The following is a 140,258-nucleotide window of genomic DNA, read 5'->3' as shown; positions in this document are numbered from 1 at the left end:
AGATTTCCCAAGTACTCCAGACATGAAGCATAGTGGCTGCATGACAAACAGAAAAGAATCCAAATTAGCTGATCAAATACCTGTGGATAACGCTACAAGCAAAAATTAAAAAACAAAAAAGTCTATCCTCTTATCTATTAACAGTAAAAGGGAAACAGTTTTTCTGCTTCTACTGCATAGGAGATGTGACCATTCAAAACAATCATATTATACATCCCAAGAAGAAAAAGTCATGGCATTTTCTTTGGAAGATTATACCAAACCATCAAAGCACCAACATCAAATTTAGATCTTACAACTAGGCATCGTTTACATCAGTTGAACACAATTACCCTCATACCACTCAGTGAACTATGTCTTAAAACCAAACATGAAGTGGCTGCTGGGACACCTGAGGTGTGATCAGCAGATTATGAGTTTCTAAGTTAGAGGAATAAAAGCTCCCCTAACATTAGGCAATATAAAAGTGCAAGCAGTTAGGAGACAAGAGAGTGATGTTTTGGAGTAATCATCTACAATTTTCACTTTTACTACTACTGAATTATAGATGTTTATTAAATCCGAACAAAATTACCTCCAACATGCAACGTGCATAAGGCGCTAATAAATAATGACAGACATTTGGAGGAAACAACAATATACCAATAAACAAAGTTTATATTCCTCCTATATGTATAGAAGAAATATGTACAAGAGTACATTACTAAAAGATCAGAGAACACCTAGAGAGATCAATGGCTAGACAATAAAAAGAGCAGAAAGTAGTTGTTATTGACTCGAACTGTGAACAAGGAGACTGAATCAAGCTCGATTTTATTACAATCTATCATCTGAACAACAGATTCCAGGCTCCAATAAATTATTTATGTTTGCATCAGTATGCATCTAGCTGGAGTTTTCATACCACTCAGAGAACATACAAGGAAAAGTAAAAGTAAAATAAAAGTTTCAAGACACTGATGCCAAAAAAATGGCCCCAAATGGCAAAGGTGAACGTAAAAAATTGAATAGCATTTACCTTGCAAAACTACTTTCATCAACCAAGTTTCATGTACCAATATGTGCTGCCAATGTCTGCCTACTTACCAAAGTATAAAACAGCTATGTATTTTTATTGCCCTCTTATGTGAACCAGAGAAAAAAGGGAAACCACATCCTACTCGTAACTGAAGCAATGCTAAAAAGCTGCCTGACACGTAAGAACATCAGTAGATCACCTTGTATAGAAATCCTGAATAAGTTCTCTTATCTCTGGTACCAGCTCTAAGAAATTCCTAAAGTTACTGTTGTCTATAACTTTGCTCTGCAAATATAACAATATAGTTAGGAAGTAATTCACAATTTCAAGAAAATCTTCACCAGAAAACAGATGTGCAAAAGAGGGGTATAAGTAACCTTTAGTTCTGTTCGGTCAAAACTTGCAAGAGCACATAATCCACCATATGTTGCAACATCCTGAGCCGCTATTACTTCTGTATAGTTATTACCCAATTCTGGACCAGTTTCCAAGAACTGCAAGGATGATAGCCACCGTAAAGTGATCATAAGTAACAAATTAACCATCCCAATCACATGTAAATCCCACTCGCGAAAAAGTACTTAAAGATAAAATTGTTTTAGTCAAAAAGGTAACATAAATCACAAACCTTGCGAGCAGCAAGCTTGTACTTTTTACCCTCCAAGTGTGCTAACCCAGCGGCACAATGCAGTTTTGCACTTGTGACAGCATCCACAGCATCTGGAGTCTGCTCTGCTTTGCTGACGTAACTTGTAACATGTGTGAATTGGCCCATCTCAATGCTAACCAAAATTGCATTCAAACACATATGAACAATATGCTTTGAAGTCGTACAGTAATCACGAGTACGCACATAATTCTTAAATGCTTCTGCAAGTGCACCATGTGCATAGTAAAAGTCACCAAAATCATTGTATCCCATTCTAATGCTCTCTTTTATCAAATTTGTCTGCAAATAAAGATGAGAAGGTAAGCAACATAAAATTAATATTAGGGTGAACTTTTGCAAAACCCATGATATGGGTCATAAAGACACAGACTTCTCAGAAAGATAAGACAATACTGTACTATGTATTACCCACCCCTCAAAAAAATGGATAGAGGGCGTCTCAGGAAAGTCAAGGGGGAAAAAAGACACCATTTTTTGGTCAGATTACATTAGTAATCCCAAATCCTAGTTAGCTCCACATATCAACAACCCCACAGATTGCAGATGCTCCAAAATCGCACAAAAAATAAAGAAAATCCATGTATTGCAATGGCTATGTGCTACTCGGGTAAAACTAAGGTTATAATGTCTAAACAAAAAATATGACACTCACTGCAAATAAGAAGCTGTATTGGTTTAGTTGGCAGTCGCCAAGGTGATTAATATTGCATTTATTACAGTATATTGACGCTAATCTGCAGCCAGTGAACTTTCAAAGCAATTCATTCAATTTAATCTAGGCAGTTTTCATTTGATCTCATTGACGAGTTAATTTTGTTAATTCAGTAAGACCAGAAAATAGAGACCCAATGGTGGTAGAACAGTCTTATAATTGGTTAATCCAGTCCCCCCAATAATGGGATGCATCTCGCAGCTTTTAGCTACAAATACCATTTAATCAGCCTATTTCTCGAGTAGACTGATACATCTCAATCAGTACGCTGAAAACATTTCTACTTCCCTCAGTTCTTCATCTTCATCTGCTCTTCCCCTAGCAGTTCAAGGTGTACTCTTCTACCACTAAGTCAAGAAATATCCCATAAAGTCAGCCCCTAGCACTATAACAGTAAGCACATTTAGCTGAGAGCTGCCAAGTTCTTCAACTACAATGGGATCATGCACATGCAACACAGACTAATCATCCTCTTGATGTTGGTACTTACAATGCAAATGTCTAACTTGAGTAACAAATGTAATCAAGAACGCTCCTATTAAGGAGGCTATAGCTAAAATGCAGTAAACCATCTCCCTCATAAAACTAATTATAGGATGGTCAAGATTCAACAAATGATCAGGCTGATATTTATCATTCAATTCACACATCAAGAAAGGTCCACATCAGCATAGCATCCCAATCAAAAGCCACAGCCAAATTACCTAATAATATGCTCAAACGTTACCCGTATTCAAATCTCCAATCTCATTACAACTGTGCTATAAGGAGATGAAAGAGAAAACAAAGTGACACCCATTATAACTTATACTATTATCAGAAGTAAATTCCAAGCACTTATTACTCATTAGAGATTGAATAAAAGCCCCGTTAGACACGCAAGAATGCCACTCTGGACCTAACAGAACAACCTACTTAGCTAAACAGTACTTTTAGTGCTTTTCCTCCAAAGCATAAAATTAGCGGGCTATAGCTTTTATTTCAAACTCAACCCTATATGAGGTATTCTCAGCTGGTGTCAGCTTCTGCTCTTTAGCTTTATCTAATTTCAATAAGCAGAAACTATGGAGAGCAAGCCCTCATATGTATATAAGCAAGCTTGCACCGATACTAACAAGTATGGATTTTACAAAGCAAAAGAAATAACTAAATAGACAATGCACACCATTAAACCCCAAACAAATAGGCAAATCCAACAATACTAAAAATAGTTAGCATATACCCTATAAGCATTAAGTTCGTTCTCGAGCTTCTCCCTCCTCTGCTCAGCACGACGATCAACCGCATCAGCCCATGCTGGGTCCGGGCCGTAATTAGGGCCCAAACGCCCATCAATTTTCTGAACAACATCCCTGAAAATATGAGTATTCTCTCCCTTTTTGATCTCATCGTACGCCATTCTCAAAGCTTCCAATTGCATAGAAACATTGTCGCATCGCTCGGCGATGAAAAGAAGCCGCATAATTTTCGTTCTCCCGCTGTACAACGCCGCATACGCCTCGACGTCGAGCTGCTCTCCGCTGATTATTGGTCTCTGACGCTGCGTTTCGGCACCGGCGCCGTCGCCGCCGTTAGCATAGATCTCGTTCTCGTCCATCATATGTCTCCCGATGTCGTCTTCGGCTTCCATCCTTTGTGGAACGACGTCGTCGAAAGCTAGGGTTCCGTTTAAATCACTGTTCCTTTTTTGCCTGCACAGTTGTGGCCTCTGAGCGTTCGATAATTTCCGACTTTGAGAGCGACGCAGACCAGAGGGGTTTAAGATACTACTACACTATTGCGGTAGTGTAACGGTGTCGTTGCATTGAATTGGGCCTTCAACGGGCTACAAACCTGGGCCGAATTTATATATTTTATTTTTAAGCCCAACGCCTTGCTTCACACAATTAGTTTCCACTTCTGAGCCCAAACATTACTTCTGTCATATAGGCCGAAACAGACTATCTTTTAATCTTTTCAAAACCCAGGTATCTCTTGAACAGACAAATTTAAAAAAAGAAAGAAAGAAAAGCAAAAGAGAGTTAACCAAATAATGAAATTAAGCTTAAAAAAATACTAATGAAATTAAGCTCGAGCAAGATTCATTATCTATTTATCTGTTATATTTAGCTTTATAAGCATAAGACATTCTATCTAGGTGTAAATATATCGAAACATTCGAGTTTTGCTCAAATTTGACATGATAAAAACGTACGAATGTTGTTATTTTAATTATCCATATTCTTTCTCTTAGATGGCATGTCTAATTGAAGAGAATTAACAAATTTATTTGGATATATACATGGATTTTACCTATATTTATATCCAGCTATTCTATTAATCTTTATATATATATATATATATATATATATAGTCTTTCTCTCTTCTAACAACTTTATTTATTTAAATACATTTGAATTGTTTGTTCTTAGGGTTCCTTTCTATTCTAATCATATCATCTTTTTTCAATACATTTCTTTTATTTTTTTTATCCATACGGATTAATTTACTGTGTAACAAAAAATTTAACTATTACACCTATAGATTCACCAATATTCCTAGAAGTTGAATATTTGTTGATGAAGAATATAAATTACTAGATCTTTTGTACTTAATTAACTACAAATATGTTGTTTTGGCTAGGATTATGGCCATTAAAAAAATATTTATTTTACAAAAGAATAGCCACAAAAAGAAAAGAATATCTATCGATTCTCTAATATGCATTACAATATTTGATGAATACTATTATATAATAGTAAAAGTATGTAAAAAAGTTTTTAAAATTAGTATGATAATTAAACATTTAGAATATATCAAAATTTTAAAATTAATATGAATGAACATCTGGAATCGTTGTTAATTTTTTAAATTTAAATTATTCATATTTGCACAAATTCACAGTAAATTAAAAAAAAAAAAAAAAAAGATCGTGCTAAGGTACGAACAAAACATTAGTGTATCCAACTCAAAAATAGTATATTAATAAAGGCAATTTATAATAGCGAGTGTTTTATGCTTTATAAGAAACCAAATCAATCAAGCGTGACCATTATTACACCCAACTCAAATTGGTTGGGTATAAAGCCAATCAAGACAAATGTTCTAAGAACTCAAAGAGCATTTGGTAAGTACCTGAGTAGCGTCTTTAACTTTGGAGTTCTCCACATCCATTACAGAGGTCCTAGTGCTTGCTAGTCATTACCTTCATTTGTCGTAGCAGCAGTTGGTCTTTTCGGTTGCCTGGACCAAATAAGACTTTATTGCCAGCTTCCTAATTAAGCTACTACTTACTTGTGCACATAATTATTAAAACCAACTCAAACATCAACCCGACAGGAGGACTAGGGTTGGTGGATCAGTGGTTCAATCAATGGATCACACTATATAATAATAAAAAAAATGTATATATATATATATAATATAATTAAATAAACATAAAAATAATAATATAAATATAGAAATTATTAAATATTAACAAGTCATAACCTATTCATATTTCATAGTTCATACACACAAGTCATACTCATATGTGTTTCTTAGTTCGTGAATTCATATTGATATTATACACAAATATAAATGATAAATCTAAGTGTCAAAGAAAGAAAGAAACCCTAATTTCCAAATTCCTTTTCAATTTTTTTCATCTAATTATCAAAAAGATGACAATACCCATGTGTGATGTAGCTGATCAAATTAAGAAATTGGGTAAAAATATAATTTGAAAAAAATTTTAAAACCCTCCGAGTTCATAAAAAATCACCGGATTTAACGAGTCACCGATTCAATCGTCTGAATCAAACAGTTCAAAGAAAGTCATCCGTAATCCTGATCCAATTGCTAAACCGACCCGATTCTATCCGGTTTGATGAGTTCAATCGTCGAATTGGATCGAATTTAATAACTATGCTTATTGTATCACTTCACTGTCCAGTCTTTTTCCTGCACGCACTCTATATCTGCCACCATTGGATTGGAACAGCGTCCCGTCCCTTCTCGTTGGAGTAGGCGGTGCTAGATTCCCATGTATGTCACTAGAATCCACCACCTGCTCCCCAGCTAGCTGCTCAAAAAGGACCTTTTTAATGGTTGAATTGTCAAAAGACGAAGGACGTTCAGCCTTTTTGACCCCCAATATCAAACATCAAACTCAGCGTTGCTGTTAAAATCATTGGTGGACCATCCTAGCCCAGTGCTTAAACATATCAAATTTACAAATTCAGTCTGATGCTGAAGTTATTATATATTGATCTGATAAATAATTTCGAAGTTACCATACATCAACTCTTCCCCATTATTTCTGAATGGAGGGCCATTATGCAGGGTTTTCAGGCAGTTTCTGTTAAGCACATCAACAAGGAAGCAAAATAGGTGTGCAGATACTTCGGCAAGATCAGGTGCAAGGCAAGAGCAAGAATTCATCAACTATACTTGTACTCATCCTTCTTGTATTTTGAAATTGTTAGAAGATGACTAGAGGATTCTGTCTTGGTTTTGTAAACTCGAAGTTGCAAACCCTTTATTTTAAGTTAATTCCAGTCTTTCTTACGCCAAAAAAAAAAAAAAAACAACAACAACATTGCTGTGGCTATACTTGGAGCCATTTTATCTCTTCTGTCATGAACTTTTTTTTTTTTTTTTTTGAATAAGATTACGTGTAGCATTTAGTAGTAGCCCATAACTATACATGTTTGGTCATCTGTCTCTTTCGTGGTGATCTTTTTCTAGAAGATTACAAGAAATTCAGAATTGTTTCTGTCATTACTTTATTCACTTATTATATGATGTTACGTACAACTCACAACTCATTCAAATCGCAACTAATTCCAAATTTGGTTGAAGACTTGGAAGTTACTTTGAATCTTGGGATCAAAGCCTTATATTACATCTCCTTTGTCATGATCTTATGTTACATGTTCCGATATTCGGTCCTAACTCCTAAGAAAATACGAATTCAGATAATTCCTCAACTTACGGGATCCTTTTTTTGGTTGTTTAATTGAGTACAAAGAGACATTCGGTTGGAGAACCTTTTAGAAAGGAAAGTTCATGCTTTTAATCCAAGAAATGTGAATTATTTTAGCACAAAAAAAAAAAAAGGAGTTTCTAGCACGGCAGCAGCTAATATTGGAGTGTAACTGAGAGATGCCGGATTCGAGCCTGTTCACTTGTACTAAACAAAAATAAAATTACAAACAAAAAAGTGTTCTATTCCTTTATTGTCTGACAAAAGTACCAATTGAAACACAACAGGCGCAATATATACCCGTTGGCATTGGCTTCCACGTGAATGGTCCAGCGGCAGCGCCTCTCACCAGTGAGTCTTGAGATCACAAGTTCGAGTCTCCGCTCCGTTGGATTCCTCCGCGCACTTAACGTGTTCGGATCGGGTTGGGGCGCTGGACCCACACCGCAGGAAATTAGTCGGGCCCCGTAAGAATTGACCCGGATACCCCTGTGTCGACAAAATATATATATATACACCCGTTGGCACTGTCAGCATTCCACCAACGATACCAATTAACTGCCTCATCATTAATCAGTACTTAATCTTTTCCTTGGTCTTGAAAGGTGGTGTCGGGTGAGGAGGAGGGAGATTTGGTCGGACACAAAACTTTTTCATTGCGTCATGTGGGAAATGTACCTTTTTTTTTTTCCTACTAAATGATGGTTGCTTTCCTAGCAATTAGTAGTAGAATTGACTCGTCAAATATTAATGTCCTCCAATTTCAATTAAAAATTTTGTGTTCTATCCCTATGGAGAGAAAGTGAAACATATTTCATAGGCATGAGGATGCAAGCACTTGACAAGGGTACGAGTAAGGGGAATTGGGAAGCATATTCCACAATACTACAAGGCATGAATTGCAGATTAACAGCAACAAATAGAAGCTAAAGAAGGGATAAAGAAACCAGCACTTTAATTAAGACATGACATCCTCAACAATTGCATGGTGAGCTTGCCTCAATTTTTAACATCATAGATCATGCTTGGCACAATTTTTAGCATCATCCTTTTGTGCCACTTTTTGTTGCTGGTACATAGTCATTTGCCAATACAAACTCAAAACTTCACTATTGTCTCGGATCACTCTCTAGAATTAATTTGTACCTAGCTGTCTGCACTTGTCAAATGGAAGTGAGGAAGCGCTTTGACACCATCAAGACCTTTAGAAGCATAATACCTGATGTATTCATTGAAGCTGGTTTCCCTGTATATCTGCGGGTTCCTGTCGGATAGAAGCTCCTTCACTGGCCCGTACGGCTTGGATTGATTCTTGTTTCTTGGGTAAATGAAACATGCAACTGAGCGTCTTGGACCGACTCTTTTAGCTATCACCCTGTGTTCCACACTTGTGAACTTATCGTTGGTAATCAGCTGCAACATTGACCACGGGAATACGAGATACACTTGTTAGAATTAATCAAATCAAGAAAAAGGTCAAATTAGCGCTGGAATTGATCAAACATATATGTACGGCGTTAATAACAACATTGTAGTGGTTGTTGTGTATGCACCTGCAACAGATCTCCAGCGTTTACCAAAAGGGATCCTTCAACAGGAGTTACATCCAGCCATCGGTTCTTGTGAAGGATTTGGAGACCACCGATGTCATCTTGCAGGAGGATTGTGAGGATGTATGGGTCGGAGTGCTTCATTATGCCTATGGTCAAGTCAGGCTCGGGACATGGTGGATAATAATGACATAGGAGTCTCTGGATGTCGAAGCACTCCAAACTGGCAAGGTGGCCCCTGGATAGGCCCAGAGCTTCGGACAATAACTCAGCCAGCAGGTTTTTCAATCCATTCAACCGATTCAGATAATCACCAATTTCGTTTCTGTAATTCGATTTCAATTAGTGATCCATTAAAGAAAGGCAAGAATCAGATCTGTGAAAACATGCGTTGAGGCACATAACAAGATTTTGTCAGTTTATTCAACCTACTATAAAATGATCCGACGGAGGCCGATAGCACATAATTTAACAACCTGATCAGTGGGACGGAACTCAAGGCCATAATTAATTGAAGACAAAATTGGCTAGTAAAAAGAATGAAATGCATGAATTAGGCTGGCTGTCCGCTGCTAGCAAACCTCGGGCCATGCAAGTAGTAACTAGATTGATGCTAGGGAGTAGTACATGAAAATTAATTACCTGCAAATCTCAGGGAAGCTTTCCAAGTCGATTTTACTGGTATCGTCGAAATCGCAGGAGAGGGTATCTTTCCACTGAGCAACTTTCGTTAGATAAAGATCCCCAGTGGAGTAATATTTCACCTTCCTCGCAGGATCACGGCTGTAGAATTCCATCCTCGTTTCCTCGGGTTGCTCATGAAATTCCCTGGTGCTTCTCAACAAGTTGTCCAACACACCCGTGGGAATCCCATGATTGACCATTTGGAAGAAACCCCAGGCCCCCAGTGCCTGACTAATTTCATCAACAATTTCGGCCCTTCTTGATGGGATATCAAAGCCCTGAAGGTCTATGGTGGGAACCGGCGGGAGGGGACTGTTGCTGCCATCAGCTCCCGTTGTTTTGTTAGCCTCTGGATCATGACTCTCCGGTGGACGGATGAAAATTCTGGGGATCTTTGCCACCCCGGAATCCAGGAGTCCTCTTACACCAACCTTGGTGTCATCGAACTCCTTCAACTCTTTCACCTTTCCATCAAGTTCTGGAAGAGTAGTCATGATTCTTGCTTTCTGAGTAGTGAAACTGAAGGGCTTTTTGGCTCTTAATTATAGTACTCAAATTAAATAAAAGATAGTTAAGATGCTGATTTTTGGACGTCCGGGTGGGGTTTTATTTTATATAGGAGAAAGAAACTTCTGTTCCCCGCTGCGTGTGAGCTGCCAACTGTCCAAGGAGCACGACCCTAAAAACCATCGCACAAATTCATCTGCCACTTTCTTTTGGCAAGATCTGTACTAACGCAAGCACTTGGCAAGACCTACATAAACTAATAAAGAAGTTGCATAATTTATGGATTGATGGGACGCACGTAGATTCCCGCCAAAAAACCAAAAAAAAAAAAAAACAAAGAGGCCGGCCAAGAGTTTGAGAGATGAAAGAAATGAATTATTTTATTGTATAAATGATAAAGACATTATTATGTAGTGTCGGTCCAGTCGGAGGCCCTTTTTTAATTGAATTAAAAAAAAATGAAAAGTGCAATGGTGCCAGGGGCATTTTTTTCCCCTTGCGAAAAATTAAGGGGCCTCCTTCCTTTTTTTTAATGCTTTTATTTAATATCAATCTTTTCTTTTTCATTGTAACTATGCAGCTAAATGCGTCACATGTTTGCATTTAGTAGTTAGAAAAGTTTAATTCCTTTGGCCGATGATCGGTTTTAGAGTGTATTTTTCCCACAGTTTTGATATTATTAGCAATCTTTTCCCCCCTTTGCTTTAAGGTAACATTTTTTACCTTCTCAACTACTTTTTTTTTTTTTTTTGGTAATTAAAGATGCATTAAGAATAAAATAAGATAAGCTTTTACGTTGGAGTTACAGCAATGCAATCATCCTACGAGTAGATAATCCCTTAAATCATCCAATAGAAAGGGAATTAACAAAATGATTACTATGCTTTCCATTTGAGAAAACGTGGCATCTCCTTAGCTTCGATTTGTTTGGATTATAGTTTAGATGCAATTTTTTATTTGCTTATATCATTAATGTATTTTTTCAATCATCGTTTTATTTCACATATATCATATCAAAAAAGTGTTATAATATATATTTTTTAATAAAATTATTCCAAATAATTTAATATGCAACACACATTGTGTATTTCTTTGTAAAGTAACAAAATGATTATTTCATTGAATTTAAAGCTGCATTAATGACAGCAGATTGATAATGTACAATTTTTCCTTTTATAGAAAGGAGATCCATGGTACTAAATGCCCAAAGTCATGTGTGACAATAGAGAACTTCATCACTTTCTATCTCGATAGAAAGAGGGTTTCTAGAACATTGCATTGGACCACCATGTTCAAACATCAATCACATTCTCTAAATCTGGGTTGGAAATGAATTAAATCGTTCTTTAATGCTCACGAGTTCGCTCGGGTCAAGTCGAGCTCGATTCAACTAAGTTGAATTGTCGAGCTTGAGTAGAGTATAGAAAAACCCAACTCGTTAATTTGCGAGTCAGACTCGGATATATATTTTATTTTAATAGTAAAATTACACACATATATATCCTTAATATTTCTATTATTTATTAAGAAAAATGCCTATTTTAATTTTTTAATTTTTTATTTTTTGAACTCGAGTCGGTTCGCACTCGAGTTCGACAAGACTCAAATTTGAGCTCGAGTTTTACATTAAAAGTTGGTCGTGTTCAAACTTAGTAAAATTGAGTCGAGCTGATTTGATTAGACCAAAACTCAACTCGACTTGACTCATTTGCAATTCTATTCTAAATATTTTTTCCAACACCTTTTCATGATTCATCCAACTCTTTCTCTCTTCTCCAACAATTATCTTCTTTCATACTAGAAAATTGTTATTCTACTTACTAATTAGGGATTGAACACGTTAGTAATACGACACTTTCTTTTTATTTTGAAAAAATTCTTGACAAGATTCGTAAATTTTTTGGATTTTTTAAAATTTCGGTGTTTTCTTATATCAAACTCATGGGGTTTAGAAAATTCTTAAAATACGAAACAGTTCATGGGAGTGCATGGTACACCACACGTAATGCCTACTCCAAAAGTCCAAATTAAGTTGTTTACCATAAAAAAAATGAAAATTCAATTCTTTGAGTAATATCTATAATTGAAGTAAGTATTTATTATGTTTATAGGCATCTTTCTCACAATTCAATGCACTAAAATACTCCGAAGTTGACGTTGATTAGAAACAACGAACATCAAATAAAAAATTTGCGAGATGAGCAATGCATCACTTATCACATCAATTTGATTTTTGTAAAGTTTTCATGGCAATAGGCTGGTCGTTTACGCTTTCACAAGCAGCGTCAAGATCGCAAGGTCGGTCTATTGAATGGTTCTGGCATTGGTTGTTGAATTATTTAGCAAATGAAAGGATTAAATACGCTCCGTTCAAATGGAATTAGTCACCAGCCTCGTTGAAATATTACCGGTACCAACCCAAAATTTGTATCTATCGAGTACGATATTCATTTTTTCCGGTTATTTTACAGCCCAATTTTGAAACCCCAATATAAAAATAATTCCGGAACCTTTACGACTAAGCCCTCATGCAACCTTTATATATATATCTTACATATATATATATATATATTATCATTGACTTCAATAGTTTTCTGCAATTAAACATGTATTACTACAATGTATCAGAACATAATTGTTGACTCCTACAAAATTAATCTGCTATGTCATATGACGAGTCAAACTTGGCAAGAGGCGGCAGCAGAGAAAAAATCTTCTTTTTTTTTTTAATCATAAATCATTAAATGAATGAATGCCTCAACTAGTTACAAGGACTACTATTATACCTGTAATATTTTTTTTTTAATTTAATTGATGAGCTCAGTTAAAGAAGATGTTCTACCATTTCAAAGTAGGTGAGATGGATCCAATGCCAATTGTTCAAGAAAGTGCCCCTTTTTCTTCTCTTTTTTTTTTTAAAAAAAAAAAAAAAAAAGAGAAATTGAAGCAAATAGCTTTGACCAACCTTTTAATAAATAGAAAACCTCTAGAATTAGTCTTGCTGGTAATGGTGATGATGAATGCTCGGTCGACTATGTGGAGTAATTGACTAATTGATCGCGAGCGGATGTTAGCGTCATCAAATGAACATCAAAATTGATTATACGTACCCCGTACTCAGTTGAGAATTATGCCATTATGAAAAATCATGAATGAAAATGTCATATTTTGTTTCTTATCATGTTTTAAGGGAACCCCGACGTCCCAGATTGATACTTCATTAAAAGCACGTGTATGGCCTATTCCTACTCCTATCCGGGGCGGGGGCGGAGGAGGAAATCTACTTTATAGGAAGACCCAATTGAGTCCGGAGAAATTGACGGGGACTGAACCACCATCAGATCAGATGGATATATCACACACCCGTGTGGATTTAGAACAAATCTCATATTGAAGTACATTGATGAGAAGTAAGGTTTGAACCCTTGACTTCCCACCCAACAATTCTAGGAGGAGTTGGTTCCTTAAGGTAGTTAATTAGGTGTACAGATTTCAGCAAAACATGTAACAAATGTGCATTCATGATACTAATTACTGTATGTTGTTTTATGTCTTTATTTGATGTACATTAACAGTTTAATGATGATAACCCGCGTTAATACTTTAATAACACGCAGACACGAAACTGGCGTAGATATGATGGAGACAATGCGAAATTGAGCCGCGTAAGGCGGGGGGGTTTTTCCGATTATTTAATTAGTGAACGATGTAGTGATGTTAATTAAAGCTAATGTTGCAGGTGACCAACGTTTGATCATTGATGGCATAATTTTCCACCATTATGCGTATGACATGAGATTTAAGATATTTTGAAAGGGCAAATGGGGAATCACAGCTTGCTGTTTAAGGTTTTTTTGTTTTTAATCATTTGATGATGTACCTACTTGAGATTGCCGCTTTGCTCATGAGGACTAATCTTCATTAACCTAATTGCTTTTTAATTCTGTACGTTGCTTATTTGCAATAGGAATTGACCAGAGAACAGTTGGATCTGGTCAATTATTCAAAGTACAAAGAAAAAGGGATGATGGCGTATGAGCTTTGATCGCGGAGAGCAACTTTTGAATGTATCTATGGGCCTGTTTGGAACCTGAGTTTTTTGGGAGTTTGTCTAAAACTTTACTGTAGTGCACTGTAGAAGTTTTTGAAAAAATTTTGTAGAAGTTTTTGTAAGGTGAAAAACTATTTTGTAGAAGTTTTTGAAATGTTACTGTAGACGTTTCTTGAATTATTTTTAGAGGTATTTTTAAAACATATTTTTGAGTATTTTATAATTTATAATTTTTATATTTTAATATTTTTAAACATTTATGCATTTATAATACATTTATAAATATTTATAAATAAATATATTTATATATTTATATAAAAATATATAAATGTATTATATTATATATAATATGTAATATACATATATTTATAAATGTATAAATGTATAAATTATAAATGAATATTATATAAATGTATAAATGTATAAATGAATATTATATAAATGTTAAATTATAATTTATAAATGTATATGATGATTATGTATAAATGTATTAATATAATTAATATAAATGTATAAATGTACTAATATTATGTATAAATGTATAATTAATATTGTTTATAATTTATAATTTTTATTGTTTAAATGTTTATATGCATTCATGCATTTATAATACATTTATAAATATTTATAAATAAATATATTTATATATTTATATAAAAATATATAAATGTATTATATTATATATAATACATAATATACATATATTTATAAGTGTATAAATGTATAATTAATATAAATGTATATATTATAAATGAATATTATATAAATGTATAAATTATAATTTATAAATATATATGATGATTATGTATAACTGTATTAATATAATTAATATAAATGTATAAATGTATTAATATTATGTATAAATGTATAATTAATATTTTTTATAATTTATAATTTTTATTGTTTAAATATTTATATATATTTGCATTTATAATACATTTATAAATAAATATATTTATGTAGTTATATAAAAATATATAAATGTATTATATTATATATAATACATAATATAAATATATTTACAAATGTAATAATTGTATATTATTATAAATGAATATTATATAAATATATAAATTAATATATTATAAATATATAAATATATAATATTATGTATAAATATATTAATATAATTAATATAAATGTATAAATGTATTAGTATTATGTATAAATGTATAATTAATATTGTGTGTTAATATTATGTATAAATGTATTATGTTATACATAATACATAATATAATTGTATATAAATATACATAAATATATATACATAAATGTGTAACATATATAATATGTATTATATATATTAAATATATAATATATAATATTTATATAAATGTATAATTACATATTTATATTAATATTAATTTATATGGTATATAATATTTATATAAATATGTAAAAATATATTTTAAATAAAATAAAATATTTATAATATGTTTAAATAAATATATAAATATATAATATATATAATAAATTTTTGAGGGTGAGGGACTCAAAAATTCAAAAAAAATTTTGAAATTACCGGCGGCGCCGGAATAGGTGATCGGCGCCGGGAGAGGTGGTGGAGGCGGTGTCTGGTGTGGTGGGTTGGGTGAGGGAGGAAGAAAAGTTTTTGAGAAATTTTTTGTGTATAGATTTTTGAAGTGTTTAGGTAAAAAACGTTGAAAAGTTTTTTGGAATTCCTGTAGCAAAAGTTGTTAAAAAACTAGTAGCTAAAAAACTTGGTAAAAAACTAGGGTGCCAAACAGGCCCTATCATTGGCAGTTTTCTTCTGGAGGACAAACTCCACTTTGCAGTTTGTTCCTATGAATTTATACCACTTTTCGCTTTGTATATTAAATTTCAATTTTGAACACTTTACACTATAAGCTCTCGAGTTTGTTTCACTTAAATTCAGCCAATGACAATTTTTTGCAAAATTAAAATCAATGCGAATAGATACAAACTATCAGTGTTGGACGAATGATAATTATGTAAAATTTGAATATGAAATTCAACTTTTGCACATATATCATGTGTGTAATGGTCATAATGTATTATACACTGTCAATCTATATAAAATTTATTCATAAAGGATTACTCTTTTTTACACTGGTTTCCACACTTTCGAGACGCCAATTGGTACAACAATATAGAGTTAAATGGTTATTTGGAATTGTTTAAATGAAATAGTGATTTTTGTTTCCATTAAAAAAGAATTCAAAGTTCTCAATGAAATAGTGATTTTTGTTTCTTCGTGGCAGCATCTTGCCTGGCTGCTGACTTGATTACCATCCGTCACTCCACGACAAAGAAATACATGTTGATCCGCGTCAAACGAATGCTAATCTATTGGTCTCAGCTTAAGAAATTGACATTCACGAAGACAAGACAAAATTGACATTTTGACATTTAACTTTTTGGAATGGAAGATAAAATGATGTTCAAGAACCAAACATCAAAATTATTTGAACCACTCCAATTCCATAAAATTTGACATTTACAAGACGCCAGAGTGAAGATGTTCATATCCTTCTTAATCTTTTGAAAATGAAAGATGCTCAGGTTCTGCAACCAATCATGAATTACATACATAATTCTTGATTGTTTTCATATGCGAGCAAAGCAACTTAACATGTGGACCGTGAAACTACTAATTATGAAATTGACACCACACCATACTCCATAGAGTGACAGTCCTCTGCATCCATGGAAACCACTGCATACTTGTCCATGGCTGAATTTCTTCTGATTCTCCACCTCTTGACCCACAGTTTGCTTCACAAGTTACAAAATCTCTGCTTGCTCAAGAAGAAGAAATTCCCTCTCCATAAAGTCCTGCCTGATGTATCCAGAAAGTACAGCCCAGTACTTGCACCTCTAGTTTGGTTCTTGGCCAGTCCTACTCATCTCCTCTCCCTCGGCTGCAGAAGCATGTTTTACCAAGAATGATCATGTTTTTGCCAATCGCTCTCCCTTGCTTGTTGTAAAGCTCCTGAGCTACAATGTCACCACATTAATTTGGTCACCTTAATGGCAGCACTGGAGAAACCTATGTCGAATTGCAACCATTGGAATAATGTCCGCCCACGCAGTCCAGATGTTATCTCCAATCCTGGTGGATGAGGTGAGAATCCTGATCCGAAGGCTCTTCTTCCAAGTCTCTGATAGGAATCTAGAGAGGATCGTTGACATAAGATCATCCTTGTATGAACTTGCATTCAACATGATGATCTGTGCTAAAAAAAATACTACGGGTTGAGCGAGGAGAATGGAGACGATGCAAAGATGTTTCGAGGGCTTGTAGAAGAGATTTTGAGGCACGTAACGAAGTCTAGTGTCCTGGGTTTCATGCCATTCATGCGCTGCTTTGGATGGTTAAGAAGTTTGTGGAGTTAAACGAAGAGAGGGGCAAGTTGCTGCAAAAATTGGTAGAAGACAGGAGGAGGAGGATAGTGACTGATGATCCAGCCGCAACGGATCATGCTCAAGGAAGAATGAGAAGGATGATTCAAGTATTATTGGAATTGCAGTCTGAAAAACTAGAAGGCTATCCCGATGAAATAACCAAAGGCCATTTCCCCTCTGAGGATTGCAATGTGGAAGGTTTTCGCACTCCCAGTGGAACTATGCTGTCGGTTGGTGAAAGCATGGGCCATACCCCATGATCCCAAAGTATGGATAAAACCTGAAAATGTTCATGCTTGAGAGATTTGAAGGCATAGAAGAAACCAAAATGGGTTCAAGCTAATGCCTCTTAGATCAGGCTGGTGAAGATGGGAGAAAACTCGGCCATTGGCTCCTCTTCATTGACATTGGGTTCTTTACTGCAATTTTTTGACTGGGAAAGAATCAGTGGTGATCAAGAGATAAACATGAGTGAAGACGGTGGACTTCAAGAGATAAAACACTTACACTTCACCCTTGATGGTTAAGTGTTTTCCTAGACCAAACATGGTCAGCCTTCTGTCTCAGCAACGAATCAAGCCTCCTCAGAGCCCCAGAAAATTGCAACGTCTAATCAAATCTAGCAAATCAAATGGAATATTAGCACTTTGTGGTATTCTTGTATGAAGCAAGAATTTCTGCTATAACTTCTACAGATTGCTACCGATAACTGCCAAGTCCTGTAGAATTGCAGTTACCGAATAGATTTCTTGAAACAAATGCAAAGCAGTTTGAGAGGGTATGTATGCATGTATGAATATGTATATTTTTAATTCACTTTGATTAAAAGCATAAAGAAGTTGAGAAGAATTCATTGAAGAATGTGCAAAACAGTTTGCCTTTTTTCAAAGAAGACATGATCCTAATTAAACGAAACGATTACACCATCAGTTTTTTTTTTGACACGGAGACTAGTTTTGATTAGTACTGAGCTAACCGCCTTCGTCTACTGGTGTGATACGCTTTAGTTACCTTTGGCCGTCTAATTCTATCCATATGTTGTTGGATGCGCTCTGTATCACATCTGCAACATTTCAATATAAAAGGAAACCTCACAATCAAAACATTCTTGGTTATTCTCTCATTGATCAAGAACCTTATAAGCACAAGTATTTACCTGCCCCAGAGGCTAAAGACTGCGTCAACATGAATGAAATCACGAGTTCTAGGACAAGAGCACCTATTTAAGTGTAGTTCACTGATTTGTACTGCAAGAAGATTTTTCTTATTTGAATAACTGCTCATCGTTGTACAAGAAATGTAATCAACTCAACTGATAATCACCGTTTACACTAAGTTAGAACTTTATCCTGTAGTAAATGGATTTAAGATTGGTTATTAATCACAGCGAATCTAATGAATATATATAAACTTAATACTCCTAATCCTGATGAGTAAATTTATTAGTTCTTACAGCTGACTAGCTTTAACCTTTAACAACTCCCAGTTTACAGAAACTTGACATGTAGGAAACAAGACAAGAATGCCATGGAGAGGGGTGTATTCGAGCCGAGTCGAGCTCGAGTACCGCTATACTCGAGCTCGACTCAGCTATAATATAATTATACTCGAGTTCGAGCTCGAGCTCGATCGAGTCGGAGAATCACAGCTCGAGCTCGAGCTCGATCGAGTCATTAAAAAGCTCGAGCTCGACTCGATAAGGGTACTCACCCGTAATTTCTCAGAATTTATTTACCTATATTAATAATTTTATATATAATTTATTTTTTATTTTTTTTATGTGATACTCGATAGAGCTCGTCGAGCTCTCGAGTATCAAATTTCTGAGCTCGAGCTCGACTCGATAGTTCTAACGAGCAGTTCGAGCTTCTGATCGAATACATATCGAGCTCGAGTCGAGTAGCTTGACTCAGCTCCACCCCATTGGAGAGAGGATGCTCCGATTCTTCTTGAAATTCTGAAATAGAAGATGCTCATACTTCATGACAAAATGTGAAAGTCGATGAACAACTGCCAATTTAGTAGAACTTGACACTTATTGGCAAAATGCCATGAGAAGATATTCATATTCTTCTAAATTTTTGTATCCATGAAAGCAAGATGCTTCTATGAATTTCCTCGGACCATTTTAAATTCTCAATCGTTGTCAATATAATCTACCAAGTTGGTTAGTAAAGGTTAGACCTTCCCGAGCAGAAGACAAAATGCCACAAGAAGAAGATGCTCACGTTCAATTCTTAACTTTTTGAAGATGCTCTTGTTTCTAATTAAAACTCGAAAAACTCCATCTCCAAGTGACAATATCCTTTGCATCCATGGAAACTATTTCATATTTGTCTATCATTGTATTTCTTCTAGTTCTCCATGTCTTGACCAACCGATCCCTTCACAAGTTACAAAATCGTCCGCCAACCCCTTTTCCAACCATTCCCTTAACCGGCCATCTCTACTTGCTCAAGAGGAAGAAGAATGTCTCCCTCCATTATAGCCCCGTGTGAAGTCTCAAGAAAGTATGGTCCAGTACTTTACCTCCGGTTTGGCATTCGCCCAGTCGTCCTCGTCTCCTCTACATCGGCTGCCGAAGAATGCTTTACCAAGAACGATATAACTTTTGCAAATCGCCCTACTCTACTTGTTGGGAAGCTCCTGAACTACAATTCGACCACTTTGGTTTGGTCATCTTAAGGCCAGCATTGGAGAAACCTACGCCAGATTGCAACCTTAGAGATATTGTCCTCCGGCACAATTCACAGGCTATCAAACATCCGCGTTGACGAGGTAAGAGCACGCTCTTCCAGGAGTTCTCTGATCATGAGAAACAACTGGAAAGGATTGTCAAAATAAGACCAGCATTATACGAACTTGGAATGAGTGTAATGAGATGAATGATTTTTGGTGGAAAACGCCGCCACTATGGTGAGAGTAGTGAGGAGAATTCAGACTTCTCAAAGCAGTTTCGAGGGGTTGTAGCTGAATTTCAAAGGCGGCTGTGAACTCCCCTATTTTGGTTGTCATGCCATTCATGCGCTTCTTTGGATACGGAAAGGTTGCGAAGACGTTGATGAAGTTAAACCAAACAAGGGATAAGTTGGTGCAAACGTTAATAGACAAATGTAGAAGCATGGGGACTGACGATGATCCAGCTGCAAAGACTGGTCATTAGGCTCAACTGCTCAAGGGATGATTCAAGTCTTAATGGAACTGCTGCCAACCGAACCAGAAAGCTATCCTGATGAAATGGTCAAAGGTCTTGCCAATCCAAAGGGGATTCTGGCCCAAAACAATTGTTAGGCAGCATTATATTACTTTCTTTTCAGCCCTTGTCTTTTAGTATTAGTTCTCTGATTTTGTGGGCAAGCGCAGGTTCTGTATCAAGCAAGTAGTGAGACTACATCTACTACCATGGAGTGGGCTTTTTTCACTTTTGCTTAGCCATCAAGAAGTTATGAAGAAGGCAAAAGCCGAGATAGATACTGTCATGTCGGTGACAACCGTCTTATGGATGATTTGGATGTGGCCCAGCAGCCTTACCTCCGATGCATCATCAAAGAAACTCTCAGACTTCATCCGCCAACACCACTCTTACTGCACCATTATTCGTCTGAGGATTGCACCGTGGGCGGATTTCGAGTTCTGCGCCGAACTATGCTTTTGGTGAATGTATGGGCCCTGCACCATGACCCCTGCATATGGACAGAGCCTGAAAAATTCATGCCTGAGAGATTTGAAGGCATGGAAGGGACCAAAGATGGTCTCAGATTTTTGCCTTTTGGATCAGGCAGGAGAAAATACCCAGGGGAAAGCCTGGCCATTGCCTCCGTTGCATTGGCATTGGTACTGCAGTGTTTTGATTGGGAAAAAATTACCAGTTAACAAGAAATGGACATGATTCAAGAAGGTGGATTTGTAGCACGTAAAGTTCAACCCTTGATGGTTAAGTATTATTATCCACGACCAAATATGATCATAAATTAGACAGACATGATTGATCGAAGGCAGTGGATTTGCCAAAGTCAAATTGCAATGTAAGCTAGAGTTTCAAATTACAGACATAAGGATCGTACCATGAAATTATCAGAATATACATAGAACAAGGAGCAGAACAGTTGGCCATTCTTTCAATGAGACAAGATCCTAGCTTTAGTTATTACCCTGTAGGAGAAGCCATTTTTTGTCGAATTTCAGACTAGCTCTGCCACAAAATGAACCTATTCTTTCTTTTGATATATAATGCATTTCATATTCCAATGTTGCACCGGCGCATATTACACATTGTACTCTTAATTCTTTACATAGAGATAAAAAAACACAGAGTTAAAAAAATTCTAAGTTAGCATTTTGAAGAGAGATAAAAGCATGTCTCTTCTGATGTATAAAAAAGCCAAGGTACTCGAGAGGCAAGCAAAAAATCGTTTCTACAAAGAATTATCAACAGGAGCAAAAAGATGATCTTGAAAACTCTAAGTTAGATAGGCAAAGGAAGCAAAAAGTTCTAAGCTGTTCTTGACCCTTCTTGATCTTCACTTGAGGCCGGTGCTGTCCAATACTGCTTAACTGCGATTAGTAGCTTCTCCCTAACATGAGGACCACCTTCATGGTCGACCATTCTGGTATCCCATTGAAGCCTGTCTATGACCCTCTTAACATCCACTAAAATATCAACATCGTCTCGGATAATAACACTACCTTGTGGGCGTAATATTCTATCCATTTCTAATAAGATGTCTTCCATATCACATCTGCTAGACATGTATGAGAAAAAAAATGATTAGAAATCCCAAAATATTCATGACAAGTTGTTTACTTTTTGAGAAACAAAGCACAACAACATTACCTATCCTGGTAGAGGCTAAAGAGCGAGTCAGCATGAATGAAATCATAAGTTCTGGGATAAGTTGACATGGCTTCGCACCTGAGAAAAGAGTACTTTATCAGTAACAGCAACATGTCAAAAACTGTAAACACCAACTGCTATACAATGCAAGTCTCCACACAATTGTAGAAAGAAAAAGTCTGAGACAAGGATTATAAATTCGAACATAAGTAAAAAGACGCGCACAAACCCAATAATTTTCCACTATCTGAAAGGAGATCAGACAATCAATTTAGGCTTGAAACTTCATGATAACAGTTAATTACACAAAATATGCAGAATCAACTTCCTGTAGGATAGACACTGGACTTGTAATTGTGAATTTCGGAGGGGTCATTATATGAGAACTTTTTTACATTGAAATAGTGGACTAGTTAACATGCACTTTGACTAGACATAGTAGAGGTAACTAAATTAAAATTATTGACTTAAGTTACTATGTTAGTGCATCAGAAACTTGAAAAATCCACTGTCGCATCACTAAGAGCATGTTAATCTCAAAAAAAAAACATACCAGTTCTGGTAGGTTCCAATTAATCCACGCTCATAGATGGCTCCTAGTGTATTCAATTTTGCCTCAGCCGGAACAACATTCATCACCCATAGCGGATCATTCACAAGAGCAGCAGCAAAACCTCCCAAGTGAGCATTCATATCAAGCAAGTTGCGGTACCTTCCAGGCTCTGCTAACTGAGAATCCAAGACTTTGTAGTGCTCGACTCTCTTCTTCCACAAGTATGTATCTTCGTCATAGGTTGCAGCTGTAATCCCATCTAAACTTCCACTGACAATTCTTGGAGGGACTGCTGTAAGTCTCTCTGGCCATTTTGCTAGCAGTCCACCAGCCATTTCTTTTGTCTCAGACACCTCAGGCAGAGGAGTCAAGCAGGCCTCCATTTTGGTATACCTGCAACATATGAGTCACATGCAATCAAAGGATACATTATGTAGAAAACGACGGCAAAAGTCATGAAATCTCAATTTGTAAATAGTTCATAGTACTCTTGGGGAGCAGCTATTTAGCCTTTAGTGCTAAGAAAATTATGTTTTTGAATTAAAAGCAAAGAAACTCAAGTTTTTGGCAATGAAATTTGCTTGGCAAGATACTGGAGCTATGTAATCTGGTGAACAAAAAGTTTATGTCGACATCAAGGTAAACAACATCAACATGTTACAAGCAGTGGCCTTGATCTAACAGGTTTTGGTATCACTGTAGCCGCAGCAGGGTTAAATGACAGTGAAATTCCCCTTTTCTTTTCTCCGTTTATTGTCTTTTCATATTAGTGCATTACTCAAGCCCGTATGGTTCAATGTTCCATGACTGAGAAGTTTGAGAAGGAAAGCATGGAGCAAAATAAAGTCCGAATTGCCATAAAACAGTTAGCATAACTTCGACACAGGAACTAAAATCATGAGTATGTTTCAGCTGTGCACACAGAGTAAAACCAAAACTGTCTATCAATTTGCTTAAGTTTTTTATCTTATGATACGAGGAAATTTAAACTGCAGAGTAAATATCTACCATTGGCAACATTACCATGCTTTATCTGGGTCTTGTGCCTGGCAAAAAGGTGGTTTCTTGAATGCCTTGCGATAAATTTTGCAGTGAATATGATTAGAAGGTTTCTGCCAAATGGCGAGGTCATTTTTTTGTACCAACTTTTTCCAGCATAAGCTTCTTGCAACGTTCTCAATTCCATCTTGCTCTTTTTTCAAATCTTGTGCTGTTCTATTCCAGCCTTTCCAGTGACTCTCCCAGTTTATGGGAGGTCCTGATAGAACCCAGTAGCCACCAGGACGTAAAATCCGATCAACTTCAATCAAATAAAGTCCATCTGCTCAAAGCAGTTTTATGAGTTGCCATGTAATTCCAAAACTTATTAACAGGCAAATAATATGTTAACAAAGTGAGATAACTTAATTACCAAACTTTCCCCACGGAATGAGACACCGCGAACAATGAGCAATATCAAATGCTCTTGAAGGATAAGGAAGCCTAATGGAGGCTAAGACACCAATTAATGCAGGAACTCCTCGCTCGAGGGCAAATTGTACTTGTGCTACATGGGTGTCTCTCGGTGCAAATGATACACTCAAAATATTCCTAGATAGCAGATAGGCCCCCCAACTGGCAACCTGCAAGACATCAATAAGACTACCACAATTACTCGATGTCCAATTTGGCAATCAAGAACTTGCTCATTCCTATGGAGTGACAGATGCTGCTCGATAAACAGCCCAAAGATTCATGTTCGTGTGACCACCATCCAGTAAACAGTTCTCGCAAAATGCTTTTCTTTATAGCATAGATAAAATGGCGAATTTGTTTCACACTGAATAATTTCTCAAAGAATATGGCAAAAACACACCATTAATATTTCAAGCCAATATCAATTATGCCTCGGATCAAGATGCAGCCAGCCCCTATAAGGTGAAAACGTTTACTTCGGAAGTGCAACAAATGCTTATGGGCAGAAAGACATTTAGGTGAACTTGGAATGGTATCTCAGGCAAAATGACCAGCCTATCGGTTCCGCCAATCACTAGACAATCGGACGTTTTTGTAAACTGAAGTCCAAGATGGATGCCAATAATTTCCAAAGCTAGCAACTAAAAGATGACTTTCAAACACAGAAAACATTTCCAAGGCTGGTCAACTAATACTCGTCACTGGATAGCTTTCCCATTTCAATTAATTCCTACGGTTGAATAAGAAGCTGTGATGGGTGCTGTCTTCTCATTAACATAGGAAATAAAGTAAACTTTCTTTTCGAACCAATATGGTGTAAAGAAAAGATTCAAGTTGCAGAATTCAAGCAAGGCAACACAAAAACTCATTCACAGATTTCAAGGATTTTATTAAATGCCTACATATCCTCTTCCAGCCTTGGAAATAATTGCTCAAGACATAACAACCATGGTTTAAAGACGAGTCAAAGTTGGAACAAAGGAATTTTGGCTATACGAATTGAGAAAGTTTGCCTTTGTTTACTTTGGAATCAAGAATAACAAAACAATCAAGGAATTCTATTCATATACATTTATTCTTGAAGTCTAACGTAAGTAATTGTTGAATTTTAGGTCCCATTCGATGTATGCTTCCATCTACCAATTTTAGCAACATTCCCTGCACAACGCCAAGAACCAAAAAAGAAAAAAAAAAAAAAAACATCTTGCTGCAATCTTTCTTACAACCAATCCAATTTCCAAATTGCTAACCGACCAAAACCAATGAATCCAACCAAATTTTTCAAGGCTTTCTTTCGCCACCCTAAAATCCCATATAAAAAAAAAAAAAAAAAAAGTGCTTTGATAGGCCTTTAGCTTTTTTCAAAAAAAAAAAAAAAAAAACAAGCCCCTAAAGGAATATCCCTTTCTTAGACTAAGAAAATAACCCAAGAAAAAAAAAAAGGAAGAGTACAAATCAAAAGTCAAAAGGCATTAAAAAAAAAAAAAAGCAACCCCTTCAAAACGTCCTGGACCCTCTGACCCGTTCTTCACAGTCCATAGTTCTCATCATCTTAGATAATATTAACAGAAGATTATCAATTAAATTTATTTATTTCAAGAAAATAAAACCAAGCTTTTCAAATATTTAATTGAATTATTATAAATGTAGTAATTTGTTGTTTTACTTACCCCGCATCCAGTATCGATGGCGGTCCTTATAGACCCATCTTTGAGATTTATGAATTTTCCGATATCAGCGATGTATGAGTCAGCGCCACGTGGGAACATGGTCCCACCACCCGGAAACTTAAACCGGTCGCCCTTAAACTGGACCCAGTTTTGTTTAGCCTTCTCCACCGTCAAATGCTTATGTGGCACGTTAGCGTACCAAACCATGTCCCGGCTGGCCGGCCACCGGAACGGCGTCTTGTACCCGTGAGGCGCCGGAATTCTGCACTTCAACAGCTCATTCTTCTCCGGGCAATGCCTCTCTCGGTATATGTTTCTGTCTCTGTCGAACTTGAGTGATCTGTTCACGTCCTCGCACGGGGTGTACTCGGAGAATTCTGGTTTGCATGGGGGGATTTGTTCGACACGCGCCGATGAGGAGAGCGGGACAAGATCATCGGCGTTGTGGCGGGCGGTGAAGTCGAGGGTGACAGAAGAACTGCCGCCGATGGTGGTGAAGTTTTTATTCAAATTGCTGCATGGGAGTTCAAGAAGAGTGGCCATAGGTGACTTGGCGGCGATTTTTAATCCGCCGTGCTGCCAAATTCCGATGAGGTAACTCAGAGAGCATAGAACAGTGGTCACGGCCATGTAGAAAAGACTGGTTTTCTTGGTTTTTAAGGTAAGGTAGTAGGGCAGGTTGGCCCAAGTCGCCATTGCCACCAACCCAAAGAAAAGAAAGGAAAGATATAGGAAGAAAGAACGGAAGGAGGGATGCTGATGTACTGTTCTTCGTACTTACATATATGAGTTTGTTCTTGTCCTAGAAATCTTGTTTGTTTGCATATGTGTGTGTGTGTGTGTGTGTGAGAGAGAGAGAGAGAGAGAGAGAGAGAGAGAGAGAGAGAGAGAGAGAGGGGAGGGGGGGAAGAGAGATAGAGCCGGGAAGGGTGTGAATTGTGAATATATGGAAGGAGGAGAGAGAGAGAGAGAGAGAGAACTAATTAGAAATAATTAGCAGATAATTTTAAGGAAAGTGCATTAATTTATTTTTCATTTTGGTAAGAGGGGTGTTTGATATTTTTTGAACTTTCCTGCTGGTTACCATTTTTCTTTTGAAAGCATATAATGGGATTTTTTTTTTTTTAATTTGATTTCCCATTGCACATAGTGATCCCAAAGGTTACCATTACCATGCTAATAATCTATCATATAAATGTACACATTTATAATTATTTTCTTGTATTTAAACACTTCATCGAATTAATTTCACCTTTTTAAGGAGATAACACCTAAGTTTCTCTGAACGATAGTGATCCTGTTTGTCAAAGTCTTTGTGTTTTTTTTTTCCCTTTTCTTTTTGGATGCATGAGCATTAACAATGAATGTATGAATTAAGAGTTCCTTTCCTTTTTAATTATGTGAGTCAACTTTCCACATGTTATTCCCCCAAAGAAAGAAAGATAAAAAAAAAAGAAATGAATGGGAACGAACACAAAAGGTCGGCCTAGACGACAGATACAGCGGCCTAAGATGACATAATATGGCTTCTTTTTTTGGGTAATCAAATATGACTTCTTGGGGGAGATGTTAAGTGAAATGGGAGGAGGACTGGGGAAGATCAAACCTCCAACTGAACGTTGACGACGGCGGTGGGAGATACGGCGCCCACCGCGGACGCTCCCCTCGTGGTTCGCTGGTTTGGGGTGGTGGCTTTTAAGTCTAAGAATTCCAAAAGCCAGAGAAATGGAAGCATTTATTATGGTACGTTGTCCTATGTTTTTATGGTAATAAATGGCAGAATGTCCAGTCTTGAGACCCCCTGATTTGTCGCTTCCTTTTCATACATAACAAATGCTATATGCTTTTGTAGGAAAATTTTGTTGTACTACTTTTTCTTGAATTGAGTAAATTGAGTGTAAATTAAAAGGTTAGGCAGTCGTTAGCAGAATTTGGTTGTTCATCATTCTTGGCGTATGATAATTGGGTCGAGGTTTGGATGCAAACTCCAATTTTTTGGTCTGCAGCGTATGACGTGAGTATGAATTAGCCGTTGATGACTTGGGGGAGGTTTGGTGCAACCATGGAATGGTGGTTGCTAGACCCATTAAGAATTAAAAAAACAAAAACAAAATTACAAAAACCATTACGGAATCTTAGGTTGCTTCTATGAGTTATATCATTTACGGAACGCGGGATCCTCAGCGCCACTTTTTCAATGACAATTCAGTGCCACTTTTATATTTATGTCAAGTATCATGTTTATTTAATTTGTCATGTGCTATTTATTTAAATTTCTTCTATCATCACGTGATAAGCGGGATTGACACTGGAGTTGGCACTGAGTAGTGGCATAGAGGATCACTCGTGCATGATGTTTGAAAGGAAACAATTAAATTAAATAGATTAAAAATAGTCAATTCATAATAACTTAATAATTAGTTTCAATCAAATCTTATCCCATGATTCAATTATTTTTACTCTAATTAATTAGGGTATGTCGAGTAAAGAAGATATATTAAGAAATAAATGCACTTAATATTCCATTCTTTCGTGACTAAAAAAATTTAAAAAGCAAACTAATAGATAATAAACTTATTATTTGATCAAATTATTAAAAACTAACAAAAGAAACGTAATTTAGGAGAACTTTTACTTTGCGTGTTTATATGGATACCATTTTAGCCTATATTGAATTCCAATGGAAAGAGAGCATAAAAATTAATAGGAAAAATTTTAGAAATAGAATGACTATTTATACAATTCAAGTGAACTTATATGAATGATATGCTAAAGTTGCGGAATAAAAATTCATTGACAAATAAATTTTGCCAAAACTTTAGAATTACAAATAAATAATCAAGTCAAATAATAGAAATATAGTTAATGTAATTGAAGAAAATTTTAAAAAATAGTGTTAATGATAAAAAAGAAAAGCATGAATATCAATGTAAACGTATATAGAGTAGAGAAATAATAGATTTAGATTTACTATAAACAAGGAAGTATTAGAATGATAGAAAGAAATGGAAGGTTCATCCAAATTTTAGTAATGATAATAAACGATCAATTCAATAACAGGAGCACAGAATGTGATTGTAGAGAATTAAAAGAGGGAAGCTATTAACAAAAAAAAAAAAAGGCATAAATTATTCAAACGTATATAAAGTAAATAATTAATTGATTGTTTGAAATTTACTATAAATACAAAAGTAATAAAAGACTATAATTAATTGTTAACAAAAAAAAAAGAATAAAATCCATCCATAAACATAAGCAAACACAAGTTTTTCCTAAAAGATAGAACTTCTACCTAATCGGAACGGCGGCCATTTTTTTTTTTTAGAATAGCCACCTTAGTAACCTACCAAAGGAAAAAACTATCTATGTAAGCATTAATATAGCATATTTTGTCCAAATTTCAGTAACGATGATAAATAATCAAGCCAAAAATAGGAATAGAAAAAGAGGATTAAAAGGAAAGATATAAGTTGATTGACAAAAAAAATAAAAAGGTATAACTAATACAAATTTATATAAATTAGATCATTAATAGATTGGGTGAAATTGACTATAGAGTATATATAAGGAACTACAAAAAAGACTATAATTAATTGTGACAAAAAAAAAAGGAGAAAAGAATAAAATCTACAAAGATATAAACAGACACTTTCTCTTACAGCTTAATTTGTGTCGTGGTAGGAAGATAAAATGTCCACTTGGCAGAATATGAGGATAGCCAAATTACTAACCTACCAAAATATTAATTGTTTCATAATATATATATATATATATATATATATATATATGTATATATATAGACACACACGTATGATTTATATTATTTGAATCCTAGCCCAAGGTGCTGATCCGTACGATGCACAATTAGTTGGACCTGGACGGACCTTGTTCTCACCTTAATATAGAGGTGGCAAATCAACCCACTTAACTAAATTTATCCATACTCGTCCATGAATAAATGGGTGTGGGTATCTTAAATTTTTTTTATATGGGTATAAATGGGTTACCCAATAATACACATTTAATAAATGGGTATTATTGGGTAACCCATCAAACCCAATTAACCCATTTAAAATTCTCTTCCCCCCAAGTCTCTTCTTTTCCCCCACCTTTTTTTTTCAAAATTTTCATTTTGTCATGATGTTAACTACTTTTGTTTCATTATTATTATTATTATTATTATTATTATTTGTTGGTTTTATTTTATTATTTTATTTTCTCTTAATTTGTTAAGTTGCTCATTTTTTAGCATTATCAATTTATGATAAATTTTAGCCTATTTTCTTATCTTTATAAAATGAAATTTTAAATTTATATATGAAAAAATGTTAGGGGTTCAAAATTTTTGGATTAAGTTTTTATATTAATTTTTGTAGTACGTAGTTCAAATTTTTATATTCTTATTATTCAATTATTAAATAATAGGTAATTTTGTGACATAGAGTATAAATGAAAAAAATTGATAATTAAGTTTATTCAACATTATAAGTAAATATTTAAAACTAATGATGGGTACAAAGAGTGGTATAAATTAATAACTTAGTTTGCAAAAATGAATTTAAATGAGTTTACAAAAAGTTAAAATAAATGGGTTATAAATGGGTAATTGGGTTACCCAATTCATTTTTTGACTTACCCATTTATACACATCTAATTAAATGGGTATAAATGAGTTGACTCGCTTATACCCATTACCTATTTTATCCAACCCAAACCCGCCCAAGTCACCCATTTTGACACCTTTACCTTAATAACAGAGTACTGTTGATTATATATATTTTATCTCCTTATATTTTAGGTTTTTTCACAACTTATTTATTTCCTTTTTTTCTTGTCATCTAGAGCTACGCCTACTCAGGCAGCTATTATATGAACAATGCTAAGTCATATTTTATCAAAAAAAAATTCCAGAGAGACCACAGACTAGTCTAACGTTGACCAATTCAATGGTCAATTCCGACGAAGTCTACTCTAACAGTAACCCCCCTTCTTGCTTGCCATATAGGATTGCGGGAAGTTCAATTTTATTCATGACAGACACCGGAAATCTTTAAAAAATAAAAAAAAAATAAAAAAAAATTAATGGCCCGTGATTATGACAGTTGGCTCTGATATTTTCTTTTTTCTCTTTTTGGTATCATGGATTTTCAATTTTGGAGTCTATTTAATTATCCTCAAATTGAATCTTCATAGAAAGGAAATGGAAGTAACATACAAAAGGTGATAAGGAAGAGCTTGACTTGAGAGCAAGATCGATCACCGTCCTACAAACTCAAGTCCAGATATGACTTGTAAGCACGGAATATCGATCATCCTCTCCCACCCACGGTTAAATGGTCCCCTTTCATGGTCTTAATCAACCAAGCAATTACCGGACCGTTTGACAGTTAATTACAGCAGCGCCACTGGTGACCTACATCAGTAGTCTTTCTAGCCAGACATATGTATATATATCTGGGGTAGTTCTGGAACGGCCTTGGGTGATAAGTAGTTGGTGGGTCTGCTTACCCTCAAAGTTATGTGGTGGTGGTTTTAATCTTGGTAACAATAATCATACTGACTTCAATTGTTTAGTGGGAGACAACCACTGATCTATTCGAATTTGAGGAAGTGAAAAGCTTGATGGAATACGTACGGCCCTCATTCTACCTCGAAATTTCCTGATCTTTGGCATTCGCATATGATTAATTAAGTAGAAATCAAGTTGGAAAAGGAGATGCATTGCAGATCCATCTCAGAAAGCGGCGTAACTAAGTGGGAAGGTCAATGAAGCTTACCTGCCAAGCATGTGGCTAGTTAGTTAAGTGGTGGACCTAACGTTGCTTCAATCTCTTCTTGCAAAGTAATTAAACGGTATCAATAATATCTTTTTGATTCATCTTCAACTCCTGTTCCTATTCTCACCTGTACCAGAGAAGGGAGGGTTCAATTGGATCAAGACAAGAACTAGAGGGAGAAAATGGAAGACTAGAGGAAGAGAATTCCATCCTCCATCCACCAACGCACACCTTTTGAATTTTATTGAAGAGGTTTGAACTCCTGACACGCAGTCTGACAAACACCTTATGCATGGGACTCGGGGCACCTGCAACCGTCTCGGACGGTTTTGGTCATTTTCAACTACGCATAATTTTCTGTGTACATCGTGTGACTTTTTTTGCACATCGCGTAACTTTAGAGCAAATTTTTGTGAGACCCACATATGACGTGAAAATCGAATAACAACTTGTAATTTCAGTCGCACAAATTTTTGAAACCAGATCATGGCCATTAACCGTTCAGTATGACCGTCCCTGCCCCATTTCCGCTTGCTTCACTTGACGGTCAATTCGTCGAAAATGAGCTGATTTTCAGTAGAAGATCCATTTTCTCCTAAGTGAGTGATTTTGGGGTTTTGAGACAAGATGGGTTGCTTTAAGATCTGAGCCCGTCCCATCAACGGAAAATAAAATAAACAAACCAAAGTCAATGCAATGCGCTTTACAAACGATAAGAAAATGGCGTTTTTTTTTTTTGGATTTCAGTGTTACCATTATTATTATTTTTTTTTTGGACCAAAGCGTTACCATTATGTTGAAAGGGTCTTTTTTTTTTTTTTTTCTTTCCAAGTGCTACCCATTATGCTAAGAATCAAAGAAGTTTTAAGGTACCTTGGGGACTTTTACGTAATTCACCAAAAAAAATTTAGGATTTTGTTTAATTATCTTACTTCTGTTAGTATCAAATACTGAATTTTTCTTTTAACAAACAATCCTCTAAGAGCAAGCTTTAAGGACGCAAAACATCGAGGTCGTCTGATACTTTGCGCAGGTAGAGCTTAGCCCAAATTAAAGATGAGTCTCTCGGCCCAATTTAGGACTAACCATGGTAGCCTATTCAATATCTAAGCCCGAAGCTGCGATGCCACACTGAGCTTCCAAGGTCCAATATCCGACCTGTCTTTACCCTTTTCAAACAAGGGTTCTATTGATGATAACAGGCGAAGTCGGTGGTTTTTTTTTTTTTCCGATACGATAGCTTGTTATACTATGAGGAAAGGAAGGACCTGAAGAGGTCTTGGGATAAGCCGGTGATTAATTGTCTGAATAAATAAAATTATTTTTTTTTGGCTGAAGTTTCTCCAATCGAGGATGGAATGATAACGTTTGAAATTTATAATGGATTACTCCTATGTTTTGTATGCTTATTCACAGTAGTAATAACCTAACAGGTTAAGCTCAACTACGGATTATCTTACTCTCTGTGTACAAAGCATTACTCATTCTTTTGCTGTTAACTTTTTTTTTTTTTTTTGGGGTTCCTTTTTTAAACTACCTTTATGACGAAGGATAAAATGGTCCAATCATATCTAAAATCATTGTCTTTTTTCATTAGAAAATACTATATTTATTTATACATTTTTTATTTTCATGAAATTCTTTAAAAAGAAAAGTAATTTTCAAAGTTTAGAACCAAATTCTATGAAATAAATAAATAATGATATAATTCTTTTTATTACTTGCGTGCACGTAGAGTGTGTTACTGCTTCCTTTTGTTTGAATGAATACGCTTCAACTGCATCTATTTGATTCTAAGGTTTATAATTGTGAGTCATGTTGAAATATTCACAGTTTGAACTAATGGTTCTGATGAGCCCGATCGAATTATATTGCTCAACAAGAAGATAGCGGAAAAGAGGTGAAAAATGACGCCAGGAAAACTGATAAACACACGAGACCAAGTATGAAAGAGCAAGAGTCTTGGGGGCTCGTGCACTTCAAATCAGGTTTTTAATTTTCAAGCCATTGTTACTTATGAGGTCTGATGGCTTTACTCACTGGTGAAAGACTAATACATGTAACTTGTTGAACTGCATGCATGCCCCTGTGATGTGATGGAGGAATTGGAGGGCGAGACTGACCCCCTCTTGAGGTAAGTTCACTATGGTCCTTTCCCCCCCTCCCCTCTTTAAGGATCTGAAAACTCAGTTGTACCTGTTATAGGTTGTTGCTTCGCATTCTCTCTTTCGTTTTGGTCATATTTTCTTTCCAGATTGCAGCAGTGGTTTTGTTTGGTTCTGCATTCATTCGGACAAGGTATCTGAAACCCAGTCATAAAGCACTTGCGGAAATCCAGATAGATATCATTGGCCTTCCTGCCATAACTAGGGATCAATCACAACAGTAGAAAACTTGCGTACAACCAACACACACACACACTATGCAGTTAGTTAATCATTTTCCAGCTTTGGAGCCGCTCATGAATTGGCAAAATTAACGAGGGCGGCAAAAAGAAAAAATGTACTTTTGGTCCTGAATATTAGCATCAAACATGAATTGGCAAAAATGATTCCTACTTACTTGGTAGCACTACTATATATTCATTTGGACAAGCTATTCATTCAACATCAAGTTATAAAGTAGTAGTAGTATTTTTTGGAAATGCAGATACGACACTATGGGCCTTCCCAACATCAATAGGAAACTTGCATGCACCAAGACATAAATTCATAATTTGCATGCTCCAACGAAGTCGAACCACACGAATTGGCCTTCCCAATGTAATTTTGGTCCCCTGTATTCGTATTTGAGTGGCGAACCAAATTTCTCTGACTCTTTAGCCAAAAGGGAATTTAGTCCTTTAGATGTGCAGCTGGCCTCACATGCTAGCTAGTACTTTATTTGAGTGGCGGACCAAATTGCAAATAATCTCCCGTCAAAGTCAAAATCGATGCGGAGAAACATCTCGAGAAAATTCATCAAGGAGATCAATATGTAAGTCAGGAATTTCACTCGGATCCCAAAATTTAAGTCATTACATCTCGAATCCTTACTTACATATTAACCGCCTCTTTCTCCATCTCTCGGACCAATATGGATTATAATCCGTTATTCTTGAACTTAACAAAAACCAACAAAATAATGAGACTGAGGTCTGCCCGGCTTAAACAGCAACTTGTAGCCGGTACTGGCAGGCCTTGCAGGCTACTACTTTATAGACAAATCGTCAGCGTAATCAGCAAATCTAAGATCATATATATTATGAAAAATGGGATTGAAGTCATGCCTTGCTTAAACAGACAAATGACTGAATGACCAATCACACCCAACAATATACGCAGCACGTTGCTTTTAACATTATCGGGAATGTAAGGTGACTCGATTAGTAAAGTTGGGATACTTCTTCAACAACAATCGTGTATTTGAATTTTGGCATTGATGCAAGGATTGCGTTAACGAACCATCTATAATAATCTTTGTAAGCGACTTATGATGGATAAGAGATGCTCCGACTTGGGATAGTGATCAAGATTGAATCCACGCAAATTTTTAATTTACCAAAAAGAATTGCTTGAACATTTCCAATACGGCTGCATTTTCGTGCACGTAAACGGTACTGGTGTCTGGGATTGCCACTGCCTGGGTGTATATGGAAGGGAAGACGCTTGTTGTCTAGAGCTCGTGCTGACTCGGAAAAGTGGTCGCTTTATGGAAATGTGTCCTTTCCTCACCCCCAATGGCTCATTTGCTGTGTCATGTGATATGGACATTGATTAGCATAATGGTCACTTTTTCAGCGAAAGGCAAAAGTGCAACTATAGTGGGGGAAGGATGAAGGGACGGTGAGCATTTTGTAATAGCAAATTGCATTTAACGGGCCTGTGAAGTTGTTTCAGGAGGATAATAATAATGTTTGAAGGATGACATGCTAATCTTGCTCGGACAAGGATGGCATTGTATTTTAGCACTTCATCTCGTAGACGAAAGAATTCGTTCTTGTTTGTGTCCTTTAACGAATGCATATATACTACTACTATTCATCGGACGTTTGCCGTGTGTAAAAAACTGAAAGAACGATATCCACGAACAGCCTTTGTATTGGTGGTGGGCATCCAAGAAAAAGAAATTTGGATGATATTACTATAAGACTTCTCTATTTTGTGCCACACCCCACATCAATAATGAAACACACAAAACGGAAAAGATAAATCATATATTTTCAGAATCGGACCGGATATCGATTCGATCGAGCTCAGGGGTCAATAGATTCAATCAGATTCGATAGGAATTGAACCGGATAACGTCATAAATAAAATTTGCATGATACTCTCTCCCTTTTTTTATAACTGACGTTTAAGGTTTTGCACACCAATTAAGAAAAATTTTTCATTGTTTAAATCCGTACACTATTTTCTTTTTGTACCCTCATTAATTATCCAATTCATCCATGTTTTCTCTCACTAGAGTACTAAATGGTGCTGTTTTACTAGGCCAAAAGCAATGCAAACTAACTCCCACCAAACTAGGAGTAGTAATTAAGAACCCTGTATTGAAAAAGAGAGATAAAAGGGTAAAATTGTGAAAAAATAATTAAAACTGTATAGGGATAATAAAACGACAGATAAAAGTACACTAGAGCAAATTTCTTAAACGTGAGTTATAAAAAAAGGGAGGGAGTATTACTATAAGATTTCTCTATTTTGTGACACACCCACATCAATAATACATCAATAATGAAACACACAAAACGGAAAGATAAACCATTCACAAGTTTCAAACATCTATACTTTATCAGAATGTAAAACCTTGTCCAACAGCAACACATGTCATCCTTAGCCAATAGAAACGAAACAAAATACTTTGGTTGCATTCAAGAAAATGAGGTATTTGACTGGGTATGAACTATATGATTCATCATTGAGGAAAAAAAAAAGGAAAAGTGGTGCGTGATTTTGTAATATCTACGCGAGTAGGTGTGAATCAATTTATTTCCCAACTGAAGCAAAATAACGCGGTAATAAGAAAATTAAATACAAGTGGAGATTATGACATTTCCTTCATTATCCCAATATTCAGAAACATTTATATCTAAGAAAAAAGAAAAAACAATCGATTTTTCCATGTAGCTGCCAGGTCCGTCTTTCTTACAAGAATCTTTTGCGCCAAGTGGCGACCCTATGAGGAAATTTTTAGGCAACTGGCCACTTACCTTTGCAAGGAGAAATCGAATAGACATCTCATTGCAGACCGTGCGATCCACAGCGATTCCGTATAAGCTGCAGCTCATAGCCTTCTTCTTCTTCTTCTTCTTCTTCTTCTTCAGCTGCGGTCACTGTTAATCTGAGTTAGAACATGCCTTATAAGTCATTTACAGTATTTCTTACAAGTCGTTTATCAATATAACTCTTATATTGACGAAGAAGTAATCTATTTTTACTAATTAAATCAACTTATATTGACAACCTTCTTCTATACTCTTGCTAGTATTCCTCGTTTTAGTGGGCACGCCAAGAAAAGTATAAAGCATCCCCCCTTTCACCGTCGTCCTATAAGATTTGAATCTCTCTTTAAACAAAAATAAATGAATAAAAAACAATTATAAATATCGTAACATCGATTGAAGTACATGATGTTCATCAAAAGCTCTCGTATGGAGACTTGATCGGGTGATAATTGAAATTTTATCAAGACATTAAGCGTGTACAATCTAATGAACTTAATCGTATAATTAAGGATTAATGTTGTTACGTACATAAGATTTTTTACACAACCAAGTATAGATGGATGACGCATGGGTAAAAAGTGAATTTAAAATTTGAATAGTAATGATGTTGCATTCATCTTGGTATAAAAAATTCTTTGCACTAACAATGTATAAAAATTATTCCCTATAAGTAATATGAACAAAATATATTTTAAATTTTGAACAATATCTTTCTATATATAAAGTCTAAATAGGGTGTGGTGTAAAAAAAGTGTCATTATTTGTTTTTACCAAAGATACCCTTCTAATATTCGCTATTATCTAATCCATATCTTATTTATTAAACTTCCCACTCCTACATAACTATCACTACAATAAGCACACACAAACACATATACAGACCCCATTTTATTAGCCCAGCAAAACTTGCAATGAGGCAATAACTGGCCACAACTTCCTATCCATAACAAAAAAAAAAAAAGAAAAAAAAAAAGAAACAAAAGAAAACACACAATTCTTCTATCCATACTTCTAAAACAAAACCTCCAATAATTACTAACAAATTTAATATATTTAAATTTTTTTCCTTTTAGATTTGCACACACATAGGATGTGACATTCCTACTAGTTGAAGATAAAATGGTTTGTCCAGTTTTGAAATAACTTTATTAATTTACCTTTTCCTCATATTTTGCTAAAAAATTAACCAAGGGCCTTGTGTTTGTTCACTTGCTTCGCAAATAAATGACACAAATAAAAAGGTCTAAATACAGATCAATTTCTCAACCGTGTAATTTTAGTTTCTAATTTTAACTGAAGCACGAGTTAACTAAAATAATTGTAAGAACATACCATCCTAAAATTAGGGATTTAGTAAATTACATGACAAATTACCAAAAAAAAAAAAAAAAGAAAGAAAGAAAGAAAGAAAGAGAACAAAAGAAGATAATTGATCAGTGACTTATCAGCATATATGTAAAAGTCGTTTTATGACATTAAGTATGCTTCCTTTTCATTCTCTAAGTAGCTTTTGAAAAATCAATAAGCCATTTCCAAACTTCAATATAAAACTAGTAAAATTAGTTTGATACATGATTCTTGAAGTAGAAAACATGATTCTCAAGTCAATTCAATATACTAGCATGCATTTCTGGTCAGCTATTAATTAACATCTATACATGCATACAATATATAACGTGTGGGAATTTCATACAATAAAAAAAAAAGGTTATTTGCTGCTCCCAAAATTGCACTTACTGCATATTTATCTCAAGTCAGAACTCATCAGTTATCCAAGAAAGAGGTTAATTCTATTTCTCTGACTTTGTTCAGATTTTGGTACTCCACTCTCATCACTTTTAATTTCTTTTTTCCTTTCGTTCGCTTCTAAAAAGTGTTAAATTTGTACAAAACATTTTTGTATTAATTGCAAGCATATTGAATCTGTCTTAATCACTAGCTCAGTGTAATTGTTACTGTCCTTGATACGGGTTTATACCTATCTATTTTGTTAGCATTTAACATGATGAGCCAAAAAAAAAATTTCTATACAACTATAAGCTCTATTTGGATCCCCTGTTTTTTGGGTGTTTTTCAAAAACTATTTTTTCAAATATAATAAAAATTTTTATAAAGTACTCTAAAGGGTAATCTAAAAATTAGTTTAAATTTTTTAAAAAATTTTAGAAAATATCTCAAAATATATTCTAGAAACTCTTCTACTCTTAAATATCCCAAAATATTTTCTAAAAATATTCCAAAATATACTCTAAAAACTCTGTTACTTCAAAATTTTTCAAAAACACCCCAAAAATAATAACTTGAAACTTAGGATAAACAGTAAACAATTACAATGAGCACCAAAAGTTCCGCTTTGCTGAATGATAAATTGGTAACTATGTTTCATGAATTAATGCTATAAAAATAAGGGTGTGTCTGAATGGACACCCGTTTAAATGTATTTCAGGTGTTAGATGATTAAAAATATAAGATTGATTAGGAAAAATATATAAATATAAGAGACAATAATAATTACTAGTATATGTATATACATGATATGTCAGAAAAGTTAATAATCATTTAAATATAATATATATATATATATACACGCACGGTAGATTAACATTAGGTGAAATTTAAGTGTGAATTTAGTTGTGTTAACGAGTAGCTGTGAGGAAAATCTAAAAATAATAACTTTATATTAGTGTGTTTGGATTTTAAATTATTATACCTTATTTATATCTTATTTACATACATTAATTTACTTGCATCGTTAACACACAATTTTCAATCCTCTTTTTATATCACATGTATCGTATTAATGAGAAATTTCATGCGTCTTGTCTTGAATTGACTTAAAACAAATGGTTGCCTGGTATGCAAAATAGTTACGGATAAGATTAAGTGAATAGCGGTAGTTAGTGGATGACTGGATATTTCCAAATCCGACACTCCCCCACGGAAACCTCCTGATAAGTGATAACTACACCAATCCCTAAGTCCACTTATCAACGCAGAAATAATCTGACCGTGCATCCCACTCTCCAAAAAACGCGTCCACTGCATTCCCTCCCCCACTTCCACGTCGTCCTCGACAAGAATCAAGATCCCGGCCTCTGCAAACCGCCACCCCACTTGCCTTTTTCGGTCCCCCCAGTCTTCTTCCTCCTCCTGAGTCCTAACTCATTCCCAAAATAGACCAATTTGCCAAATGTCCTCTCCTCCTCCCAACACAACCGCCACCCAAAAAACACACACTCACACACTACCACCCTCAAGTGGCCTAAAAATTCGAAAACCCAGAAACCTCTTATATTGTCCTTCTCTAATATCCCTTTTAGTCTCCTCTTCTGTTTTCCAGTGACAATTAGTATCTCTGCATGTAAAATGGGCGCTAATGCTTCTTCCATGGAACAATCAGACCCAAATGGGCTGCTGCTTAGCCCGTCACTGAAAGCAAAATTAAGTGACATACCGGAGTCTTGCGTGGCTTTAGTCTTGTCCCATCTGGATCCCCCGGAGATCTGCAAGTTAGCCCGTCTCAACCGGGCTTTCCGGGATGCTTCCTCTGCTGACTTTATCTGGGAGCCTAAACTGCCTTCCACTTATCCCTATATCCTCAAGATATTGCTTCAAGATGAACCCTTTACTCCTCTGGGCAAAAGGGATATTTTTGCGCTGCTATCCAAGCCCAATTCTTTTGATGCTGGCACAAAGGTTTCAACTTTATCAATTTCTGAAATCTTTTTTTAGTTGCTCTAAATTTTACTTTATTTTATTTTTCGCACAAAACTTGCGTGAAGTAGCATATTGTTTCATTGCTTGTAATAGGAGGTTTGGATTGATAAGAAGACTGGAGGGGTATGTTTATCAATATCTTGGAAGGCGATGACCATAACGGGAATTGATGATAGGCGATATTGGAAGCACGTTGCCACTGATGAGTCTAGGTCAGTTAAGTCACAAATTTGGGATAATTTTAAGCTCGTAATCTGTGTGTGAATTTGAGGATTTGTATTTCATGCCTGTGTTGGTAATTATGTGTTATTTGTGTTTTGAGGGGTGTATTTGTGTATATTTACCTTTGTATTACTGAAAAATAGCGCCTAAGTTACATGAAGAAATAATGCGCCCATTTTTCATTTTTACATGTGATGTGCAAAATTATTTGCAAAGGATGGGCTACCCTAAATAGAAGGGTATCAAGTTTGTGAATTTCTTCTTGAATAGGTTTCTTTTGCTGTCCTTTTTTCAGTTTTGTTTTTCCTTGTTCTTTTTTTTTTTGTCTGTTTCCTGGACGAGATGCTCTGTTTGCAGTGTCTTCGGTCAAATAGTATGTCGTGTTTGTGTTATAACAACAAAAGATAATTTTGTGACTTGGTGAAAATTGAGGTGAATGGGAAAAAGAAAACTTGGTGTGAAATGGATCGTTTCCTTTTTATGTTGAGGTTGAGGTTTTAAATTTCAGATCTGACTCCACCATCCATATTAGATGCCAATAGTTTCTTAGCTGTGCGTGTAAATCTGCATTAACTGTTGGATCAAGGACAATAAGAGATGCTCTTGGAGATAAACCGGCAGATTGTTGACCATTGATGGAAGTACGAATGTCATACGGAAAACTTGAGGAAGAGTTTTCACGGACTTCACAAGTGCCACGTTTGGTAGGGCCTATGAGGAAGAGTCGACAAAGGCAAGGAAGGATGAAGTTTTCCTGTTTAAGGTTGCAACTAAATTTTGCTTCAACATTTGAGATGCCAGTACTTTGGCATATGTGTGTGAATGGATGCATTAATTGTACCTTCTAAGTGGCAAATATAAGGCCCCTTCATATGATGGTTGGTTATGTGATAAGATGGGTAAGGATGTTCATCTCGATGCAACTTCTATCAGCCGTAGTTGCAGATATCTTAATTGTCATATCCACCTCTAAGTAGTATATGCATGTGTTAGTTACACCAATTAATGCCCAACATGATCCACATAATTGAAAGCATATTTAATATATGTCTAAGGGCAGGATGAGTTCTATTTGCCAAGTGTTCTTAACTGTTTCGTCCTGAAGAGTCTCCAAACAGTGTCAACCATCAGCTTACACCTATATCACATGCAATTAATTTGTCAGACTTCTATTACTGATCTTCTTTCTGCTCTCGTGAAGCTCTTTGATAAGCAAATTTGGCCCAAAAGACTTTCTTCACATATATTCTTTCAGAAAATGTTTGCTAGGCTACCAGTACGAGCACATTGTTTCTCGAGCATGTAATCAGAAAACCTGTCTATGACTACTTATTTCAAATTACAGGGGAAGTTTTTTCTTGATTGCAACAATTTTAGATCCATGACACTCATTTAACAATGCGTATACCATCGTCAATTTTCATAGCAACAATCAGTTTCAACTTGTACTGAGGTTTTACTTTCTCTCATCTGATTTGCAGTCATGTAGCGCCAGTGACATTCTAGATGGTTGTAGTGTGACCACTAAGCTTTATTGGATACCTCTTTACATGTTATGACCACCAAGGGTAAAGTATGTCCTTTCATTTTGAACATTTGCGGGAGGGGATCAACAGAAACTATGCCCTTAATCACGATTCGTGATTGATGAATCATCCTAGAGTGAGGGCCTTCTTATGAATCTTTATGACCTCTAAGCCGTGTAACTGAGTTCTATATTTTACCATGCAACTCTTATATGGATCTTCATTGTGAATATCGTATTCGTTTGGCTGAACCGGTTGCTCTTTCCTGTAGATTCCAAACTATCGCCTATCTTCAACAAATCTGGTGGCTTGAGGTAGTTGGAGATTTCAAATTCCAGTTTCCAGTAGGCACCTATAGTCTGTTTTTCAGACTCAAACTTGGAAAGGCAACTAATAAGAGACTCGGAAGAAGACAGGTGTATGCTTCTGATAACATACATGGCTGGGACATAAAACCAGTGCAGTTTCAGTTTACAACTTCGGATGGTCAGCATGCTGTGAGTCGTTGTGTACTGGATAATTTGGGAAGCTGGGTAAACTACCATGTAGGTGACTTCATTGTTGAGGATTCCAACGCACTGACCAGGGTAAAATTTTCACTTACTCAGATTGATTGCACTCATAGTAAAGGAGGTTTATATGTAGATTCGGTTTTGATATGCCCCTGTAATTTAGGAAAGAATGTAGTAGATCTTTGTTGTAGACCGTGAAAAAGCTCCATCTAATACAATTGTGAAAAAGCCCCTGTAATTTATAAAGATTTTTGTTAGGAAGAAGCAATCCTGTTTTTGTTTTCCCTGTGTTCTTCCGTTCTGTTGAATGGTTTTGGTTTTCGCTAAGGCTTTGTATTTTTTGTAGTGGTATATTCCTGTAAAAATCTTAAAGAGGATGACGCTGTTTCATTTGAGATGGAAGTGCAGCCTTTTTGTTTCCATGTCATTAATTTTGATCCACAAACTTTAGGTTTATAAAGTTTTTTTTATCTCCCCTGATGCTTTTTTTGAGGTTCCAGAGTAATTCGGAGGGGAACTGAATCATCATCGGACAATACAGATGCATTACGCATTCATCTGAATTTTTTAGCCACTTTAATGTGACAAATTGATGGGAGGCAAGGTTTCCACTAAGCTTTAATACATTAGTGGTGGCCACCGAATTTTTTAGCCACTTTAATGTGACAAATTGATGGGAGGCAAGGTTTCCACTAAGCTTTAATACATTAGGGGTTAATTACATTTACTTCCCCTGAGGTTTGATCATATTACCAATCAATCCCTGTAATTTGTTCAAATAATGGTCTCACTCTTTGAATGATCAAACATTTAACAAAAATTCCCTTAATGTCGAAAATGCCCTTTTTGAGATCATATTGCATTAAACAAAGAACATATTTTTATTTATTAACCTTCAAGTAATCCAAAAAAATAGAAAAAGTTTTTGCTTATTATTTTATAAAAATCATGTCTTTGCTTCCATAAATAGTTTTGAATCAATAATTATTTTAAATCTTAAAAATGAATATTAAAAATTAGATAAATTGAAAGAAAAATAAAAAAGAAGCAATTATTTTAAATTCTCAAGTATGGTTCGAATTTGTGGTTCAAGGCATGGTGCGGAGAGCACAAGACATGTTTTTCTTATTTTGAACCATACTTCAGGAATTAAAATAATTTCTTCTTTTTTTATTTTTCTTTCAATTTATCTAATTTTTAATATTCATTTTTAAGATTTAAAATAGTTATTGATTCAAAACTATTTATGGAAGCAAAGATATGGTTTTTATAAAATAATAAAACTTTTTTCTTTTTTTTTTTATTGCTTCAGGGTTAATAAAATAAAAATATGTTCTTTTTTTAATGCAACATGACCTCAATAAGGGCATTTTCGGCATTAAGGGGATTTTTGTTAAATATTTGATCATTCAAAGGGTGAGACCGTTATTTGGACAAATTACAGAAATTGATTGGTAATATGATCAAAGCTCATAGGAGGTAAATGTAATTAATCCATACATTAGTGGGGGCCACCGACCTTTGGACCGGTGATTATGACTTATGCATGGAAAGCATTTTATAGGATAGGAAATATATTACGCCATTATTCGATCATCCTATTTCTTGATAAATGGATGGATGGCAGTGTGAAAACTCTTTATAAACTGGATGAAGTAACATATCCGATTTCTTGTATTTTAAAATATATACATACTATAACTCAATCTGGTTTAAGCTTCCAGTTCCTTCAAACTTCTACTAGGTTCCATCTTCTAATTAATTAGTATTATCTTGGCACATGGTTAACATGCATTACAGCAAATTCAATACGGATAAATTTATGATTTGACATCACCTGCCATTTTTACATTGAACTTTTTATTTCTTATTTTACCTTACTTGAGTAAGGTTTAAAAAATTATTATAAATACATTACTGGATAGGTTACAAATAGAGCTCAATCGAGTTCTCGAGTTTGATTTTTTTTTTTTTTGATAAATATCATCATTCTCTTACTTTTAAATGAATTCAGCAATAAAAAATTGAAAGTTATATTATCTATATCTATATGTATTGCAGAAGAGGTTTTTAGCAGAGATCCTCTCAATGGCTTCTAAACTTCTTATTCTTTTTTCTAGATTTTTGTATTTATTTTAATACATAAAAAATAGTGGGTTATAACTAACCCTATCACCAATCAAATTTAAAATTTAAAACATTCTCACTATCTATTTCATAAACCGTTTATACTTTGTTATTTATACTTTAAATCTTTTTTACCCCTTAATTAAAGACAAATGCTCATTCGTATGCTATTTTAATAAAATGTTACATTTTTAGAATTAAGAAATATTTATCCCCAAACTAACCCTATAATCACCCCTACAAATGAGTTTTGCAAATTACAATCACGTTTCACAAAAATCACAAATGTGCAACTAATGTAAAGTGCTATTAAATGTAAAGTTGAGGGGATAAAGCACGCTAAATGTAATGTTAAGGGATTTACTATATTTAACTCTAAAATAAACCCCAAGAATGGAAAAAGTAGTGGGTTATAGATTTTTGTCTAGATTTTTGCATTTATTTTAATACATAAAAAATATTGGCTTATAACCTACCCTATCACCAATCAAATTTAAAATATAAAACTTTCCCATAATCTACTTCATAAATCATTAAATATATTTATACTTTAAATCCTTTTTATACTTTTGTATTTATTTATATTTTAAATCTTTTTTACTCCTTAATTAAAGACAAATGTTCATTCACATGCTATTTTAATACAATTTTAATTCAGAAGCATACAACATGATCAAGAAACAGCAGAACCAATTAGATTTTGATCCCAAAAAAAATTAGGCCTAGATGCCACTGGCACGTTGACGTAACTTGCGATGCCAATTAGGGCTATTTAGCGTTTTTCTCTTTTGCAAGGGATTAGGGCACTGTAAAGATTATTTAAGCAAACTTTATCTCATCGGTGATTTGAGTATCAAGTTATTGAATATACTACAAATTCTATAATCATGCTCACATTTTCTCTACATTTCCCCTACGTTTTTCACTCAAATTAAGAGTCCTCCAATTTAAGAAATGTTTATCTCTTAGATAATCCTATAACCGCTCCTAAAAATCCTATAATCATGCTCACGTTTACTTTACATTTTCTCCCACTTTCCCACTCCAATTAAGAGCCCTCAAATTTAAAATTCCACTCCAATTAAAAGTCCTCCAAAACATAGCATCCCCATTCAACTTTCTTGTGTACTCATTCCAATTAAGAGAACTTTCTTGCGTTTTTCCCAAGAACTTATTATTTTCTTCCAGTTTTTTATGGTATTCATCTTAGCCCTTAACATAATTTCACCATGGAACATGCCCGCCTACAAGCATTTCAACGACAGCTAAATTTCAAACTTGCAAGATTGCAAAGGAAGAAATATTTGTTTAGAAAACGAAACGTGTACTGCAACAATTCCACACAGCAGTTCGAAAAGTTTCAGCAACTTTGCGTTAACGAAAGAGAAATCTCACTCAAATTCGACGGACAAAATCCCAACTATACCGATTTGAAGGTTATTTTTCAAAACAGTGTACATGCATTGTAATGACGTGGTCGACACTATTGTTAGGTGATTAATTTCATGTACCTTTAATTTCAACATATTTTTCTATATTGTATATAACATTTTATTTGTCAAACAGGTACAATGTTAACATACAAATAAAAAATTCCAGTAATAACATGCATCTTAATCTGCATAATAGACATGCACAATTCGTATTTGGTTGTGATATTTTTTTTCTTAGAGAATTACAAAGAAAAGTAGAATTTCTTAATATATATTTATTTTTATAATGCTATTTATAAACTATGTAAAAAAAAATACACTAATTTTGAATTTCGCACGTACTTAATTCTCAGGACAATGGTGATAGGTTGTTCAACCAATGAATCAATTCATACAAAGATCGTGCATTTTCATTTGTAGTATGCACTCCACAAAATTCAACATAATTAATTAAATCACCAATTTTGGCCTTCGTATTAAAAGTTGATTGGTGTGAAGAGTGTTCGCACCTTCATATAAGATTATCAAATCGAATGCATAATAGTTGTAAGTATTTCATTTTAACAATATTTAATTACATTCATTTTTATTCATACATCATTCATTTTCTAATATAAATTTTTATTATTTTTTAGGATTTATCTTTTGAAAAAAAGATAATTTTTGAATGATATACACATTCCATTATATTTCAAACTATTGTTAGACAGATATTGCATTTGAATTGTATTGGTGCAATTTTTTAACTTTTTTTAATTCACCTTTTTATTTTCATTTTTTCAATAATATCAGCACCGTGCGTAGTACGAATATTCACACTAGTATACACTATTCATACTCGAGTTTTAGTTTTCCTTGAACTCAAGTCAAATACCTTATTGAGTCAAGTTTGAGTCATTATCTAGTTTGAGTCAAGTTTTCAGGCCATACTGTTAGCAATTCAAGTTAGAGTACCTTGGCTCTCAGCGAAAAAAACAAAAGAGATATGTTTTGTAATCACCTCATTAAAGGATGTATTGTAAATTCAAAAGTACTGCACCAAAAAAAATATATGTTTTTTCCACTTCTACACCAAAAAGTTGGTCAGGCTTTGTTACAATAGCAATTTGTAGCAGTAACTAGAGACCAGAGTAATACTTTTAAAAACAAAACACAACAAAAAAAGTTTAAAAAAACCAAAGTAATTCTTTTATATCTCCTTGATAATAATAATAAAAAAGAACTATGTAAAATACACAATAAATCCAAAAATTAATGGATGAAAGGCTAATAGAGCCCAATTAGATACAAAAAGTTATTAAAAAGAAAAGAAAAGACTACTGCAATATACTGCTGGCTTCTCGATTCGATTCGAACCTTAAATATGCTTATCGGTTATTATCGTAACAAACTCCCAAAACTGAACCTTCCCAAAATTTGCCCCTTTATCTGCCGCACTACGCCTTGCTTTTATTTGGGTTAATTACACTTTATACCCTTTAATTTTGACCAATTCACAGTTGCGTTATTAAACTTCAGAGTGGGACACTGAACACCCTAAACTACAAAATCTGTCCCACTCAACTATATAAATATAATCCTTGATGAAATGTAGAAAACTAACAAATCAGTTGAGAGATTCTGTTGACTAATTATTACAACCAAAATAATCTAAATTTATTGAGGGCATAATTGTAGATTCACGAGACCAAAAAGGAAAAAGAATAGAAAAAAGCCTCTCAAATCTTCAAAAAAGGTAAGTTTTCTTCTTTTTCTTCATCCTTTATTCGTTTTCTTTTCGTCTTCTTTCTTCATTTTCTTTCTTTCAGACTTAAAAAGAAAGATCCAAACTCAATCTCCAATCTCCAAAATCTCATATTGAATGACGAATCCACTCAAAAAATCTAGCTATGCCATCTTATCAATTCAATTTCCAATCTCTAATAGGCTACGTAAAAGTTCTTATCTCCAAGAATTGAAGACAGAAGTAGCGTCTTGCCTACGACTATAGATTGGGACTTTAAAGGGAAGCTTTTTAGTTTTTAGTACAATTATTGAAGACTAATGTGCTCAATAGCTTCTTTTTTTTTTTTTTGTCAACACAGGAAATATCCTTTCGAACTAATCTTCCTGTACTTGTGCATCCACCTCCTAAGATACACAAGACGGTAGAGGGAATTGAACTCTCATCACACGGTGTTGGGATTAGGGGTGTTTCGCGAATCGAACCGCTCGCGAGCCGATCGCAAGCGGCTCGAATACGAGCTCGACTCGAGCTCGTCAATATCGAGTTCGAGTCGAGCTCGAGCCAATTAAGTCGATCTCGAGCTCGAGTTCAAAAACATTAAACTCGTTGGCTCGCGAGCTCAATTATATATTTATTTTTTATTTAATAGTAAAATTACATATATATCCCTAATATTTTATTATTTGTTAAAAAATTATTATTTTATTCATTTTTAAAAATAAATATTTATTTTTTATTTTTTTAAAAATAAAATAATAATAATTATTTTTTTATTTTTTAAACTCGAGCTCGAGCTCGAGCTTGATATTTTGAGCTCGTCGAGTTCGAGCTCGAGCTTCACAAAATTAACTCGAGCTCGGCTCGTTTAGCCAAAGCTCGGCTCGAGCTCGACTCGTTTGCACCCCTAGCTGGGACCTAACGAGACAATCCTATCACCAGCCCACAGACCCCGAGGAGCTCGATAGCTTCTTGAGATCCAAATTGATGGGATGAAAAACTGCCACCTCTAAGGTTTTGGAATAATATGAAGGCTCTAATTCACTTCACAAAGATCAAGAAGGTTTGACGGGGCAACAAAGAGCACTGGCTCAAAATGGCCGGAATTGCCAATTCCAGCCAGATTACTAGAATTGGTTAACAAAAAAAAAAAAAATCCATGGATTTCTGAAAGCTAAAACCAAGGAACCAAAGTGATTTTTATTCTCTAATCATTAGACTTTATTCAGCCATGGAGAAATCTGCATTTGCATTATATTGTTAGATATATTGATTGAAGCTATTGACCATGGTGGTAGATCTGGATTTGGAGAAAAGGAAGAAAAGGAAAGGCAAAAAGAGGAGAAGGAAGAACAAGAAAGAAACAGAAAAAATTCCTTAATTTCAAAAATTGTAAAAAATTTGTAAGGGAATATTCTTTGAAATTTCTAAGTTTACATTTATATCCCCAATAATTTGATTTTTTTTTTTAAAAGTTGCAATAAGAGGTTAACGGAATATGCCATTTAGGGCAGCTTGATTTAGGAGTTTTGGTACTTGAAATTACAATAATTTCAATACTGCACGTTTGGTCCAGTGCAATGAGAATTAAAATATTAGAATCATACCATAAAATTTGGTCATTCATGATTCCCGATCAAATTGGGAGAAATTGACCAAAACTCTCGTTAGTGGGCCTTCTAGGAATTATTCTATTTCCCTTTCCAATTCCAAAGCAAGAACCAAGCGCCCCTTATAGTTTTCAAGGGGGTTAAATGTCTCATTTTGAAGTTTAAGGATATAAACGGAAGTCGGGCCTAAATTAAAGGGTGCAAAGCAGAATTAATGTCTTTTATTATCTCTGTTTACTCATCCCCTATAAATGAACTCGTAAGAGAAAAACTTGCAGGAAAAAAACTTGTCAAAAAAACTCGTTTTGCTAAACTGGGCATTTATTCTCCTAGGTTATCAGACGTGCTCCTATTTCTGCCTTCTTCCGATTCAAGCTGGTATGATTCTACCCTGTTCTTTTCTTGGTCTATACTCTATTACGCTGCATTTGCCCAGGGTTCCCTTTTTGTCCGCAATTTCGTGTGAAGTTGCGAGTTAATTGTGGAATAGATTTATGGGGTTTTCTTTTCCTAGTTGATTTTTGCCTAATTCATGTATTCGATGATAGGGTGCATTTTTAGCTGCTGATTTCCTGATTACTTTCGCTTTCTGTGGGTCCCTGTTTGTAATTTCGTCATTGTTGTGTTTAGGGGAGGTTGGAAGCCTTAAATGTAATGGCGCGATGACTGCATGATGTGTTTTATTTGGTTCTAGGGTGAAAGCTAATGTCTTGTGTATGTGTGGGTGGTTGGCGGAGGCAAAGATTTGTCCTTTTCGGTGGTTTTCCATTTTTGGCGTCTAATTCAATTGGATACGATAGTTTGCTACTGGGTTTTTGAATTTCTTATGCTTAATTGATTCAGGTTTGAGGGGTTGAATCATTGAAAGAATTCTGATTGTGATTGAGCTGATCAGTGTAAAATGGATGCATGTGTGGATTTCGTACAATCCCTTGTAACTGACATGGTTCTGAATATCTTCGAGCGTTTGGATGACCCAGCAGATTTAGTCCGTGCTAGTGTTGTGTCTCGTCATTGGCAAGATTTTGGTGAGCTATAATTTCTGAGATTTCCATATTGCTGTTCTGGCTTTCCGTTAAAAAATTGTTTGCTTGCCGACTCCATTTAGATATGATACTGCATGTGGTTGAATTAGTTTCGCTGTTGTTGCATGAATTGACTGATTTATTATTCCAATTTGGGAGAGGCTTGAGAATAAATGGTGATAAATTTGTTACAAACTTATAGTATGTCTTTATCTTGTTATTTTCCAAGTTTACTTGTTCCTTGTGCCAAGTTAGGGTTCCCAGACTCTCATCATGCTTAGACCCAATATTACATAGTCTGTTAGCATGCTTTTTGTTAGACAACTTACCCCGCATAAAGAAATCGAGTAATTGTTTTTGTTTGGTTTTTACATTATAATTGTTTTCCTTGTTCTCTTTGGGACTTATGCTCATAATTTCTGCTGCAGTTTTAAGATGTAGCAGGTTAGGCATTCTAGAAGGGGGAAGGGGTTGCTCAGTGTCCTTCATGAGGCAATCATGTTTGGACAAAGTAGCTACAGAAAAGGAAGAGAAAATTTTAACCTAAAGCATAATCTGTTACTGCATTCCTAATACTGCATTACAAGTCTGGTAGTATTTTCTTGAATTTATGATTGAAACTTCATGCTCAGTGGTGAGATAAAAATTTTTCCAAAAGTTTCTTATTGTGTTGTAGATGCATAAATGTTGCTCATTCTCCACATTGATTGGGTGCACTAGTCAGTGTGTTGTTTAATCAGATGGGTCTGGTTTATAAGGTCCTTTTAAGTCTTTGGTTAAGGAAATAAAGCAAATAAGGTCAAGCCTTGTATTAGAGTTACTAGATAATTTCTGAAGAAGCAAATTTATAGAACAGATAAATTTGATGCACACTGTTGACTTAGTTTCTTATTGTGATAGTAACGTCTAATTTACTACCTATTCTCTGTTACATATCTTTAAGAAAGCAAGCAGATATACTTGGCTTTTCAACAGATATATGGTAGCATGGTATAAGAATCCAAGTGTACTTGCCTATATAATTTTTTTTTTTTGTCTATTCTGTGAACAACAATCTTGAAATCCAGAAAACAAGTTGTTTTGTTGCGTGGAAATATTGAAGTTTATTCAGAAGCATTTCGGCTACTTAATATGACTAAATCTTGTCAACGGCTCTTCCAAGAAAATTTGATTTTGCCTTCTTACTCAATTTATTTTGGAAGGGTCATTGTTACATAAGCACGAAGCCAATGGGTAAAATTTTTTGCAGAATTATTTTTTATTGCAGGAGTTATTGCTGTTGGAGAGACAAGTTTAAAAGAACCTTTTTTTTTGGGGTTTGGGGGGGGGGGCTGGCTGAAGAAGGAACAGGAAAATTTTGGTACTAATATCATATAGCTGGTGTGAGATCTTTGTAAAGTTGCTTTTTCACTTTTGTCTTGTATCTGCATATGATGTTGTGATTGATATGACGGTTGTTGAAGTCATCAATCAACATATTCTTGCACCTATTATTCTGAGCTACTGGTTGCCAAGTGCTGTGGTAATAGTACGTGAAGGAACATCCCCTTTTTAAGCAAGCATGATATGTAAACTTGCATATGCATTCATTGGTGAAACCTTTGTTGCTGAGTTGGTGAAGCCCATAGTGGTATGACTGGATAATAATCTACAGGGAAAAGGTTTGTCATTTGCAGATGTTGCTTAACTTTAAATGTATAATATCTGAAGCACGAAGTATGAAGCAATAAAGATGAAAATTGTTTTGATAACAAATCTATAACTTTAAGGGTGTAATTGAACTGTATTTCTCATGTCAAGAGATTTAAATCTCCATATAGATTTGCATTGTATTCCATCCAACAAATAGGAGGCTAAATTTAGGACTTGAATTTATTGGGTATCTGCTCTTCTGATATTTTCAACTTAAAAATGCAATACCATAGCCTGAAATCTCATGTTATCTTGGTTTTTCTCAAACCTGTATATCAGTATGTTGAAAATGATGAATGAAAAGAATAGATGATTAGTTATCACTTGACGTACATATGCATTTTTTGATCTCTACGTGATTCTTCAAGTATTTATTGTTCATATTTGGTGGAATTACATTGGACCTGTATATTATATAGGTGGATCAATTCTTGATTTAATAAGCACATTTATTTACAAGATGATTCTAGATTTATAAAATCTTTCATTAAAACTTTTCACAGGGAATATCTCTTTCTTGTTTTAGAATCAATTTTTCTGGTCACTATCTTGTAAATTTAAACCACTTAGCGGTGGCTTTCAAAATAAGAAAAGGTTATGCAGTGTGGTGGAACCCTCCATATATCACGTTCCATGGTCTGAAAAGAGAAGATGGAGAATTAACTGGAATAGGAAAATCATGTCAAGCCTTCTGACAATTTTATTATCTTCTGCAGTAATTGCCACTGGGCTATCTAAGCAGCTGTGTGTGGAATTTTATCCTCAATTAGCAAATGTTGAACATGTAACTGAATCCAATTCACGAACAATTACACTGAACCATGCTGGAGCTAGCAATTCCTTGGAATGGGATATCCTGGAGAGAGATCATAAGGTTTACGCTTCTCTGTCTCAAGTTCTTACGAAACTGATATCGTCACCTGTTGAGTGCATAGCAGAGGCATTTAGTGCTTCCAGCACAGATAATTATCCAGATGAAAGCATTGTGAATACACTAGATCCAAGAGACAGGTTTGCATTGAGAGCTTCGTACTGGTCAAGTAAAGGGCATAAAGATCCTTCTGTGCCTGAGACACTGATCTACAAACTAAAAGCTGATTTTTGTGTTATTACTGAGATTGACATACAACCATTTGAAGGTAAGTTCGATATTCTGCCTATCTAACGCGCTTTTCGTTTATTTCCTTGTGGCCCTTTTGGGGAGGGAAAGGGGAAGTGGAGAACGCTATCTGTTCTAGCTCCTATTCCTTCTATTTTCCTGAGTAAATTTTTGAAGAAAATGAAAGAGAATCCATAAAGTAGGCATTCCTCTAATGTTGTTGTGTTATTTGTTCCAGCCTTTTTTCAGCCAGGCGACCCAATATATTCTGCCAAATCGGTTAGGTTTCGAATGGGACATCCCAAATCACCAACAGACATAGAGGATGATCTTTCATACTTGCCATTGCAACAGCCCGCCGATGACAAGTTCATATGGACGTACACTTCAGAGGAGTTTGCAATGACTCAGGTACTCAATTGCATTTTTTTTGTTTTCAGTTTGATGGTCCTTTTGCACCCTATGTTTGTGTTCCCTTATTCCTTTCTTTCCTTTTTCATTTTTAATTTAGATGTGGGAAATTTACTTGGCTTGATGTTGATTTACTTTTGAGTGATGGCATGAGCAAGTTGTCAGGGTTACTGAGCTGAAATAACATCTTACATGCAGGAAAACCGGTTGCAGCATTTCAAGTTTTCACAGCCTGCTCTTTGCATTGGTGGATTTTTGCAGATCGAGCTGTTGGGGAGGGTTCAACAACAAGAAATGGATGGATTACTCTACATATGGTTAGTCTTTTTGCCTTTTAATTGATAAATGCTGTGATACTCGTGGTGACACGCCAGCTGATCATGTCCTCCTATTCAGTGTTTCTCATGTTAAAGTTTTGGGGCGGCCCTTGTCTCCTGCATTTCATGTCGAGATCCTTGAACCATCAGGGAAATTTTTGCTAAAGTATTGCCCTCATGCTCTTCAACACACGTTACAAAGTAAAGAGCCTGAGCTTGCACCAATGCCGATAATAGCAACAGAAGATGTGTTTTGGGGACGTGTGGGCCTGTTGCAGTATTTGGTGGGCGGTAACCAAGAAGCCGATGGCCCCTTTGATTCGGATGACGAGGAGAATGAAATGGATCAATTCGTTCTCTGATTCATGGATGGTTTTCTATTTCCTCTTGTTTTCTTTCTTAATAAATCCTTGTTACCATATCTGTGTAGTTTTTTTCTCTTTTAGAGTTCTCAAACAACCTCTGCTTTAGAGGCGGAGAGTTGATCTTTGTAGTGCTTCTTGTGGTGGTTTTATCTCCACAAGTGATATAACCCTTGTATATGTGATCTTATATGTGATGTATGCAAAAGTTCAAACCCTTTTCATGTTACCAGTACTTCTGGCAACAAAGGCAAAGATGGAGGTTGGGGTTTGTTTTTTTTCTTTGTTTTGGGGGAGGGGGGGGGGGGTTTTGTTTTGGTGTTGTGGTGGGGACTAGCTTTCGACAAAGGCTAAGATGGAGCTGGATATCAAATCAATCACTCTGATCAGTAAGTCAATTGAACACGAGATGGACCAGACCTTTCAGAACTAGTACAGGCCATCTTAAAGGCCTCCATTCTATCAAAGCAGTATATATATGTTCATGGCCCTCAATAGCACGGGAATTCGGAGAATTTTCTGCAGCTAGTAACTATTTTGGCCCATTAATTGCTTTTTCTGTTAAACGTATAACTTCGGGTGACCAGCTTAAAAGGAAAAAGACAAAAAGATCGGAGGCTCTGGGCTTTGCCTTATGGGTAGAATGAGGGTCTGAGCTGGTAACCTGGATCATGGAATTAAATGATTCAGGATTGACTGAAAAAATATATTGTTGGTCATGGCTGGCGGCTGTTTGGGAACGATGCTGGATGTAGTATTAAATTAAATTAAATTAGTTCTCTTCGATCTGTTTAACAACTTGCATCAAACTAGCATTTGAATATCTTTGCACGCCTTGTCTGTCTGGACAGTCATTTTGTTGTCTGAAAATGACGCTATTTTTTGTAATTATATTTTTTATTATTTTTTATCTCATATATACGTCAAATAGTTATAATAATTTTTTTATAAAAAAATTCTAAAAAATACAATCCAAACACAACCTTAATTTTCTAGTCATTTAAGAATCCCATCATTTTTCACATCCACGTTCAGTCCCATGAATATGGTCCCATCAGATTCTGGTCAGCAGTACCAGGTGCGATGTCCTTGTACGTATATATCCGTTATCTACACCCGACGAGTGAACTCGAACTACTGGTAACCCAGGTCCCATCTCCCTCCGACCCTCTTCCTCCTCCTAATCGATCCTCGCTCCTCTTGACGAAGGAAGGGCTTCCTAACTGACACCAACGCCACCGCCATCGCCATCGCCATCGCCATCGCCCGCGTCCCCGATAAGCATCAGGTTTACTAGACTGTGTAACCTTTTGGGCTGAGGAATTTAATATTGTTCTTATTACGGTTTCTTGGTTTCTTGAGAACGATCAGGTCAATCATTACCTTCTCTTTAATCTTTTCTTGTCGCTTTTTCTATCCTTTTCTTTTCTTTTTTGGTTTTTTAACTTTTGCATTTCACATCACTACACACGGATCTCTGCAAGCTTTCAACTTGATTTCTTACTTTGATTCGTATGTATTGCTTGTGTATTTTAGGGCAGTAAAACCATGAGTTCTGCAAATGACAATGAGGACTGCCTTGGCTGGGCAGCAAGAGATCCTTCTGGGTATCTGTCTCCTTACAAATTCAGCCGCAGGTTTGTCTACCTCATCATTTTCTTCTTGTGGAAAGGAAGATCTAATTGAGTGTGCATTTGCATGTGTATGCCGTCTAGCCAACTTTCTTGTCAGCCCAAGGGGAGAGTTTTTGTGCCCTTTTTAGTATTACCTTTGCTCGTCAGGATTGGCGGAAAAGCTGGTAAAAGTTGGTTAACAGTTGTACCATCTGCAGCACATTGCTCATTTCACAGATATATGTATATGACTCATGGTTTCTAAGAGGAATCAGAAACATGCTTAGGTAACTACTGATGGACTGTAAAGGGAATTCAGAAATTCCATGGAGTAATCATTACATCTGATTTCCTGGATTTGTATTATCTATTTGGAGCTTACTGTTTGAAATATTCCATAAGAAAAATCTACAACCTGGTTGCAATCAGGGACTCATGTTAGTTTGTATTCCACCTTACACCAACTTGTTGGTTGTCCTAGGCTCATTGCTACAGCAATTCCAATTGTGCATTACTTCTCTCCTTGGCTTTCAGTGAAGTAATGTGGAGTTGAATTTAAGAGAGATGTATTTATTAGGAGAACCACAGGTGGTTTAGCTTAATAGGCTTTTAATTGTGTCCAGACATTTGTTTTGTTGTACATTCCTTTGGCTAATGAATCATGGCCACGAGCTTCTCTCTCTCTCTTTAAAGAAAGATATTTCTGATACTTTGTACTTCGAAATTATTCAAACTCTTTGGTTAAAACCCTGACAACTCAACAGGGCCATTGGGAGTGAAGATGTTTCACTAGATATCACACACTGTGGAATTTGTTATGCTGATGTTGCCTGGACCAGGAACAAAGGGGGACATTCTAAGTATCCTCTGGTGCCTGGGTAGGTACTAGATCACACAAAAGACATAATTGTTTCATTAGTGTTTTATATTTTGCCCCTTTTGAAAAGTTTATGAATCTCTCTCATGGCTAGACACGAGATCACTGGGGTCGTAAGACAAGTTGGCTTCCGCGTTAAGCACTTCAAAGTTGGAGACCATGTTGGAGTTGGAACTTATGTTAATTCTTGCAGAGAGTGTGAGTATTGCAATGATGGATTGGAAGTTCACTGCTCGAAGGGGCCAGTCCTCACTTTTGATGGGATAGATGTGGACGGTACAGTGACCAAAGGAGGATATTCTAGTTACATAGTAGTCCATGAAAGGTGAGTGTTTACTGCTGCTAAAGATTTTTGACATTTCAGAAAGCAGAGGGGGAACTAGGCTCTTTAATACTAATATTCTTTTCTTACTCAACAGGTACTGCTTTAGAGTACCTGATAATTACCCACTGGAACTGGCAGCACCTTTGCTATGTGCAGGGATAACTGTCTACACACCAATGATACGGCACAACATGAACCAACCTGGAAAAACTTTGGGTGTTATTGGGCTAGGTGGCCTAGGACACTTGGCAGTGAAATTTGGAAAGGCTTTTGGATTGAAAGTCACAGTGTTCAGTACAAGTTTATCCAAGAAAGAAGAGGCAGTGAGTCGCCTGGGAGCAGACAATTTTGTTGTCTCATCTGATGAACAGCAGATGAGTGTAAGCAACCATCAGCTTGTCAACTGTAGTCCCTTGCTTGCATTTTAGCAGAGTAACCAACTCTTTTTGGGTTGAATTGATTTTAGCTAAAGCAAGAAAGTGTTGATTCCTTACCAATTTTGACTGCTTATCTTGTGCAGGCACTAGCGAATTCATTGGACTTCATTATTGATACTGCTGCTGGAGATATTCCATTTGATCCATACCTTTCACTGTTGAAGACTGCTGGAGTTCTTGTTCTGGTTGGCTTCCCAAGTGAAGTAAAATTCAGCCCGGTAACCCTAATCCTGGGTACAGTCTTAACCATTTACATCTATACGTTGTCGTGGCACTGTTGTCGTAGAACCTGCATTGTAGCTTATAAACTATGTGGCTTCTTGCAGGTATGAAAACTGTATCTGGGAGTGTAACTGGTGGAACGAAACAGACGCAGGAAATGTTGAATTTCTGTGCTTTGCACAAGATCTACCCAGAGATTGAAGTAGTTCCAATTCAATATTCAAATGAGGCTCTTGAGAGGATGATAAAGAAGGATGTTAAATATCGTTTCGTTATTGATATTGCCAACTCCCTCAAGTAAGATGCGTCAGATTCTGTTATTGCAATGAGTGGGATTCGTTAAGCTTGAAAATTGAAGTTGCATATGGTAGCAGATGCAGGGTTCAAACCTAGCATTATATCCTATGGAGTAGGGACTATATATCTCCTCTAGCATGGTCTTGACGTAGGTCCAGGCCAGAGCAGAATACTCTTCCGTGGCAATCGTTTCGCACAATGATTGTCCACTGCAATTTCACGAGTTGTAAATCGTTGACAGAACTTCAAACCAATTTCATACTACTGTATTTCTCTTCTTCTGGCATTGTCTAACATTCTACTTTTCGTTGCTTACATGCTACTTTTCGTTGATGTAATGTGATGTATATGAGATAAAAAAATATATGATGATGCAAACAAATAAATTTTTGCAAATAATCAACAGTCTAACAAGCCCCCTATATAGTAATTTTTTGCAAATATCTTAACTCATGGTTTTTTGATCATTGTAAATTTTAAGGATCCCAATTTTAACAAAAGCTCCACTAGATTATTGTAATATGTTATGAATGATGAGATTGACCTTACACATTATGGATCATCAGGCCAAGTTTTACTGTAATATTCTGGTTCATCTCATCCTTGGTCAAAAAGGAAGATGTAACGGATGACGCTGCTGGTGAAGTTGAACGAAGATTATGAAGCAACTAATAGACGTTTCCAGGAATCCGACAACCCCTCTTCCTTCTCCGATTCAGTGCTCACTCCTATTAAAGGCATTCCTAATTAGGACCAAACAACACTCCTTGTCTTTGGCGCTCACCCTTTTGAGTAGGGAAATTATTATTGCTCCTCTTACTTCGTTTTCTTGACTTCTCCTTTTGATTCTTACATGTCTCTTTAGCATTTCAAGGTTTATAAACAATGACATTTGCAAGTGATCATGAGGACTGCCTCGGCTGTGCAGCAAGAGACACCTTCTGGGGTCCTGTCTCCTTGCAAATTCAGCCGCAGGTTTGTCCGCCACGTTAGTTTTCTCTTCTGCAAAAGAAGTTCGAGTGGAGTGTGAATTCGCATGCCTATCCCGTCTAGAGTTAATTGTGTTGTCGGCCCAAAAGTAGAGTTTTGTGTATTTTTTTCTTTTTCACTTCCGTTGTCATTTATATTGCAGGAAAAGTTGGATTGTATTTGTACCATCTGCATTCTGCAGCCCATCGTTCATCCTTATGGATACACTTCCCCCTTAATGGTTTGCAAGGGGAATCAGAAACAAGAATAAACATAGTTCTTCAATGAATACTGATTGATTGCAAGAAAAATCAAACGGAGTAAATGAATTCCTCTGATTCCCTAGTCTAATTCATATCATCTGGAATAATCTGTTTGAAATATTGCATGGAAAAAACTGCAGGCTGCTAGCAATCAGGACCTGCTGTTAGTTTCTATTTCACCTACAGCAATCTAATTTTCGTCCCAGGCTGGTTTGCTAGTGATAGCATTTACTTCGAAGTTTCTTGGTCTCCAGGATTTGAAACTCTCTACAGGGCCATTGGGAGCGAAGATGTTTCACTGGATATCGCGTACTGTGGAGTTTGTTATGCTGATGTTGTCTGGACCCGGAACAAAACAGGATATGCTAGGTATCCTGTGGAATTGATCACGCAACAGATTAGCCTTTTTTATTAGATAATTTTTCTATTTTGTCCCCTTTTACAAGTTGCAGTATTAATCATTCCCAAGGCCAGGCACGAGATCACTGGGATCGCAAGACAGGTTGGCTCCCACGTTAAACGCTTCAAAAGTTGGAGTTGGAACTTACGTTAATTCTTGCAGAAAGTGAGAGGAATGTGAGGATGGATTGGAGGTTCTGTGGTCCAGGGGAGCAGTCTTAACTTTTGATGGAATAGATGCCGATGGTACAGTGACCAAAGGAGGATGTTCGAGTTACATAGTTGTCCACGAAAGGCAAGTAAATACTGCTGCTAAAGATTTTTATAAATTTGGAAAAGCAGAGAGGGTGAAGTAGGCAGTTTGATACTACATTCTGTACAACTCTGCAGGAACTGCTTCAGATTACCTGATACATACCCGCTAGAATTGGCGGCACCTTTGCTTTGATCTGGGATAGCTGTCTATTCACCAATGATGCGACACAACCTGGAAAATCTTTAGGCGTTATTTGGCTAGGTGGTCTAGCACAAGCATATCCAAGAAAGAAATCTTCTTGGAGCGGACAATTTTGCTTTCTTGGAGATTATTTTACCTTAGGATGAAGTTACAGATTATGAATTTATTACCCCGTTTTGTTTTTGCATCTTTAAATAACTGAAACACGACAGTCCCAATGAATCATAAGCGAGTGTTATTAATTCTTCTCATGTTTATCATAGTTTCCTCTACCTGTAATGTAACATAATTATTATTTCCTGCAGAGTTGAGCGCATCTGATGTTTTGGTTTTGCACTATTTGGCTTCATGTTTTTAAGTTCATATCTTACCTTGGCACCTAAATGGTGCAGCAGATTCAAGCTGGTTTGTACAGGGCAATATGATGAATGTAGGATACCATTTCATACTCGGCTGACTACAGCAAAAGAAATTTACTCATCCCATTTTTTGCAAGTAATAACTTGATGCATTTATTTTACATCCAATCTTCAAATTAACAAGATGTAAGGGTACTTCAGGTCAGATGTTCATGGCAAGATGATTGTAGAATACCATTGCATACTTGAATAACGAGTGAATATAGCAGACTGTTCTTTTACCAGTAACCCGCATATATCTTTCCTGATCAATAACATCTTTGCATTAAAAACATAACTCAGTTCTATCCCACAAACAAATTCCCATCACAGGCATGTATGATGCAGGAAACAGAATTTCTTTTCACGAACTAGGCGAAAATAGGATTCTCCTGCACGGGATGACTCTAGTTGCAATACTCTAACCAGCCAGACATGAAGAGATATCAAAGACATTCAAATACAGATTCTGTAAACAGTGTCATTGGAGTGTTAACGTTCTTAGAAGAATTGACTGTTTTAACACGAATTGTGATCAAGTTCCATAAAAGGATAAATCAGAAAACTTAGATGTGGAAAGTTACTCTAATAAAGCAACAGCCAATGTGATTTTCATGTAAAACATCATTATTAGAGATTCATATGGCAAAATGAAAGGTGATTATAGTGCAGCTTCTAACCAAGGGGAAGGACTAACGTCAATCATACAGCCACAAGTTTTTAACTCTCAGATATGAATAATAATTATTTAACTGAGACAGACACCGGCTGACAATCAGTCCAACTTCAAGGCGTCTTGGCCTTCTGCGGTGAAGGAAGCAACTGCAAAACAGAAATAGAATATCTCACTATCTCAAAAACTTGGCAAATGTACAAGACAGATGACATCAGGAAACTGAATAGCTAAACCTCATGCATGTTTCAATGCCAGAATCTCATACTAAACACTCCCAACACTTAGAAAGAAAGCACATACCATATGAAAAGGATGAAAATGCTCTAAATATTTTGGAAGAAATGAATTTACTACACTAAAGACATGAAACATTAATTAAATTTTGGTTCGGACAAAAGATGCTCTTACACAAGAGAAAGGAAGTTGCAAGAGGATGGAAAAGCCCGTTTCTGGATTTATGTAGAAGCATTCTAAGAATACCTTCTTAGTTTCAATTGAACTTGGCTACTCATCACAATTGGGACAATTAAGTTTCCACTGGCATGCGTTACTCTTTCATGCTAGGAAATTCAAAGGCAATCAACGCACATATATTAATAAGAACTGATAAACATCAAGTACCTGATAACAAGAAATCAGAGAGGTAACAAAGCCAAAGGCTCCTGTTACACGGGGAGTAACTTTCTTCGGTGCAAGTTGAAGCAATCCAACTGCAACAACTATGTCCATTCCTGCTTTAATCAAGGCTAGAGACCTTTCATTTGACTTCTGTAGTTTGACACGGTATTGCTCATTCTGCAAAACAAACGGGCCAAACACCAAAAAAGGAAATTGGTTCCCAAGAAAAAGTTAAGGTAAGACATCCAAGCAGATGCTTCCAGAAAAGATGAACCTTATATTTATCGGTATTCTTAAGTTCCTTCTCCAATTTTTTCATTGATGCTGAAAGCCTCCCGAGCTCCCCTAGCTGAACTTGCAGAACACCAAAACATGTATAGCAACTATCAACTGTTAGCTGAAAAGCAGAATAATGGGAGAAATAATAATTAACAAAATATGAATGCAACAGAATCAACAGACCTCAACCAAGGTGGTACAGATTGAAGAGCCCATCCAACAGAAGAGAGAGATCCTGCCAATCAGCTCAGTACGCTCTTTGTTCTTATTTAAAAAGAATTTAAGTTACGTTAGATATTTCCAGTGAAATTTCATGTCACACTTGAATATTAAAGACCATATACAAAATGTTCATTCCATACCTTATAGATGCCTGTCCTACCAAGCCATACGATTTGATCAAGGAATAAGAACGTTGACAACAATGCATTTTTAGACTGCAAAATACAGTATCAAAAAGATTTAAACAAAAAAAAACACACACACACGCACACACACAAAAAAAAACAACAACTATGATGAAATGCAAAATTTCATGAAACCATGATTGAGAAGTGAACTTCATACCTTTCCCAACAAAATGAGTGAAAGTGGACTGCCTGGAGCATTTGGGCTAATAAGACCATGCAAATCATTGATAAACTGTAAAATACAGGACAGAAAAATGTCAAGAAATGCAAAAGAACACAAATATTTCCACTATTACCATCATCGAAACATAATAGGAGTGTACAAAACAAAATTATAAGAAGTTCACAACAAGGCTCAATAAAAGCAATGGGATAAGAAACAGGTCACAGCATAAAGCACATATTTATAAGCCATAAGAGATATTTATAATCCATCTTGACCTTAAATAGACGGAAAACTTTCCGAGCCAAGCTGGTTGATTTGTCAACATTCTGGGCAGTGCCAGGCTCTCCATTACTCAAGAATTTTGAACCATATTGAATTGCCCTGCATATTTTGTCCCTGGCTTCTGATTTGTTCAAATATAACACTGCAAGAGCAAGTTCAGCTCTGGCTACATCTAATGTGCTCATACTTGTTGGAATTTACTGGAAATCCAAGAAAGAGATGCATCAATGAGGATCCTAAAACCAATAACTGGTAGCAATGTAAGACAAAACTGAAAATTCAACACTGCTCAATGGTAAAATCATGACAACAATATACCAATTAGTAAGGGCAACATTGCACATTTTAGTATTCCTTTGCAAGACTCACATCAAGATACATGATATTCAACAGTCTACATCCTTTTTCATCTCCCTACATTTCTATCTTCCATTTTAACAGCAGACAACATGACTTGTCAACCATGTGGGTTTTAAACGATCGAGAACCTATCTTGGAAACCCATAATTTTCCCCAACAGCAAAGTACACAAAAATAACTACTCGAAAGATGAAGACAAAATTTTATATCTGATTATTAACAGCCAAAGGTGGACCAAGAAACTTCTATCAGGAAGCCAAGGGGACAATTCAGGAATACTTTCTATGACTTCAGAAATGGTCGGTTTATACTCTCTCAAAGACTAAATTACACAGGGATGTTTGTGAACCATCTTTAGAATTTCTTTCACCTTCTGAAGATCATATAGATACAATTAATGAGCAAAAGCAATGGTTTTTCATGAAGTAATTCAACTAAAAGCACCAAGATTAAACTTTGTCGAAAGTACAGTCAAGCCAAAATAACAAACAACATAAGAGAAGTCTGTCTCTTTAGTAAGCAATATCACAAGTATGTTTGACTAACTAGAAACCTAACAGAAGCTCAAATGCCCTAGAATCTAGGTGAACTACAAGTATGATATTCGTCTTCTATGTCCTATATTTGCAGACACACATGATGAGACGTCGATTTTTATCGACTCAGGCTAATGATAAAAATCTATCAGGCAAGAAAGATGCAACAAATCTTTTCTCACACCACATCAAAAGACATCCAATAAATAAACAATAGCAGCAAACATGCTATTGTATACGCTAAAGAATCTCAGAAAAGGAAATCACCAGCTACCTTAATAAATTCAAACAAAGATAAATCCTTCACTTAGCTCAATCACCCTTTAACTTCAGTTAAGTTGACTTCAAGACCCCAAACCAACTTTGCTGTTAGCACAAATTCTTTCTCCTTCAATTCATCTTCCAACAACCCTCCACCCCAAAAATTAAGACAGTATTCATAAGCACCAAGAAAACAAATAAAAAGCAAAATTCCAACAAATCCAACAAAATAATTTATTTAAAAAAAGAAATCATAATCGAACAAAAACCCATCAAAGCGTCCACGAATTCTCAACTGATGACAAGAAAACGAAGTCGACCCGTTCCCCAAAAATCAAAACAGATGCTGTTCACATAGAAAAAATTCAAACTTTTCCGATTTACCTGAAGCAGGTACCAAAATTATAGCCAGGCCAAAAAATACAAGCCCTTCACCAATTTCACAGATAAACTACCGCGTGCGTGTGTGCAAAGGACAGAGCATGAAGAGGTAGGAGAGGATTATTAATAGTACTAGTCGTGTTACAATTACCAGGAAATGTGCCCAAGTCTTCTTGTCTTGAGAATCACAATTTTTCCTCCTTCCGCTGTAATATGTCCTAATGACAAAAGTGAGGCTCTTTTTCCCTTGGGTGAATCAGCCTCGATGATAGATAGGGAAGAGGGTTTGTGTGACCCAAAAAATCTTACCACCAAAAACTGAAGAAAACAAAATGGAATTTAAGTAATTTGACCCCAAAAAAAATAGTTGTCCATATTTTTCCCTCTCATCATTTCCCTATTATTATCTTCTCATATTTAATATTTATCAAAAAAAATTATTGTGGTTCAATTGGCAAACATATAGTCCCTGTGTTAGGAGCTCTCAGATTCAGGGTGCAGATCATGTGTTTACCAGATAGATCAAACAATGTCATTAATTAATGTGACTCTATTAGTGGTAAACAATTTACCATGACCTTACAGTCATTAAATCATCTTTCCTAAATTTTTTATCATCCAAAAAAGAGACATGAAAAAGAAAATTGATAATTGTCCAGTGATTAAATCGTCTCTCGCAAATTTCTGAATTTTTTATCATCCACAAAAAGAGATATGAAAGGAAAAATTAAAAATTGTCGATGATATATTGATATGTTACTCTTAGGACATTCTTGTAAAACATCCCACGTTCATTTGGTACATGGATACTAAATACCTTTCTTTAATTTATTTTTGATCAGATACATTGTACCAAATGGTAAGAAAATGAAAAGGATAATGCTAATAGTAGTTTAATGAGTACATGCATGCATGGAACCACAAAGGTTGACTCCGCTAAACGCGATTAAATTCGGAGTTCGAAGCAATCGGAGATGAGAAGCGTTAGAAGGGGTGAAAAATTAAACAAAAAAAAGAGTAATTAAAAGGATTATATATATTATTATCATTTGATGTATGACATATAATTTGAATTTGAAAGTTAAATTATATATATATATATATGTATATATATATGCATTCAACAATCCAAATGTAAAGTGTATATACTATAATTATTATAAGATTTACTCTAAAACAATGTAGATGCGTGCAGGGATGTGGTGTGGCCTGTGCTGGGACGGAAAGGCGGCGGCTTATTGGATTGGGCTCCAGTCGCCATCCAACTCATGGATTTTGTTTCGTGGGCCCACTTTTTTTACGCGGTAGTTTAATTTTAGTTAAATAACATATAATCCCCCACATTTATATGTTATCTCACTTTCCCCTGTAATTTTGTTTATTCCACTTCAACACTTCTTAAACCTGGATTATTATACTTCAACCCTTGTTCACAATTATTACATTTCAAACCTTGATAAATTAAAATACATAATTGATCGTAACATTTTTTTTCTCTTAATAACTATTCTAGTTGAAAAATGTTTTAAATAATGAGAAAATAAATTAAATAATTTGTTTAAAAGATAATAATTGATAACCTATTGCAACACAAGAATTCTTTTTAATTAATCACTTAATTTTTATATGACATTATGTTGCTTAAATTTTGAAGGCACAATAATGCGCACAGCTAATGATCAATCCATTGCTCATCATAAAAAAAAATATTAAATAAAAAAAGACAAGAAGATTAAGTACATAAAAAAAAAATTATTCCTTCCATGCAAAGGAGAAAAACATGCTAGTATTTCATAGCGTAAAAAATGAAGAAGCAAAAACAAGAAAATGTTAGCTAATGCAAAAACTATATAATGGCATGGGCATATTCATCTAAATTTTTACAAATTAAAGAAATGGCAGTTGCCTTTATGAACAAAATATAGGCAGCAAAGTGAGTCAAGCGTATAAATATAGGGGAATTAAGTGTAATTTTCCATTTTATATGTTGCACATAGTAAAACACAGTAACTTTGCGGTTTTGAAGTCTTCTGTTCCATATACAATTGTTTTGTCTTTTTTCACCAAAAAAAAAAAAATTTTGTTTTGTCTTTGTTCGTCTTAAAACTTAACGCGGATCAAAAAAAGATAAGCATGTACGGCAAGTGCAAAGTTTTGAACCCACCTCGGGATCGAAAAGGGCAAAAAAAATTGACAATGAACCAAAGTCAACTTTTGTGTTGTCCTACCCTCGAAGAGGAAAATGAAAATCTTCATCGTCTAGCCCGATGTCTCAAAAATCATCTTTATTCTTTTAGCTTTCCCAGGTGAAGTTCCCTAATATTAATATTAGAGTGTTTGGATAGGAGATTATTTGAAATAATTATTATTATAATATTTTTTATGATTTGATGTGATGCATGTAAGATAAAAATAAAAAACGTGTTAAAAATTATATTTATGATACATGTAAATAATTTTTGGCCCAATAATGGCTATGCAAAAATATCTATTATATCTACAGATGGATTGGCTGGACCTTATTAAAAAATTTCTACATAGGCCAAAGAGTAATGCAGATTAAGAATTTAACTTTGTTTGGATATTTTATTTTTTTCAAATAATATTTCGTTTGCATTGTAAACACATTTTGCAATCCATCTTTTTATATTTTTATTACCTTTTTATCTCATATACATCACATCACAAAAAGTGTTACAGTAATTATTCTAAATAATATTTCAAATAATACTCATCCAAACAATACTTAAACTTTGGCTTTAAAACAAAAAGGTGTGCTTTCTAGTGCTAAAAGTTTATGGCTACAAGTCAGATAATTAGCCCCAAGTCAGATAATCACATTAAAGGTGAGGAAATCCATGATACTTGGGATATGGCAATGATGCTATTTATCATTTGTTAATGCCTATTTTCAAAAAAAAAAAAAAATCATTAATATCTTTTGACGCCTAATCCACAATTATTTAGATCCAATCAGCAGATTCCACGGATCTCAAGGACATTGATGCGTTGACGGACGGCATTGTTTGACTTATCCGCGACAAAATCAGGTTTTTCGGCCTGCTTCCTGTCCATGATCCGACCCAAACTCTTCGTCTGTCCCTCCAGCAGTAATCCAAGTAATGTGCCACTATGAGCCCATCGTTACGAGCCCATGGTTGCAAACGACTAACAATTATTTCAGTCCAGCCCATCGCCTTTCTAAAATTTCCAACTACTTTCCTATCTTTATCAACAAAAGAAAAAGAAAAAAAATGAAAAATAATCCAATCCAGAAATAAAATAATCCACTATTAAACTTCTCAACCCACCCCACCAACAACCATAAATAACACACATACACACACATTACCTAAGGCCTAAGGGAAATGCCTTTTGGGTTGGGTTATGGGTTTCCCCTAGGTAATGTGTGTGTGTTATTTATGGTTGTTGGTGGATAAGGAAAATCATGGAGTGGTTAAAAGTCATTGATGAGCATTTGACAATAGTCTTGGTGTTTCCCCTCCCTCTTTTCCTCTATCCCACATCGATTGTGAGTGGTGTGTGTGTGTACTACTTAAGGTCCTCAGTGTAGTCTCAAGCCACTCCCAGCGTGTCATAATTTGGAAGAGAAAGTTTTTTCATTTTTTTTCTCTAACTTAGTTAAACAAATTAAAATATTGACGCAGGAATACAGTTTTTTTTTTTTTTTGGTTTTTACATCACATGTAATCTTAACATTTTTAGAGGTAGTTTATTTCCAATGACTATTAGGTAATTAATTTTGGAATTGAAACTTAAAAAGGTAGTCTAACGCACTTACTATAAACAGTAAAATTACTATACCAAGACTCCAAAAAGAAAATTACTTGATACGTTTAAATTCCCTTTTGCATGGAATGTTTCAAAGGTAAACCGTTAATAAAAATTTATCTCTGTTTTGGAACATGCGAGTAACTTGACAAGAGTGGGAAGGCTTTAGTCTAATGATTAAGGCAAACGCCTCGAAAATTATAAGAGTGGTGTTGTCATTCCATATTATGCCTTTCCTTTGTAGAAATTATAAGCTCAATTTGCTAGCTCAAAAGCTTCACAGACAACTGACACAAGAAACACAGGAAAATTAGAAATGGTGGTGGAGTCCATTTCTCCCCTAGACAGATCGAGCAGCCCTTGAAAGTTGAAACTACATTCTGTTTTATTTCGTGGGGTTATGGAGAATTTTGATGGTTGAAGAAGAAAAGCACTTCTTCGCCTGAATGGTTGTTATATCACTTTGCAAACCTTTGATGATAATATATCACTCAAAAAGAGATCACTACACAACAATGTTGCCAAATCTGACATCATTTATTTGATGGAACCAGAAAAGCCACACCAAAAATTTTGTGGGGTTAGATTAGAAACACTCAACCAAGTGTATCTCAGTGCTGATACTGCTGCTTAACAAACCACATATTTATAGTGATGTCAGGTGCAGTGTAGCTTTCTCTATTATTGAAATTTGATTGGAACTCATAACAGCAACAAACTTTTGAATCTTACCTACAAAGACTTAATGAGCGAATATTTTGGCTGAAGGCCATTTAGAAATATCACCCATCAAATATTGATCACTGAAGACTGGCACCTTAACCCTGTGTGTATTGATCCATATCATGACCCTAAACACCACCACCTGTAACTGAACCATTCTCTCACCCTAGCTACAGACCAGGCAGTGATAAATGCAGAATCAATGATGCTTTTTGCGACAGTCGAACCATTCGGCCTGATGAAGATTATACCTGCTAACAAAACATTGTTGTAGTAAGGGGAAAGATTTTGCAGTATCGATGTACAGCAGAGTTTTTTTAAGGCTGAGAGAAGATTCTTCAACAAATTCATCAACTAAATATCTATAGAAACGCAGTAAAGGCAGATACTTGAGTGGATGGTAGGAGAGAAATTATGATGTTTGACTGACCGTGTGTGTGACTGGAAAAGATCCAAGTATGCTGTTTTGTTTCCGGCTTGGAACCTGTGTTGTAATCCCACGAATAACTCTGTCATAAGTCGTTGAAGAAACCATGGTGTACAGGGAGTAATAGCTGGTTTCTATCTAGTGTCTCAAGTCTGTTCTTGTAAAAGTGGAAACTAGCGAAGCTGACATTAAGAATCAATCTGACCTTTAGATCTCTCCATGGATCAAACATGATACAGGAACATTTGCCTTATGGCTAGTTAATGTGGCTAAAAGCATAACAAGAAAATATATCTCCTTATCCATTACAAGGTTCTCCAGCTATGATAGACTTGGCCACTGCATGAACGCATGGGGAAATCTCAACCTGAAACATGAGAGACTTTATTTAAGCTATGTTGAGATGTCTAGATAGCGAGCCAGAAATAATACATGTATTTGTCTAATACCTGCAATGTTCTTGTACTTATATTTTAAGTAGCGTATGTATTGGATGGTAGCAGCATCAGGCAACTGAAAAGTTCAGGAAAGGAGAATTTACAGCAGAGACTGAAAAAGTTGAACAGAATCTGCTGGAGAAATGTTAGGGAATCAAGCAATCATTTCCATCTGCTAAATGGAAAGACTGAATAAGATTTTTTTCTCCCATTAAAAAGGAATGCCAAGGAGGCTACCCGATTGCTACAAGATGAAGATGAGGCCAAAAGAGCACCATCAATGAAGATGAAGCCCAGCAAGGACCTTCAAGTACCAAACAAAAAGCCATTTATGGAACAACTATCTGTACAAATGATAGAATTATTACCGATACATAATGAGACAACAATTGCATTAATTTGCAGCTAGTTGATTTTACTCCATACGAATAAAACTACTATTTTGTTTCATACAGATTATGAAACAAGATGAAAGATGAGTTTCGTATACATGGACGTTCAATTCTCCTCTATTTTCTGATGAACAAACTCTTCAATTTCCCTCTTTCCAAACGCTCAAGTAGCTTCTTAGCTCCCGGGATGTCCATCTCTGTAAGCTTCTTGAGATATCCAATTGCCCCATATGAAATCATAAGCTTCTTACATTTTTTGCTCGAGGAGAGCAAGGAAAGAGAAGAAACTGCATATTTCTTGGCAGTATTTTGAGGGCTTGGGTCAAGTAATTGCACTAAATTAGGCACACTTTTGTCATCCTTCTTGACTTCTCTGCAATTGTGCGACAAGGTCATTAGGCTAGAAATTGCTTGCGCGGCTACTTCCCTCGCCCCATTTGCTTTAGCTTCGAGCATCTTAACAAGCAGAGGGATACAACCAGCCTCACCAACTAGTCTTTTTATTTCTGTGGAGCTACATATCCTACAGATTGCGGATGCTGCAGCCTGCTGAGCACCAAGTGATCCAGATTTAAGCACATGAACCAACCTTGGAATGACACCAAGTGAAACTAAAATCTCCATGGAGACTGAGCTGACCAAATTCCTAAGTGCTCCAACGGCAGATTCTTGTGGCAGTGGACCATCCAAATAAGCCAACAAGCTTCTGATTCCACCCTCCAAAATAACAGACTTCCGTAGACTATCATTGCTGGAGGTAAGATTTTGTAAACATTCAGCTGCATACTCTTTGGATCCCAATAGAATTCCACAATCCAGAAGATTAATCGTTACTTTTACAATGCCTTCTTCAGCTAGTGTTTGCCGCACCTCTGGAACAGAAGATATGTTTTTCAATGTACAAGCAGAAGCAGCCTGTGAAACAGAATCACCAGTTCGACAGATCTCAATAAGAGGTCTAACACCACCATGTCCAACAATAGAACGGGCTGTTTCTGCTGACATCGACAACCTCTGGAGAGAAATTGTGGCCTTCTCTTTACCGACTGGACTGCCAGATTCAACAAGTCTTATAAGAGGTGGAAGAACACCTTCAGAAACTAGCCAATTCTCACAACTACCAGATTCTGCAAGAGAGCATATTACAGTGACAGTTTTCTCCCTTATTCGAGGAGATGTGGCAGTTAGAAGTTGGACTAAAGCAGCAATGTTGCTGCGACCTAAAACAGCCAAGACATTCTTTTCATCTTCTTTCATAACCTCAACAAGGCTATCAAGAGCTCTATGTTTAGCCTCCAAGTGCCCAATCTGAAGCCGCGCCAGCAATTCTCGCATATTTCCATGTAGTGCAGCCTCAGGCTCAGCCGAAGTGCTACCAGCAGTAGATGGCAAGGTCACCTCACCAAGCACACCAGTTTTGATCAAGAGACCACAATCACGCAAATTCAAATCCAATTTGCCTGATAGTGCATCAAGATCACTTTGCATCCGAAGTTTCCCTTCATATTTCTCATGTATACACAACTCTGATAGTTCATTTGCTTCATATAAGGTCTTTGATACTGCCTGCAACTGCTCCTTACAAAGAGCATTTTTCGAGAAGCAAGGATGACTAGACAAATCAGATAGTGTTGCTGGGATCTGCTCCAATTTTGAGACTATCATCTTCCACCTACCAGGGAATACCTTGACCTCCCTAGCCTTCTTCAGTGCAACAGGAACAAGCTCTTGTGCGCGAGATAGCCACTCCTCAGCCGACAACATATCAATGCTGACATCCATTCCTGCATCCTCAACCATGATTCCTCTACAACCCAGTTGCAAATCAAGCTTTCACCAAATCCTGAAACAGAAGAAACCAAATCTTAATAACTTTGTCCCAAATGACGTTAAAAAAATGAATCTCCCCACACGGATGAACTAAAAATAGACACTTACACTTCAAACCCAGGTAAGAAACTTGATAAAAGATTCAATCTTTCAGAAAAACCAAATAGTACCATCAACTAGAGTCGCAGAGAAAAAAAAAAAAAGAAACGAACTTGACAGAAGCCAAACCTTCCAATTTTGCGGTTTAGATGAGGAAGATGTTTAAAAATTGTATACCTTTGCATAGAAAATTTAAAGCTTTGGAGCAGTTGCAATCATCAATCCTTAAAAAAATTAGGCATTATAAAAGCTACAATAAATAAAGAAAGAGAGAGGGCGGTCGAGATTAGTAGTTTCGAGAATCTTATATGATCACACAACACTCGTTTACTGAAAACAAGACCAGACAGGCAATTACTTAGTACCTAATGAAGGCCCCCACGAGGTTACCCAAAAAGACTAACGAAATGATGATTGAATACCAGTGAGGCATTAAATACTAGCCAAGTAAATGCACAAATAATTTGATGTTACGGATACAAGTTACAGCTGATGAAAGTGAAAGAATGAACTTTCCAACAGCCATTACACACAAAAATCCAATAATGGCAGTCGGTAGATAAATCTTTAACATGACCAAATGCCCCTTCTCACAAGCTAAGTATTTTGATTGCAAAAGAGAAAATACAAGGGGACAGTTTCGTAAAGAAAGATAAAAGTTGGTATCTTTACTTTTCTACTGTGGAATTGATTGCACAATAGTTGATCAGTGATGAATTTTCCATAGGCTCCCCTGCTCAATTGGAGTAGATCTAATATCTTGACCATAAAAAGAAATTTCTTTTGCAAAAAGGTAAAGGCCCACAATTTTCCGCCCCAAATTCTATTTCTACAGTTATCTACCAAGATATGAGGCAATTGGATATAAACAATAAATATATACACAACAGAAACTGAAAGAGACTTTGCTTTGAAGAGAAGACAGGAGTCTCCATCTCCAGTTGTACATTGTATGGAGTGTATTGAAATTTTGTACAAGGGACCAACAGCCGCAAAGCCAAAGAATTTTCAAAATTATAGTGCAATAAATATGAAAGAAATGACAAAGGATGCCCTCAAATTGCTTTATCTTTTGCCTATCATTCAAGTCACTCCAAATAACTTAATCAGCAGCCACCACCACTTACCACCCTTCTGTTTCTGCAAGCAAAAACCAGAGAGATAAAAATATCCCGAAGCAATGACTAAGTATCAATGCAGATAAGTTCTAATTATCAACTATAGTCTCGTTAAAGGAAAAAGAAGAAGAAGAAAAAAAAAGAAAAAGAAAAATCACTTGTTTTGCCGGTCCAAAAACCAGACCTGCTGAGAGCAAGAAAAGACAAAGAACCAACCTTCAAGACTCAAAAACAAGAATCCAGGCCTTTTTTCTCCAGAAAGCAACCATACGTAGCTTGATCCTCAAAATTCTTTCTTTATATCCCCAATCCAAAATATCTTGCCCAAAAAGAAAATAAAGAATAAAGAAAAGAACCCAGGAATGCTCAACCTTCAAAACCCAAATCCCCTCTTTTCTAACCTTGAAACTGTGGCAAGAAATGAACTTTATCCCCTGAGAGTGATGGAAAATTCTCAAAGCCTTGACCTTGAAAACAAACTTTTTGCACCGGGCCACAGACAAGACATTGACCATGAACAAGAAATGACTTGTGAGTTGCAAGGAAAAGGAGAAGTACCCAAAAGGCTGTAATGGTGCTACTATACCCTAATGAGACAAGAAGACATCAAACGGTCGAAAATCTTTTAATCATACAAAAAATGGAAGGCAAGAAAATCAGAAGAATCTTGGGAGAGCAGTACCAAGTTTTTTAAAATAAGCTTACCCAACTAGTGAAAGTACCAAAGCTTCCTCCTTAATTAAAAAACAAGAAAATACCAAAGCTACCAAAACAGGACACAGCTGCGCAGAAAGAGAGCAATCCACGTTCAAAAATCAAAAAATCAAAGCCACTTACAGAGTTACAGTCACACGCTGGCTCTTTCTCAGAAGAAAATGTCAGACGAGTCTTTAATACAATACTTCATAGTAGCACCATTACAATTAACAATTAATTGCATAGTATTAACAATTAGTAATTCATAGTATTGATAATTAAATTAATTAATTGCATGTACTGGCATAGCGGTGTACGGCAAGTGGCAACTTGTCAAGATCCCTATTAAGTGTGTGTCGTTGTGCTGTACAGTGCGGTACTAGAAAGGCAGTGGGACTCGATGGTTTAATTTTTATTTGAACCCGGAGTCTCAATAATCATACACACAGCTAAGAGTGATAATTCCCCGTATGGCCGTATAAATGTCACTTTAGCTTAAAATCAATTTTATAGATAGCGATATAATCGAGTCGAGCGAGTGTATCACTATACTCAAACTCGCGCTCGAGCAAACAACAGAAATGAAGTTTGAATTTAAATTTAAAAAATAGCTCAAAAATTCGAGATCGATCCAATTTTCTTACCAATATGATCGAACTCGAGTATTTAACTCGACTAAAAGAGTGATTCTAATAATTTATACAACTTCCAATCCTAAAATTGTAATAACTAAAAATATAATTTTTAATTAATTACTTTGTACTAAATAAAGTTCAACAAGCCACCAAACTTGAAAAATCAATACTCGAACTCGACTTAAATAATTATTGAATTATTCGGGCTCGGCTCGTGCTCGAATAAAATTGAATGCGAGTCAAACTTTATATCGAGTTACTCGTGAGCTGCTCGCGAGTAACTCGATTTGATTACATTTCTGTTGTAGGCAAACATATGTTATTTATGGAGGTAGGTACAATTTGCAAGTTTTAATGAACATAAAACATTTGTGACGGCTTATTCCATCAATCCATTTTAATAGGTACGTGTACAAGTGAAGACGAGGTTAATAGAAACCATAACTCCATAAGAGTGTGGATGGAATTAATAAAGGCAATCGCTATAGCGTTCAAAATTGGTTTTATTTTTTAAAATTATAGTATTTTTTTTTCCTTTCATCCTTTTTCACATATTTTTATTCTCAATTATCGGATATAGAATTCAAATTATAAACCTAACAGCAGAAAAAACTATAAATGTCATTCCCTAATATCAGCAGAAAAAAAAAATGCGGTGAGTACCGTCAAATGAAAAGGAAGAATGGTGGGTTGAGGGTTCAGGAGAACGGACGGTGGATATTGGGGGCTGGAACAGGGAATTTACCGTTGGATTGGTTGAATTTTGAAAAGTGCTTTTCAAATTTTGATTGCACGTTATTCGAAGCGAAGGCTGACATGGCAGATTAATTTTGCCAAATGTAAATGGGGACCGCTTGCGGAAGCTTTTGAAAAGTTGAGTTCGATTTCACGGTGGACTTTCCATGCACGTGTTGCAGAGTTTTTGGAGTCATGACTCGTGAGGGCTATTTTTTTAATCTTTTGACAAAAGAGTGAGATGACTAAAAGTTCATAACTGAATATGGGAATTGAATTTATTCAATCAAATAAATACATATGAAACAAAAATAATATAGCCAAAACACGGATGGGAAACGAATTAAAGAATCAACACAAATACGCTTTACAAAAAAGGATTACTAGTAAACTTTCAAAAAGTGATCCGCTTCTTTTAAGATTAAAGTAGATGCTTTGAGACAAACATTATAACAATACATCTTCCATATTGCTCTTGTTTATCCTCAAGAACCTTATTTATATTCACAATTTATTATGAAGAGACAAAATCCCTTTTCTACCTCTAAGTCTTTTAACGTAGCACATTGTTCGAATTGTAGATTTTCGCAGAAAAATTTTTATGTTTTTTCGCGAGCATATTTCATAATCATTTTTTTTCGTATACATCAAATCGTTATAATTTATTTTTTTTTATAAAAATTCTTAAAAATAGCAATTCAAACGGGAATGCTATGAAAGTCGTGGGGAAAGGGATTCGAATATTTAGCACATAAAAATATAAACACTAAAAGAGTGGCCGATAACTAACTACTTTTAGAGTTGTTAGCTACCAGTGAGAGCCTCAGGACTCTCCATGGATGCAGGCGTCATTTGACTTGCATTCATTTCCAAAATTTCTTGTAGGTTTTACTAGTTGCATCCGTTTTGATTCGGTAGTGATTTAGTCTCTTCTAACTTTTCTCTTGACCCATATGGACTCACCCCCTTACTCTTAGTATAGAGTAGGAGTAAGAATATAATAGAAAAGCTATTGCGTCGACAAAAAAAAAAAACTAAAAGGGCAGCCGTTTGACTGGAAATAACAGGAAGGTCCTTTTATTACCCGATCAGCCCCAATCGTGCTTGCCGGTGACTCTGAAAAGTTCTCAAGACGACTCCTCGTCAATCTAAGAGTAATTAGTTTTCGAAAGATGCAAGGGAATAGTACATCCATCAGCAGGCGCGCAGAGATAACAATTTTGGTTTGACGATGATTCAGTCCTTTCCACCTTTTTTTTTTTTTCTGGGTTCATTTGGACTCATGTCTACCCCTCCTTAACATAAAATCGAAGTAAGAATAAAATAAGAAAGTTATCGATAATAAATAAATAAATAAAAAGGCTGCCTTCTGACCCCAAATAATTAATAAGAGGGTCCTTTATTACACAAGCAGCCCCAATTGTGCTTGCCGATGACTTGAAAAGTTCTCAAAGTGACTCCTCATCAATCTAAGAGTAATCAATTTTCGAAAGATGCAGGGGAACAGTATATTCATCCGTTCGATCCGATAATGATTCAATTTTTTTTAAACTTTTTCGTTGGCTCATTTGATTTCACCCCCTTCCCCTTGATATAAAATAAGAATAGGTGTAAAATAGGAAGGCTATGTCTGTCGATAAGAAAAAAATTAAAAGAAGAGCAGCCGTTTGACTCCAAATAAAAGAAGGGTCCTTTATCACCCAAGCAGCCCCAATCGTGCTTGTCGGTGACCTTGCAAAGTTCTCAAGGCGACTCCTCGTCAATCTAAGACTAATCAATTTTCAAAAGATGCAGGGGAATAGTACGTCTAGATAAATCCAGAATGACAAGAAAATTTTGATGATGGAGTTATTAAAGTAAACCAACACCCGAGCCCCTAGATGCAAAATGCCAAATCAAATAATGACAAAAATCGTTTGGCTCACGGACTTGATCATCAGCGGGCAGCCGTCTACTTGTGAGTAAACTAGTCGAATGAGCAGACCGGATTTATTTTCATTTTTATTTTTATTTGTTTAGTTCAACAATTTTGCGAAATTACGTTCGACAAGGTGCAAGTGATTTTGTTTGTATCATAAGTAGTTTTCTAATTATTTTCAATTAAATTTTCATCTTATAAATATTTGTTATTGCACCAATGTAATTGTGCTGACTGCTGAGTAAAAAAAATGGAAGAACAGCAGCAGCAACCCAGCACAATACGCGGAGGGGACTGTTGGGACCGGTGTAAATATTCCGAGGAGGCAAAAGGCGCTCCAGGTTCAGATATAACGACAACCCTCATTGGCTCGTTGCTTTGAAATTTTCGGTTTGATGCAATCCTTCTAGTTTTAGCATGATAGATTTGCTCAAGCAGGAATGCCTGCTGAACCGGAACCAGTCCATCGCAGCCTTTTTGAAAAGGCTACTACAGGACAGCAGCAAATTTTGCAGCGACTGGATGAGTAGCTGCAATTACCCCAGTCAGCTTCCAGAGAAGGAGAGAGACGAGAAGGTTTGTGGGTGGTCTAAGGTCCTATTGGAGGACCATTGGCGGGTGAACCACGAGACGCGTGGGATGGGGTGGGCCGACGTTGGCTTGCTGGAGTGGTTGCAGGGACGTGACGCTGTCTCCTGTCGGCTTCATTCTACTACTACTCTTTTCACTTTTTCCCGCTGCCACCCATTATCTAATATATCATCACTTCTATTACTTTTTTGCGTACAAATTTGTACTCCTACGCTGGGCTCCGCTGTCCCGTTGCATTGTCTTTCCTACCACTCTACCAATTCCGCGTGTTTTTCTACCAGATCGATCCTTCTACAGCTGACGTTTCACCCCCCCCCCCCCCCCCAAAAAAAAAAAAAAAAAAAAAAAAAAAGGTGTTACCTATCCAGTTGCGAAATCCCACTTCTGCATACATCTTGCGTTAACCATTCCTCAGTTTAAAAGTATGGTTTGTAAGTGGTTGATCATCTTTAGACGAGAATGCCGTCATGCAATCGCGCTTCAACGCAGCTTTAACATTTAACGACCTCAAATGGAAGTATACCTAAATACAGCTTTTGGCATGTATCCAGGTACTACTATTCAAGTACTTTTAAGCAACCAAAGTTCTGCATCGAGTGGAAACAGGAAGCAAATAAGCAGAGCCAATTGCTAAGTGCAATCAAACTAAAAACGTCAATGACCCTTTTTGGAAAGGGCAAAAGATGGGGATGAACTATTATGACAACAATGTACCGGCAGCTTATTGATCAGCGATGATATGACAGGCAACAAAATAGTAGAACCCGTCACCAACTGTCAAACCAACTAGAAGCGCGATGCATCTCAGACAAAGATCACAACACTAGAAGCATTCAAACCAAAATATCAGAACACTAATTTAAGCATTCAAAGGATAATAATCACAAGTCAAGTAAAATTCCAAGAAATCACAGAATCTGTCTACAGCTACTAAAATAGAGCAAGTCAACTAACTAGACTAGGTCCACAGACAGCACAAGCACTACAGATTGCGTTGCTAAAGGACATGCAGAGAAAGAGTTGAATTTGATGTTCGTACAAACTGCCACTTAAAACTTCCCTTCTCAAGAACGAGATCTCTCCCGTGGTGGCGGTGAACGACTGCAATAGCCATAAAGATTTAGATGCAGCATCATTACAGGGCCACACCAACCATATAAACCATTAATTTATGACATCTATTTTTTTTTTTTTTGGTTAAAGCCAACCAGAAGCAAAGAAGCAACGAGAAGGGAGGAAAAGAGAGTCAAACCTGTGATATCTTTCATTGACAGGACTCTCAGCTCTACCATAGTCAGGACTTCCCCGAGGCTCCGCTCTTGAACTTGGGATTGATCCATGACCATAATCAGGGCTTCCCCTATCCCTGCGGTACGGACTGGGAGATCTCCCACGACCATGCCCTCTTCTATCTGGGGACATATCACGGCCTCGTCTATCAGGGCTGTAACCATTTCTTCTGTCGTCATCATCTCGAATTGCGTACTCAACAGAAATAGCTCTATCCATAAACTTGCTGTCAAGCAAAGTGAAAGTATCCAAATGAAAGGGATCAATGAAGGGTCAATGAGACAGTAATAACATATCAAACTATTGTCTATCCCGAAAAGGTCAATTGAGATGACGTGTGGTGCATGAAATCCTACACAGACCAGTACAGAAAAGCAAAATAAAGAGTTGAAAACTATCCAAACACAAGCAACATCGTCAACTGTAATGATCTTTTTAGCAACAAAGATCAGCATGTAAAACGAAGTTATTTTATTTAAGTGTTACTAAAATAAATGCATTTTTTTTTCCTCGATATTACTATCTGAGTAACAAACTCTGCATTGAACTTGCACCAAACAGGAAATCAAAGGCATATTTTCCAGACTTCTCTTAACAGGGGGAAAAGGGAAACCTCATATGTAGTGCTTCCAATGCTCTACTGGCATCTTCCTGCAACTCAAACTGCACAAATGCAAAATTCCTTCTGATTCTCACATTTGATATTCTTCCATAAGGCTCAAAGTGCCTCTCTAGGTCCTTTGTCCTAGTATGAATCGGATCAAAGTTTATAACAAACAGAGTTTTTGAAGGTCTTGAATTAGATGAAGATCTTTTTGGGCTCCCACCAGGCCTTCTTATACCACGTTCTTGCTGCACAAAAAAGATTTAGCAGGATTGGTCCTAAGCTAACACTTAAACCAGCTAGAATGTCATTAACAATTCCAGTTTACAAGCAAAGCACCAACTTGGTATAATAAATGTACAAACCTTGGTCCATTCAACACGAAGTCTACGCCCCTTTCTACCAAACTCTATCCTGTCAAGTCTTCTAATTGCATCATCAGCATCCCGCTCATCTTCCATGTACACAAAAGCAAAACCTGTAGAATCGACACAATGAGAAACCAAACAACAGGTCTCCAGTTTGAAGGTAGACAGTAAAGCTAATTCGCTAAAGTTTTCAACCATTATGCCTCCTTTGTGGGCTCCTGAGACTACTAAACCACAATTACTAAATGGAATTACCAACCGAACCAATGATTCAGAGTGGGGAAATGAGAAATTTGTTGGAGCAAACACAAAACCTGCCATTGGTACCGAGATGATCATGATTTCTATGTGGAACATGTTGGGAATTGAATACTTGACAAAGCATGACAAATGGAAAGGGGCAATGGTCTGAGGTAAGTGTGGGATGGTAGAACCATGGTGGATCATATTGGTCCTTTCGGAAAAACATTAACATGTATCTTGGGAACAAGCCAGAAAAGGGATGCAGAGAACCATCCATCCAGGAAGATCATGGAAAGTCCAAGTAATCCTGCGCCAAAGAAACTGTTGAGCTTGGCGGTTTAACTACAAGAAATACTTGCATTTCTGAAATAAAATCAATAGATTAGTGACATTAAGAAGTTACTATTTGAAGAAACATTTGACCCTTGAAGCTGTCAGCCAAGAGCCCATATGAAGAGTTATGGGCACAATCTTATGTGAGATGCCCAGATTTCACACACACAAAAAAAAATCAATTTTAATTCATGGTGCAATTCATCCAAATAACTTAAGTTTAAGCAATTTACACAGACAGAAGATCCCAATCTATCCTATATAATTCATACAATTGAATCTAGTCCCATGCATACTTTTAAAACTGCTAAAGTACAAAAGATAACAACTTGGAGGCAAACGAAGCTCATACACCATACGATGTTAGACAACAAGACTTGTTATGAGTACTAGTTTGTTATGCACTTCTACATACAACATGAGGATGACAAACTTCAGCATTCAGGCAAATTTACAAATGTTGCAAGTACGCTACAATATTCAGTCACCATGGAGACCATCCAACAACCTCAAGAGGTTCATAATAGGAACCTTCAACCACCAAGTGGTTAGGAGTAAAGAAGAGCCCTGGTTGGGGAAGTTTTAAGAGTTCCAGTCAAGTAGAGAAGAAAGATTGTATTATAGTACCTGATTTCATATCCACCCTCTCAACCTTCCCATATTTTCTGAAAAGTCGTTCAACATCAGACTGACGTGCATCGAACTCCAGATTCCCACAAAAAATTGGCCTCATATTCCCTGAAGCTCTCAAAAAACCTATTTCAACCCAGTAATAAACACCCTATTAGACAAATAATTTTGGAGAGCATGCCCAATGATAACAAAAAGAATATTCCAATTCATGCATAAAATGATTCGTGAACCATAGCTAGTCTCAAATCTACATCAATAAATACAAAAAATACAGGCTCTCTAAACATCCTATAGAGGCAAAGCTTTTCATCTTACTAGTCGGAATACAAACATCCTACCCAAGAAAAACCATGCATTGTACCAGCAAATAATTTGGGATAAACTTTACGATGAGCAAACCATTCTCTCATTTTTGCACACCAATAAGCAACTTAACTGATATACTGGAGATCCCAAAAAAGTCCAACAGGATATGAGATAATTTGAGTAACTACACAGCTAGGCCATATTCCAAGAATGACTACACATTTATATGGAAGTGAAAGCATTATTGCGGTGCCGGAGTCTTCCAAATTGCAACTTATGTTTCATCAAATATATAACTAAACATAACAGAGGCAATTCAAATTTAATAAAGACTACATTCACTATTTATTGCTGTTCATTTTGCTTCACTAAAAAAAAATCTCAAATTAATCAACTACAAGAAACTATTCAACTCATCAAGTCAAATACGTATCACTAATCCCTTGGCCTCCAAACACTTAAAACTTTCTGAGATTCATTCAGCTCTAATTCTCTCCAGGAGATTTTATATCCTTTCAGATTTGAACACTTACACTTCCTTTATGTAGTAAAAAGAAGGGCAACGGAAACAACAATCATATGCATATTCTTATAGCCCCTGCGTTCCATCCAATCAGCCCTCTTCCGCCATTTTGCACTCTTGTGCTCATCCTCCCCTTCTCAAACCCTAAAAATCCCTTTCTTTTTTTTTGCCTGATTCTGCCTCAGTCGTAATTCAACCACTGTCACTATTTTGTTAGTAATTGCATTTATCAGTCCACTTGCATCCTCCGTCTCCACCCAAAAAGGGCATGTAAATCAAATACATTCTAATTTAACTAAAAAAAAGGGAGCTAAATCCAGCAAAAAAAAAAAGAAACTTTGACAAGAAATTACATCAAATTCAGCGATTAAAAGTCAAATTTGATCCCAGATAAAAACCAATTGTATAATCAGCAGTTCGCTTTTTAAAGTTGAAAACAGCCAAAAAAAAAAAAAGATGCTTACTGCACAGAAATATAAAGGCCGAAAAGGGATCCAATATTATTACCGAAAGAAAGAAAATTTTCCAATTAATCGCACGATCTGAGTAGGATCGTTCAGCCCTCGGCAGGACCTGAAAATATTGACAAGATTAGATCAAAAACGGATCTATATTTTTGTTATATGTAAGATTACAGAGAAACGGAAGGAAGCTATAAACCTTTGCAGCAGACGGATTCAGACGAACCCTTGACGGCTGGAGCGGGGATCGCAGGCACAGAGTGAAGAGACAGATAGCGGCTTTGGCAGATATTTTTAGTTAGTGTTCGTATATTTCAATTAGGCCCATGATGTTTGCATAAGATAACATTTTTAGGCCCTCATACTTTATCAAGTTTCATCCAGGCCCTTTATTGTCTTGTGCCTCTTGGAGATCTATTGGCAAGGATTCAAGAATGTACAATCGGGTCCGTTTGGATCCCTTGTTTTTGCCCTTGTTTTTTAAAAATTGTTTTTCACATTCCAAATGCTACAGTAAATGTGTATTTTCAAAACAACTCCAAAAACACCATATCGGGGTTTGTTTGGATAGAGTATTATTTGAAATATTATTTGGAATAATTACTGTAGCACTTTTTGTGATGTGATTTATGTGAGATAAAAAGTTGATTGGAAATATAAAAAGATGGGTTGGGAAATGTGTTTATGATGCAAGCGAAATATTATTTGGAATAATATGTATATCCAAACACTCCCATAATATCAAAAACAACTCCATATGTATATTTCAATTATGTATATTATATATATATATATTATATCAATATAAATTGAAATATACAAATTGAAAATTATATATTTATATATTATAAATTATATAAATATTTATATACATTAATATTATACATAATATAATATGCATAATATGTAATATTGTATACATAAATGTATAAATATTTATATCAAATATATTATGTATATTATATTATAATATATACATTATTAATGTATAATATTATTATGTACATTATTGTATATAATAATGTATAATAATATTATGTATAATATAATATAAATAATATGTAATAATGTATAAATGTATATTATGTATTGTATATTATATTATGTATATTATATTATATATATACAATATTATGTATATTATACAAAATGAAAATTATATATTATATATTATGTAAATATTTATATAATGAAATATACAATAAATATTACAAATTGAAATATTATATAAACACCATATTTATAATATTATAATATTTATAATTAATATTAATATATAATATATATTAAATATTTATTTATACATATTATAAATAATTTATTTTATTTAAAAATATTTTTATATATTTATAATATATTTATATAAATATTATATATTATATAAATTATATGTAATATAATATATATTATATATTATATATATTATACATTTCTATAAATGTACATTTATACATAATATATATATATTAATGTATATTTATAATATACATTTACATTATGTATTTTATATAATATAATAAATTTATACATTAATATTAATATACATAATATTAATTTTACATTTATACATAATATTAATACATTTATGCATTTATATTAATTATATTAATATATTTATACATAATATTAATATTCATTTATATAGTATTCATTAATATAATATTCATTTATAATTTATACATTTATAATAATATACACTTATACATTTATAAATATATTTATATTATGTATTATATATAATATAATACATTTATATATTTTTATATAAATATATTTATTTATAAATGTATCATAAATGAATAAATGTATATTTATAGAAAAATTATAAATTATGATTTATAATTTATACATTTATATTAATATACACTTATACATTTATAAATATATTATATATTATGTATTATATATAATATAATACATTTATATATTTTTATATACATTTATATATTTTTATATAAATATATTTATTTATGAATGTATTATAAGTGTATTATAAATGCATAAATGTATATTTATATAAAAATTATAAATTATAATTTATACATTTATATAATATTCATTTATAATTTATACATTTATAATAATATACATTTATAAATATATTTATATTATGTATTATATATAATATAATACATTTATATTATTATAAATGTATAAATATAATTTATTTATACATTTATATATTTTTATATAAATATATAAAAATATTTATTTATAAATATTTATAAATGTATTATAAATACAATATTATATATAAATATAAAAATTATAAATTATAAAATACTCAAAAATATGTTTTAAAAATGCCTCTAAAAATAATCCAAAAAACATTTACAGTAAAAGTTTTTCATATAGTTTTTGAAAAACAACCCTAAAAACAACTAACCCAAACGGATTTGTATTTCAAAAACGAAATGCTACAGTGCTGTTTTTGAAAAATAACCCCAAAAACAGCTAATCCAAACGGAGTCACAATTACGAGTAATAGAAATGGCAGGTGATGCATTGAAGTGTCGTTGATTAGCCAATAGTGGAAGAGTAATACGGAAAGAGTGTAGTGATAGTTATCTAGGAATAGAAAGTTTTGTAGATAAGGTATGAGTAGATGATAGTGAATGTTGAAAGGGTATATTTGAAAGAAACAGATAATGACACTTCTTTTTTTTTTTTTCTTTTTTCTAACACCCAACCTACTCCAACTTTATATGTTGAGGGATACTTAGTGTAAAATATAGGGTTAATCATAATTAATACCTTAAAGTATGTCTCATTTTTCACTTTATTCCCGAACCATTTTTTTGTCTCACTTTATCCCTCCATTGGACAAAATTATCCCTCTATTATTCTAAACTCTTATTTTTCTCTTTTATTTTTTTCCTTTCCCCTTTTGTGTTCCTTTATTTTCTTTGCCTCTTTTTTCTTTCTTTAATTCTTCCTCTTTCCCACAAAAAATCTTCATTTTAATGATTGAAATTTAAAAAGAGAAATTACAGAGATCTATTTTCTCTTTAAATGATTACAAAATATTCAAATCACTTTCCTAAAATACAATTTTTTAGCCTTTCAATTCTTTTAATTTTGATTTTTCCTCTTTTCTTTTTAGATTCTCATTTTATTCTCAAAAAAATATCATAAGATGAAATTGTGACCTGATTAATAATCATCAATTGAAAATTGTGACACGTGGCATTATACACAAAATTAAAATTAGTTTTTTATGCTTTTTAAACCTTCACCCAGAAATGCAATTACAAATTCAAGATAAAAATTTCCGTTGAGATGGAGTTTTCTACTGGAAATGATGACAGAGAGAAGAAAGAAGAAAGAGAAAAAGAAATAAAAGAGAGGAAAAAAGATATATGAAAAGTCAAAATAATGGAAGGATAATTTTGTCCTATAGGAGGTTAAGTGAGCAAAATTAAAGGTTAGGGGGTAAAGTGAAAAATGGGGTATATCTTAAGGGGATTAATTGTGATTAACCCTAAAATGTATTGGCCAATTTAAATGCTTAGTACGTATGAGCATTGATCATACTGCCTTTGAACTTGTGTTTGTTCATTTATGAACTCAAATTCATAGTTTTTACCTTAAACTTTGTATATATAATTTTGATTTTAATAATGCTAATAGTGCCAAATTTGAATTGAGATTGAAACTTTAACAAACACTAAAACTATTTATGTTTGACTTAATTAGTCCGAGAACTAAAGTCATACAATCTCTAAAGTAGTATTGAGCAGCTTTTGTTAATCTTTAGACTTTATTTGTTAAATGGTATGGTTCCATTTAAATTGCTATTCTTTGAAGTTTTTGTAAAAAAAATACTGTAACGATTTGACGTATATAAACTAAAAAAGTGATTGAAAATGTGTTTATAAAAAATGTAAGTTTTGTTTTTTTTTTTTGGGCAAAACTACAATCAAACATAGCCATTGATTCACAAATATACATGTGACAAAAATTCTAAATCAAAGATTAATCCTTTTTGTTCTTAGAAAAAATGAATTTCAGCCTTCTATCGTAAGGTAGTAACTTCTATGTCACCCTCACCCTTGTGTTGGCAGCTGTTCATCGCTTTCGTTCTCTTGGCTGTCGCAAAAATGAAAAGGTCAAAAGCAGCTTTATAGTTTATCCTTAATTTATGGAAAGAAAAAAAAGAAAAGAAAAACATCTATGCTTCTGGAAGGTACTTGTAAACCAAAAAGTTCGGCTTGTCTTATAGTGATACAATTGTTTATGGGCTGCTCTGAATATTAGTGGTCTGGGCAAGAACGTATTAGGACCATCACATTTGGGCTTATTGATTGGTTTTCCGATGTTGGACTTAGTTGGTTAGGGAAGCACTAGGCTTCCCACCATTCATTCAAACAAAGCATTTTAACGAAGAATATTCTATCCATTTTAGAAAGCTACGGAGCCAATTATTGAGCTGAAAAGTGAAAACCAAACACCATATGAATTATGAAACGATTGCATCCTGCCCGAATTCCATTTATCCAAAAGCGCGCACACGCACAAACACACACACACACACACACATATATATATATGTATATATATATGGCTCCGTTTGGATTAGCTATTTTTTGGGTTGTTTTTTAAAAACAACACTATTCATTTTTTGAAAAACACTCAATGTTGTTTGGATTAGTTGTTTTTCAAAAACAGAGTGTTTTTGAAAAACAAGCGTGTATGGATTCACTGTTTTTTAAAAATAACATTTAATTTTTTTTGGGCCTGTGTTCGAAATACTGAGTGCCATTTGCACTTAAACAATTATCAATTTTTTAATACATAGACAAGACATAAGTGTACAATTTATTGGGCCTACTATCTGAACAAATAAACAGGAGATGTTCTACTGGTGCTGATAATAGTACATCATATCGGCTATTGCTCTCCTACTTTCATTCCATTCAGCAATTCCTGCAGCCGACATATCTGATCCTTGTGCTGCGGGCATTGGGTTGAAGGGGTTTATGTTATCTGCCAATGCTATATCTGCTTCTTCTTCAGCAAAATATGCATCATTTGGAACATACTCGCGCATGAAGTTGTGCAAGGCCATACAAGCTAGGACAATATTATTTTGCGTAGCCATCATGTAATTCTGCATAGGGCCCTTAAGTATTGGAAATCGTTTCTTCAAGACGCCAAACGTACGTTCTATAATGTTTCTTAACGATGCATGGCGTTTGTTGAAGAGTATCCTCACTGCCCGCTCTTGCGCGGTTCCCCGTGCACCTTTAAATGGAGCCATAAATCCTGGCATATTCTGGTAAGCTGCGTCCACCGTGTAATACTTCCCTGGCATAATGAAATTATATTTATATAAACTTTGAAGACGCAATGCGGAAAGGAATTATGTGATTTAATCTGGACTAACCTGGTGGTGGCCACGGAAATGCACAATTAGGATCTTGTATGACTTATTGTAAGATTCTAGAATCATGTGCGCTACCCTCCCACCCTACCCTGACATAAGTAAATCTCATGTTGTGATCACACACGGCTAGAACGTTTTGTGATAAGCTACCATGCCGGTTCCGGTAACGTTCCCTGTCTTCGGCTGTACACCAGGCCGAAACATGTGCTCCGTCAATCGCTCCAACGCAATCCTAATAAAAAAAAATTCTAGACATAAGTTGGTCACAGCTGTTAGACAAAATGAAATAGTAATTTGACATAGTAGCTCATAACCTTAAACCAGGACCAAAACAAAGCACTGTTCTGTATTCTTGGATGGGTTGTGTGATCATCTACCTGTCGGACCAGGTCGCGTCCCAATCGAACGAGAGATCTAAGGCAGCGTCGTAGATGGCGGTCCGTTGTCTCGGGAGAATGTTGGAATCTGTCGGCAAGCACCCTATGTCGCTCATTATGGCTCAAACACAGCAGGCATATAGCAACGGACTCATGAATCCCCACCCGTTGTGTCGGGTGGGGCACCCAATAGTCCCTTTGAACCAACAAGTCACACAATTGACGGAAAAGGGGAGCTTCCATTCGAAGGTTGTCGAATATTCTGTCTCGATGGCCGTTTATCAGCTCTATAACATATTGAGGACCTGACTGTGCACTATCTCGAATTCTTCGCCGTTGGCCCGAGTTGATGTACGGGTCGAATAAGGCCAATCCAGCAAGAATAAAGGCAGCAAAGGCCAACATGAGCTCCTCGTCGTCCGAGTCATCAGATGAGTTCCCACCATTCACATAACCATCATACTCCATTTCGTTTAATCTGTGCGACTGCGTTGGACGTGAATCTGAAAAAAAAAAAGGAAAACAGAGATATCATTCAAAGCCAATCTTAATTTGCCAAAACAAAGTAGAAAATATAAAATTCAACATATACATGGACCAAAATTGAACAAAAACCTATTGGCCAACCAATTTATAGCCAAGACGATAAGTTCTTGGTTTGTAAGACAAGAGGATTGGTTTGTAAGCCAAGAGGATAAGTTCTTGAAATATATAGCTATTCGATTGGTTTGTAAGACAATACGATAAGTTCTTGAAATAGCCTAGAGCCTTCGCCAACCAATTTATAGCCAACAAGTTGAGAAATCCAATAGAAGTTTTGCATCGTACTTCATAAAAAGAATCTTACATCTTCTTCAAGCAAGTCACGTATTCTTGAAAGAATTGTCCAAGTAAGACATATTCTTCAAAATAGTTGTTGAAGTAAGTCATATTCCCTACTTAATACTTGCTCTAAAAATGATCATCATACCTAAAAGCACCTATTTTCCTTCCAAAAGTTATTTTTTTCTTGTCCCTTACTTCAATTTTGAATAAGTCTTTGTTGAAATGGACTTTTGTTGAAATGGACATCCATTTCAGGGGATGTTGAGATAAGTCTTTGAAATGGACATCCATTTCAGCTTTAGTTGAAATTGATCTGCCAATTCAGTTGTTGAAAGACTTTTGTTGAATAAGTCTTTGTTGAAATGGACATCCATTTCAGCGGATGTTGAGAGGAATTTCAGGCCAAGATAGATAGATCATCTTTGTTAAAGTAAGTAAGGAATTTTCTTTATTGTTTATTAAGATAGATCATCTTTATTCTTTATTCTTTATTCTATCTTTGTTAAGATAGATAGATAGATAGATTATTCTTTATTCAAAACTTCAGGCCAAGTAAGGAATTTTGTCCCTTACTTGAATTACTTCATATAATTCTTGAAGTAAGTCGCACAATTGAGTTGCGTGGATGAAGTTAGACATATTCTTGAAATAAGTGACACATATTCTTTACTATAAATTGTACGCCAAGTAAGGAACGTTATCCGTTACATCTTTCTTATTATCCAACTCTTACAATTTTTCTGAACCTACTATTCCTGACATTCCAACAACAGACATAGCAATAAGTAAGGAAAAAACTCCCCTACGTATTCCTGACATTCCAACAACCTGCATGGATGAAACTATCACTCTTAATAACTATCACTCGAAACAGACATAGCAATACCCCAACCAGTACATTTCCTGAAAAAAAAAACCAGTTTTAAATAAAACAAAAAAAAAAATCTTCAATCCGCAAACCAATTCTTAAACAAAGGCATCATGAATTTAATTACTCAACATTAATCCGCAACACAACAAACCAGTATTCATCCGCAAATTCAAATATACAAACCACAACACCCAGAAAGGATAAAGTCCAAGTTCCGGTAGCAAATGCTACACCTAACAGATCTCAAATACAAACAAACATTAGGCAACAACTCAAGTTTCAAATAAATGCTCCTGATGAACAACGAAAGCACCTAAAAGGGGGGTGGGGGAGGGGGCTCCTGAGAGTCAGGGGGGAAACAGCCTTTTAGCTTCATCCAAGTGATGCGGTCGGCGTCACTTCCAGCTAAATTCCAAATATCCAGCTCTTGTTTATCCTTCAATATCTCAGCTGCATTGTATTTGGCCATGAAATTGACGTTCTTAATAAGTTTAAGTTGCTCCATGGTAACTTCATAGTCGGTTTTCTTCGATGGATCGTGGCCAGAACGATTCTTGTTCGGAGAACTAACTGAGGCACTCGTGCTGGAGCTCTTCTTCCGACTAACCAGTGACTCGATGCTTTCACAGACCCTGAGATATCTATCGGTCACTGAGCCAGAAGCGGTGGACATGGGACTACAGCCAGAGCCATCACCCGACTTCCGCTTTCCTTTCCCCTTTCTTTTTGCTTCTTTCGGCCCTCACACCTCAATTTCAGCTTCCTCGTCCCTGCTGGACCTTGATCCCTTTCCCCGTGCAAGCCGGGCAGTAGTCTCCATTTCTCGCTCATCGGCTGAAGTACGGGGCTCGTTCTCGAAGCCAGAACTGAAGTCTCCCGTCGCTCCTTGGTTGACGAAGACTTCCTCAAGCAAATGATAGACGGTGCAGTCATTTCGAAATTTGCTGTATTTTGGGTTGACCTGACAAAACAAATTCAGCCAAAACAGTTTTAATGGGATATACACGTATGAAATGACAGAACAGTTTATATACAAAAAAAAAAGGCACAGAAAATGGTTAAACCTGCTCCATCGCGGCCCATTGGCTATCATCCATAAGCCATGTAAACTTCTGGCTATCCCAACCCATTCCCGTTCCACGCCTCTTAAAGGCAATGTACAGCTTGGTCTCCCCACGCAATGCATAATACTTGCCCCTTATACTATCATCAGTAAACGAGGTGCCGTACTGGCCATTTAACCGGCGCTGGATTTCGGGAACCACGTAGGTACTAATATTGTCCCTAATTTCACCCTGTCTATGCATCTCAGCAAGGTGGTTGGCAAATCGGATTTCGTGCTGCCTAGAGTAATTACAACGCTCCTTATCTTGATGGCGCCTTTGTTTTCGCATCTTAATAAGCCATACACAAATCCAGTTGAAAAAACAGATTGTAAGCAGCTTTTTAGAAAGGAAAACAGATTGTATTGCATAAGCGGCTAAATTTTATACAGCCATTAACGTTTATACAGCAATAAATACACTTTAAATACACTTTACAGCCAAATCTGTGTATAACCCAAATCTGTCGGCCATTAAATACACTTTAAATTATACAGCAATAATCATAGGTTTAAATACTAGACATTCATGTATTGTAATGAGGATCAAGCCAAATCTAATGCTAACTAAACACTAGCAACTCATCCAACATAACACTAGCAAATCAGGAACAAAACCAGTTTTGGTAATGTGAAGTTTTGCTTTAGAGTCAAGAGTTATGACAAAAACTACCATGCATAGTGAAATCCGACAATAAAGGTCAACGCAATGAAGAAAAACATTCGAATTTGATGTGGCATGGGACAAGGAAGAAGGTCCAACTTTAGAAGAGTCAGCCCCAAACATATTATGACTAAAATGGTGTTTCACACACAAAATTAGGCAAAAATAACTACAGGAGGTACAATGGTACCTTGTAGTAGTTAGAAAGGCACTTCCGAATATCGTTTTCTGAGGTGAATGACCTGATTGAAAGAGATTTCTGGATCCCAATCGGCTTCAAAGCTGTGTCAACAACAAGGATCGTCGAATACTAGACAACCATACTATACAATGCACTGAACAAAGGGGAAATTGGCAAATATACCTTTGGCAGCACGGCGGGTAACAGGGGGCATGAAATCCTAGCCAGCGGCAATATAGAGCGGTAAAGCACCCTGTATAAGCGAATGGACAGCAAGGAGAAGTTAGACTGCTCTATAAATTCAGTTGCTTTTGGGAAATCAAACTGCCCTAAAATTTGACTCTCAACATCTGATCGCGCAAGTTTGAAGTAATAGCAACAGCTACATAAATATTTGGAACATGTAGCAACAGCCGTCGAATGTAGAGTTAAGCGCAATCACATCATATAATTTACAGTTTCGATCAAGGCATTTGGATTTCACCTTCAAAGTTATCCAGAGAGAAAAAGAAGAGTGATATAATCTGAACAAGATTCAATTTTGGAAGGGGATAAACAAATCAAGCAGTTTGCCAGGATTTGCGTGTTTGGTAATAAAGGTATAGATGGAGTACTGGTGGGAAGTAAATCAAATACAAAAACAAAGTACGAAACGTGTGTTCCTTCCATTATTGAAATCTCATACCAATACCAAGACCAGGACAAAGTACAGGACAAGAAAACATTAAAAAGAGCTCCCATCTGTTCTGAAATCACCCGACGCAGAAAGCATGATACAGAGCTATCAAGCTCCCCTTCCCCTTCCCCCGTTTTTTCAGATTTCCTCGGACAAATGCATCAATTCGACTGACTATGAGAACTAGTAAAAAAAGCACAGTGCCATTTACTGCGTACCATCTTAAATTAGCTTCCAAGATTTCCAGGAAGAGGCCTGAATATAATGGATTTTACTTCAGTTATTACATACATAAAATGATATAATCATAGGAGCGAAGGATTTGATATCCTTGTTGCTGACCTAAAGATTTCAGACACCCAACAGAGTAATGTTCGTTCTAAAGCTTCCCCAAGGTCAAAACGCAACCTGATTCCACTGGTTTACCTCATATAATCATACTTGAAAAAGGTAAAATAAGCAGGGAAATCTAGAACTGGCTTACCTTATTCGACCTGAACAACGAAGATGCTCTACTGTCGGTTACTTTTTGGAGCTGAAGACCCGCCGTGATTTAGTGTCTCAGTCATAGGAAAAGGGTGAGAATCGCGGCGTTAATGGGCTCAGATTTAGTGTCTCTGGTTGCAGATCCGGAGCATTTTGCAGATCTTGAATCCACTCTGGTTTATTGTCCTCACTGCAGCGGCTAGAATGTTTGCGTGTTTGGGAAAGTAGTGTAGGGTTGAATGGATCTGAACGATGAAGGCAGCCAGAGAAAGTCTTTTGGCCATTAAGTCAAAACGACGTAGTTTTGTTAAATCTTAACTGTAGATTGCATTGTTTTAGACTTACAATACTGGTTGTTTTTGAAAGACAAAAACAATTTTTCCAAAAATTGACATTCCAAACGAAGCCATATATTTATGGTACACACCTGTAGCTTTCTTTTCAATCCAAATATTTATTTACTAATATTCTCTACTGATCTCTCCACATTGGTCCAATCTGCAACAATACCTCTTAAATCCTTAACTGTAAATTATTTGAGATATTTTTATTATAGTATTTTTTGTGATATGATATATGTGAGATAAAAAAATAATTAGGAAGATAAAAGGTGTGTTGAAAATTGTAATGATGATCTAAGCAAATAAATTTTGACAAATAATTTACAATCCAAACTCAGCAGTTGAACTATGATTTCTAGGGGATAAACGAAGTGCAGGAACAACGCATAACCATTTTATCTACTTTGAACAGAGATGTCAAAAAGGGTGACTTGGGTGGGTTTGAGCGAGTCATAATTTGGTAATGGGTATGTTGAGTCAATTCATTTATATCCATTTAAATAGATAGGTATGGATTTACTGAATTACTGACTCATTCGAAATTCTACTTTTTTTTTATTTTTTTGCATATTATTTGACAAAAAAAACTATATTTTATTATTATTAGATCAGTAGAAAATTCAAATTTATCTTCTTAACACTTACTAAAAATTGATTTTAAATATATAATTATTTTTAAATGGATAAAAATGTATAAATCGAGTCAACTCACTACCCACAAATTAAATGGGTTTAATAGGGCACTCATTTTTTTGACAAAAAAAATTAGGTACCCATTTAGACCCGTATAAAATTAATTGACAGGTTTAGACGGGTTATTAATAATCGAATTTGAACAAGTCAATATAATTGGATTGTGATTGAGATCTTTTGACTTTAAAGCAGTGGCCTTGCTAAAAACCAAACATCTACGTCGTGAACCATTTCCCAAATACATGCTGCGTACGGACAAAGGAAAAAGATACGAGAATATAAATTCCAGGACCGGAAGAGCAAAAGCAAGACATAGAATCCACTTCGAGACCACCCAAGGATCTAATTAGTCTATTATTAGCGCTCAATCGCAGTCTACAAGCAAGCAAGAGAATAAATGAATGTCTTACATGGCACTTCTTTGGATAGTGGGTTATTTCCCCAAATATATTTGTTTACATCATCATTACAATTTCTAATACAACTTTTTATCTTCTCAATTACCTTTTTATCTCACATACATCAAATCACAAAAAGTGCTACAATAAAAATATCTCAAATAACCCACTATCCAAACACAGTCTTATGCCATGAAACTGTTATTGCTTTTAACGCAAACTTTGGAGTACAAATCCCCGGAACAGTAGGTGTCCACCTAGCTAGCAGTAGTATCAGCTTCACATGTAGAGCTGTTAATCGAGTCGAATATTTGGCTGCCGAGCTCGACTCACCTAACGAGCTTTAAAATGTGTTCGAACTCGACTTGTCAAATGTACATGTTGCTCAAGTTTGAGTTCGTGCAAATTAACCTCAATAAAAATTTATAATTTATAATTTTTATACTTTGACTTCTAAAATGACAAATATGTCATTTATTAAGTAGCTCAACGAGCAACTCGGATATCAAACGAGCCGAGTAAGCTCGGTTCGTTAATTAAATGAGCACATTTTTAGCTCGAGCTCGGCTCGTTTACCTCAACTAACGAGTCGGGTTCGAGCCTTATCAAGCCGATCTCTAATGAGTTTTTGAGCTACTCGTGTAGTTTAACAGCTCTATTCACATGGCATAGCTGAAACTGAGCGGGTCTATGTAGCATGTAACACATACTAAAAAAGAGTAGGAAAAAAGTACTTATGAATACATTAGACCTTCACGAGTTTCTTTCCCTTTAGGTGTAGATGTTGTCGTTGATTAGGGATTAAAACGGTCAGACTCAACTCAGACTATTGTACTAGATTCGGGTTTAAATTAGATTCGACCCAAATTCATAATTTAATATATAATTATGAATTACTATGAATTTATATATAAATTATTAACATTTTATGCAATAATATTTATAATTATAAATTATAGATATTAATATATATTATATACATAATTATACTCATATACGGGCAGAGAGATGGATTGAATGATTCAAGAGAATGGGAGTACAAATGAGAGATTTCAAATTTGAATCCTCCTACTTATATTAAAAAAATAAATAAAAATATACTTTTATACGGGCTAAACCTTAATCGAGTCTGAACCTAGCATGGATTAAATTCGATTCACATTTAGTTCGAATCTAATATTTAAATTCAAACTCTGTCCCATCCAATTAAATCTTAGGTTTAGCAAATGTTTTTTTGACCAAACAAGACGGGCTGGAATTGATTCGATCCATTGACAGGCCTACCGTTTGCGTTGACACCTCATAAGGGAAAAATAAAGAAAAGGAAAAACTACGATGGAGCTTTGGAGAATTATTAATATCGTACTACGACCAGGAAAAGGCTGAAGTACACAGTTAGGGGGAGAAAGAGGAAGCCAGAACCTTATCATTTACTTGATAACCTTTTTGTGTTTGCTGGTCGCTGTATTTCCCATATCCATCATGGTAAAGGTGCACATGTCACATGGCAGGGCCACAGAGGGGCTGGCTCCAAAATGGAAGGCACCAAATCGGCAGTTGGAAAAATGGGGCCTAATCTACTGCAACAGTACTAGAGCTAGCATCTCACTCAGCAAACTGTAAAGCGAAACATGTTTTGGGGTAAATGGGCAGGGACGGTTGTCTGGGACAACCATCCGTAGGCCTATTTCCTAGTGAACTAACAACTACCAAGTACCAACCCAATAGATTCTATCGAATTATCAATCATTCTATTTCCTTCACAGTTGGAAGCTTGCCCGATCCACTTTTTAGTTTTTACAGTTGCAAATTTTTTTTCTTTTATTTTTTCACTAGCCGCCAAATTTCAGGCGAGCCAATTAACAGTCCACAGCCGTCATATAAAAACCTCCCTAAATGCGGGATGGACCCCACAAAAATGCAAGTCCAAATGAGCGAGCCAAGAGAGAAATGAGGAGTCTTATTCTAGTTCCACCATTTCTCATCTACAGTTCTACACCATCAATCTTTTGTTATGGCCCTCTTCTTGCTCTTGACTCTGAGTCCACCCAAAGGGATTAGGATTCCATATGGGTAGTTTTTTTTGACTTTTCTTTTTCTTGAATTTTTCATTGACAAAAAACTCCTTTTTTAATTGAATCTTGATCCCGGATTTCGTTGTTCTGCTTGTTTTCTTATGAGTGGGGAGTGGGAGAATCTTGATCGGATTTGCACCTTTTTGTTTGTTTCTTGTATCGAGTCGGTATTTCTCATGATTGGGTTTTTCGAGCATTACTCAAGTTGTCCGCCACTTGGAAAGATTTCTACTCTATGTTTCTAACTAGCTGATTTTGTTTCTGCTTGTTGGAACTTGGGTTTGCTGGACTTGAATTCTACTTTCTATCATTGAATCGGCAATCTAAGATCGAGATTCCCAGTATTTTAGCAGCCTTGAAATGCAAGTTTAGTGTTGTGGCACCTTTTCTTTAAAAAAAAAAAATTTGTTGTTTGCCTTTTCTTTTGGCCGTTTTGTTGTCTGAATATTTGCTTTAGGGGGTGAGTTTCAACCTCTGTTGTTTTTGGACAACTGAGGCCTAAAGAAGTAGGAAGTTAGAGATGTTTGGCTCGGGGATGAATCTGATTACCACCATTATTGGATTTGGAATGAGTGCCACTTTCATTGTCTTTGTCTGCACAAGACTGATTTGTGGGAGGATTCGCCGGATGGAGTCACGGCAGATGTTTGAGATTGGCTCAAGAATGGAATTTGAACTGGTATATAGTTGACCCTCTTGACAAACTTCTTTCTTTCTTAATTTTCTGTGACTTCCATTGGAACTCATCTTTTAATTTCTTCTTCGGGCTTGCATTCGTTACTCCCAAGAGCTGCTTTACTGAGTTGCTCTTTAGCTTACAGATGGATGCTGTTCTTTTTTTACACTTATTTGATTGCTCAGATTTTGCATTGGTCAGTATGATTTTGAAGCTATCAGTGCAGTTTCCAAAAAAATTGTTTGATTTGCTCTAGCACTGGTGTACCATTGCTAGCACTTGCCATCTGTTGGTTGCTAGCCATTCTGAGCCGCAGCTTATAGGAATTTTATAGTTGAAATTGTTAGATGTTGGTGAGCTTGAAATTATTTATCAACAAGATGGTTTCCGCTTAAAGAAGAAAAGGGATTGATTTAATGGCTGAAAAGGGAGATCTTCTTACCATCTGAATTCATCTCTATCCTTCTATACATCCTGGTATTAAGCTGTATGCTAATCGAAGAAAAGCTGCATGCTGGTATTAAGCTGCCAACTCAAATTTCCTCCCTTTATCCCGGGTATTAGATGAATTATGCAGGCAATGTCAAATTGAGCACGACCAGGAGCAACACATCATGGAAGCCGAAGTATTCAACAGTCTAAATTGGGAAAATCTGAGATGATAATTTAATAGAGTGATGGTTGGCTAATTTAAAGAGGACAACTAGAAAAAATATATATCTTCAGGAACTATCTTTTGTTTCTCAGAATTCATGCTTATTAGTAACTGAAGAAATATCGTTGATTTATCTCTGTATCTTTTCGTTTTAGACTTGGCTGTACAAGCCTTGCAGACTGCCGTATTTTGGAGTGCGAATGCTTTCTCTATATTTTTTGGTTGGTTCTAGCCGTGCAATGCATGAAGATATGTTTCCGGTTGTTTTTTCTTTTGTCATCCATGTTGGGTGGCATTTGATCTTTTTAATGTATTCGTGACCTAACAATGGAATTGTCCTCTTGGTTGGCAGCCAGAGCATCGGATCAGTGGCCTTGAACCCACTGTTGTTGCTGCAATTCCGACAATGAAGTTTAAACGGGAGGCGTTCAGTTCCACAGAAGACACACAGTAAGTTTAACCACCTACGTTTTGATTCACGGTGAAGATCAATTTTCAAATTCATAGACTTCTTTTATTAATTCCACCTCCTACATTTTGATTCACAGTGAAGTTCATTTTTCTAATTTAACTTTAGTAAATGCTAAACAAACACAAGTATCATTTCCTGACAGATAATTAATCTCATGGCTCAAGAATTTGCTGTCACCATGATTTTCAGAAGAATAGATATTTGATTATTGTTTCTGGCGCTTGACAAGATAATTGATGTGAAAACTCGTACAACTAAACAGCAGCATGCCTTTAGGAGCGTCCTACATCAAAATAATGAATTAATGTATCGCAAACTGACCAAGATAACCAAATGTTGAGGAGAATTTCAAGCAAGTTTTGTACAAATCCACAATCTGTAGAGCTGGAGAAATGTGCCTTCACCAAATTTTCTTCCTCTGGGAAAACATTGTTTTATTTACACCACAAACAAGCATAGTTTTCTGCCCGTGTTTGTCAACATTTATTAGTCTCATGAATTTTAGGCAGGGATATGCACAGAAGCATCCTTAGCTCTGGTCAAATAAAGTTGCCACGAAATTTTCAGAATAGCCTATGAACAGCTTTCATAGTGTTACTATTTGCTGTTAGTTTTCAAGTGCCGTTGTCCAAGCATCAGTATTTGGACTTGGCCACCAGTTGTTATTGCAATCATACTGCTGCTTTGTGTCCATTAGATTTCTGCACAGCAAATGACTGAAACTTAACAAAGAATATGAAGTCGAAAGGTTTTCTAGAAACAGAAACCAATTTGCCTTTTTAGTCTGGATTTTGCTGGTACTGCAGCGTTAATTGTAAGCGTTAATTCAGTTGTTAGGTAAGTAGGCATCTCTATTCTCTAGTACCTATATCTGACAATTGTTCTGGAAAATTATCTTTAACTGCATAACTTTGCATAATCAAGAATCCCCACTGATAACCTTGTTAGTTGTCGTAATCATGTGCTACAAAATTAAGGTAGTGCGCAGAAGTTGTAAAGCAGCGCCCGCCCAGTTTAATGACCAAATAATAAGGTGAACTTACCATTAGAATCATACTTTACCTTTCTGGCTTCACTGCACTGGAAAGAGCCCATCTAAGAAGAAAAGATGGATGGTTGATAGGGTCAGTATGTATCGAGTCTAATTATCTATAGTTTTTAGCTCAATGTTCTTTGTAGGCCACTGATGAAGATGGTAAAATCTTAGTTCTCGCTGTCTATGATGATCCTTTTTTTAGTGCACTTGATCACATAAGTTAGTTATCCAGCAAAATCTGGTACTTTCTTGTTCAATACACGTGAAATTTCTCAGTCGAAGACCTAAGGAGAATTTCATGCTCAAGAATCAAGAAGAAAGAGCGTATGGCTCAGGATAACCTATCAGGTTCCTGCTAGATAAAGGGTCTCTTTGCAACATTGGCGTCTTTTAAGGAGGTGGGATTATATCTAATTCTGGTTGGAGTAGGAGATAACATTGTCCAAGCAAATCCTAAGCTCATGGTACTACACAACTTTGCATCTTCAACTGTACAAAAAAGTATCAGTTTCATGAGCTGTGAAACCATGAAATTGCCTATTTCGAAGTGCTAAAAAAAAAGTGAAACCCAGCAGTCGGGGGCCTGCTTTTTAATAAGCCTAATGAAATCTTTCAAGTCACATGTTGTCATGTTTGTTTGCGTATCTAAATAAATCGCTACTAGCATTAGTGCACTAGACCAAAATCATTTTTGGTAGGAGAAGGAAGTGAAAAAAAAGAAGAAAAAACCTACGCTTTCATTACCACAGAGAAGAATAAGCTGTGTTATATTGGCTTAGAAGCTCCTTTCGTTCATTAAAGGCAAGGAAGAACATTACATAAATTTCTGAATCCAAAGATACAAATCCTGTGAGAGTGTGAGAATAAACAAGAAATTACTGTGTTTTGCTTTGGCCCAATCATGAGTTTAGCGTTTTCCTTGCAGGTGTACCATATGCTTAGGCGACTATGAAGATAAAGATGTCCTGAGGATTATGCCTAAATGTGGCCACAGTTTTCATCTGTCTTGCATTGATGTTTGGCTAAGGAAACAGTCTACCTGTCCAGTTTGCCGTCTCTCAGTTCAGGACTCTTTCGAAGCAAAATATGTCCACCCCACGACCCGTCGCACAACCCAATCTTTTGACGATTCAGAGATTCCAGTTGAGCAATCTCAGCATTCTCAGATATGGCTGCTTCCTGCTGGTCAGCGGCCAGAGGGCAGTGTAAGCACCACGTCGGCTGCCAATTCTGTTACTATAAATGTTGAATCCAGTATTTCTGGAGCAGCAGCATCGAGGCATGAACAAGGGGAATCCGTATGACTTAAAATTTTTTCTTTTTCTTTGGCCACTCTTGTCATGCTGCTGGCATATGCTCTCTCGGCAGTCAATATTAATAGGGGAACCGGATCTGCAGAAGAAGCTATTTCAGAACAGTACGCAGCAGGGTTGCGATTGTACACCATGTCTGTAAATATGTTTTAGCATAGCAACAAGCAGGTGAATTGAAATGATGGTCTTTGCGAAGAGTTTCAGAGGAGTTTTGATACTCGAATTTGGTGATATGCATACATTTTTTTGGTATCGAAGTGGTACAAGACATCCAAGTAAATTATTGACTGGGCTCCAGCATAACGGATACTTCATTAGAAGTAGCTGCATTTCAAGATTGTGTTCATTCTGCGGTTTGAAATTCAACTAACGAAAAGTATCCAAGTTTTATGTATCCTGCAATTATGTTCTACAGTTTTGCTGTTGCCTGTTGGTTCTCCTGAGAGGACATTGGATAAATCATGTGCACTGCTTACTATTATTATTTTTTTTTCCGGATACGATAGATTCTATTTTACACCTACTTCTATTCTATATTAGGAGGGATCCAAAGGGATTGGAAGGAACTCGGGAACTGAACCATTACCGGTTCAAATCGGTATCTATGCACCTGCTAGCTAAATGTTCTGGAAAATCCTGAATTTAGATTGTCTTGACCTACACCCAAATAGAGCCTTGAGATTTTTTTGGTAGCCAACTAGTTTAGAAGTAGTTGGTTTGCACTGCTTAGTGTATGGTATCAATGGCCCATCACCAAGTAATGATATCAAGTCATTCTTTGTCTTTTGTGTGGTAGATACCATACAAGGGATGGCTCATTATAATATTTGGCGTATATTCTGTAAGAAATAATTTTTTCTTTAACTTTTTTTTTAATTTTTCCTAATAAGGCAGGTCTAGGGGATTAGAATTCAAAACTTTAATTTCCCATAGTTTTGATAAATAATTTCAGCTTATCCCTCGAACAAACGAACAGAATAATCACTGAGTTTGTTTGGATAAGAGTTTATTTGGATGATTTATTTGAGATATTTACTGTAGCACTTTTTGTGATGTGATGTATGTGAGATAAAAAGGTGATTGGGAAGATAAAAAGGTGATTGGGATTTGTGAAAACAAATTTTGCAAACCAAATTTGGCTTGTCCAAACAAACTCAGTGATAATTTGGTGAATTCACCATAATATTATAAACTTCAGACTATCCCTAGAACAAACGAACAGAATAACAGTGGAAATCTAAAGAATTCACCATAATATTTAGATATTATTATCCATTCCTGAATTTAAGAAACTTTTGCTTACTAATTAACGGACTACCTCCTTAACTAAAGGGATAAAAAATAGAAATAAACTTTGTTAAAATACAAAAACTATATATGTTATCCGGGTGTAATCGAGTTAGAATTGTATGCAGGACTTTACCCGTTATGTTATGAGAGATAAACTTAAATTTGAAAATCATATATATATATATATATATATATATATATATATATATATATATATATATATATATATATATACTCTAAAGTTGTATTTTCATACTTATCCCTACATATTTTCTCTTTCCTACGTGACTTAATGAGACGACAAGTAGTTTCCTACGTGGTTTGCTCCTTTTTTGTTTGAATATATATCAATTCTTATTTCCTATAAAATTTTTAATATTATATGATTCTTATTTCCTACCCAAAAAAGGAACTGGAAAGTAATGCGATATAAATAAAATGGATATAAATCTCCTCTATTAGATATATAGGAATAAATGATAATATATTTTTTTATAGTGTCCTATTCTTTTTTTTAACAGTTTCATCATAGATCCTTTTTATTTTAAGATAATCTACCTATATATAGAACAACATACAAACAATCTAGATATGGAAATTAAAGAAAGTTAGCCCGAAAAAGTTTTTACAAGACTCACAGTCCCCATGCATAATTGATGTACAAAGAGAAATGGCACTTCATCTGATTGAAAATTTCTGGAAAAGTCCATAAAGAAAATGGAGTGTCATCAGCCAAAGAAATAAAATCCCATTATCATAGCTAAAGAAAGATGTGATAAAATATTAGATATTTGTTGAATTTTTGCACCCCAAAGGCTCCTACCTGACCCTCCGTCCGTAGTGTCCTCCAATCCAAGAGAAAGACCTCCGTCCGTAGTATCCATAGTGTCCTCCGCCTGTCTTTTTTTTTTAATATATTTCTGCTAATAATTCCTTAATCACAATACATCTCTGCCCAGATGGTGGGGAGTATTTCGTGTGTGGACTCACATCATAGGAGTTCATGCACTTAAAGGACTCGATATAGTGGAGGTGGTCTTTTAAGGTCGGTAAAATCTATCTTGATAATGCATTTGTAAATTTATTACGTACAGGTTTATATACGTGCATAGTATGGGTCACATAAGATCTTATTTCCTACCCAAAGTTATTTGGACGATTATAGTTTTATTTCTTATAAGAATTTTTAATATTATAGGATTCTTATTTCTTACCCAAAGTTACGTACTTTAAGCAACTTAAATTAAGATAAACATACTTTTAATGTTCTTATCAATATCTCTTTGTCTCCTTATCAATTCTTATTTCCTATGCCTACACTACATACAGCCTCTAATATATTGACTTCAAACATCAAATTCATGGTTAGGTATTTCCAGTGCAAGCTGTTGGCATATTAAAGTATCGATTTTGGGTTTCCACTCCTTTTTATTATCAGATACATCTTATTTCAATATATATATATATATTTTTTAAAAAGGCATGTTGATCTTCAATTGTAAGAGCTTACTAACATATCTTGAATTTTGTTTTTTTTTTTTTGTTTTATTTTCTATTTGTTTTGTATGAAGACATAGGATTTAAACAAGTACTTTTATCGTTATTTTTGTAGGATTTTTTCTATCATGTTTGTTAATTGATTTTTGTGAACATATACTACGATGTTTATTAATTTGCCTTTAGGAAAAACAACAAAAAACAAAAGGCACCGGAAAGTAATGCAATATAAATTTAAAAGATATAAATATCTCTATTAGATATATCTGCAAATTCATTAGTTAATTAAAAGAGTCTGGCCGTTTACTTAATTATAATCTTTACGTATTGTTATACACAACCTTGAATGCGATAAATCATTTATTTTTTTTATACTTAGTTATCCTACTTTGCTATCATGCAGTGATAACAGAAAATCAATAAATGCTGATTTGCACGGACAAATCGAGGAGAATGTTTAAATAGAAAACAATAAAAACAAGTTTCTGAAGAGTAGAATGTTATTTGATACTATTTACTGTACTTTTTATTTATTTTCAAGTTTTTGAATGTTATGGTATTGTTGAATGTTATTTTTTCTATTTTTAAATTATTATTCACTGAATTAGATGTTCAAATTTATATTATAAAAATATTTTACATTGCAATGTGCTCATAGTAATATACTTAAACAAGTTATAATAGATTATACATTAAATATGTATTTTATATCGACATTTTTATAAATTGACTAAATAGTTTATTATTTTTCGACGATTCCCGTTCAACGAACAGGTACAAAACTAATTACTATATATCAAAGAAAAACCAGATAATCAATTCTGAGGTTAGGTTTTTGTTTTTGATTTTTTTTGGGGTTGAGTTTAGCTAATTGTAATAAATTCTGATCACGTTTAGTTCCAAAATCTTATTTCAAAGGTCCTAAGCTGGTCGCGAGGACAACCCGGGTTGAAACAGGTTCCACGGTTCGTCTCCTCCATTAGTGAAAAAGGAGTCAAACCAGAAAAATGGAACCAATCCGAACCAGGCACCTCAAACACAAACTAGAGCTTTTGCCCGTTTTGGCTTCCTTTCAGGAGATAAAATAGCGAGAAGAGAGAATGGGCGTAGCTATGCTACACGCGGGCTTCATCTCCTTCTCATCCTGCATTCCTTCTTTTTCAAGTGGTGGTCTTAGCAGAAGATGTACAAGATTCTCCTTCACTAAACTACACAGGCCTCTTGCAAGTAACAAAAGAAACCATTGCTTCCCCCACCTCCTCACCCCCCCCCCCCCCAAACCCCCAAAAATTCATGCTTGATGAGTTTAACAAATATGGCCCCCCGACTTTTTACCTGGATTTCAATGTTTCAGTCTCCTAAGCTGCTAACTTTTACAATTTTGCTTGTGGGTCTGTCTTCTTTTACCAGATTGAATTGATGATGGTGATTTTTTATTGTTTAAACGCAATTGGTGTGAATTCATTATTTAATTGACACAAGTGTTAGTTTGTTTTCCAGTATCTTTTTCCCTCGTTTCCTTGTGAATGGAGTGCAATGCGCTTCAGGAGTTATGTTGGACCTCATTTCTGTTCAAAGTTGTGCACTTTTTTACCATTTAAGTGTTATGTGATGCTTTTTGGCCAAAATAATTGAGCTGAACTAAACTGATGTTTACAGCTGATCCCCAATTTTCATTATTTCCCGTTTCTTTTCAAAATGACTCAATCAAGTGTGTATTATTTCAGTGTCAAGCTTGAGTAATGATCCTATACGGGAATGGATCCTATCAGAAGGAAAGGCAAATGAGATTACAAGAATTAGTCCTGTTGGAGGTGGTTGCATCAATCTCGCTAGTCGTTATGACACTGATGCTGGTTCCTTCTTCGTTAAAACTAACAGGTATGGATGAAGCCAAATGTTCCTACTAAGTGTGGTATCCATGGTTCGAAGTCTCGGCCGAGTCGTCACCGTCTCGGCTTTTACCGATACGATATCGCGACGAAACGATACCGAAATACTTGACTCGCCGAAAAAATCGGCCGAGACATCACCGCGATGGATTGACTCGGCCGAGTCACTCCGAGTTATCCCGAGTTAAGACGAGAAATCGGCCGAGTTACACCGTGACGGATTGACTCGGCCATTTCTTTTGCTATTTTTTATTATTTTTGTTTAGCATATTTTTTTTATAATATTAATAATTTTTAGAATATTAAATATTTTAAAATTTGCGTCTCATCGAGACCGCGACCGATATATCGAGATCGATGTGGAACGTTCCAGGCCGCGACCGTGACCGCGACCACGACTTTGAACCACTGGTATCCTGCTTTTTTATCTACGTGAATCTGCCCCTAGTTTGATTGATCACACGTAGTACAAACTATTAGTGGGTGGCATGAGTTTGTATGCTTCTAGCATATTGATGAATCTGAGACTTCATAAAAGAAGAGAATATGAAACAGCATGAATGTTGCATTTGTTTTTTGACCAACAAAATCTTTTTTTTTTTTTTCCTTGTAAAACTAAGAGATTAATGCATGCTTTCATGTTCTTACATTACTCCAACATTTGAATAGGAGCATTGAACCATCAATGTTTGAGGGAGAGGCTTTAGGTTTGAATGCTATGTACGAAACTAGAACAGTCCGTGTGCCTAAACCATTTAAGGTGAGGTTATAAATCATATTTTAATGGCTTCTTCTCAATTACTTACTATCTGTGCTTAAATTCAGCGCTAGGTTGTTTGACATGACAAACTTGATAAAATGTAATTCTAGGTCGGTCCGCTTCCAACAGGTGGTTCATATATTATCATGGAATTTATTGAGTTTGGTGCTTCTAGAAGTAATCGAGTAAGGACGGTTCATTCCTTCTTCCTTCCTCTATTATTCTCGGCATGCTTTTCTGCAGCTATTTGTTTTGTTATAATTTTCATTGAACTTGAATCACCAGTCAACAGTCTGTACTAGGGAGGAAGCTTGCTGAAATGCATAAAACAGGGAAATCTGAGAATGGCTTTGGTTTTCATGTGGATAACACCATTGGAAGGTAATTAATTTGTCATTTCGGAGTTTACGATACATAACTTTCCCCCAATGCAAGTGCAGTTGCAAGCCATGAAAACATTGTATATATGTCTGTATAAACCCCTTTGCTCCTCTATCTACATAAATTTCTTATCTCCAAATATCATGTCTGGGTTGATAATTCCATGTATCAGCTTCTGATTTACATAGGGAAACAAAACATTTTTTGAGTTTTAACTACTTCAGATACATTTGTGTAGCACTCCACAGATTAATACTTGGACATCAGACTGGGTAGAATTTTATGCGGAGCATAGACTGGGTTACCAACTGAAGTTGGCAAGACAACAGTATGGTGATTCGACCATATATGAAAGAGGTATTGATTATCTGTACTATTTTTTTGAAATTTAATGAACAAAATGGATGAGTATGCTGACTGTAGCATTATAATAAATCTTCCAACTGACTTGTTGGCAACTACTGATTGGTAAAGTGCATAAAACTCCTGTTTGAAAAAATTTTTGATGACACTCTAGAATTGGGATTTGACCTACACAGCAAATGAAGGAAGCTAGTTGTGCGGTGGTAGTTTAATTTTGGCAGTGGTGGAGAGGAAATTACCGGGAGTGAAATATGCTAAAAGTGGCGTGGCAGATGGTCTGCCTTTTTGGCTGCTCTTCTACTTTATTCTTCCCTTCTCATATGTGCATGGACACTTGATGCAGGAGAGGGAGGAAAAGGAGAAGGAAGTAAGGCTTGGTTTGGGAGTTTTGAAGAGAAAAGAAAAGAAGAGAAAGTTTAAGTTGTGAAAGAAATGAAGAGGAGAAAGGAAGGGCAGGAACTTTGAAGTTGTTTCGGAGTTTAGGAATGATTTTGGACATGTTCGGTGTTAATAATTTTTTAATTGGTATATTATAGACAAATGTGGCATTTAGAAAAAGTTTGGAAGCTTTGGTTTCACTTTACTTCCACTTCTCTCCATATTTGGAGAGAGTTTTGTTAACTATTCATCCTCCATTTCTTTTCCTTCCACTCAAAAACTCTCAAACAAAGGAAAAATGAGTCTTTCCCTTTCTCTTCTTTTCTTCCAAATCTTTCCATCCAAACTAGGCCAATGGTGAAGAGGATAAGAAATTGATAGACATCCATTTCCTTATTTTGTGAATACGCATAAAAACAACAATATTTCTTTAATTTGTATTAAATTTATCAACATTCAGTAAATGACCCTGAAAAATGGATGGACTTTTGCATACAGGACTAAGGTTGGCAAAGAATATACGGCCTCTTTTTGAGGGTGTAGCGATAGAGCCTTGCTTGTTGCATGGGGACTTATGGAGTGGGAATATCACTTCTGATAGAAATGGAGAACCTGTCATCCTTGATCCAGCTTGCTACTGTAAGTCTGTGTTCTTCTGCTCTTTTACATTATATTAGCATCTCTTTCACCAGAGATTGCATTTGTTTTGCTATTATCAAATGACTTCAGTTTGTTAATTTCCAGTTGACCATTCCATTGAAACAAAAAATCAAGTAGGTCTAAGTATGACTAGTTATGGATGTGATTTGCACCCATCTTTTGAATGGAAATATATGCTTGCACAGCATTGTGCACAACGCTCAAATTGCAGTTACTTTACTAGTACAGTTGCAGCTTCTCTGATCAGAATTTTTTTTTTTGCGGCAAATTTTCAGACCGAGGATGGATCTTCTTGATGATTTCAAACCTTCGTCATTGTTGACTAGAACTTTATGTTGTAGTATTAGTAAAGGTTTATGCAAGATATAATATGTCGAGAAACAAAAGACAAGCATCTGCTTACTGGAAATGAATAATCTGGAGCAACTGTCTTCGTAAATTTGATTAGAAGTTTGTTTTGATCCCTGAGAACAATACTATCCATATGATAAAATGATTGATAATAGTTTAAAATGTTATTAATCACATCCTAGAAAATTACATCTTAGCTGAAAAACTTTATTCAGGACCTCAATTGTTAAAATAGTAAGCATCGGTTGGGAACTTGGGATGAGTATAAACCTCTTCATCTTGTACAGATGGGCATTGTGAAGCAGAATTTGGAATGTCATGGTGTGCTGGATTTGGAGGATCTTTCTACAATGCTTACTTTGAGGTACTATGTTTCAAACAATTCTTTTGTCAAACTTTGATAGAATAGAACATCAAATTAATATGCTTTATTGTCTGCTCAAGTTCTTTGTTACCATCTTCCCAAATTTTGCAGTTAGGTCTTTGCCTGTTGCCATTTTGGTATTTATGGAGTATTTTGACTGCTAGCTTTTAATCTTTGCGTGCTATTTCCTCGTACAACTGAACAGAAATCTCCTATTGTTTGTGTCTTCTGTATCAGGTGATGCCCAAGCAACCGGGTTTTGAGAAAAGGAGAGAACTGTATCTGCTGTATCATTACCTTAATCATTACAATTTGTTTGGCTCTGGTTATCGATCATCTGCCATGTCCATAATTGATGACTATCTGCTCATGTTAAAAGCTTAGGCTAAAGATCTTTTTTTCTTTTTTAAGGCTAGGCTAAAGATGGTTCAAAGATGTACTATTTCAGTGTAAATTCTGTAATCCGATTTTGTCTGTAAATTATGCCCAATAACATCATCAGTTGACCAGCATCCTTAGGCCATTGGTTTCTGTCATGTCTGGTTGGCCTGTCCCCTCCTCTCCCACTGTTTCATATCTAGTGAACAATGGGCGGAGCGACGGCCATCAAACAAATTCTATCCGTTTATATGATCTTTTGGTTATATCATTGATAATGGAGTATTCTCTTACGGATTGAAGCCTATTTGGAAATTTTTTTGTTAAAAAAAAATTAGTATAGCACTTGTCGTGGTGTTAATGCATGTGAGATAAGAAAAAGTTATAAACAAAAATAAAATAAAAGTGTTTGAAAACTTTATTTTTTATTTTTTAGAAAACGAATGTCTCCAAACAAATTTCTCTGTGTAAGTCGTTCCTTTCTAAATAGTTTTTTGTGAGACAATAATGAAAGCATTACAAATACACGAAAAAGGATTATAAAATACGTGTTCTCTCTCACAAGTAAGAAAAACTCTATGTCACAAACAACTAAAACATTCATCCGAATTCTGACCAAAGGAAAACCTTTTTTGGGATTTTTTTTTTTTTTTTATAATTTACAGGTATTCGCATTGATTTTACGGTCTGTGACTGATTCTGTTTCAGTCTAATTAAGTTTCTTGTGAAGAGAAACTCTTTCAATGTTTTCTTTTTCATTCTCATGAATGGATTTCGAGCTCTGAGTACCATGGTTAAGGAATTCTGAGATTTTGATTTTCCATGGAAACCACGCTTTTCCAACTTAACCATCGGCAGAGGAAAACACAAAAAAAAAAAAAAAAAGAACAAACTGCAAAAACAGCATACAAGAACATTGGGACACCAACCCGGAGAGGCCCACGCTTTTCCCGACCACGTTGTTTAACTGTGTTTTAAGGAATCTAAAACGATTCCCCCATTGTCAGTGAACCAAATCAATCACGCACACACACACACAGAGTGGGGGAAGAGAATTGGGGAATGGGGTCAGAAGCTGCAGCAATGGGTGAGCTAGTGGTGGCGCTGGAACAAGCAGTCCTAATGGCTAAACAACTTCCTTCCTCAGCTACTACTCCTGTTTTAGACCCTTCCCAAGTCTTCCAAATTTATTCTTCTCTCCAGACTGCCCACCACCACTTGACTCTCTTCCTCTCCCACCATCCACCACCGCCATCCCTTTTGCCTTTCCGGCCACATCAGGCCTCTTTTCTCCCTTCCCTCCAGCCACCACCACCACCACCACCGCTCGAAAACTCTGTCTCCTCAGCCGTGGGCGGCGGAGATGAATATGACATGGACCCCATGCAAATGGGTGATGATGATGAGGTTGAACACGATTCCAAGAACACCTCCACTTCTGCTGCTGCTGCTGCCGTTATTGAGATTGAGGGAGTTGAGGATAGGATGAGAGACTGCTTTATTCAGAATAAGAGACCCAAAAGGCCCTTGTCTCCGTCGTCTGTGGCTGCTGTGGGGGAGCAGCGGCCCAGCTATCTCAGTGACGTGGCGGCTGGAAGAGGCGGTTCCTCAGCGGAGCAATTTGATCCCAAGGGGAGTAGATTAAGGTCTCTTGATCTTGTATATCAATTTCATGGTTGAAGAAATGGACAGCAGTGAAGGGATATTTGAACTTTTGCATATCGCCCGCCTTCCTATTGTATTCTTCAAACTCGAGGAATTATGTACTATTAACAATTCTTTTTTTTTTGGAATATATTTGTCTATTATCTAGTACTAGTAGTTTTTGCTTATTTTTAAGAATTTCTGGATTATTTAGAAGTGTGCTGGGGGGGGGGGACGGGACTCCATCCCACATCGAAAGATTGTGGGATAGTCATCCTGAGTTTAAGGTTCTCAACCGCACTTTCAGTTATCAATTGGCGGGATGATGTTAGTTTGTGAACTCCACCTTAGATTGTGCTTAGCACCTTGACGTCTATTAGGGTTTCTAATTATCTCGACAGTTGAAAAAAAAAAAAAAAGAACTTCTGGACTATTTATTCTTCCACTGTTTTGCTAGTACGTGAGTGGCTACAAATGCTGGCTTCTCCTGAGAGCCAATTTGGAAGATACAAGGAATTAGCCTGCCAAATTCATCCTTCAGTGTATATACATACATTGGAAAGGAACCAGGAGTCATTATAGCATTATAATTTACAGTGATTGCAGTGCATAAAAAAGGGTAATGATACCTTCTGTAGTTCTGTTAAACATGAGCTACCATTGGTCAACATTTTAGCACCATCCAGTGCCAAAAACACACACACACACACTTGATATTGTTACACTTCTCTTGCCTACATTTATTTAACCCGTGTTATATGTAATCGACAAATAAGAATGATAATCAGAAACTCCATGTTTCAACAGCGTAGGCAGGAAATATGAACTCCTACCCATCCTGTGAAGAGGCAAACTCAACAGGGTGGCTCAACAATCTAGCTTGTGATCTGGCCTAAACTGATTAGCCCCACCAGAAACAAAAAATGAAGAGCAGATCTAACATTGTCCGGGTTGGCAATCTTGGGGTTCCTTGAAATACTGTCCTGATATATCCAGTTTGGCAATGATGGATTCTCCCACAAGGCCATTATTCAAATGACACCCAATATACCTATGGTTTTGAAATCAGGTTGTGCAATTTTACAAAATCCTCCAAAGCAAGCTCCTCTGGTCTTGACTGCATATGAGTACAAAATTAAGATTCAGAGCTGCTCAGAAACTGAGGTAACAGAATGAATGTATAAGATAAATTATTAGAATACCAACCGTGGTTTGAAAACCAACTTCACTCAGAGCTGCTTCTATCTCGGTGGGAGGGCAGATGTGCTGCAGTGTTTTTCTCAGCATTTTACGCTTTCCATTGAATGCTGAGTTCACCTGACATCACGATTGGAGTTATTATGCAGGCAAAAATAAATTGAAAGATATAGTAGCGAGTGGAAAACATAGATTGCCAACTTTTGCGAACAATTCAGAGTCACAGCTATGTGCAACGGCATTTATAACAAAAGGTCAAATTAATAAAATATCAGTATTTTAACTTCTTTCCCAGGGCAAAATAATTTGAAAACTAGCGAAGTTCTGATCAAGAGAAAAGAAGAAAGTATTAGTTCCGGAAGACGCTGCAACAAGAAAGGCTTTTCAACAGTAGTCTCTCAACATGAATAGTGAGAAAGGAAACCAAACAGAAGAGTAGCTGCTGAGAACCATTGAGAAAAAGCTTTTTGTGGATGAAACTCGTGGATAGTCCAAAGCTTGCTTCAGCCTGAAGGCAACAACTGCTGCATCCACCTGCAGAAGCATTATGAATTACTGATCACAAATGGTCATGGCAAGTACCACATCGTTTTTTCATACAATACCATTCAAAGGCTGTTTATCTGATAACTATCTGCAAACAACTGATACAGATAAACACGCAAATCAATTCTGTGTTCCAATAGGTGAATGTGTATAGCACATGCTTGAAATCTTCAGAAAATATCACGAGCCACATGACTAAAGCATCCACTTGAGATTTACTTTCATTCAGATAAAAGAATTTACTTGCCTTTGGCTGCGGGAAGAAATTTGTCCTTGGGACCTTAAATTTGTACTCAGGATCTGATGAGATGAAAGTGAAGAAAGAATTTAATTTATGGCATACAGCTGCAGAATAATGCCATAGGAAGAACAGGCATGTACAAGAGATGGCTATGACAAAGTAGGTAATAATTATTATTTACTTTGAATATATGAACAAAAAATATTAAGACAACTGTCCATCTTGAACTATGACCATTCCAAAATTAATTCCCACCATAAATGATACTGATCAAATTTACACCAATCCATCTAGTCTCAGTAATATGCCTTCTGAATCACCTGAATAAAAGTTCACAAAAATGTTTATAGGTCGATATTCTGAGGACCTCAAGGATGGATCCACCAAACGCAATGCTGCTTCCTCCTACAAAAGATCAAATATTTCAGAAAAAGATTGACATCATGATGAATGAGAACATCCGTAATACTGATCTGGATTAGAATGTCAGCCTGTTAGCAATAGGGTGATCATGGTTAGCCGCCACATTTCATTTGCATTTTGTTTCTCTAAGGAACATATAAATGCTCTAATATCTCATTATAGACTCAAAGGAGAAAATAAACTTTAAGGCACACGGGTTTACATGCACACGCATGTAGTAACCCATCTGAGGAGCGATATGATGTTTTAAACTCCCCAAAAGAATATTGCCAAAATTTCAGTCGAATATGGACTATTATAAAGTAGATATTTCTGTTTCTGTTTCAAAAGATTAGACTAAAGCTAAATGCTCAAGTGAGAAATTTGCTGAATTTTGACAGGGCTCTTGCATTTGTAATCGTTGCTTTGGTTATGTGGCGCCACTTTATAGAGGTAGTGGTTTTGCAAAAGCACAGTTAACTTCTGCGCCTAACATGTTGCACATATTACCATGCACAGTTCACTATCAACATTAAAGGTGTCATATCAAAGAAGTGGCAAAGTGAACCTGGAGTAGAAGGACAACTTCTGAGAACATGTCACCCATTGGAAGAAGTTGTTTTACCACATCTGTACTTATATTGAAAGGTATATTGGCAACTACCTGCAATTAATCAGTGAAGGTACAGTTAAATATCCAAGTCTAGTGGTGAAGAACAATATAACAACTAAGCTACTTCTACATATAAAAAGAATTTGCATCAGTCAGCCTCCTCAAAGTATGTGATATTATGATATGTAAAAATGAGCTGGAGCCACTTCAGGCAATATGGAGCATTGTCAACGAACAACAGAGAGACATAGACCCTTAGCAAAAAATCAGATCACCCATGAGAGAGCCATCTCATAACACTACACACTTAAAGGGCTATAATAACCTTGAAGAAAACCGAAATTAGATTCACTCAGCCAAGCCTGGTGGTCAAGTCTAACTATCGTGCAATCAGCACAGACAAATTTAATGTCATCAACAGCACATATTGCTAACTTTTAACTTGCTGGAGAGCAAGTCTAATATAATCTGGACAGAAAGATTATCTTTCCATGTATTGTCCTCAAAGTTCGTATAATTTCTTGATATGAACCATTGTGTCTTCATGATCAAAAGTTGACCAGCCCGTAACATAGCACTGAAAGCAAGATTTGTTATCACCTTTGCACGTTGTGACTCCACAAAACTTCTACCTTCCATAATCAGTGACATGTGAGAGCGTATATGACATCTTGTAAAATCTTCCTGCAAAACCTGCACGTTCCAACAACAAACAAAGGAACATAATGCATTCTCTTCCTGACAATAAAACTCCTAGTAAAGCATTAAAGCATTCAAAAGCTTGATCAATTTCTATGAACAGTATAAAAGACCTATAATTCAAGAATCCATTTGCACATGGAATAGTTTTTTTTCATAACATGAAATATCCCAGTGGATTACAGAGAGAGATAGAAAATAAATGAAAAGGTATTCTGGAAACATGAGTGGAAACTTTTCCAAACAACAAGACATGCGAAATCCTTCCCCAATTGAATAGATCCCAATTTGCATTTGTTAAATTTTAGGGCAAATGAATTGTTGCCAGAAAATATAAAAATTGGCAAAATCAACATGAGACTCTGGCCGAAAACTAGGTCTGCAGGGTTAATGTACCTACTTCCCTACTTTATCACCACCCTTACATCCTCTCTGGTGGAGAAAGACATGGACCAAATGCAGTCATTCCCGGTAACATCCAAAGTCCTTATGGGAGTTTAATCGGGAGTCCCGCTATCATGCCTCACTTACAAGTCATTTAACCAATCAAAGACCTACTTTGTCAAGCATGCGACACAGTAATCAAGGGCTAAATGGACTTTCAAAATTGTGAAAGTTAATAAACCTCTAGACAGCTAATTTCATCTATTTTTCCAATCATGAAATTGAAACTAAAAACAAGTATTGGACTCCAAAGATACGAGTTTAATGCAATGAAGCTGATGTAATGTTGGAATGCCACATCAAGTAACTTGAGACATTAAGCTTTCAAGGGAGCTTAAAAAGAAATTATTGCCTGTTGACTTATTGTGGAATATTATTCTGTAAGCTAGCTCAAAATCTATAGAGCAGGTATGAAGAAAGACGCTATCAGGGAGAAATTTCCATAAACCAATGAACAATTGAGTCTTCACGTGCTCATTAACAAAAGGATAGAAGCTTTGAACTTATAAGAAGTAAGATTATCACCTTCACCCGATTTGTATTAGCAAAACGTTCCCTCACAAGTGCTGCCATATATGGGTCCTACAAACGATTAAAAAAAAAAAAAGAAATAAGGTCCACCTGAGAAGAAGACATCTTTAAGTAAAACTTCAATATTCCACTTGAGATGGAAAAAAGTATAAGCTCCTAGACACTGAAAAATATTCTCTTTACTTCTCTTTGATATTTTTTCCCCTCCTCACTTAGCTGACAAAGTTTGCTATCCGTCTTTTGCAATCTGTCAGTCAATTAGAATTTCCTCTTTAAGTTCACTTTGGAGACCCTAAAACAACATTATCCACATCATGTGGAAAGGAAACCTAAAAGTCCTCACCCTGTGGAAAGGACATGCTTCACATTGTCATTTTTCTTTTCCTTCTTTACTGGAATCGGAATAACATTGGGAAAAGAGCATTCTTTCATCCCCTTCTGAGATTAACACTATCTCTATAGTCCATTGTTATGATCTTAAAACAAAACATGTTGGATTCCCCCCTTCCCTTCTTTTCAGTTTTTCCTTTATTAACTCACTTCTTAACTTCCACTATTTCTACGAAACATGGCTCAAAAAATTTGAATTCATCCACTCCCTTGACTATCATCTTCTGAATATTGTCAATAGAAGAGAATATATCAAATCTAACACCTATTTTTAGCTTGATTCACGAGTTTGGGATACAATCAGGTTAAGCAGGTAATCCAATTACTTAGGAAAGCATAAAGGCACGCAAAAACCAAAATTTACAAATGCAGAAATGAAACAGGAAGCAATTGCTGACAGAAATAATTCATAACAACCGGATGAAATGAATAATAAAAATCAAAAGCAGACCTTCTCAATAGCAAGAACAGCGGCTCCAACATTAACGAGGACATTGGTAAGTGAACCAGTCCCGGGCCCGATCTCAAGCACTACGTCCCCTTCTTTGACATCAGCTGCACCGACTAACTGCTCATTTATCGAACCATTCAACATATAATGCTGCAAACAAAGCACAATATCGTCAACCAACCCCCACAGGGCTCTCCCACTAATATGTTCGATAAAATGCCTCAATCACGCAAAAACGCAAACAGCCTAAAATTGCACTTACTTGGCCAAGGGATCTGCGGGGAAAGCGACCCTTGGAATTGAGGGCTTTAAGAGTGGTGTGATAATCATCGTCCTGCTTCTGGGTTTTGGTTTTTGGGTTAGAAGGTGATGCTGAAGCTGCAAAACCATGCAACTTGGCCGTTTTAAGTTCTCGGATTGTGGTGGCGAAGCTGTTGTGGGGCAGTGGCGAAAGTGTAGAGTAAGGTTTGGGTGTGGGAGGAAAAGACGAATCAATTGGCGCTGGCGGGAGAGAGTGAAGGACTAAAGGATGCATTGATGATAAGTTTTCCTTTTGCGTATAGGAGGGAAATGGATAGCGTGAGCTTGATTAGATTTAGGACTCATGACAGAAGGAAAGGAAATTGGCAATGCATTCACAGTCTGCATCTACCCACAAGTGGTCTACTTCAACATCTTATGTTGATTGATCATGCCACATTTGAAACAAACTTTTGAATATTTAATATTCATCAATCCACCATTAGGAGAATCCTTTGATTTGAATTTCTCCTCGAGGATAATAGTTTAAATTTTAAATCGTTAAAATTGTCATAAATTATGGATTAATAATAATACTTGTTCCACCATTCAATTCATCGTGGATTCTACCTACAGATAAAATGACCAAAAAAAATTTAATTATAATCTATGGATCAATAATACTTGTTTCACCATTCAATTGTGGATTTTAATGACCAAAAAAAAAAAAAAAACTGTTGAATATTCTACATTTATCTCTTTGTATTTTATCCATGCACGTCTATTAGCCCATGCGATAAATTGTTTTACAATTTAAAACCTCAGTATTGGAGTAGAAAATGAGGCTTATCAAACTAGGATATAAACTAGTTTAATTAAATTGAATACTCTCAATGTTTTATTTTAAGGGTAAAAATAAAAAAAGTCTCCTGTAGTAAATTTAATATACAGAAAAATCTCTCATGATTTCAAAATATACAATACGGGACCTCGTATTTTGAACTAAATTGTAAAAGTGACGGAATCCGTTAAACTTAACGGAAATGGACGAAATAACCGAAATACCCTGATATAATTAAGCAAAAGACGGCTCAAAAAATCATTTGTTTTATTCTCTGGATAGAGAGAATTGATGGTTAAAGGGTAGAACAGGTATATTCGTTAAAAATTAGGTATAAATTTTTCTTTTTTAGATTTCAATAAATCATTTTCTTTTGAGTTTAACGGATTCCATTCCCTTTATCCTTAAAATTGCATGCACCAACTCCATAATTGCCTCTTTTCTGGGCTGGTGGCATTAAGCTTTGCCTTTAACATGCTAAATCAGTCCAGTAAAAGATTATGTGTACGCGTCTATGACAAGATTCACAAGTATTTTCATTATATATAGATGCATTATGTCGTGAGTCTCAGGAAACAGTTCAAGGCTTCAAGCTCGATATATTATTGGATATAATTGAAGAAATTAATGTTCCAAAGTCCAGAACTGCCTGTTAATTTCATTCATGTATTTATTCCTTTCGTTTGTTATTCCTTACATTTTAAACCTCAGTGTAGAATTTGTCCCCCTCATCGTCCCAACAAATTAAGATTACGCTTTCTTGTTCATTCTTCTATAGGCTGCAGGAACTCGAAGCCGATTATATTGGGATGATGTTAATGGCTTCAGCCGCAGTTGGGATCCTCTATGCTACTATTCGGTGCCAAATTCAGTGTCAATCTCACTTAGTACGTGATGGTAGAAGAAATTTAAATAAACAACACATGACAAATTAAATAAATAAGACACTCGATATAAAAATATCATTATTATTTTGAATTCATTCACATGCTTATTTTGAATTTAAATGCAATGAGTTACAAATTTCGAAATGAATTTTTAGTTACAAGATCACCATTAAAAATGTAACTTATGAGATTTATGTCTTGTTTTTGTAACCTATGTAATGATTAGGTTTTAAGAATTTATTTATTAAATTTTGACTATTATACAATGACCTAGACTTTTTCAAATTTTGTAACTGAAAAATATGACACATTTATTCCATTTAATGGTGGTATTTTAATACTCCTAAAATTTTAGCCTATAAATAGAGATCACTATCAACCAAGTTTGATACACCTTTCTTGCTATTTCAAAAACTATCTTTCTCTCACTTCTATTGGGCATTAGTTAGGTGTTGAGAAGAGTTTTAGCTTCTTTAATTAATTGTGTAGATTTAGTAGAAACAACAGTATAGGCTGGACTGTTGTATTCCAGAGGCGACGTGCTATCAATCTTCTATACCGGGTATAATCTCGAAAGGAGCGCGAATCGTCTTAAGAGAGCGACCTAGTCCGCGCCTCACCTAACCAAAATTACTTTATTTCTTTTCCTTTAACTTTTGTTTTGCAGGTTAATCGTGCATATTAAGTTCTAAAGGAACAACAATTTAAGACGATTCGGAGTACCATGGAAGTTGCAAGCAATGTTGCAAACGCTACCACTATTGGATCTAGTGATCTCAACATACCATTTCGCTTTAGTGGCCAACACTTCAAAAGGTGAGCCCAAAAAGTGATGTTCTATTTGAAGCTAATGAAGGTTGCCTGGGTCTTAGCCATAAAGAATCCAAAAAAGATAGACACCAGTTCAATGATTGTTGAAGAAAGGGAGAATCATGCCAAACAATTTCAAAAATGGGAAAATGATGAGGAAGATTGCAGAAATTATATCCTTAATTATTTGTCTGATGAACTTTATGATTTTTATTCTTCATCTTATACTTCAGCAAAAAGAATTTGGAGAGCATTGCAACAAAAATATAATACTGAAGAAGCAGGCTCGAAAAAATATGCTTGTAGCCGTTATTTCAAGTTTCAAATAGTGGAAAACAAGCCAGTACTAGAACAAGTTCATGACTTGCAAATGATCGTCCATGAGATTGAACTTGAAGGAGTCAAAGTCGATCCACAAATGCAAGTTGCAGCCATCATTGACTAACTTCCAACATCATAGAAAGATTTCCAAAAAGGGCTACGTCATAAGCAGCAAGAATTGACAATAGCAAATTTGATGGCAAGGTTGCGCATTGAAGAAGAAGCTAGAAAACAAGATAAAGATGAAGATTTCAATGGGAGTACTAAGGTAAACTTACTAATTTCTAGTGAAAATATCTCTAAGGGTCAACAAGACAAACATAACGCCTATTTGAAGTCTAGAGGGAAAAATATAAAAAACAAGTTTTCAAAAAATTATTTTAACCAAAAAAGTCAAATCAAGGATTCCCTTCAAAACAAGTTTCAAATACTCCAAATTTTGGAAATAATATGAATAATAGAGCTTATTTTGTTTGTGGAAAATTGGGTCATCGTGCAAAAATTTTTTTTTTTTTAGAAAATTTGGACCCAATTTTAAGTCACAAGCTAATGTGACTCAACTAATTGAAGAGTCATTTGTGGCTATGGTTTCTGAAATCAATTTTGTTGGAAATATTGAAGGGTGGTGGGCTGATTCTGGTGCCTCTAGGCATGTTTGCTATGATAGAACTTGGTTCAAAAGTTATTGTCCTATTGAAAAAGAAACAAAAATTTTGCTAGGGGATTCACATACAACCAATGTTCTAGGCATGGGCGAAGTTGAACTAAAGTTTACTTCTGGGCGTGTCTTGACCCTAAGAGATGTTCTACACGTTCCTGAAATTAGGAAGAACTTGATTTCTTACTATCTTCTTAATAAGGCTAGTTTTAAGCAGTCCATAGAATCTGATCAATATATGCTTACAAAGAATGGTACCTTTGTTGGAAAAAGTTATGCTTGTGATGGTATGTTTAAACTAAATGTTGAAATGAATGAAATTTCTACTTCTGCTTATATCGTTTCTTGTATAAATATGTGGCATGCACGTCTTTGTCAAATAAATAGCAAATACTTAAAAAATATGAGCCACATAGGGTTAATTCCAAAATTACGTAATGAGTTTGAAAAATGTGAATATTGTGGCATGACTAAAATAACTAAACAACCTCATTTGAAAGTTGAAAACAAAACAGAGTTATTAGAATTAATACATTCTGACATTTGTGAATTTGAAAGCATATTAACACGTGGAGGTAAAAGATATTTTATCACATTTATAGATGATTTTTCAAAATATTGTTATATCTACCTTATGAAACATAAAAGTGAGGCTTTTGAGAAATTTACTATTTTTGTTAAAGAGGTTGAAAATCGTTTTGAAAGAAAAATCAAAAGATTTAGAACAGATAGAGGAAACGAATATGATACTAGTGACCTTATAAATTTTATCAAATCATTAGGAATAATATATGAGGTTACTCCACTATATTCACCTCAAACAAACGGTGTGGTTGAAAGAAAAAATAAATCTTTGATAGATTTAATAAATGCTATGTTAGCAAATTTGAGTGCACCTAAAAATTTATAGGGTGAAGCTATTTTAACAGCTAATTATACTTTAAATAGAGTACCACGTAAAAAAGATTTAATAACTCCTTATGAATTATGGAGGAACAAAAAACCCAATATTGAATATTTTAGAGTATGGGGTTGTTTAGCATATGTAAGAATTTCTGAACCAAAAATTCCAAAATTAGGAATAAAAGCAATTAGATGTATATTTATTGGATATTCTTTAAACAGTAAAGAATATAGATTTCTAGATCTAGAAAATAATGTAGTAATTGAATCTCTAGATACAATTTTTCATGAAGATAAATTTCCATTTAAAGATAGTGGGGGTGTAAAATTGAATGAATATAATGAAAAATCCGAAAAAGCTAGTTCTTCTAATGTTAAAGGTTCAACTAGAGGAAAAGAGCAATTAAGAACCAGTAAAAGGAAAAGGACACAAAAAGATTTTGGTCCTGATTTTCAAACGTATAATGTAGAGGGGGATCCTATAACTATTTCTGAAGCTTTATCATCTTTTGATTCTGATTTTTGGAGAGAAGCAGTTAATGATGAAATGGAATCTTTAATGTCTAATAAAACTTGAAAATTAGTTGATTTACCTCCAGGTTGTAAAACTATAGATTGTAAATGGATATTAAGGAAAAAATTTAAACTTGATGGCACTATAGATAAATATAAAGCCAGGCTTGTTGCAAAGGGTTTTAAGCAAAAAAGAGAGATAGATTTCTTTGATACTTTTTCACTAGTTACAAGAGTGACTTCTATACGACTTTTAATAACTATAGCAGCAATTCATGAATTAAAAATACATCAAATGGATGTAAAAAACAGCTTTTCTTAATGGTGATTTAAATGAAGAGATTTATATGAATCAACCCGAAGGATTTATTCAACCTGGTTTAAAAAATAAAGTTTGTAAAATGAATAAATCTTTATATGGACTTAAACAAGCACCTAAACAATAGCATGAAAAATTCGATCAATGTGTATTGACTAATGGCTTTAGGTCAAATGAAAGTGATAAGTGCATTTATTATAAATCATTTGGAGACTCTCATGTGATAATTTGTTTATATGTTGATGATTTATTGATATTTGGGACTAATATGCAAGTAATTGAGGTTACAAAAGCATTACTTAAAAGTAATTTCGAAATGAAAGACTTAGGTGAAGCTAATATCATACTTGGTATGAAAATTACAAAAAATTTCGAAGAAATTTTTATTGATCAATCTCACTATATTGAAAAAATATTAAAAAATATAATTATTTTGATTGTAAACTAGTTTGTACACCCTTTGACTCTCATATGTGTTTATTTCCTAATAAAAATGATTCTGATGTGATAAATAAAAAAGAATATGCTAGTATAATTGGTAGTTTGAGATATGCAACTGATTGTACTAGACCTGATATTGCATATGCGGTTGGTGTACTTAGTAGGTTTACTAGTAAACCCAACTTTCCACATTGGAATGCAATTCATAAAATCATGAGATATCTTAAAAGAACTTTAGATTATGGTTTATTTTATAAAAAATATCCTGCTATACTTGAAGGTTTTAGTAATGCAGATTGGAGTTCACAATCTAATGATTTTTTGTCCAATACTGGTTATTTATTTACATTGGGAGGTGGAGCCATTTGTTGGCGATCCAAAAAACAACACATAATCGCAAAGTCCACCATGGAAGCAGAGTTAATTGCTCTTGCTTCTGCATGTGAAGAAGCAGGTTGGTTACGTGATTTACTATCTGAAATTCCAATGTGGAATAAGCCGATACCTCCTGTTTTAATACATTGTGATAGTACCGTTGCTATTGGCAGAGTTCACAATAAATATTATAATGAAAAATCCAGATCTATAAGGAGAAAACACAGTACTGTGAGATCATATTTAAATAATGGTTCATTAACCATTGACTTTGTGAGATCAGGCGATAATCTTGCCGATCAACTTACAAAAGCTCTAGCTAGAGAAAAGATCTAGAAAGCATCAAGAGAGATTGGATTAAAGCCCAAAAATGTAAAAGCTACCTATAAGGATATAACCACCTAGGGACTGGAGATCCCAAGAACTAGGTTGGAGACAAACGAATCATAGAGTCGCTTGTTGTGATACATGCAAATTTTTAGTCCAATCATATGATGTTATGCATGTAATTCTGTGACGAATATGAGAGGTTGAGAATTAATCTCTTAATGAGTTCTATAGCCCCTATGGGTGGGATATGTTAGTCACAGAAACATCCTTGATAGACTCACCTATATGAGTGTAAGGGTGTGGCCGCCCTTATGATAATTTGGGCTAATTCTCTAGAGCACTCATGAACACTAGGGTAAAGTACATGGCCATAATGTACTGGCTTAAAAAGCTCATTTAAGAACACCTAGAATATCATGTGTGTTAAGTTTTCTACGTATCCTCAAGTAATCATAGTTTAAAGGCCAAGTCCACTATGATTCTAATACGGGAAAACTGAAACACTAAATGGAAGTTTAAAGGCATTGCCACTTTCATAAGGCACAATATTCTCACTATATGCCCAAACTATTTTTATTAAAATAAGTGACGGATTGTTGGATATTTTAATAAAAATATCATTATTATTTTGAATTCATTCACATGCTTATTTTGAATTCAAATGCAATGAGTTACAAATTTTAAAATGAATTTTTAGTTACAAGATCACCATTAAAAATATAACTTATGAGATTTATGTCTTGTTTTTGTAACCTATGTAGTGATTAGGTTTTAAGAATTTATTTATTAAATTTTGACTATTATACAATGACCTAGATCTTTTCAAATTTTGTAATTGAAAAATATGACACATTTATTCCATTTAATGGTGATATTCTAATATTCCTAAAATTTTAGTCTATAAATAGAGGTCACTATCAACCAAGTTTGATACACCTTTCTTGCTATTTCAAAAACTATCTTTCTCTCACTTCTATTAGGCATTAGTTAGGTGTTGAGAAGAGTTTTAGCTTCTCTAAATTGTGTAGATTTAATAGAAGCAACAGCATAGGTTGGGCTGTTGTATTCTAGAGGCGACGTGCTATCAACCTTCTACATCGGGCATAATCCCGAGAGGGGCGCGAATCGTTTTAAGAGAGTGACCTAGTCCGCGCCTCATTTAGCTAAAATTACTTTATTTCTCTTCCTTTGACTTTTGTTTTGCAGGTTGATTGTGCATATCAAGTTCTAAAGAACAACATCTGATAGGGTGTTAATTGTTGGTTATTTTATTGCTAATTTTCCCCTTTATCCTTGCCAAATATTGTTTTAATTATTAATATTTACTTATATTTGGTATTGGACTCAATTTCAGGGAATAAAGCAAAAAACTACAAAAAAGGAGATACTTTTTGGAGAATATGGAGACTTCTAAATACTCCACAGACTTGGCCCACATTGCTAAGAATGACCGGATTTCCATTTACCTTTTTGCTGACTAGGAGTCCTACCAAGAGTAAACATGATACAAGGAATGGCGCAGGACCTTCTTTGGAGCATTTGGACTCTCAATTTTGGTGGGACCAGCGAGATAAGAAGCCTTAGTCATTAGGAACGTACAGAGGCTTAAAATCAAGAAGCAATTCGGATGGGCCCCACCTTGTGGAAGAGTTTCCTTCTTGGACTTTAACTCTCAATCTCGGCAGGGACCACACGGAAAAGATTGATCATTAGTGATTCTTTGGAAAAGAAACTTTTTGGAAAAGAAACGTACAGAGGCTTGTGCTAATTCGTGGGGATCACGGAGAGAAGTGAAGCAATTTGTTTTAGATTAGGAGACAATTCTTTTCCTTTGGCCGCGGCTTTATTTTTGGGGAATTGAGAGCTTTTAGGATAGTTTTAGTTTTGTTTCTTTCTTGGCTCTTTTTGATGGCCTGGACCTCATTGGAATTACTTGAAGATTTTCTCATGAGGCGTGGCTAAGTTTGTTTAGTCAAGAACAACGGAGGATTTGGTTCTACTAAATTTGTGAGATCGAATTAGTTTTTATTTATTTCCATTATTCACTGGTATTTGTCTATCTTCTGCTTTATGTTCATATGGTTGTTTTATTATTCGATTATCCAGGGCCCGGATTCTAGATTAATTCAATAACCTGAAGCCAATTAGGATAGTTAAATCCGTAATTGTTTAATTATTCTAAACTGGTGGCAACTGGCATGATTGGGTTCGTGTCAGGGGGATAGACAGGCTAACTTAAAGAGACCCTCGCAGCGTGTTGATTGGTTAGAATTAGGCTCTTCTAATTATTCATGCAATTAGGGAATTGAATTTCTATGGTCGTACCTAGGGTTATTTCCTGATTAGAGAAATAGTCAACGGTCGTACCTTGGCTATCGACAAATTGAGGAAGAGTTGGTTGTTTATCACGTGTATGCCAACTATAACTAATTTATCAGATAGTAACTGGAATAATCCTTGCATCTGTGATCGAATTAAGTGAACCATCTCCGAAGTTGTCTCTTGGCTAGAGTTCATCCATTTTTATTTTTATTGTGATAATTAGTTATTTGAGTTGTAGTTATTTTATTTTATTTTAATTTATTCCAAGTAATTTAGTTACTCTCATTTTCAAAAACCCCCCATATCTGGAACTTGAGAAGAAATTAAATTATCCCCAGTCCCTGTGGATTCGACCCTGCTTACCGCTATATACAGAATTTGTATTTTATTTGAGCAGGTATTTATTATTGCACAGGTTCGGCACCTGTCAACATCCTTTGTGCTTCAGCCGGCTATGACCCTCGACATGCTCCAATGTATCACAAGAAACACAACAAGATGGTGAATGAGGATCGCTTCTTGAGCCACCCGACCGCAGAAAAAAGAGCGAAAATGCTTAACCGAGCTGAAGTGATGAAGACGAAAGCAGTGGACATGTATGAGCTTGTTAAAGCAGGAACAACTTCGTTTAATTAGCTATTTATCCAGTTTTCTTTGTGATATGGCGTAAATGTTACTCTTTATGCATGGTCTCTAGCTAGCTACTAAGTAGAACAAATTGATGCGAGAAAAAATTTTAGTAAACTTATGCAGAATCCCATTCATGCGTGCCACTTTAAGGCTACTTGTGGATACAAATATTAACAGTAGTTTTGCTGCTCTTGAGTTCGCAATATATTCATTCGTTCCTCATTGCTCAGAAGTTTGTATGAATTCCTCCGGGGTAGGTTTTGGAATTTACTTCTTAATATATATCATGAATAGACACCTGCCCAGATATGCTTGCTTTTGGCATATTGCTGCAAGTGCTCTTAAGAAAAAGAATTGGAGATGGCAAAAATTGTCTGCGAGAAACTAGAGAGGATAAACAAATCAATTGTACTTCCAATTAAACCATGCATGATGTGCAGGTAGATCAAAGATAAATGATATTTGTGTTCTAAAATAATTCTGTGGCTTACCAGCTTCTTTCATGTAACAAAATATTAGAATGAAGTGTCAGGAGCTATTTTTGAAATGCAAAGATCACTTGCTTAGACAGAATTCTGTACAATTGTTATGCTGATTGCATATTGCGGTATGCATTTACATTATCTTGTTGTGTTATGTAAATTTGTATTTTTATTCTGTCAAAAGTGTGAATTTTGTTTTTATGCACCCGAGTGTTTTAAAAAATACAACAATTTTATATAATTGTATATCGTATGCTGTATAGAGTATAATAACCAAAAACAAACCTGCCCCTTTTCATTTTTTAAACAAATATGTAAGACTCTGAATTTAGTCCTACTCTCCAAATCAACGCAGTTTCATTTTAGTAAAATCTGAATAAATCCACTCTACTACATATTGGCCAGCCAAATCATTGCAAAACCGGCTGATTCTTAAAAAAAAAAAAAAAAAAAAAAAACTGTTTTCTCAACTCAAGACCAGATTTATTGAAAGGGGAAAGGCATTTTGGTGTTTTCTTTAAATTTGCTTCAATGGCATATAACTTTGGGACGCTTTTGGTCACCAGGGATGCAAATGTTCCGTTGCCTCGTCTAAAACAAATTACCATACGTTCTATGATTGAAGTAATGTCCAATGGGTCAATACGAACCGTATTTTCAAACCAAGAATCAGATTTTTACTTGGATAATTAACAAGGCTAAACTGATCCACAGTGATATATATATATATATAAGATATCAATATTTGAGAAAATTCTATGATTTCTTTAAAGTATCATTCTCTCAATTTGTATCTTTATGGATAGAGTTCTACATTTTAAATTATTGAAAACAATACATGATGAGCGATAAAGAGCCAGAAATGCGGTTTTGAACTTTGCATAAGAAGAATTAATCAAACTGGTTGGAAAGTGTCTGCTGATAAAAAGCTGTGCATCTTCTCCCCTCCAGACTTCCCTCCAGTCCAGACTAAGACCTACGTCCTTTTCAGCTTAAACAATGCTTGATTGATAGAGAGCTAGAAATGTGGTCTTCAAATTTGAACTCGAAGAACTAATCAAACTGACGGAAAAATGTATCTTGAGCAAAATCCCCATCCCAATACAGATGGGGACATGAGCTGTCTGTCTCATTCATCAAGGTACTGAAATTCCCATCAGGCCAGGAACTGTTCAGTATTTCTTCTAGAGCCAATGGAATTGAAGATTCTTGCTGCGGAATTTGCTGAATTGTAGTTAAAGGTTCCTGGGCTGAAGCATCATTTTGAGATGTCCCTAATAAAGGCACATTATTATTACTTTCCTGTTGGAGAGCAGACAATATTGAAGAAGAGTGAACGGCGGTTTCATTCCCTGAAGATGGCATGGAATCAATGTGAGGTGGATCATCAAGAATGCTGTTCAAAGCTGTTGTAGGATATTGGACAGAGTAGTCATTTCCGGGAGGACCTGAAGGCGGAAATGAAGGTTGTTGCTCGTTTGAGGCCAGCAATTGTGATGAGCTTGGAACAGATGGATTCCAGTAGGCAGGAGTGTCCAAATGCGGCAGAAAAGTATGTTGCTGTAGGGGTATGCTGCTGTCGTTGGCTGCTATTGAAGGCCGTTGGATTGCTTCCACGTCTCCAGGAGTAGTGCATAAATCCCGGGGGAGAGGATGATGCTGATGGGACTTGCAAGGATCAACAGGTAATGAAGGGCTATGGATTGTAGTCCTCTCCATGGAACTCACCAGCTGGGAGATGCAGCTAAAAGAATTTGAAGTATAGTTATTATCTCCCGAACCCTGATTCTGATATTGACCATTTTGTGGCAGGGCTGCATCTGGCGGAACTTGGAAGTCATTTGTGGTGAGTGAAGGCTGAAGTTGATAGTCCAAATTTTCATTCTCAGTTCCAGAGTTCCTGGCAGGAGGGGCAATTTCTCTTCTAGCTACGTTACTTACTGAAAGTGAAACACTTGTTCCTCCAAATTCCAGGGACTTCCCGTCATCTGTCATCTTAAGTCCCATAAAACTTTTATCTAACTGGGAGCTTTCTGCGGGAGCAGCATCAGTACTTGTTGAGCTGCTGCCTTGAACGCTGAACAGCATGTTCTTTGTCTGATCACCATACAGTCCGAATCCATTATTGAATATGCTCCTAGGACCATTTTTCAACTGCCTTTCCAGGAAGCGCCTCCACCAATCATTGCTTAGTGAATTTGCCGCATAATCTAGATAACTGTTCTTCTGTGACATTAATGCTTGAATGGATGATGACAAGATTGAATTACTTGACTGTTGGAGAGTTCCCTGATTATTGTTGCCTGCCAGCATATTTGATGGTCTCAAGATTGACATAGTACTGCTTGATAGCCTGGAATCACTAGAATAAAGGTGCAGGTTTCTTGAGGCTGAAATGGACTTGATGCCAAGAGGACTTTGATGAAAAGGTGCTTTTCCATTCCCATAGAGCATAGACCTGAGATTTGGATTTCTTTGCAAAGAGCTGAAATACAATGATGAACGCCATGAAGTTATGCTTGATTCTCCAACATGATTTGTGAGGTTCATCCCAAAGTTTGAAACACCAGCTTTTTTCAGTATAATACGATATTTCTGAAGATGTGTAAATTATTAAAAAAAAAAAAAGGAAGTTAAATTGAGTACATAACCTAAAAAGAAGTGATATGCCATTTTTGTTAAAAATAAATAAATTCAGTTTTTGGACATTTTAGTTTTGCACTATGACTCTTAAGTTACGACTCTTGTGGGTGATCCCATTCATTGTCCCCAACGCCGGGAGCAATGATTCTAAGATTTTATGGTGCTGTATTCATAAAATCACGTGTCTATCTTTCTAGGGAAATCGAGCATTAACTTTTAAAGATATGATTGTAATGAGTAATTCTCATCCTCATGCTTGCATCTAAATTTATTACTATCACAAAGATTAGGCAATAAAGAGAGTAAGACGGTAAATAAAACGTCGCGATTATCTTCTTTCAATCAATCAAGACAAATTAATTCTTTTCATGTTGTTTTTTAAGTGTACTCTTTTTATGGTATACCGTAAAGCGTAATTATACGTGTGTGTTAATTAACGACGTGCTTAAAATCGGTTGCATGTAATACAAGAATAATTGACCTAGTTTTCAAGGTTTCTTTCAAAGGGCAAGCATCAAAAGAAATCAAGAATAATCCATGAAATGTGACCGAAAATAGACCTGCAAGTGACTGGCAACATGTTCCCTTTTCAACCACGGCACGTTCATAACTTCAACTATTCTCTTTGGGACAGGTTCTACACGCAAAGACAAGTTAATTAATACATAATTAAGCTGAAAATAGTGAAGATCAAATTAATGGAAAATGGGATTTTGACTTCTTACTTTCAGGGAGTATCATTTCCATGGCTTCCAAAAATTTCATATGCAACTCATCAGTCCAAATCATCCTAGGTCTCTTTTCCACATTTTCAGAATCTCCGCTTGCCCCACTTTTTTCACCCTTCATCTTTTTCCTCTTTCGCTTTCGATATTTGCGTGGTTGATCGCCGTTTGAAGGTGTATTTTCCCTACCTGTGGCCTCCAGATTTACGTTTTCAGAGGCTGAAGCCATTTGACCACTTCCCTCTCCTTTGCTCTCAGCAGCATATCTTTTATCTTCTATAGCAGTGACAGATGCAAACTCCCATAGATGGTCAACGTCACTGACATTCAAAGAGCTTAGAAAATATGCTGCAAAGCTGCTTTCTTGGTCTTTCAACTCAAATGTTTGTTCATCTGGTGACATCACTGCAATAGACAACGAATACAATTTTTTTATTGGTTCAAAAAATTTAACTCCTTATTTCTTGATGTTTTAACAATTAACTTCACTAGGGTTTTCTTTGACTCGGCTGTTGTTTTGAACAAGCTTTTAGAACAAGAACGTTAGTAAATCAACGTGCCCTTTTATCAACTGGAGTATTAGGGTTTGAAATTCACCATTTGCTTCTCTTAACCTGCTGGATGTATCAAAAATTATATATAAAAAAAATTTAGAAAGAAACCCAAGAAAGAAGGGAAAAAAAAAAAAGAGAATGGCAAACAACACCATATGGAAACATGATAAAACGAAGCAACGTAGAATTGGGGTAGCAACACTTACAAAAGGTAGGCAAATTAAGTTTCTTCTCGATATGGTGTAGAATATCGCCTGGAACCTGTCCTTGTATCCTATGGAGATTTGTGAGGATGAGATTTATTGTGTCCTTTCTGTTGCAAACGGCACCCAAAGTTTCCAAAGGCCTTCCAACATGCAAAACTGAGAAGAAAGAGAAGTAAGAAATGTTCTTGATGCTAAGATGAGCATTTGCCATTGAATCAGATGGATGAAAAAATGTCTGGAAACTTTGATAACTCAAAGGAGCATGAGATATATAACTTGCAAATCTAGATGAATCTCTACACGAGAAGAAGATGAAAAATAAATTTCTGAACACTTAAAAAGTTGTTGATAGATAACTTGTAGATGCGTATCAGAAGATAAAAGAATCAACACCTTTAAACAAATAAAGATAACAAAAATCTACACAATCAATGTAAGAATTTCTATGGTGAAAAATCTGTTTATTGAATACCTTCATAAGTGCAACTTTGTAACATTTCTGCAACTATATTACGGCATGTAAGGTCATCATGGACAACCAGTAAACAGATTCCTTTGGTTCCCATAGAATAACTGGATTTCCTATCTGAGGTGACTTCTATAATCTTCTTGTTTAATTTTCTCAAGTTAATGGAGCAATCTGTGAGATATCTTATTTTGGAGAGATAAGGTGGCAGCAAATAGGGGAGAGTAAACAAGCTAAGTTTTTCGTCCACTTAAGGTCATTTATATAAATCACACACACACAAACACACAACCCCCCCCCCCCCCCTCTCTTTTCCCCCCAAACACTCATAAAAACCTCCAAAGCCCCAGCGAGAAAAAGAAAAATAAAATTTGAAAACTTTGGTTTTCAAGAATTTGGAAACTTCATTATTAGCAGGTGGGCTCAGGTTTTGAACGACATAAAAATTTTGGTTATTGGATAAAGCTTCAGAAAATAAAGTTAGAAAAAAAAAAAAAAAAAAAAGAGCAGCGTGCGCATAAATATTTAAAGAATCAGGAACAAAATGATGGTAGGAAATGTGAATAAGAGTTTGTAGTTGACGGTAGATGGAGTTAATAATACAGTGAGTACCTTATTAGGATTTTCTGAATTGCTTTTTTCCTTGGAAATATACAAATTTTTACAACCATTATGAAACAACTATATTTTTATTGTTTATTGGGAAAGCCATGATTCAATTAATGCATGTATTTTTCTCTTTTATATCTAGGAAAATAATTTATAGAATAAACGATAAGAACAAGCATTGCTTTTATGGCAAAGCGTCCAGAACTCTAACACAAAAAAGGAAAGCAAGACTTTTAGCCAGTGGGATCTAATCGGTTTTACCATAAATAAATGCAAAAACAATGATATAATTTGGTTGGTAGGGCTAATCACTTGTAAACTAAATTAATTTCAAAATGATAGTTTTAAATGTTAAATTAGTCGGATGGAATTCATGTTGTCTTCTTCTTTTCATTTTTGAAATTAAAATATGGGAAGAGGGGTGAGGATTGAACTATGACATTGAACCTGTTAATGTTAGCGAATAATTAATCTAGGAAATAATTCAATTTCAAAAGGGTACTTGTAAATGTTAGGCTAGAAGGATGGGATTCATGTTCTCTTCTTCTTTTCATTTTTGAAATTAAAATACGGGAAGAGGGTGAGGACCAAACTATGACATTGAACATGTTAATGTTAGCAAATAATTAATCTTGATAACCCTTGTCTCGTTATTCATGCCGGTGATATTTTTCAATAATAAAAATGAAAAAAGCAAATAATAATAAGAGAAATTCAATAACAATAAGAAGAATTAGCTAGTTTTAGTTAGTGTCATCAGGCTATTTGCAATGAATTTAGCCAGGTTTCCGTTTTAGGTTAATCATAGATTAAAAGAGTAAAAAAAAAAAAATTGGCTCTTAGTGATTTCAATGAAATTTAAGGTGGATCACTTGCATTGCAAAAGTTTTGGCACTATTAAGAAAAAAAAATCTAAACCATTAACACATTAAGACAAATCAGTAATGTTTCCTGTCATGCCACCTACTTTCTTAATTAAGTCAATACACCCCTTGGTTTTCACTTTTTACCTCTTAAGTACATTTTGTTCATGAAAGTCTTTATAATTTCATATTTGATTATGTTAATGGTGTTATTGAGCATTATATAACCTAAAATATTCTATGCCTAGTCACTTTTAAATCTCTCATTCTCCACCTCTACATACATACATACAACATACATTGAACCTATTTTCATGTCATATGCACAATCAAAAGAAACAACAAGCACGTAGCAATCAGTCACCAAGGAGTGTAGACAGGGATGCTAATGGAGTAATTAGGAGCATTTGAAGATGGTCATTTTACTAGTGTTTCATCAATGGTAAAACTGTCTTTTGACATTGAAAAACTAGCAGCAAATTGGAAAAGGAAACTCACATTGGTTGAATTTGAAGAATAGGGGTTAATGTGCAACTGAAACATAGTTGAAGGGAGTTTTTAGAAATTTCCCTGCTACTAACTTTTTCAATCGAGCAGGTACACTAAAATTACCACAAAAAGTCCTACCGAATTACTGCTTGATGTAGGGTGGCCTCTCATCAATTGTCATATTAAGTGACTTTTTAAAAAATTAGACGGATATATAGTGTACCTGTCTGGTCCTATGGTGATTCCATTCCCACCTGTCCCCTTCGAGCCAATTGGATCTTCCACTTAGATTAAAATAGTGTAGAATACTATAGATAAAGTGAATATTAATAATAATAAAAAAAAAAAAAGAATTACTGCTTGATGTGAATCTACTACTACAGAGACAATAATGGGGCCCAATATTTGGGCTCGGTTTAGGCCCATTCTTTACCACGACTCGAGCATGGGCAGGATTAAGTATGGTCCTGGGTCCCAAATCTGCCCCATATTTTCAGCCAGACATATTACACGGTAAAAAAAATGTATTACACGGTATATCTAGTCATTCAGTCCCGTCGATTTTCCAATAAATTCAATTGGACCCGTTTCCTTAGAATAGGTTAGAGTAGAAGTAGGAGTAGGATAAACAATTTACCATTGACAAATATATATACATATGTATATATATATATTATATTATAAAATATATAATGAGAAAATTCTACCAAGGCAAGGCTGTAGTAGGATCGCAGGAGTACTGTATCAGATAACCTTTTAGTGTTTTAGCTTTGTTGGCCGCCAAACGGATTTGAAATCCCTCTTTGGATGGATTGAAGCAAACTTACGGTTTTACCCTTCTATGGAGAACATCTTGTACAATGATTAACTAATTACAGAAACTTCCCCTGAGATTTCTGACATTTGCACTGACCTCCCCTGTGATTTGAAAAATTACACTGACCTCCCCTGAGATTACTAATCATTTTCAAATTTAGTCCAAACGATTAAAATATTATTTTAGAGAGTGAAATTAGAATTTTGTACCAGATTTGCCCTTTGTGCTGCATGTCCAATGAATGACAAAGTACTATAAATCAATTAACAATTAATAAACTTTAACGAATATAATTTATGCGCAAACACACATTACTCATTTAAAGTACCGGCTCTTTACGGGTGTTTTAATTTCAAACATTTAATTTATGATAAATATATCAATATTTGTAAGTAAAATTCAAAAAATATTATAGTAATATTCTTGCAAAAAGAAAATCTTTAGGTTATTTATTTAATATAAATTAAATATTTAAAAAAAAAAGAAATAGCCCATAAAGTATTAATTTTTTATGGCTTTCATCCATTACATGAGTAAAGTATTCGCTCTTTATGTGCATTTTATTCTGAATCATTTAATTTATATTAAATACATAAATGTTTGTAATTAAAATTGAAAAAGTGTTATATTAATATTTTTACGGAAGAAATTAGTAGGTTTTGTATTTAACAAAAATTAAATATTTGAAAGTAAATACAAATCTGTATTTGAGCGTAAATATTTGTATTAAATTAAATATTTTAAAGTAAAATACCCGTAAAGAACCGGTATTTTAAATAATTACCGGCTCTTTATGGACAAACACGCATTACTCATTTAAAATACCCGCTCTTTACAGGTATTTTACTTTCAAACATTTAATTTATGATAAATATATCAATATGTTTAAGTAAAATTCAAAAAATGTTACAGTAATATTCTTGCAAAAAGAAAATCGGTAGGTTATTTATTTAATATAAATTAAATATTTTTTTTAAAAAAAAGAAATGGTCCATAAAGTATTAATTCTTTATGACTTTCATCCATTACATGAGTAAAGTACTGGCTCTTTATGGGTTTTTTATTCTGAATCATTTAATTTATGTTAAATACATAAATGTTTGTAACTAAAATTGAAAAGTGTTATATTAATATTTTTACTGAAGAGAGATTGGTAGTTTTTGTATTTAACAAAAATGAAATATATGAAAGTAAATACAAATCTGTATTTGAGCGTAAGTATTTGTATTAAATTAAATGTTTGAAAGTAAAATATCCATAAAGAGTTTGTACATTAAATAGGTAATGCGTATTTGTCTATAAATTATACTCTTTAAAGTTTATTAATTGTTAATTGATTTGTAGTACTTTGTCATTCATTGGACATGTAGTACAAAGGACAAATTTGGTACAAAATTTGTATTTCACTCCCTAAAACAATATTTTAATCGTTTGGACTGAATTTACAAATGATTAGTAATCTCAGGGGAGGTCAGTGTAAGTTTTCAAATCACAGGGGAGGTCAGTGCAAATGTCAGAAACCTCAGGGGAGGTTTCTGCAATTATCCCTTATTATTATTATTATTATCATCTTACTATATATGAAGCTTTCTTGTATAGTGATAAACTAATTATTATTATTATTATTATTATTATTATTATTATTATCTTAGTATACATAAAGTGGGAAAGCGGGGAGGAAAGAGATTGGTGTAAACAAATTGTGCAATTTAATATATTGTCTAATCTACCCTTATTTTAAAGGAAAATTACATCATTTTAACTATCCATCTCCTTATCAGGTTGTCATTGCTTTATATGTGTTGAATTAATTATCACTAACCTAATAAAAAATTCATAGTTTCTTAAAAATACTAAAATTGTTGAATACTTATAAACTAACGGTTTGTTTAACGGGTGCCCATAGATTAATATATATTTCAAATGTTATATTTTTAAAAATATAAGATTAATTAGAACAAATAAAAAAATATAAGAAATGGTAGGGAAGGTTAAATAAAGAAAATATATAAATACAAGAGAAGATAATAATTGTTAGTATGTATATATATAATAGTTTAGATAAGCATTAGATGCGTTAATAAATGTCCTAAAAGCACCAGTTAGAAAAACCCATAAATTAATGCTTTTCAACAAAAATAAATCAAATTCTTTTAAATATCATTTTTTTTTCAGTTGCACACACATGAATGATGCCCATGCCATGTTCATCAACTTGCTTGCGCCCCAAAAAATTTGGAAAAAAATTATAAAGAAAAGTTCACTTACAAAATGTGACTAAAAATCACGATATGTTTAATAATATATACAAATAAGAAAATCCCTATATTCAAGGAAGTGAAACATCATTTAATTTGCGATAGTTGCACAAGTCATGTATCACTTAGTATAAGATTTTTCTTTAAAAAAAAAAAAAGAAAAGGAGGCAAGAAGCTTGAAACATGCGCAGGTAGCATTCATTTCTGCTTACACGACATCATTGCCTCTTTCTGGTGCAAGCTCTAAACAATCAAAGAATCTTCAATCAGCAATGGCGGACAATGAAGCAAGCTAATCTTGATTTCGAAATCTTAGAAAACAATCTTAGCAACTTCAACCCAAATAATTTAGATTGAAAATCATGGTCACTCCACAAAACTAACATCATTTTGCTAAGACCCAAATTTAGCCATTTACACTTGAGATTGTTGATCAAAGGCCTATATAATAAGCAAAGATAATTTACATATCACACTAAGATTAACTTGCTTTGAAGATGCAACGGGACTGGCTCGGCACATTAAGATCATTGCTTATCCAAACAACAGGCGACGCCTGGCTGACTTGGAGAAATTAGGACTCTTTCCTTTTCTCTCTCTATCAGAAGATCCTGACTTGTTCTCTGAACCTTCATCTGCATTCTCCCGAGGCTTTTTTCCACAAACAACTTTAGATGAACGGTAAAACTCTGTGATGCTGAGCTGGACACCTGGTGTTGATTCTGATTTTGGTTTCTTTCTCTTTGACTTCATTTCTCTTAATACCTGGATTTGTTTATTGAGGTTACATTTGTGAAGGAAGAAAACAAAATCAAGCAAACAGAGAGAGGGAAAAGATGCTTTCTTCTTACCTGTTCTTTCAGAAATTGATCCACTTTTTCAGGGAAGGCATTTCGGACGAGCTCCATATCTTCATCAGTCAATAAGTACCAGCAACCATCATCAATGTGAATCTGGGGAACATCTACCTCGTCTAATAGATCTATGGAGTCATTGGCTTCCCCGAGCTCCTGCTGTGCATTGGGTTCTTCAGGGGTCGTGTAAACAGCATCAGCCACTGTTCTTGAAGCTTTCCTCCATTTAACTACGTAGAGTTGATGTCCATATCTAACTTTCATGCGGTGAATAGAATGAAAAGCATATTGGCCGCATAACAACTCAGTCTTTGGATCTGACGCCATCTCTCTCAAGAAAATAGTTGACAGAAATGGAAGCATTCTCTGTCGTATATAAGATGGCTCCCAATGCTGAGAATAAGCTAGATAATCAATCAGCATTTCTGTTTTGGGATTTGCCCATACTATTTGATGATTATCATCTGTTGAAGCATCAAGAATACTAATTTTTAGTGGCTACAAACATTATAAACTTTATAGAAGGAAAAGCAGCAGGGCTTTAGAATGGACAAACAAAAATTATAAACTAATATAGAAATCTTCTCTTTTTACATTCAAATGTAAACAACCCCGTCCTGGTTGGGTGACTTCAAGGAATCAGCCATACCTATTCCATTCTTATCTCTCAAGTACATTTCCACAATCTCCAAATTTGGGAAATTAGGCTCCAAAGCAATCTTCTTGCAAATCTTTAGTTGCCAATTTTCTTTCTTTTGCTGCTCTTTGGCTTTTTGCTCCTGCCAGTCAACACAATACCATGATCAGAATAAACATATTGTGATAGGTGCAATCTTAAGTTATCCAAAATAGCATAGACATTTTAAGTAAACTAAAATGCCATACATTAAAGCAGGAGTCAATTAACTCACTCCAGTAGATACTCAAGAAGATAGAAACAAAGGGAAGAGAAAGTTGTACCAAATTGCAGGCAGAGCAGTGGCATTTGAACCCCTGTGGTTTTTTTAAGCAACCTTCACCAGTGACAGAACTGCAATATTGACAAGCAGACTTGAGATGAGCTTTTCTGCTTCCTGGATGACCACATAGTGAACAATGAAGAAGTTTTGGCTTATGATAGGCCTCCTCTAAACTATGTACAGAATCACCTTCTGAGTTGAGATACCCAGGGATGACAATCTTGTCGCCTCTGCCAATTTCACGCAGCCTGCAAATTGTTCGCAGCATTGACAACAATAATATAGTTGGATGCACCATAGGAACGTTTCCTGCCCCAAAGGAATACTACGACTCCTGCATGCAGAACATGTACAAAATTTACCAAGTATAAATAACGAACCTATTCAGAATCTCATCTTCGCTAAAAGTTTTGACAAAGCGCAGTGCTGTATCAACACCAATCCCTCGTACACCATTCATATCGTGGTCATTCCCAACCAAAAGAGAAATTGCAATCAAGTGTTTTCTCTGGAGTCCAAGACCGGCCTCGATGTCCACCATATGGTAGCACTCAAATGGCTCCTGCACGACATGACTACAGTTACTGGGTTGCAAATAAAGAGAGTTTCCCCTCAGCAATACACAAGAATTGAAGTCATAAATACTAAAATGAATTGGACAAGACAAAGGATATGGTACTCAAGCGAGTCTTCTACACCTCCCCAACTTAGTCAAATAAAAAAGAGAGGGAAAAAATTGGGTTGATTTAGAAAATCAGTTTTTGGACTTATGATCCAGGTATAAACTAACTGAGACCAGCCATCATAATAGCTAGAGCTCATCTTTAGTAACATTAGCCTTCAATTCACCGAGAAATTTGTCTTTTCTTTAACAGTAAACTAGTTCAAATCCTGAGCATGCCCATAATTCCCAATTTACTGATATTTGCACTTTCAGACATAGACTTTCCTAGTTTCCTTCTTCACTATGATGCTTATATGTTTAAGGTGATAAGGGGGTAGCTCCAGCATGTACTGATTCATGTGAAACCGTGTCACAGATTAAAACACAAGCTATGGTTATCAAACAAGGCATGCATTATTTCTCAAGATATTGAAGCAGTAACTGATAGGAACAACAGGTGGAAGTAAGGAGCATAGATTGGATCCATAAACCACTACCTGGATATCTCTTTAATATCAAGCGATGTGCAATCACACCCAACAACAAAGTCATCCAAAAATTCACACAATCTGAGAATAGTGTTCTCACATATATTTCTATTTTGGATCAAGTCATATGCATAAGCTTTTGAAATGAACTACCACCAATATCAACATATCAATCTTGTGATGTTTTTGTGCAAAATCATACAGGGATCCAGCAGAATAAAGGGTAAAAAGAATCTCAATCATCCATACTAAAAAAACCATAGACAAACTACTTAGTTTCTGTCCAGTAAATTTGCTGACCAAAATGAAAGGAAGAAAAGTCAGGCTTCTTAACGTGCACCATTCAACGATAAACTGAAAGACCAGAGCACTAAAATTACCTTGGAGTTAGGGTGGAGGCGTTTAATGACGCATTTCGCCCCAAAGAGAAATGCATCACTGTCAGCAGTAATGCATGCATCAACATGTCCTTCTCTATTTAATTGGGCACACAATGCTTCAGCCTCCCCTTTTGCTTTCAGAACCGGCATTCCAAGAAGTTCAAGTAATTCCTATCAAAACATATAAGTCGGAAACATCTGCATCATGCTACATAAGGCTATTTGCCATTTTGTAAGACAATGCTCGGGCATCTATAATAACTTACAACACATTCTTGGACGCATTTCTTAAATGCCTGGTTCCTTTGAACAGAAATGCCCCCTTCAGCTACTGGCA

General features: G+C 35.3%; 16 protein-coding genes across 33 annotated transcripts in view; 6 read left to right on the top strand and 10 right to left on the bottom strand.

The window, feature by feature from the left end:
- LOC113728005 (COP9 signalosome complex subunit 1-like) overlaps positions 1-4,148 on the bottom strand; it is a 5,153-nt gene extending 1,005 nt beyond the window's left edge. Inside the window, exons 1-5 of the mRNA XM_027252458.2 lie at positions 3,623-4,148; positions 1,647-1,967; positions 1,396-1,512; positions 1,218-1,303; positions 1-36 (exon numbers count right to left, since the gene is read on the bottom strand). The exon at positions 1-36 is cut by the window's left edge and continues 199 nt beyond it. Coding sequence (XP_027108259.1) covers positions 1-36; positions 1,218-1,303; positions 1,396-1,512; positions 1,647-1,967; positions 3,623-4,030 — 968 coding nt within the window. The 5' untranslated portion in view covers positions 4,031-4,148. The remainder of the gene's footprint in view (positions 37-1,217; positions 1,304-1,395; positions 1,513-1,646; positions 1,968-3,622) is intronic.
- A 4,135-nt stretch (positions 4,149-8,283) lies between these two features.
- Positions 8,284-10,229, bottom strand: LOC113728004 (1-aminocyclopropane-1-carboxylate oxidase homolog 1). Its single transcript, XM_027252457.2, has 3 exons — positions 9,538-10,229; positions 8,899-9,220; positions 8,284-8,758 (listed from the first exon to the last, which is right to left on the bottom strand). The coding sequence occupies exons 1-3, from the start codon at positions 10,071-10,073 to the stop codon at positions 8,492-8,494; spliced, it is 1,125 nt and encodes a 374-aa protein (XP_027108258.1). The 5' UTR covers positions 10,074-10,229; the 3' UTR covers positions 8,284-8,491.
- Positions 10,230-21,838: 11,609 nt separating this feature from the next.
- Positions 21,839-26,934, bottom strand: LOC113728003 (probable methyltransferase PMT15). The gene is made up of 6 exons (XM_027252456.2): positions 26,037-26,934; positions 24,323-24,533; positions 23,935-24,232; positions 22,912-23,304; positions 22,359-22,436; positions 21,839-22,263 (listed from the first exon to the last, which is right to left on the bottom strand). The coding sequence occupies exons 1-6, from the start codon at positions 26,730-26,732 to the stop codon at positions 22,017-22,019; spliced, it is 1,923 nt and encodes a 640-aa protein (XP_027108257.1). The 5' UTR covers positions 26,733-26,934; the 3' UTR covers positions 21,839-22,016.
- Positions 26,935-40,033: 13,099 nt separating this feature from the next.
- LOC113728002 (F-box protein PP2-A13-like) lies at positions 40,034-43,391 on the top strand. Its single transcript, XM_027252455.2, has 3 exons — positions 40,034-40,715; positions 40,830-40,948; positions 42,756-43,391. Exons 1-3 carry the CDS (start codon positions 40,386-40,388, stop codon positions 43,192-43,194), a joined length of 888 nt encoding a protein of 295 aa, XP_027108256.1. The 5' UTR covers positions 40,034-40,385; the 3' UTR covers positions 43,195-43,391.
- A 6,738-nt stretch (positions 43,392-50,129) lies between these two features.
- Positions 50,130-55,024, top strand: LOC113728001 (F-box protein At4g00755-like). The gene is made up of 6 exons (XM_027252454.2): positions 50,130-50,267; positions 50,733-50,917; positions 53,323-53,745; positions 53,944-54,116; positions 54,315-54,433; positions 54,513-55,024. Exons 2-6 carry the CDS (start codon positions 50,791-50,793, stop codon positions 54,793-54,795), a joined length of 1,125 nt encoding a protein of 374 aa, XP_027108255.1. The 5' UTR covers positions 50,130-50,267; positions 50,733-50,790; the 3' UTR covers positions 54,796-55,024.
- A 902-nt stretch (positions 55,025-55,926) lies between these two features.
- On the top strand, positions 55,927-58,844 carry LOC113728000 (probable cinnamyl alcohol dehydrogenase 1). 3 transcript variants are annotated; one of them, XM_072076481.1, is made up of 7 exons: positions 55,927-56,083; positions 56,332-56,432; positions 57,173-57,286; positions 57,380-57,610; positions 57,705-57,990; positions 58,131-58,281; positions 58,374-58,844. In XM_072076481.1, exons 2-7 carry the CDS (start codon positions 56,344-56,346, stop codon positions 58,568-58,570), a joined length of 1,068 nt encoding a protein of 355 aa, XP_071932582.1. In that variant the 5' UTR covers positions 55,927-56,083; positions 56,332-56,343; the 3' UTR covers positions 58,571-58,844. The 3 variants fall into 3 exon arrangements, with proteins under 3 accessions (XP_071932582.1, XP_071932583.1, XP_027108254.1); XM_072076482.1 differs by having other exon boundaries at positions 55,927-56,166; positions 58,131-58,265; XM_027252453.2 differs by having other exon boundaries at positions 55,927-56,166.
- A 2,779-nt stretch (positions 58,845-61,623) lies between these two features.
- On the bottom strand, positions 61,624-65,531 carry LOC113727999 (peroxisomal membrane protein 11D-like). Of its 4 annotated transcripts, none has more exons than XM_027252449.2 (8): positions 65,173-65,531; positions 63,477-63,683; positions 63,193-63,267; positions 62,988-63,062; positions 62,809-62,889; positions 62,621-62,695; positions 62,350-62,523; positions 61,624-61,874 (listed from the first exon to the last, which is right to left on the bottom strand). In XM_027252449.2, exons 2-8 carry the CDS (start codon positions 63,666-63,668, stop codon positions 61,839-61,841), a joined length of 708 nt encoding a protein of 235 aa, XP_027108250.1. In that variant the 5' UTR covers positions 63,669-63,683; positions 65,173-65,531; the 3' UTR covers positions 61,624-61,838. The 4 variants fall into 4 exon arrangements, with proteins under 4 accessions (XP_027108250.1, XP_071932581.1, XP_027108251.1 ...); XM_072076480.1 differs by having other exon boundaries at positions 63,477-63,719; positions 65,173-65,393; XM_027252450.2 differs by lacking the exon at positions 65,173-65,531 and adding an exon at positions 65,025-65,166.
- Positions 65,532-70,728: 5,197 nt separating this feature from the next.
- On the bottom strand, positions 70,729-74,696 carry LOC113727997 (uncharacterized). Of its 7 annotated transcripts, none has more exons than XM_072076478.1 (2): positions 74,677-74,696; positions 70,729-72,635 (listed from the first exon to the last, which is right to left on the bottom strand). In XM_072076478.1, the coding sequence occupies exon 2, from the start codon at positions 72,590-72,592 to the stop codon at positions 70,910-70,912; it is 1,683 nt and encodes a 560-aa protein (XP_071932579.1). In that variant the 5' UTR covers positions 72,593-72,635; positions 74,677-74,696; the 3' UTR covers positions 70,729-70,909. The 7 variants fall into 7 exon arrangements, with proteins under 7 accessions (XP_071932579.1, XP_027108249.1, XP_071932580.1 ...); XM_027252448.2 differs by lacking the exon at positions 74,677-74,696 and adding an exon at positions 74,056-74,232; XM_072076479.1 differs by lacking the exon at positions 74,677-74,696 and adding an exon at positions 73,394-73,417.
- Positions 74,697-79,246: 4,550 nt separating this feature from the next.
- Positions 79,247-83,512, bottom strand: LOC113727996 (serine/arginine-rich splicing factor RS40). 3 transcript variants are annotated; one of them, XM_027252442.2, is made up of 8 exons: positions 83,375-83,512; positions 83,222-83,287; positions 81,880-82,008; positions 80,991-81,226; positions 80,674-80,786; positions 80,318-80,556; positions 79,667-79,930; positions 79,247-79,515 (listed from the first exon to the last, which is right to left on the bottom strand). In XM_027252442.2, exons 4-8 carry the CDS (start codon positions 81,121-81,123, stop codon positions 79,479-79,481), a joined length of 786 nt encoding a protein of 261 aa, XP_027108243.1. In that variant the 5' UTR covers positions 81,124-81,226; positions 81,880-82,008; positions 83,222-83,287; positions 83,375-83,512; the 3' UTR covers positions 79,247-79,478. The 3 variants fall into 3 exon arrangements, with proteins under 3 accessions (XP_027108243.1, XP_027108241.1, XP_027108244.1); XM_027252440.2 differs by having other exon boundaries at positions 80,674-81,226; XM_027252443.2 differs by lacking the exon at positions 80,991-81,226 and having other exon boundaries at positions 83,375-83,504.
- A 4,521-nt stretch (positions 83,513-88,033) lies between these two features.
- LOC113724686 (uncharacterized) lies at positions 88,034-89,406 on the bottom strand. The gene is made up of 3 exons (XM_027247564.1): positions 88,939-89,406; positions 88,712-88,793; positions 88,034-88,482 (listed from the first exon to the last, which is right to left on the bottom strand). Exons 1-3 carry the CDS (start codon positions 89,404-89,406, stop codon positions 88,034-88,036), a joined length of 999 nt encoding a protein of 332 aa, XP_027103365.1.
- A 1,320-nt stretch (positions 89,407-90,726) lies between these two features.
- On the bottom strand, positions 90,727-93,997 carry LOC140035440 (uncharacterized). Its single transcript, XM_072076476.1, has 5 exons — positions 93,742-93,997; positions 92,765-92,834; positions 92,591-92,682; positions 91,699-92,028; positions 90,727-91,595 (listed from the first exon to the last, which is right to left on the bottom strand). The coding sequence occupies exons 2-5, from the start codon at positions 92,793-92,795 to the stop codon at positions 91,377-91,379; spliced, it is 672 nt and encodes a 223-aa protein (XP_071932577.1). The 5' UTR covers positions 92,796-92,834; positions 93,742-93,997; the 3' UTR covers positions 90,727-91,376.
- A 3,175-nt stretch (positions 93,998-97,172) lies between these two features.
- Positions 97,173-101,737, top strand: LOC113727995 (RING-H2 finger protein ATL58-like). The gene is made up of 3 exons (XM_027252438.2): positions 97,173-97,929; positions 98,934-99,031; positions 101,015-101,737. The coding sequence occupies exons 1-3, from the start codon at positions 97,771-97,773 to the stop codon at positions 101,391-101,393; spliced, it is 636 nt and encodes a 211-aa protein (XP_027108239.1). The 5' UTR covers positions 97,173-97,770; the 3' UTR covers positions 101,394-101,737.
- A 3,444-nt stretch (positions 101,738-105,181) lies between these two features.
- On the top strand, positions 105,182-109,850 carry LOC113727994 (protein-ribulosamine 3-kinase, chloroplastic-like). Of its 3 annotated transcripts, none has more exons than XM_027252435.2 (10): positions 105,182-105,374; positions 105,917-106,070; positions 106,415-106,492; positions 106,751-106,841; positions 106,952-107,026; positions 107,134-107,222; positions 107,461-107,579; positions 108,462-108,602; positions 109,262-109,338; positions 109,576-109,850. In XM_027252435.2, exons 1-10 carry the CDS (start codon positions 105,290-105,292, stop codon positions 109,720-109,722), a joined length of 1,056 nt encoding a protein of 351 aa, XP_027108236.1. In that variant the 5' UTR covers positions 105,182-105,289; the 3' UTR covers positions 109,723-109,850. The 3 variants fall into 3 exon arrangements, with proteins under 3 accessions (XP_027108236.1, XP_027108235.1, XP_027108237.1); XM_027252434.2 differs by having other exon boundaries at positions 105,185-105,416; XM_027252436.2 differs by lacking the exon at positions 106,415-106,492 and having other exon boundaries at positions 105,188-105,416.
- A 928-nt stretch (positions 109,851-110,778) lies between these two features.
- Positions 110,779-111,396, top strand: LOC113724685 (uncharacterized). The gene has a single exon (XM_027247563.1). It carries the CDS (start codon positions 110,779-110,781, stop codon positions 111,394-111,396), a length of 618 nt encoding a protein of 205 aa, XP_027103364.1.
- A 519-nt stretch (positions 111,397-111,915) lies between these two features.
- Positions 111,916-117,542, bottom strand: LOC113727993 (ribosomal RNA small subunit methyltransferase, chloroplastic). 3 transcript variants are annotated; one of them, XM_027252432.2, is made up of 10 exons: positions 117,137-117,537; positions 116,875-117,024; positions 116,028-116,084; positions 114,960-115,052; positions 114,315-114,410; positions 113,665-113,749; positions 113,351-113,403; positions 113,008-113,091; positions 112,567-112,677; positions 111,916-112,477 (listed from the first exon to the last, which is right to left on the bottom strand). In XM_027252432.2, exons 1-10 carry the CDS (start codon positions 117,407-117,409, stop codon positions 112,412-112,414), a joined length of 1,068 nt encoding a protein of 355 aa, XP_027108233.1. In that variant the 5' UTR covers positions 117,410-117,537; the 3' UTR covers positions 111,916-112,411. The 3 variants fall into 3 exon arrangements, 2 of the variants coding, with proteins under 2 accessions (XP_027108233.1, XP_027108234.1); XR_011839666.1 differs by lacking the exon at positions 113,351-113,403 and having other exon boundaries at positions 112,357-112,477; positions 117,137-117,542; XM_027252433.2 differs by lacking the exon at positions 116,028-116,084 and having other exon boundaries at positions 112,357-112,477; positions 117,137-117,538.
- Positions 117,543-136,849: 19,307 nt separating this feature from the next.
- Positions 136,850-140,258, bottom strand: part of LOC113727992 (flap endonuclease GEN-like 1) — a 4,415-nt gene continuing 1,006 nt past the window's right edge. Inside the window, exons 2-8 of the mRNA XM_027252431.2 lie at positions 140,188-140,258; positions 139,922-140,092; positions 138,770-138,951; positions 138,391-138,637; positions 138,080-138,209; positions 137,428-137,894; positions 136,850-137,341 (exon numbers count right to left, since the gene is read on the bottom strand). The exon at positions 140,188-140,258 is cut by the window's right edge and continues 106 nt beyond it. Coding sequence (XP_027108232.1) covers positions 137,111-137,341; positions 137,428-137,894; positions 138,080-138,209; positions 138,391-138,637; positions 138,770-138,951; positions 139,922-140,092; positions 140,188-140,258 — 1,499 coding nt within the window. The 3' untranslated portion in view covers positions 136,850-137,110. The remainder of the gene's footprint in view (positions 137,342-137,427; positions 137,895-138,079; positions 138,210-138,390; positions 138,638-138,769; positions 138,952-139,921; positions 140,093-140,187) is intronic.

The sequence above is a fragment of the Coffea arabica genome, chromosome 2c (genome assembly GCF_036785885.1).
Source record: "Coffea arabica cultivar ET-39 chromosome 2c, Coffea Arabica ET-39 HiFi, whole genome shotgun sequence".
NCBI classification, from domain to species: Eukaryota; Viridiplantae; Streptophyta; class Magnoliopsida; order Gentianales; family Rubiaceae; genus Coffea; species Coffea arabica.
Note: the sequence above shows the minus strand (reverse complement) of the source record. Positions and strands in the feature narration are given on the sequence as shown.

Coding starts and splice junctions, on each gene's coding strand:
- LOC113724685 (XM_027247563.1), top strand. CDS start 110,779: ATGGGGTCAGAAGCTGCAGCAATGGGTGAGCTAGTGGTGGCGCTGGAA.
- LOC113727999 (XM_027252449.2), bottom strand. CDS start 63,668: ATGAGCACATTAGATGTAGCCAGAGCTGAACTTGCTCTTGCAGTGTTA. Junction 62,524..62,620: donor AGAATACCGATAAATATAAG/GTTCATCTTTTC, acceptor TTTGTTTTGCAG/AATGAGCAATACCGTGTCAA. Junction 61,875..62,349: donor CTCTGATTTCTTGTTATCAG/GTACTTGATGTT, acceptor TCTGTTTTGCAG/TTGCTTCCTTCACCGCAGAA.
- LOC113728004 (XM_027252457.2), bottom strand. CDS start 10,073: ATGACTACTCTTCCAGAACTTGATGGAAAGGTGAAAGAGTTGAAGGAG. Junction 9,221..9,537: donor AGCTTCCCTGAGATTTGCAG/GTAATTAATTTT, acceptor ATCGAATTACAG/AAACGAAATTGGTGATTATC. Junction 8,759..8,898: donor ACGCTGGAGATCTGTTGCAG/GTGCATACACAA, acceptor TCAATGTTGCAG/CTGATTACCAACGATAAGTT.
- LOC113724686 (XM_027247564.1), bottom strand. CDS start 89,406: ATGGAGTATGATGGTTATGTGAATGGTGGGAACTCATCTGATGACTCG. Junction 88,794..88,938: donor GACGCGACCTGGTCCGACAG/GTAGATGATCAC, acceptor TTTTTTTATTAG/GATTGCGTTGGAGCGATTGA. Junction 88,483..88,711: donor ACGTTACCGGAACCGGCATG/GTAGCTTATCAC, acceptor TCATTATGCCAG/GGAAGTATTACACGGTGGAC.
- LOC113727995 (XM_027252438.2), top strand. CDS start 97,771: ATGTTTGGCTCGGGGATGAATCTGATTACCACCATTATTGGATTTGGA. Junction 97,930..98,933: donor CAAGAATGGAATTTGAACTG/GTATATAGTTGA, acceptor CTTGGTTGGCAG/CCAGAGCATCGGATCAGTGG. Junction 99,032..101,014: donor AGTTCCACAGAAGACACACA/GTAAGTTTAACC, acceptor TTTTCCTTGCAG/GTGTACCATATGCTTAGGCG.
- LOC113727997 (XM_072076478.1), bottom strand. CDS start 72,592: ATGGTTGAGGATGCAGGAATGGATGTCAGCATTGATATGTTGTCGGCT.
- LOC113727993 (XM_027252432.2), bottom strand. CDS start 117,409: ATGCATCCTTTAGTCCTTCACTCTCTCCCGCCAGCGCCAATTGATTCG. Junction 117,025..117,136: donor CCCGCAGATCCCTTGGCCAA/GTAAGTGCAATT, acceptor CTTTGTTTGCAG/CATTATATGTTGAATGGTTC. Junction 115,053..116,027: donor CTAATACAAATCGGGTGAAG/GTGATAATCTTA, acceptor TGGAACGTGCAG/GTTTTGCAGGAAGATTTTAC.
- LOC113728003 (XM_027252456.2), bottom strand. CDS start 26,732: ATGGCGACTTGGGCCAACCTGCCCTACTACCTTACCTTAAAAACCAAG. Junction 24,233..24,322: donor CATTCCGTGGGGAAAGTTTG/GTAATTAAGTTA, acceptor TGCTTTGAGCAG/ATGGACTTTATTTGATTGAA. Junction 22,437..22,911: donor ATTGGAACCTACCAGAACTG/GTATGTTTTTTT, acceptor CTCTTTTCTCAG/GTGCGAAGCCATGTCAACTT.
- LOC113728001 (XM_027252454.2), top strand. CDS start 50,791: ATGGATGCATGTGTGGATTTCGTACAATCCCTTGTAACTGACATGGTT. Junction 53,746..53,943: donor TGACATACAACCATTTGAAG/GTAAGTTCGATA, acceptor TATTTGTTCCAG/CCTTTTTTCAGCCAGGCGAC. Junction 54,434..54,512: donor GATGGATTACTCTACATATG/GTTAGTCTTTTT, acceptor CCTCCTATTCAG/TGTTTCTCATGTTAAAGTTT.
- LOC140035440 (XM_072076476.1), bottom strand. CDS start 92,795: ATGCCCCCTGTTACCCGCCGTGCTGCCAAAG. Junction 92,029..92,590: donor GCCTTTCTAACTACTACAAG/GTACCATTGTAC, acceptor TGGCTTATTAAG/ATGCGAAAACAAAGGCGCCA. Junction 91,596..91,698: donor AATGGGCCGCGATGGAGCAG/GTTTAACCATTT, acceptor TTGTTTTGTCAG/GTCAACCCAAAATACAGCAA.
- LOC113727994 (XM_027252434.2), top strand. CDS start 105,290: ATGGGCGTAGCTATGCTACACGCGGGCTTCATCTCCTTCTCATCCTGC. Junction 106,493..106,750: donor ACCACGACTTTGAACCACTG/GTATCCTGCTTT, acceptor ACATTTGAATAG/GAGCATTGAACCATCAATGT. Junction 109,339..109,575: donor TCTACAATGCTTACTTTGAG/GTACTATGTTTC, acceptor CTTCTGTATCAG/GTGATGCCCAAGCAACCGGG.
- LOC113728002 (XM_027252455.2), top strand. CDS start 40,386: ATGGGCGCTAATGCTTCTTCCATGGAACAATCAGACCCAAATGGGCTG. Junction 40,716..40,829: donor CTTTTGATGCTGGCACAAAG/GTTTCAACTTTA, acceptor TGCTTGTAATAG/GAGGTTTGGATTGATAAGAA. Junction 40,949..42,755: donor GTTGCCACTGATGAGTCTAG/GTCAGTTAAGTC, acceptor TCTTTCCTGTAG/ATTCCAAACTATCGCCTATC.
- LOC113727996 (XM_027252440.2), bottom strand. CDS start 81,123: ATGATCCACCATGGTTCTACCATCCCACACTTACCTCAGACCATTGCC. Junction 80,557..80,673: donor TTCGTGTTGAATGGACCAAG/GTTTGTACATTT, acceptor TTTTTTGTGCAG/CAAGAACGTGGTATAAGAAG. Junction 79,516..79,666: donor GTCAATGAAAGATATCACAG/GTTTGACTCTCT, acceptor TGGCTATTGCAG/TCGTTCACCGCCACCACGGG.
- LOC113728000 (XM_072076481.1), top strand. CDS start 56,344: ATGAGTTCTGCAAATGACAATGAGGACTGCCTTGGCTGGGCAGCAAGA. Junction 57,611..57,704: donor TACATAGTAGTCCATGAAAG/GTGAGTGTTTAC, acceptor CTTACTCAACAG/GTACTGCTTTAGAGTACCTG. Junction 57,991..58,130: donor CTGATGAACAGCAGATGAGT/GTAAGCAACCAT, acceptor TATCTTGTGCAG/GCACTAGCGAATTCATTGGA.